This window comes from Ascaphus truei, chromosome 4 (genome assembly GCF_040206685.1).
Source record: "Ascaphus truei isolate aAscTru1 chromosome 4, aAscTru1.hap1, whole genome shotgun sequence".
In the NCBI taxonomy this organism is placed as follows: Eukaryota; Metazoa; Chordata; class Amphibia; order Anura; family Ascaphidae; genus Ascaphus; species Ascaphus truei.
This window is the reverse complement of record NC_134486.1, coordinates 142,690,361-142,834,539: the sequence shown is the minus strand read 5'-3', so window position 1 is coordinate 142,834,539 and position 144,179 is coordinate 142,690,361. Positions and strand designations below refer to the sequence as shown.

At 45.0% G+C, this 144,179-nt stretch overlaps 1 protein-coding gene across 1 annotated transcript; it reads right to left on the bottom strand.

Moving 5' to 3' along the window:
- Positions 1 to 33,884: 33,884 nt before the first annotated feature.
- On the bottom strand, positions 33,885 to 76,930 carry LOC142492329 (uncharacterized). Its single transcript, XM_075594982.1, has 4 exons — positions 76,815 to 76,930; positions 75,287 to 76,449; positions 58,372 to 58,947; positions 33,885 to 34,232 (listed from the first exon to the last, which is right to left on the bottom strand). Exons 1-4 carry the CDS (start codon positions 76,909 to 76,911, stop codon positions 33,885 to 33,887), a joined length of 2,184 nt encoding a protein of 727 aa, XP_075451097.1. The 5' UTR covers positions 76,912 to 76,930.
- Positions 76,931 to 144,179: the final 67,249 nt, after the last annotated feature.

The following is a 144,179-nucleotide window of genomic DNA, read 5'->3' as shown; positions in this document are numbered from 1 at the left end:
TATTGTGTTGAATAGATCAAAATCATCTTTTATTGTGAAATTCAACCCTTTATTAAGAATACCCATTTCTCCCTTTGTCAGTTCTATTCCCAAAATATTCAGTTCATTATTGTCACTAATTATTGATCTATCGTCCTTTTTGTTTGCCCTTCTTTTGGGTGAGCGCCTTGCCCTTTTGTGGAGTTTTTTGAACTCCTCAAATCATAAGATGTTGACGCTTCTTCTTGATGACGTGAAGGGAATCTGGTGTGTCGGATTTCATAGTCTGTATGATCACTGTATCTATCGGTATCTTCATCTGTTGTAAAGGAGACCACTTGTTGTCGACTATCAGTATCGGACACATCTGACATACTTTATGCTTCTTAAGACTTGTTTTTAAGTATTGATCTCTTTGGAGTCGATTTTCTAGGATATTCAATTTTTTGATGAATGTTTTTCTTCTGTGAATTGGTTTGCTGATTAGGAGCTCTCAGGTTAGGTGATTTTTGCCAAATATATATTTGGTTCCGCTCGTAGTCCACCCGGTCTCGATCGAACTTTTTCTGTTTCTTAGCCATAATGTCCTCTTCAATATCTCCTATACATTTAGATAGTTTCTTGTCCATAGTATCAAATTCATCCATATCTCTGAATGTTTTCCGATTTTGTTGGAGATCTTTAATTGTTTTCTTCACTACATTTCTCTCTTGTATCTTAGTCTTAATGATCAGGTCCATAAGTTTCTCTGAACATTCATCTAAGATTTTAATCCAATTTGATTCAAAGTCTTTTGATGGAAAGCCAAATGAGGGTGTCTTCTTAATGCGAAGCCCTCTAGGAATTCTTTTTGTGATCAAATAATTGTCTAGAGTTGTAATGTCCCACCAAAGTCTGACATTCAATGCGAGTGCTGTCCCCAAATTCAAGAAATACTGGGTGAGGTCAGTATTGTCTTCACAGGTGTCTAAGATAATATTCTCAAAAACATGAACTAACCTCCGTTTTTTGCCCTGTATTGTCTGCACAATTTTGCACATATGTTGTATTTGCAATGTCAACAATAGCAGAATCTTCTATATCCTCTTCCATTCTAAACACAACCACGTGTCAACCAATTGTAGAATAATAATTATAATGTCCAATATGGTGTATATTAGCCCCCAAGGTTAGTATAAATCAGTTGATATATAATAGGTCTCCAACAGCAAGCAACCGAGTGCTTATATCTTGGTAAACAGTGATAGGACAGGATCCAGAGATTCGGTGCTCAACTGTATTTGACCATAAATATTGTAATATCTTGAAAGGTACAGTTAACCAGCTTTAAGGAACAAATATAATCCAGCCTCGTGCGTATATAATGAACCAATATGCCTAGATTAATCTCCTTAGTGTGGGGACATAGGTGTGTAGTTTCCAACATTGGAGTAACATGTACTACTGCGGCGCCGGTTTTTCCCTGGCTTTTTCCTGGAATGCGACGCACTTCACCTGGAGCATGCCGCATTTATTTTGCGTTCTCAGCCACGAGTCATGCGCGGTTGATGCGCGGTTGATGCGTTTATTGAGAATGGTTCGGATTTAATAGGTTGCAATTCTTCGCGTGTCCGCCAGATGGCAGATATTCATGAATTGTAATGCGCATGCACTTCAGTAATGTGTCGACTTGTAGGTGTTTCGTTTAAAAAAAATACCACAGTGTGCTATTGTAACTTGGCCTTGAGACTGAAGGAAGAGGTTGCAAAAATGTATCAATTTAGGCTTTACATATTAAAGAAAGACAAAGACCAATTTCGGTTACAGTATTCTCCAGAAGCCCGCCACCCGCCATGAGTGTTCAAGTGCAGCCCGTTTTCCAAAAACCCGACAGAAGTTACGCGTATTTGATATGGGCCGCGATTAATGCAACAGATGATAAGATGGCAACAGTTGTTCAAATTTATCAGTATTTTATCGAAAACTATGACTTTTACAAATTTTCGCCAGCTCCTCATACGTGGAAGCATGCAATAAGGAAAAGGTTATGTAGCGAGCCCTGTTTATATCGTATTGAGCCACAATTTGTTGGAGGGTATTGGTGTGTATCACCGGCTTTTTCCTGTATTTATGATCATGCAGACGGCAAAAGGCGAAGGGTCGTGTTAAAACCAACTAAGAAATGACAGTCGCTGCCAAGCAATGCACCGGCACCGGCTTCCGATAACGGTCCCACCGTCAGTGACAACCCTGAGCCTGAGTCGGATTTCGCGTGCAGTTTCGATCAAGCTTGCATGTACCTAAGCAATTTCCAGCCTCATCAGCTGACTACAGGTGGACTAGTCCCGCTGCAAACTATCGACGTGGATGATCAAGAACACTGGACTGGCAGTTGACCGGCGTTGGCGCCAGCTGAATGTGAAATTCTATGGTGAGTATTGTTGCCGTATTATTTTCTGTGTTTTTTTTTATTTTGACAATATAATATCAATATCGGTGCGATTCAAAAGTCAAGCGATTCTCCTGTAAGCAATATCATTGGCTGAGCGGCTTCTACAGTACTGTACTGCAGATACTGAACAATTGGTGGAACGCTAGGCGCATGCGCATTGGAACCTTCTTGAAACGCATATGCGTGTCATTACATCCACGGTAGGTGCATGCACATGTGAACAGGAGACGCCCCCGAGAAAATTATTGGTGGGACTGGCTGGGAACTTATTTAGACCATTACAGTAAAACTTTTCTTTTTGTTTTTCCTCAGAAAAGAAAGCGGGTAATGGAGGGATTTCGATGGCTAATATCGCTTTGTGTAACAATGCCTGCACATTGCTGAATCGGATTTAAAAAGCCACGTACCGGAGTCTACAGTTTAGTGGCCGTTGTTATTGATTAGGATAGAATACTGTACCTGAAACAGTATGCTGATGTTTTCCGGCCGTACAGTATACAATACTTTTTTATAAACAGTATACTGTGTAATAAACCCCAAAAAATTAAAACTATGCATTTATTCTACATGTATTACAGTACTGTACATACTGTACCGTATGTCTTCTATACAGTGCCAGTACATACAGTACAGTACTGTATGTGTCTTCTATTTTTTTTAATACTCTTATACTGAGCATGCCTACAGTATACAGTACAGTGTGCCTGGACAGTAGTGTACATTCTAGAAACACTGTATTTTGTTACAGTAGCAAAGGAGCCAATGGAACAATGTAAAACACATCATCATGTTCTTTTATTGGTGGAGTAAGTACAAAAACATTTATTTACAAATACTGTACAATGTAGAAACATTTTAAGTGCACAGCAATTCAAAACATCAACAGGTGTATGGTTTACTGCTACAGTAGTGAAAACATTTATGTATGGAAAGTAAAAACATTTACAGTCAGTCAGTATGGTTTACATTCACATGTTTTAAAAACAAATTCTTTATTCATAAAATATACAAAACGCAACATCTCCTTTATTAAAGTCAAAACATATACAGTGGGATGGTGTGCAAAACAGTCTGCACCAGTACAGTCCTCGAGGGCAGCAGACAGGCCTGGTTTTCAGGACAACCTTGAAAACCGTGCCTGTTTGCGGCCCTCCGGGACTGGAATTGTGCAGGTCCTGTGTGTGTGTGTACAGCAAGTTAAAACATTTCTGTATAAATACAAGTTAAAAAACACACAACAACATCTCCTTTATTTAAGTACAGCAGGTCAAAACATGTACAATACTGTTCAGCACAACAGTATGGTCTTACCTGTGATTAAAAAAAATCTTAATTCATAAAATACAGTATACAAAATGCAACATCTCCTTTATTAAAGAAACATACAGTATAGAGTACAGTGTAATGGTGTGCAAAACAGTCAGTCAGGCCTGCACCAGTACAGTCCTCGAGGGCAGCAGACAGGCCCGGTTTTCAGGACAATCTTGAAAACCTTTGCCTGTTTGCGGCCCTCCGGGACTGGAATTGTGCAGGTCCTGTGTGTGTGTGTACAGCAAGTTAAAACATTTCTGTATAAATACAAGTTAAAAAACACACAACAACATCTCCTTTATTTAAGTACAGCAGGTCAAAACATGTACAATACTGTTCAGCACAACAGTATGGTCTTACCTGTGATTAAAAAAAATCTTAATTCATAAAATACAGTATACAAAATGCAACATCTCCTTTATTAAAGAAACATACAGTATAGAGTACAGTCAGTCAGGCCTGCACCAGTACAGTCCTCGAGGGCAGCAGACAGGCCCGGTTTTTAGGACAATCTTGAAAACCTTTGCCTGTTTGCGGCCCTCCGGGACTGGAATTGTGCAGGTCCTGTGTGTGTGTGTACAGCAAGTTAAAGCAGTAAGTTAAATAGAGTACAGCAGGTCAAAACATCTCCTTTATTTAAGTTCAGCAGGTCAAAACATGTACAGCACAGTTCAGCACAACAGTATGGTCTTACAGTTCCCATGATTACGCCATAAAGTCTACCACATTGTCCATCCATGGCCGATTCCTTGCATGGCGCAAAACGCCATTAATGCAGTCTCGAACGCCTTTCATTACAGGATCTGTAATTGGATAAAAGTGCAGCATTTCATCCCGAATGTTCTTTCTTAAATTGGCAGGAAGCGCCTTTTTTACACGATTTCCGTCGTAGTTCACTTTGAAGGCCCAGTCGCAGTACAATGAGTAGGGAACATGGTGCTTAAAAAGTAACAAAGCATACTTGTGGGGTGCACCTGCACTCATCACCCTATACTTCTCCCTGAGCGTCGGTGGCAGATCACACAGGGTGATGTTGGGCACCGTATCGATGCGAGCTAATGTAGGTCTTCTGCGAGCGGGTGTGCTTGAGGCGACGGGCGATGGTAGGTTGTTTGGGAGGAAGCTTTCCTCCGGTCTTGGTCGCCGTGTTGTCTCCTGGCGTGGTCTTGACGGGGTTGTCATGTCCTCCTCAACGGCATACATGTACACTACATCTTCTGGTGGAGGGGGTGCGCTTGGTGATGGAAGGGGGTCGATGCTCCCATTCATCATATCCATGTCATCCCCCTGCTCTGGCATCAGGGAAACAGGGGCATTAACACCGAGCAAATGATGTATACCTGCTATGTCAGCCTCTATCTTCTCCATCCGTCGATCCATCTGTTGATCCAACCGTTGATCCATATGTATCATCCGTTGATCCATATGTAGAATCCGTTGCTCCACATTTAACATGGTCTCCAGAAGCAGATCTATCTTTGCCAGCACAATAGAGTTGCCGGGGAGATCCACACTTATCACATTCAGCATCCGGTCTAACGAGCTGCTTCTTGTGCATGGCGTGTGGACATCTGGGTGGATGGGTGCAACGGAGGATGAGATGGGGTTCCATGGAGAGAAGCGGCAGCGACGTCGAAGAAGGGTGGAGGAGGTGACCTGTGGATATCCGGTAGAGGAGAAGCGGCAGCGTCATAGAAGAGGGATGGAGAAAGTGACCTTTGGATTTCCGGGCGAGAAGCAGAGTCATCTAAGAGCAAAGGAGAAAGTGACCCGTGGATTGCAGAGGCGGCAGCGTCGATGGATAGAACCGGAGAAGATGGCCTGTGGGTTTCCGGGAGGGCGGCGGCAGCGTCGAGGACGAAGGGTGGAGAAGACGGGCTGAAGATTTCTGGGACAGCGGCGGCAGAGTCGTCGAAGCGTATATGAGGAAGTGGTCTGCAGGTTCGATGGGTTGGCTGCCAATCGTTTTGCGTCGAGAGTACATCACCGTATATATCTTCTTGACATAATAAGGCTGACGTCTATGAAAACCCTTAGCCTTTGGGGTCAGCAGAAGGTTTTCTTTATTGGCCTTAGACTGTCGTTTTTGTCTTGGCGTGGAAACGGCAACCACCTTTCGCTTTTTCTGCATGACAGGCACGGCAGAGGCGAGTGGGTTCCTGCGTCCGTAGAATCGGGGTTGCTCCATGGAAGCAGGTGGCACAATGCAGTATCTGGACAAGGGCAAGTTCAGATAAAGATCATCTCTTGGCGGGCTATGCAAAGTGTGTAACCTTTTATGCATGGCAGCGAGGTACAGGTGTTGAAAGTGGGCATACTCTAATGTGAGTCATTACCGTATAAATACACCATCCATTTTGTGGATTCACTGCACATTGAATACACATCGACTAAACATCGAATATACATTCTTGTGTTTGTATTTCTTTCTACTCGCAGCAATGGTTGTTAAAAAGATTTCCAAGGATCTCAGCAAGCGAATTAAGGAGATGTACACGAGCGAACACCGAATTGCTGCTATCCAACGCTGGTTAGCTACTTCTGGCCTCGTTGTGCCAGCAATCACCGTGAGCTATCATGCACACGGAAAAAACAGAGAACACAAAAGGGCACCAAGGGTAACTAACGCGTAAGTATATTTATAAAACTTTAAAAAAAAAATTAGATCCAAAAATGTACTGTACACCTACAGTACTGTATCTAATATTTTTGTTATTTCTGTAGATTTATATTACAACAGTGTATATATTTTGTTTATTTATATTTTTATTACAACAGTATATATATTTTGTATATCTATATTACAACAGTATATATATTTTGAATATTTATATTACAACAGTATATATATTTTGTATATTTATATTTATGTTTCAACAGTTTCATATTGCTGCATATTAATAGAACAATATATTGTATCCTCTTGATCTACTGTCTCTAATATTTTTACTTACCGTAATGTTTCTCTTTACATTGTAGGGAGACAACTCTTCTGGTGGACAAAATAAGTGAGGAGAATGATGAGAGGAGTGCATTAAGGGTCAAATACCTGTACACTCTGCAGGAAAATCACAATCTCGCTGTATCCGAGACCAGCATAAAGAAGATGAGACGCAGCATTGGATGGAAATATGGACGTGTGAGGTTAGTACTGGACAGTACAGGAGGTAAAAGTGTTGTTTAGGAAACTGTACTGTACCGCTAAAATTATTTATTAGTTGTCATTACAGAGCAAACCCCATGATAAGGGACGCAAACAAAATCAAAAGAGTGGTCCAGGCCCAGGCATGGATCGACAGTGGGGAAACTTTCCAGGATTGCATCTTCACTGACGAGTCTACTGTGTCGCTGGAGAGATTTGCAAGCTTTGCATTCCACAAAAAAGGCCGCATATTTTTGAAGCCGCGGCCAAAACACCCCGTGAAGCTGCATATGTGGGGTGCCATTTCTAGGTGTGGACCAGGATGCATTGTCATCTTTGAAGGTAAATATATCAAATATAATGTAGCCTTATGCACTGTACTTTACTAGTGTAGCCTTGCTGTATGCACTGTACTGTACTATTGTGCAGTTTTTTGAGCACTTTTCTTTTCTTGCTATAGGAATCATGAATAAATCTTTCTTCCAAGACAACATTGTCCCTGAGATAGTGCAATACATCACACGCGAGTTCCCGAATGGTCACCGCTTCTACCAGGACAACGATCCGAAGCACACCGCGTCAACAGCGCATATCCTTGAGCGCGGTATCAACTGGGTGAAGACGCCAGCGGAGTAAGTGCGGTAACCGTGTCTCATTTTTTTCACACTGTTTTTACTGTGTACTGTACAGTATCTCTTAAACTAATTGTCCTTTTTTTCCAATGACAGATCGCCAGACTTCAATCCGATCGAAATGGTCTGGCATCAGCTGAAGGACCATATCCGGAAAGTGGTGAAACCCTCCAAAAAGGACGAGTTGTTGAAAGGCATAATGAGTTTTTGGAACGATGTACTCACCGTGGAACGCTGCAATAAATATATAGACCATATTGCCACTGTGTTGCCCATTGTGATCTTGCGTAATGGGCAAGCATCAGGAAAGTAGTACTGTGGTGTAGTATTGTAAGTACAGTATGATACAGGTAAGTATGGCACAGATTTTTTCTTTCCCAATAGTCAGAGTATACAGTAGTTACAGTTTTTTCTTTACAGAGAGAGCAGCACCAGCCATCAGGTTACAGTACATAGTATTTAACAGTAGTCAGAGTATACAGTAGTTCCAGTATAGACTAGTTTGACAGTACTACAGTAACTGCCTACTAACTGCTCAATTTTTTTCTTTCCAGAAAAAGCAGCACCAGCCATGTACAGTAGTACTACACAACACACAATGCCATAATACAGTACACACATAACTGCACTAATTTTTTGTTTTCTTGTCGTTTCAGGAAAAAGGGTGGCCTGGGGGGAGGTGGGGTGTTGTGTCCAGTCTAATCTGCTTGTACAGTCAAATGTACAGTATATAAACAGCAGTAATGATGTACACAAAACCTCTCCGCTCCCAATGAACTACTGTACTGTACACAGAATGAGGAACAAGATAAAGACAGAAAATATAATTTTACTATATATATATATATTATACATTACAGTATATATTATTAAATAATATTCTTATAAATGTGCATTATTCATGTTTCCCCATGTTTTACAAATGTTTTCTAAATGTTTATCCAATTTCAATCTGCCAGAAGAACTTAATAAAGACAGCCTTATGTATTATTCATGATTATTTTTATATTTGTATTTTTTGGTTCCTGATAAAATAAAATGAATATTTATTCACATTCCTGCTAATCATAATCATTGCTGACAGAGTAACCTCACCGTGGAGGAAAGACAGCGGGCATGGCCGCGCAGCAAGTAGAGAGAGGCTGGACTGTGCTATAGAAAAAACTTTATTGTAGCATGGATATTTAAAAAAGAGAGAGAGAGGAAGGCACCCCCCGCAACTCTAACGCGTTTCAGCCACGGCGGGCCCGTGACTTATGCGCAGTAAGCAGCAAGCTCCCATTTCTAAAAGGATTACAGTACATGCAGGCACAGTGAGGCGATTGATGCTCGGCTAGGGACGGATTAAAAACACAATGACTAACTAACTTTAGAAAATTAATGACTCTGTGGAGAGAGGGGGTTGGGTGACTCATGCGCAGTAAGCAGCAAGCTCCCATCTCTAAAAGGATTAGAGTACACGCAGGCGCAGTGAGGCGATTGACGCTCGGCTAGGGACGGATTAAAAATCACAATGACTAACTAACTTCAGAAAATTAATGACTCTGTGGAGATGTCTGTCGATAAGAGTTTGTGTGTGCGTGGGGGAGGGATGAAGGATTAGTCATGCAGCAGTTCAAAGAAATAACATACTGTACTGTAGAGTACAGTAATTTCAAAAGGCAGTTCATCATAATACTGTAATTTGATCCCTACACCCCCCAAATACAGTACATAAAAAGCACACAAATCAACCATGTGCAGGCAAACGCACAGATTTAATATCGTAATATCAAGATTGTTTTTGCAGGCTTGTGGATAAAATAACAGTTAAAAGTTACAGGCGCATGAGCAGGAATAAACTAGCTCCCATCTGAAAGAGGATTACACACAGGCGCATAGAGAGGTGATGCTCTGTGCAAATCAAATTCGAGAAGGGATTTTCCAAAGCGTTGCCATAAACAAAGCCTCAAAATTCCCATCTCAAAAAGGATTACACGCAGGCGCACTGAGGCTTTGTAGCTCGGCTATGGACGGATTCAGAACACAATGGCAAGATTCAGTAAATTAACGACTCTGTGGAGAGGGGGGGTTGGGTGACTCATGTGCAGTAAGCAGCTCCCATCTCAAAAAGGATTACACACAGGCGCACTGAGGCTTTGTAGCTCGGCTATGGACGGATTAAGAACACAATGGCAAGATTCAGAAAATTAACGACTCTGTGGAATTTCAAATCCTTGAGCTAGCGTTCGTGGGGGAGGGGGCTACAGGGTACATCTGCATGAAGTTCAAAGCTAAAGACATACTTTAATTTCAAAAGGCAGTTCATCATAATAATACACCCCCAAATACAGTACGTAAAAAGCACACAAATCAACCATGTGCAGTCAAACGCACAGGGTCGCAGTCAAAAGCTACAGCACAGATTGAATATCGTAATACAGTAAGATGGTTTTTGCAGGCTTGAGGAGAAAATAAAAATAAAAAATTACAATAAAAAAAAATTAAAAATTTTTTTTTGGTCACTCACTTAGGCAAGCAAGCAGTGGTGGGCGAAGTTACAGGCGCATGCGCAATAAATTCCTGCTGTCAAGCAGGAATGTGATTGAAACCAGACACACGTTCAAAGGAATGGTGTGAGAGAGATGTACTGCATTGCACAGAAGATAAGAAGTTGAAATACCCTGCAGTGCAGTTAATTATCCTGAGCGAGGGGAGAGCGCTGTATATGCAGAAATGTGACACTGTTACAGTACTGTACACGCCTATGCATTTCAACAATTTTCAAATGAGACATACTGTACAGCAGCACAGCACTGCAAATGCATGTATACTTTAAATATGCAAATTTACAATTACTGTGCGCGCACACACAGACTGTGTACTGACGTAGGTTGAACCGCGAAGGTATTAGACTTCAAAGACAACAGCTCACAAACGCCCCCCTGAGTTTTTACACGGCATTGCAGTATTGCAGACAGCGAGAATAAAATGCTAATATCACGAGCGCGAAAATAACGCAGTTCACTCCGGGCAAAAACGACAAAAAAACGCACCTAACCGGGATAATCTAAAAGCCGCGGATCTAGCCGACTTAGACTCAGATCGGCCGCCACTGTATATGTACACAAAGCTCTATGTGGACACCATTGATAACAGTCACCCTGGTGAATGGCACTTGAACAGGATAAACCTCCAATACTTTGCATGAAGGAGAGGAGTACTCACGATTTGGAGGCAGAGGTTCCGTTGGCGTGCATCACGCTTGTAGGTAAGTACAGCAGGAGAAATTTCATGAAGGAAAAAGCGGAGCACAGCAAAGAACTCGGGGGTTAAACACCAGCAGATAAGAGGTTAAAACATATTTATTCCATGGTAGACATCATGGTGTTATGGCAGGTAGGGTCTCTAACGCGTTTTGGGCGGTAGCCCTTTGTCAAAGAGTGTTTTACAGTCGTGTCTCTAACAGCTGAGGCATCTCCCAGCCCCCAGCTGATGTATGACGCATCACCACAGTGGCGTGAACTCGGCCAGATCAATCTCATTGGCTGATGTGAATAACCAATGAGAGATGGGCTCTGAGTCATACATTCTCTGATCGGGGGTGCATATAAACGAAGACATAACATAAAAATAACATCAGAAGTTGTATAACAAAGGAAAAGGTATATAAAATGAAAACAAAAAGCATATATTGTATAAATATGTTTATTCTTCTGCTTTTTCCTGTTCTCTAGTCTACTATCTTAGTTCATTTCTCCATTTCCTTAATTACATTTGCAATCTGCCTTTAATTGCAATTTATGGTTATTGCATTGTCACTAATATATAAATGTTTTAGCTAAATTTGACATGGATAAGACAAATTTCAGATAATGTACTTTAAAAGTTGTAAAAAATTAATCCATGTCATATTCCTCAATATTCCATTCTAGGTTTGCTTGTAGTTTTTAACTTTCTTTATCATTATACAGTTTATCCTTAATAACAAACGCTATATATGCTTTTTGTTTTCATTTGATGTACCTTTTCCTTTGTTATACAACTTCTGATGTTATTTTTATGTTATGTCTTCGGTTATATGCACCCCCGATCAGAGAATATATGACTCAGAGCCCATCTCTCATTGGTTATTCACATCAGCCAATGAGATTGATCTGGCCGAGTACGCGCCACTTTGGTGATGCGTCATACATCAGCTGGGGGCGGGGAGATGCCTATATCAGCTGTTTGAGACGCGACTGTAAAACACTCCTTGACAAAGGGCTACCGCCCGAAACGCGTTAGAGACCCTACCTGCCATAACACCATGATGTCTACCATGAATAAATATGTTTTAACCTCTTATCTGCTGGTGTTTAACCCCCAAGTTCTTTGCTGTGCTCCGCTTTTTCCTTCGTGAAATTTCTCCTGCTGTATTTACCTACAAGCGTGATGCACGCCAACGGAACCTCTGCCTCCAAATCGTGAGTACTCCTCTCCTTCATGCAAAGTATTGGAGGTTTATCCTGTTCAAGTGCCATTCTCCAGGGTGACTGTTATCAATGGTGTCCACATAGAGCTTTGTGTACATATACATGTTACTCCAATGTTGGAAACTACACACCTATGTCCCCACACTAAGGAGATTAATCTAGGCATATTGGTTCATTATATACTCACGAGGCTGGATTATATTTGTTCCTTAAAGCTGATTAACTGTACCTTTCAAGATAATACTATATTTATGGTCAAATACAGTTCAGCACCAAATCTCTGTATCCTGTCCTATCCCTGTTTACCAAGATAATCTCAAATATTGAAAAACAAACACCATTCAGGTTTTTAAAATCTTAAGCAACAAACCTGGTGTGACAGGCCTTCTTTTGTTCCCCACCGTTCTACCTTTTGCGTTATCTTTTAACAGCTGCTTTATTCAAATTACGTTGACCTTTCAATTGAAAGAAATGCAATATCCACCATTTTTTCACAAATAGCCTTAACCAACAGCCCTCTATGTACCTAGTTCAGTATGAAGCTTACAAGAATCCCTTGCAACATGTAATCATCCATTTCAAGAAATTGTCTCTTAAAGCTACACCAGCCGAGCCATGCATTTACATACGTATGCAACCAAGTTGCCTGTAATAAGTAAGACTAAGTTCTACACGTTAGGTTACTAACACATGGTATATGTGTATATGTGTAACCCTCCTTATCCGTCTCTGAAGGAGTTTACATCTCATATCTGTTCAGGGTGCTTGGTCGGTTCAGGCTGAGTGAGGATATGCAGATACAATAAGGATGGGTGCAGGAACGTTTATAGTACAAAAAGAGCTTTATTCACATCCGTTTATAAGGCTCGCCATACAAGGACATACTTTATTTTAGACACATTAAATGGTGGCAAATCATAAAGTTACGCTGTGCTTCTTCCCCTGGTAGCTCTCACTCCTACTTTGGGGAGGTACGTATGCTTGTTTGCCTTAGTATTGGTTAGAGTGACAATCTCCTGCATAGTGTCAATAGTGCCCCATCTCAAGTGGTCCGCTGTTGGGAATACACTCTGTTTCTGGAATAAGTATCCCCTTACAGTGTACTGCATACTTTGTTCATGCATATTGGATTGGGAGTTTACTATGGACCGATCACTGGGGCCGATCCGATTATGCTCCTGAGCTACTACTCTGAGAACTCCCGATAAGCACTTGCTCACTCCTCTTCCCGAATGAAAACAATCTTGGGCCATTACTATAGGCGCTAAATAATTAGAGCAAATTTCTTAACTGAAAACAATAAACAGGGACAGGACACTCTTAAAATATATATCTATACACAAACATATTTAAAGAATGCACGGTGAGGCCCTCTGCCAGATCTTTGAGGAAACTGCTTCTAGAACATTGGGTGAAGCTATTTACCATTCAATCTCCCCATGTTAACATCACTGGTCACAAGATATCCTACCTCACATGATGGTGAGGGGCAATACCAGAGAGATCACACCCGGTTAACCAATTAAGGCCAATAAGCTCAGAGTGGGGCTGTGCATGCTTATCTCTGCACCACATATCTAACTGAAGACCTCTGAGGACCATACAGTATGTATGCTCACAACTGGCGGCCAATTTGCAGTTACATTATTTATCGCTGTGTCACGACCAATACAATAAAAACAATACAATAAAAAGACATTTGATTATTCTGAACCCTAATATCTTATTGTATTATTTATTACCACTTTCACAGTAACATCACTGGTCACAAGATATCCTACCTCACATGATGGCGAGGGGCAATACCAGAGGGATCACACCCGGTTAACCATTAAGGCCGTTAAGCCTAGAGTGGGGCTACACATGCTTATCTCTGCAACACATATCTAACTGAAGACCTCTGAGGACCATACAGTATGTACAGTATGCTCACTACTGGGGGCCAATTTGCAGTTACATTATTTATCGCTGTGACATGGCCTTAACACCTTTCTAAAAAGGACTCCAAATAGAAAACTTTTTCTCTGGCTGATGAGTCAGCAGGGAGCTGGTTAATAGCAGCTAGAGACAATTAACTAGTCTGCACATTGGCTCAACAGTCAGGTAGAAAAGCTTCCTGCTTAAACTGCAGGGAATCTCTCTAAGTGTGTGCTGTCAAAGAGGGATCCCAGGGAAGCAGACCCTCTATTCCAGGACACTGCGGACCCTGGAACCAGCCAGAGGGTGCACCCCACGCCCTCATCCAATGATTTGATCATGCCCATTCCCCTAGAAAAACACATTCAGCCAATCCCTAAAAACCTTATGTAACTCTACCTATTAAATCCCTATACTTTTTTCCCAACAAAACTCCCTAGCTATACTATTACCAATCACCATAAACTCCAACCCACCAAGGTGAAAAAGGGGTCATCCCCAGTCCCATGTTGCCAATTGGCTAATTGCCTGTAAGGGTTCCGGTCCTGGGTTTGGCTGGAACTCACCCTTACATGGCTATAGAGGTTCCAGGCAAATCGCTCCCTGAACTGAGCAGATGGGATTAGCTGTTTCTGAACTCAGTTGCCTTGTTGCTGCCTTCTGTGCACCTCTGCCCCTATTCGCTTCTCATGCTATTTAGGGTCAGCCCTCTGTGCTTGGTCAGTCTCTGCCTTCCTGTGCTGAAGCGCCTGCACTGGATCCCCTGTGCTATAACTTAACTGTTCCAGTGGCTTGTTTGCAGTATACCCTGCTCCAGAGGCCTTCATTGCTTCCATAACTAAAATCCTTTAAGAGATTCTGTTCCTGTACTGAAGCTCTTTCCAGAGTTCTTGTATTGAAGCTCCTGTGCTGAAGCTTCCTGTTTCCTGAATCCTTCCAGAGGCCATTCCTGTGCTGGAGCCCCATGTGCTGAAGCTTCCTGTTTCCAGAAGCCATCTCCTTCCAGAGGCAGTTTCTTTGCTGAAGCCCCTGTGCTGAAGCTTCTAGTCGCTGAAGCCTTCCCTGGTTTCGTCCCCAGTCTGTGACCTCTGACATCGGCTCTGTGATGAAGTGCCTGCGCTGATCACCTGCACTACAGCTTCACTGTTCCTGTGGCCGTTCCTGATTTGGAGTCTCCTCCTTCCAAGGGCTTCATTGGGCTGTAGCCCCTACGCTAAAGCCTTCCCTGATGCCAACCGCAGCCTGTGACCCCAACCATCGCTCCTGTGCCGTCTGCTTTGACCCCAGCCTGGACTTCGTTTACTCTGATCTCTCCAACCCCGACTCGGTTACCCACGACGACGGGATTCGCAATCCGGACCCGGCATCGCGGCTTCAGATCAGTGTTTCTCTATCCCCACCTCTGCCCTGCGGTCCTGGTTTGTGGCGAGCAGGTCTGTTACATTGCCATTGGAGATTTCATTCTTATGAGTGCATCGGAAGTATCCCTTTGATACTGTGGCCCATATTTGCTAAGCAATGCTATTCATAAGACACCTTCAGGCCCAGGAAGACACCTCATGGGCCATACAAGTGAAAAGGCCATACAATATTTTCCAGCATTGTACGGTGTCTTATTGAATCTCATTACTTAGTAAATATGAGCCAGTATGCTCAGATGATAGTTTTAAGAAACCCTTCAATGTGGAATAATATATTGTTGATATTGGAAATGCTTACCAATAAAGAATTTATTAAGAGCAAGTTTTTATATTAAGTGTGAAAGAAACAAAACATCAATGAGTATAAATTCTAGAACCCTTCCATGTTGAATATTTGCATCCTTAGCATATACAGTAAGTAAGCACACACAGGTTGTGCAGCAATTCACAAAAGTACATTTTGCGACTTTAAGAATTGATGTTGTACGAAAGCTGTCAATTCCACCACATGAGCACATAGTATTGTGGGATCATACTCTTTGCATATTATAACCAACAGACAGAAGAAAAAAATCAGTTTGACAATCAATAACTTTCTGCAATTCCATTAAACATGTGATTTGCAGCAGTGCCAAATCAGTCAGTCATTTCCTAGAGAACCTTGCCTTGCCCCCCAAAAAAGAAAATATTTGTACGGTATATTGTTTTACAAATAGCTACAGAGAATGGTATTTCCTGCTCTACCCCAATTATGCTGGAGAAACCCACATTTAATATGATAATGTCCACAGCAACCAATTACAATACAGAACCATCATTCCAAGGGCCTGGACTCAAAGTGAAATATGTTCTTTGCTGTTATTATAAATATTTTTAAAAAGGAAATATCTTATTCGGTGCATTAAGTGTGGTGTACGTGATTTCTCTTGTATCTATACATGATAGAACTCCTTTCCAAGTCCAGCCATATTTCTGCCTGAGGTATTTCACACATAAGGTATACATTACACATACATTATTAGTAACAGATAAGAGCTTATGCACAACATCAATGTGCATAGCTTACAGCACACTTCCACATGTTGAGCATTTAAATCTTTTACATATATTTATACAATGCGCAGATAAATATGTAATGACTCTTATGGCACTGATTGTCATATTTTTGTTTACTCAGGTTCCTGTAAGGCTTATATTTTAATGTGTTTTTTTTTTGCATGACTAACAAATATACTTTTGTGCTGCTTACTCTTAAGATGTCAGGTCATATATTTTTAATAATATATATTTTTTTAACCAGGAGTGTGACAGGGTGAAATCAACCCCTATCAGTTATGCCTGGGAGACATATGTCTGAGTGCTTCATCCAGCACTCAGAAGGTTAACTCAGGAGGAAGCTAGGTAATCAGGGTGTAAGCTGATACCTGATAACCAGCAAGGTATAAAAGGATGTTGTTACTGGCAGTAGCTGCCTGCTTTAGACCAGAGAACTCTGCTATCCAGGCTGAGAGTGGTCACAAGTATGGAGGTGCAGTGAGAGGTGTGTGGGGGAGAAGGGGGTCTGAGACCCATCATGGAGGCAGACTCTGATGGAGTGAGAGCATTAAGGCAGCTGAGAAGTTATGCAAAAGCAAAGAAATGTTTGTCTGAAAAGGCAGAGATGAAAGTGAAAACAGAGTTAAGCAAAATTAAGAAACTAAGGAAAAAGAAAGCAGAAAGCAGAGCTGCAAATATAGAAGAGACTATGAGTAGTTTGTCCTCAGATGAGGCCCCTGAGAGTTCCAATTTCCAAACACAGGGGCGGAGTAGCAGTTTAGAGGGAAGACAAAAGCTATACCTGAGTGAGGGGAGGAAAGATGATGCAGCAGTTAACCCCTTTATTGTCCAGAAGATCCAATACTACTCCCCAGTGAGCACCTGGAGCAGTAAAGGTGGGTCTCGCAAACACAGCCCCCTGAGACCAGCAGTGCAGAGATGCAAGAAACAGCAGCTCACACCCCTGAGCATGGTGTCCCAGGCACAGACTATGTGATTAGTGAGACCTCACTGTCAGAAAGAAATCTGGGTGATACAAACAATGCAGAAGTGGTCATATCACAGAACAGCCAGAGTGCAGAAAACACTGCAGAACTGGCACTACCAGAGGGCAGCCAGAGTGTTGCAAACACTGCAGAAGTTGCATCATCAGAGGGGTGCCATGAAATCACTGAACCTGCACAAGGGCTACCAATTAGCCTCAAGAAAGCACAACCTGTGCACAGTGCTGGGGAGGGAGGAATGCAGAAAGGAGCTGCAGCTGTTACCTGTGCAGCCTCATGAAAAAACATTACAGAGGAACCACTAGCCACAGATCTGGCAGCACAGAGGCCACCAGCAGCCGGTGCAGCACAGAGGCCACCAGCAGCCACAGACAATGCAGCACAGAGGCCACCAGCAGCCACAGACAATGCAGCACAGAGGCCACCAGCAGCCACAGATGATGCAGCACAGAGGTCACCAGCAGACACAGACGGTACAGCACAGAGGCCACCAGCAGCCACAGACAGTGCAGCACAGAGGCCACCAGCAGCCACAGACGGTCAGCACAGAGGCCACCAGCAGCCACAGACAGTGCAGCAGAGAGGCCACCAGCAGCCATAGACGGTGCAGCACAGAGGCCACCAGCAGCCACGGATGGTGCAGCACAGCGGAGCATCCCTGTAGAAGCTGGAGAGAGACCAGAGAGAGCAGAAGGGTCCGCATGGAGAGGTGCCGGTCCAGAGTCCAGCAGTTAGCCCCAGTTTCCAAGGCCCACTGCCAAGCGGATAAATGTGGTGAGACTGCGATACAAAGGTATTGGGGATATTCCTGATAAATGCTTTATTGGTAAAGTTCTTTTGAAGGAATCTATGGGGTTTCAGGCCTCAGACATGTTTGCTTTCATACACACCCCAGGTAACAGGGAATGTGACATACGCTTCAAAAGGGGTGATTTTCTAGAAGCTTTCTGGCACAGGTTTGAGGACTTGAAATTCACACTTCTGTGGAAAGACTTTGTTGCCATCCCTGTAAGTCATCCTACAACCAAACTGGTGACTGTAATATTTCGCAAAGAGGGGTGTGTTGGCCATTTGGAGACCGTAGAGCATTTTATAAAGGATTGTAGCTTCTCACAGGCAGTTTGGGAAAAAGTCTCGCACAGACTAGGAATAAAACATTTGCATACACAGACATATGCTGAGATAGTGTTTGGGTTTGCTTCTACATATCTGGGTGTTAACACCAGCACCCTGAGAGTGATCAATGCCACCATTTTGTATCACCTTTGGATATCAAGAGTTCTTGTGATCGTAAATAATAAAGTACTTTCTGAGGAGGAAACATTGCAAGGGATGGTTGCTCAGATTAGAGGGCAGAAACAGAGGGAAGAAAGCAGAATAGAACAGAAACAGTGGGAAAAACTGGGGAGAAATGTAAATATTTTAAATAATTGCACTGAATTTGTGTTCTATTGTTTTATTTGTATTTTTTTCCCTCCTGATGTAAATATGTAATGTTTTGACAGTCTGTTTCTGTATTGTACTGCACCGACACACTTTATTCGAGCAAATACCCGGTATGTACCTGGCAGATACCTGGAATGCGCCACTCCTCACCTCTAACAAGCCCCGTTGCATTTGCCTTCCCAGCCTGGGTTCATGCCTCGCTGATGGGCGGCTGATCTGTTAAATGATAATGATTAGGATTTAATAGGCTGCAATGCTTCGCGTGTCTACCAGATGGCATAAATTCATGAATTGTAATGCAGTATATATATATATACTGTGCAGTATTGCAGCCAGCGGGAATAAAATGCTTCAATCCCTGCTTGGAAAATAACTCAATGCACTCGGGCAGAAAACAGTCACAAACCTCAATACACCCGGGTATACCCGAATTGGTGGGACTAGCCAAGCTCGAATAAAGTGTGTCGCCAGTGTATATGTTGTATGTTTTTCAACAAATAAAATCAGAGAACTCTGCTATGTGAGCTGCTAGCCAGACAGTTTCACCAACGAACTCTTTCAACCAAAGTAAGCATTGTTAATTTGTTTTCCTGACTGCTTAAAATACACTTACGGTTTGGTAAATGGTTAAGCCATCCAGCCTGCTAGATAGGCCTGGAGTGTTAGTCAGTTCTCCCAATATGGAACAGGTTTTGTTTTTGGTGTTTAAAGGGACAGTGTACCCACATGTTATGTTATGCTGTGGAGAAATAAAGCCACTGAACGTTTTCATTATCCTGAAACTACACGTGTGGACTGTTCCCTGACCTCGTCTACAGGCCGTCCTGCCACAGGTGGTGTCAGAAGTGGGATATGGACGGCCCCTGTATCTGAAGGGCCATACAAAAAAAAAATGGAGACATTTTTTTCTCAGTTCCTTGAGCAACAGCTCCAGCTAGCAGAGAAGCAAGCAGAACATCACACTCAGCAAGCTGAGCGACAAGCCCAGCAAGATGAGCAACAGGCCCGGCGAGAGGAAAAGCTACTCCAACTGCTGGCCAAAGGCTCAGCCACAGTCAGACCAGAGATTCCAAATAAACCTCCGGTGATGCTGCCTAAAATGAAGCCAACCAAAGACCCAGAGGCATTTCTCCTCACTTTTGAAAGGGTAGCCACGGCCCACGGCTGGACAGTTGATCGCTGGGTAATGACTCTGGCTCCACTCCTCATAGGAGAAGCTCAAGCAGCCTACCAGGCTCTTCCAGCAGACGAGGCCATGGACTATCAGCAACTAAACGCTGCTATTCTGGATCGCCTAGGCTCACTCCAGAGACCTACCGACAGCGGTTCCGGACAGTCAAATATACAAACAGAGACAGACCCCGGGTCATAGCCCACCGCTTAGTAGACTTATGTACCAGGTAGATACAACCGGAGAAGCATACCAAGGCAGAGATCCTTGAACAGTTTGTGCTCGAGCAGTTCATACAGATACTGCCCCCCTCCTCCCGCTCCTGGGTAAAAAGACACGCTGCATTTTCCCTGGATTCAGCGGTCTGCTTGATGGAAAACTTCCTTGGCGACGACACCCAACAGGATAGCTGGGAATGGTCTGTACAAACACCAGTTGCGTCTGGTGATGCTAGAGGCAGGAGAGCAGACAATCGAGGGGCCTACAACCCGCCAGCTCAGGAGATCCAGTCAACCCGATCGGAAGACCCTTTCCCAGCTCGGAGAGTTCCTGGTACTAACTCCCGCAGAGACGCCCGTCCCGGGTCCAAGGCCATTGGATCACTCAAGGGAGGCTGCCACCCACAGTATTCCCCGAGAACCTGGACTACCGTCACCCATCCGGTGGAGAGGATACCACCACCAACCAGAAGGGAGGATCCCAACCAACAGCAGAGAGGTCCAAACACCGAACCCCGTCGAGAGCTTCCGCTGACGACCAAATTTGCAGACTCAGGAGATGATGAGATGGACTGTTCGTATGGCAGAACCACTGCCACAGCTTCTCTCCGAGGGGACCACAATCCGTGGTTAGTCCCAGCATCTCTGGAGGGGAAAATAGTAAAAGCCATGCTGGACTCAGGATCTGGAAAAACCCTCATCCTAGAGGGCCTAATTCCAAGCAACAGACTATCCTATGACTCTCCTTGGAATATCGAATGTATCCATGGGGATACAAAGAGATACCCGACGGCGAATATTCTACTGCGTATCAACGATCAAGAGGCTAGCCTCATAGTGGGAGTTGCTCCCTGGCTACCTGCTCCTGTTCTACTTGGCCGAGAGTGGCCCTACTTCGAAACATTGTTGGCCCCTACTCCTATGGAGCCTACTTCTCTGGTACCGGAGAAGCCCAGAAACTTGTTTCCTTTTTCCCCAGAGATTTTTCCCCGTAGACACCACGTCCGAAAGACACGTAAACAGAGACGTGCAGAAAAAGAGGACTGGTTAAGAAAGGCTGGGACTCTTGGTAACATTAGTCAGCCCAAAGGACTGCAGGTCATGGCCGGAGATGACCAGGGTGGGTTAACAGATAGATACGAGAATTTTGCTAGACCTGGATCTTCCTGACTTCCGTCAGAGGCAGAGGTAAGACCCAGCTCTGGCTAGACAATATGAGAAGGTGGTACGGGCCAACAACAAGATAATGGATGAACAAGGTGTAAGAGTTTTTCCACATTTTGAACTATTGAATGACATCCTATATCGTGTGAATAAGGTTACACAAACAGGGGAGGTCATTCGACAGATGCTAGTCCCTAAAGGGTTGATTAAAACAGTGTTCACCCTAGCCCATACTCTCCCATGGGGTGGTCATTTGGGCAGAGATAAGACCACGGACCGCATGTCGTCCCGGTTTACTGGCCAGGCATACATGGTGACATCATGAAACTATGTGAGACATGTCCTGAATGCCAGTTAACTAGCCAAAAAGGACAGAAGCCAGCTCCCTTGGTCCCTCTGCCCTTGGTAGCCGTCCCATTCGAGAGAATTGGGGTAGATCTGGTGAGACCTTTAGAACCCTCTGCGAAGGGAAATAAATTTATACTCTTTGTTGTAGATTATGCCACCAGATATCCTGAGGCCTTCCCTCTGAGATCAGCCACTGCTAAACAGGTTGCTCACAGGCTGTTAGAACTGTTCTCTAGGGCAGGACTTGCCCAAGTAATGTTAACTGACCAAGGAACAAATTTCATGGCAAAGTTAATGCAGGATGTCCTGAAGTTATTGGAGGTAAAATCCGTCCGGACCTCAGTCTACCATCCTCAGACTGATGGATTGGTAGAGAGGTTTAACCGTACTTTAAAAACCATGCTTAGGAAGTTTGTGGACACTGAAAAGCGAGCTTGGGATGAACTTCTCCCTTTCCTGTTGTTTGCAGTGCGGGAAGTTCCCCAATCATTCACAGGCTTCTCCCCATTTAAGCTCCTATATGGACGCCAACCTCGGGGTATTCTCGACCTACTGAAGGAATCCTGGGAGGATGAGTCCTCCCCCTCCAAGAATACCCTTCAGTATGTCATAGACCTTAGAAACCGCCTAGACATGATAGGTCGGTTTGCTAAGGAAGTCCCACAGCGAATGGTGTAGCCCTATAGTGTTGGTCCCTAAACCAGATGGGAAGGTGAGGTTTTGTGTGGATCTGCGAAAGGTAAATGCTGTATCCAGATTCGATGCATACCCAATGCCTAGGGTGGATGAATTGCTGGTAAAGCAGAGTATATCTCTTGGTAAAGCAGAGTATATCTCCCCCCTAAATCTCACGAAAGGATATTGGCAGATACCTCTAGCGGAAGAATCCAAATGCAAAACTGCCTTCGCCACCCCTCTCGGTTTATACCAATTCGTCACTATGCCATTTGGGTTACATGGGGCTCCAGCCACGTTCCAAAGGTTAATGGACAAGGTACTACGACCCCATAGGTCATATGCCGCGGCCTACTTGGATGACATTGTCATCTATAGCAGACACTGGCAGTCTCATATAAAAAGGTTAAGGGCAGTCCTAACGTCCTTAAGAGAAGCAGGGCTCACTGCAAATCCAAAAAAATGTGCCCTGGGAAAATCCACTACAAAATACTTGGGCTATGCCATTGGGGGAGGGATAGTAAGGCCACTAGCTAGCAAGGTGGCTGCCATAAAGGAAGTCCCCACCCCACAGACAAAGATACAGGTCCGCTCCCTTTTGGGGTTGGCAGGGTATTACAGGCGGTTTATCCCCAATTTTTCAAAAATTTCTGCACCCCTAACAGATCTGACAAAAAAGAGTGCTCCGACCCAAGTTAAATGGTCTTGGGAGTGCCAAGACGCCTTTGACATGCTAAAAAAGTGCCTGTCAGAGGGCCCCGCTCTTCGGAGCCCAGATTTTAAAGAGCCCTTCAACATCCAGACGGATGCCTCAGAGGTAGGACTGGGAGCAGTGCTGTCCCAGCAATTTGATGGTGTTGAACACCCCATACTCTTCATTAGCCGGAAGCTGTTCCCAAGGGAAGTGAGGTATTCCGTCATTGATAAGGAGTGCCTCGCTGTAAAATGGGCAATTGAGGCCTTGAGACATTGTCGCCGGAGTACACTTCACCCTGGTCACTGACCATGCGCCCTTGAAATGGTTAAACACCATGAAGGACACAAACTCAAGGTTGACAAGATGGTATATTGCCCTCCAACCCTTCTCTTTTGATATACAGCATAGACCTGGAAAGGACCATGGAAATGCTAATTTTTTGTCAAGAGAAGGCGTGGAGGGTCGGGCTTCAGCCGTGTGGGACCCTAGCCACACACAAACAGGGGAGGTATGTGACAGGGTGAAGTCAACCCCTATCAGTTATGCCTGGGAGACATATGTCTGAGTGCTTCATCCAGCACTCAGAAGGTTAACTCAGGAGGAAGCTAGATAATCAGGGTGTAAGCTGACACCTGATAACCAGCAAGGTTTAAAAGGATGTTGTTACTGGCAGTAGCTGCCTGCTTTAGACCAGAGAACTCTGCTATGTGAGCTGCTAGCCAGACGGTTTCACCAACTAACTCTTTCAACCAAAGTAAGCATTGTTACTTTGTTTTCCTGACTGCTTAAAATATACTTACGGTTTGGTAAATGGTTTAGCCAGCCAGCCTGCTAGATAGGCCTGGAGTGTTAGTCAGTTCTCCCAATGTGGAACAGGTTTTGTTTTTGGTGTTTAAAGGGACAATGTATTCACATGTTATGTTATGCTGTGGAGAAATAAAGCCACTGAACGTTTTCATTATCCTGAAACTACACGTGTGGACTGTTCCCTGACCTCGGCTACAGGCCGTCCTGCCACAAGGAGAAATACAACATTGATATTTACTGTACAACTTACATCTTGGAAAAGCACAAAATGTAAATAGTACACAGAAACCAAAGCCACAATTGTGTACATTGAAGACCAACACTCTAAGAATACAGAACATGTAGAAATTCCTTTTTATTTCAAGTTCAATTTGCCCTTAATTTCCTATGATGACCATGTTTATTTTGGTTTATTTTAAAATGATGCAGGGATAATGCCTTCATATCTTTATCTTGTTTTCAAGTACTGTATATTTTGGACATTGGGCTAAAACATTTTTTTACAGTTAAATGGAAACAGAGAGTACTGTAAAACTTGTAATATTCTGAGGTTGATGGAGACATTCAGAATTCAATATGGAAAGGAAGAGGGAACAGCCCCTTTGAGAAACAAGGGGATACGCTTGTATACAGTGATCATAATTGGTAGGTGAGGGACTGTTTGGATATGTAAATGTTAACTGTTTGGATAGGTATTTGTAAGGAATCCGTTCCTGGGTTTGGCTGGAGCTCCATCCTGCAGAGTTGGTGAGCTCTCAGACAGACCTCCCCTTGGATCTGCAAGCACTATCACCTGTGCGTGCAATCACTGAAGCTCTGTCTCTCTGCTCTGACATTGGAGGAATTCCCACACACCCCGGTTTTTGGATTGGCTATCTGCCCTTCTTATACTGGCCTCTACCTTTCCCTCATTGCTGAGCATAAACCAAGATTCACTTGGATGTAACTGTGTTTGCCACAAACACTCCTGTCTTAGCCTTGCCTTGTTCCTGAGATCTGGTGCATTCCCTCCCGGCAGAGGTCTGCTTCCTGGTTCCTGTGCGGAAGCGCTGGATCCCCAGTGCTAGCCTTGCCTTGTTCCTGAGACCTGCTGCATTCCCTCCTGAGAGAGGTGTGATTCCTGGATCCTATGCTAAAGCGCTGGTCTCCGAGTTCTACCCTGCTGTGTTCCTAGTCCAGTCTGCATTCTCCCCTTGCAGAGACCTTTATCATGGGCCGCTCCCGCTCCTCGCACAGAGGCCATTCCCGAGCTTCAGCTGCTACGCTATAACGCTTCGCACCAGCTTACCTGTTGCCGAACCCCAGCCTGGATATCGATTACTCTGACGTCTCCAACTCTGACTCTGGCTTGTCCATGGATTACCATGCCATCTCCAACCCCGAACCGGCTACGATTGATTACGGACTGCGCAACCCAGAACCGGCTTCGTGGTCTAAGGTCGGTGTATTCACATCCCACCCCTGCCCGAGGTCCGGTCCCGGTTTGTGACGATCACGTCCGTTACAGTATTACATTTTTTCAGGATTTTTTTGAAGATTAAGAAATTCACCATCTCTGCCTCACACCTCTGGAATGCCCTTCCCCCTCATAATCCTCCTAGCATCCTGTCTATCCACATTTAAGAACCATTTTAAAACCCACCTCCATAATGAAGCATATGACTAGCTCTGTGGCTGATACTATACACCACATACATCGACCTTGGCCCCTTGCAGATGCAGTTATCAGAACACCTTCCTACTGTCTCCGTAAATTCTTTCTACTTAACACATAGATTGTAAGCTCTTCGGGGGAAGGGAATCCTTTTCGTAAGTGTAATTTTTATGTCTGAAGCACTTCTTCCCATTATGTGTTATTTTACTACATGTTATTTATATGATTAGTCAATTTTATTACTGCTGTGAAGCGCTATATACATTAATGGCGCTGTAAGAGATGTGTGTAGAGGTATGCTAATGGAGACCGTTTAGGGTGAAATTAACATATGGCATTTTTGAGCCTGTCCCTTTAAACAGCACATCAAACAAAAATATACAAAAACAACAAACACCTATCCCTTTGTAAAGGATAAGTTACTTCCCCCAGTCCCTCTCTTACAATACTGGAAGGGTAAGCCCCTTTCAAGCTAACCACCCCAGAGTCTCAGCAGTACCTTAAAGCAGGTGGCCCTTCAGGTCAGTGGTATCCAGGTGTCTTAGTGTGCTTGAGGGACAAGCCTTTGGAAAGTTCCTGGGTTCTCTGCATCTAGGAAAAGAGGTCTGGTCCCCTTGTGTCTTGCTGTCTACACACAGTCCTCCTGTGTATTCAAGACCCCTCTCCTCATGTCAGCACCCTCGTGTGCTGGGGAAAATATCTTTCCTGTGTCTCACATGAGGCTTTTTTACAGAGTTCTCATTAGTCCAGGTGAAGACTGGCTAATTGAGTGTCTGCAATTAACCAGTTCCATGCTGGATTTAGAGCTCTGAGTCAGGGATAAGTCCCTGTTACAGGCGCTTTATAAATAAAGATATACATACATTCAGTACATAGTTCACAATGTGGATATCAGAGGAGTGTTGCTTAAGAGCATATTTTGTATGGAGTGTTTAGTTTTCTAACATGACACCAACACACAGTGCAATGTGTCCTATCAGCATAGTTTAGCATCTGTTGAATAATGAGTCACATGTCAAGTTACGGAGGCAACTTTGGAGTTTTTAAAAGCATATTTATCAATATGTATTCTAAATGTCAAGTGCGGATTGAACCACGCTCATACTATACGTATTTGAAGCAGTCAACTATCCTTGTAAATGTTAACATTGTGGTGCTAGCTCCAAATAACATAATGGTGGTTGTAAATAGTTTTTTTAGGTTATAACCGGCTTTGTATCTTAGAAATATTTTCAAGGTTAGTGAAGTTAGCTGTGGCTGTATATTTTAGCATGATAAGTGTGCATTTGCATGGATACAGTGTTACAGATATATGCTATCTCTGGAAAAAATAGATGCTGTAGAACTGAACCCTTTGAAACTCCACAGTTTATATCGAGATAATTGGAATCATAGCCAGGCAATGATATAAACTAAGAACTCCCATTTTCTGAAGGTTCAGTCCTAGAGCACAAGTAATAGAATTCAGCATGTAGGGTCCACAGTGTAACATCAAATAACTTGTGCCAATTCAATTGCCTTGCTTTTCTCCACATTATCGCTCAAACTTATTAAACAGCACCAAACTTATTCTGCAGGATTCATCAAGCACTTATGCGGGGTATCACACCTGACTCTGCGTTAATTGCCATTCAAGTTAATGACAGTTGGATGCAATACCCTGCATTGGCACTGTCCCATTGAATCTTATGGACCACTTACCTTAAAAGTATGAAATATATGCTACAGCTTAGTTACATTTAGTACAGATGTAACACATCTTGCGAGCCCAGAATTGCAGTTACATGCAGCTGTGGTCTCGCAAAAGGCGTATCTGCTCTAACTTTGAGAAAGGAAAAGCAAATGTTATAGCATGACATTGGGGAATCACTTTTAGTCCCTTTGAAAAAAAAATATAAAATGAAGGTCGCTCTTTCATGTTTGTCTCTTTTATTATTCAAGATATACAACTCATTTTAGGAATAAAAGATTTAAAGAAATATTGTAACATTTTATGGAATGATCCAATTTTTGGACATAGGCTAAAATAATCCTGTCACTATTTCTCAAAGCTAAAAGTCTCAACATACTTTTAGCTCCCACAGCCCTTAAACAAACTTTTGTTATGTAAGTTGTCTGGTTAAGTAATAAAGCTATTGGATTATTAAATGTTGTAAATGCAAGGCATACTATTAAAGTGCAGATGATAAATGTTTGTTTAAATCTAATTTGATTAACACAGCGGGGTCCCTGCATTTGAATGGGACTCACACTGTGTGAATCCTACCGTGCTGAGAGGCCCATTCAAATGCAGAGACCCCTGCTATATTAATCTGATGGACCATTACAGCCTGCTGTGGACCATGTCACGAGTTACTGTGAGATGGTCACAGATTTTCCTTGGCATGCAGTCTTAAACCGGCAGTTGCATCTGTATATTGGATGAACATAAAGAAGAATATTGGAATATATATTAAATATCCGTATAGGTTTACATTTACATAGCATGTTGAATCAATCAAAACCCTACAGGATTAACATATAGAAAATAAAATGTGTCCCTAAATGTGTACCTAAGTCTAAGGGATAGATCCACAAAGCTCTGTTAAATCAGTGGTCATGATGTGACATTACCTAGAACAGGAATATTATTTTTAGTTGAGGTTATACATATCCACAAAGCTAATTATATGCAAAAACAAGGGTCTTTGTAAATACTATTAGCATAGACTTAATGTCACGTTATTGTAGCGTATCGATGCGTTAGCTTCCAATAACATGACATCAAATATGACTTAGCGTTATTCCAATCCAGACCCTGAATTGAGAGTCTAACTAAAGTTAAAGAAAGAGAGGAAAGGAGAGGGGAATAACACTTGAAATAACACTATGCTAGTTAACTCATTCTTGACTGTAACATAACACTTCCACACCCTTTAAAAGCCATATTTCAGTGTCTGATTGTGAGTAACGCCCAGTTTAAGTATTCCCTAACTAACGTAACATTAGCTTCTTGCATCAACCATAACGCACTCTTACGGCCATGCGCTTTTATGCTAATGCCTCATATAATGTCATTTGCATGTAATTATTTCTAGCAGCCATTACAAATAATGCAATGCTTTTTATGAGAGAAAGCATAACTTTACATTATAGTATTGGCTTTTGAAGATATTCAGTAAGGCTTAACGTGACATCATGTCACAGTAAGTCACTTAATGGAACTTTGTGAATCTGGGCCTAAGAGAGAAACCTTCAGAACTGATATGATCAGGACTCTGTTGCCTTATAACCTTAATATTTATTTTACTTAATGACCTTGAGGTTGGGATCGAGAGCAAAGTCTCTATATTTGCTGATGATACTAAATTGTGTAAGGTAATAGAATCAGAGCAGGATGTAATTTCTCTTCAGAAGGACTTGGAGAGAATGGAAACGTGGGCAAGTAAATGGCAGATGAGGTTTAATACAGATACATGTAAGATTATGCATTTGGGATGCAAGAATAAAAAGGCGACTTACTAATTAAATGGAAATATATTGGGGGAATCCTTGATGGAGAAGGATTTAGGAGTGCTTGTAGACAGCAGGCTTAGCAATAGTGCCCAAAGTCATGCAGTAGCTGCAAAGGCAAACACGATCTTATCTTGCATTAAACGGGCAATGGATGGAAGGGAAGTAAACATAATTATGCCCCTTTACACACCTTGAATATGGAGTACAATTTTGGGCACCAATCCTAAGAAAAGACATTATGGAACTAGAGAGAGTGCAAAGAGTCACCAAATCAATAAAGGGGATGGACAATCTAACTTATGAGGAGAGGCTAGCTAAATTAGATTTATTTACATTAGAAAAGAGGCGTCTAAGAGGGGATATGATAACTATATACAAATATATTTGGGGACAATACAAGGAGCTTTCAAAAGAACTATTCATCCCACGGGCAGTACAAAGTACTCTGGGGCCATCCCTTAAGGTTGGAGGAAAGGAGATTTCACCAGCAACAAAGGAAAGGGTTCTTTACAGTAAGGGCAGTTAAAATGTGGAATTCATTACCCATGGAGACTGTGATGGCAGATACAATAGATTTGTTCAAAAAAAGGTTGGACATCTTTTTAGATGGGAAAGGTATACAGGGATATACCAAATAAGTATACATGGGAAGGATGTTGATCCAGGGATTAATCCGATTGCCAATTCTTGGAGTCAGGAAGGAATTTATTTTTCCCCTTATGTGATATCATTGGATGATATGACACTGGGTTTTTTTGTTTGCCTTCCTCTGGATCAATAAGTAAGTATAGATATAGGATAAAGTATCTGCTGTCTAAATTTAGCATAGGTTGAACTTGATGGACCTATTTCTTTTTTCAACCTCATCTACTATGTAACTATGTAATATTCTATATTTTCAATTGCAATCAGCTCATGTTTTGGACTCCAGCTTAAGATGCATACGTGTGTGTGTGTGCTTCACAGATACTGTTTTTTTTCCCATAACTGTGTTTTATGTATGTGTATGTATGCACGTATGTACAGTATGTACCTTTTGAATTAAATCAATAGGAGAATGAAGATAGGATGGAGGGCATTTGGAAAAAACAAGACAGTATTTCCTCTGTGCCTCAAGAAGAATGTTTTCTACCAGTGTACTCTGCCCATACTGACATATGGAGATGAAACATGGACCCTAAATGCAAAGATCATTCAGAAGCTTCAGACTCAAAGAAGTATGGAATATTGGATATTAACCGAAGAGTCAGGAAAAAGAATGAATGGGTTTGACACCAAACAAAAGTCTATGGCATCATCACAGGGGTGAATAAATTAAAAAAGCAGTGTGCTAGCCATATTGAAAGAAGAAATTACCATCGTTGGACAAAGATTGTACTCATCTGGGTTCCAAGAGACATTAAAAGATCAAGACGACCATAAATAATATGGGAAGATGAAATCTGAAAATGTATTGGAGCAACGTGGAGAAGAGAAGCTTGCAACTGGAGTTCCTGGAAGATCATGGGGAAGTCCTTCATCCAGCAGTGATCGACAACGGTTGAAGATGGTGGTAATGATGACGATGATGATATATACGGTACATATACATATACACAGTGGAGAGTTTGTATCATTCAGCTTTATATATTTTTAGTAGTTTATCTTTGGATATTTTTTGATGAACTGTTGTCAGTACGGCAAATGGCTCAATTTCTTGCAATTTTTCACCGTAATCATATTTAATTTATATTTTAATTTACACATGTAACACATATTGCCCCCCCCCCAGCCAATCCGCACTTCTGTGTGAGAACCTGTCTCTCTCAAAGGTAGCGACAACTGCTCAAATTTAGTAGTGCAGCCCCTTAATTACAGGAAAAGCAGGAAGCAGGTCTGAGTACCTGATTGGACACACGGCCTAGTTGCACTGCCTCCCCTGTGACTCACTGAAGCTGCTAGTGGTGGGGAATACCCAGGATTAGTCCTGGCAGCCCTGCGTTTACCAGGGCTTACTGCCAGGAGAAGGGCAGACTGGTAGCCAGAAACCAGCCCTGGCTACACACATTTTAAATTTTTATTATAATTAATAAACATGATATAGATACACATTTTATTTTTGTGTGTGGTATTGTGTCTTTTTAAATTCATATTACCATTATTTTACAGTTGCTTTATTGTATTATTTTATTCCTGTTTGTGAAGCATAATTAATATACAGGAATCTCTATTTTTGTATCAATATACAGCACTATATATTTCTTCTCTTGTCATTCTTTCACATTTTTTGTAGTGTTGCTTGTGGGGACACTGAAATCTGCTACATCTGTAAATCTGGGTTTTTATGTCACTTCATGTTTAAGATCCTGGTCATAGTGGAACGCTTTGGTAAAAGCCAGATGGGAAATAGAAAAGAAAATTGTTTAAATGCTTACCCAATCTGGAGGAAACACATTTTTCGGTGATATTAAGAAGTACTGGGATAATGAAAATTGATCTATAGACACAATTTCATTTGTCATCAGTTTTAAAAATATAAGTGCTTCTGGCAGTTTTTCAGGTTTTTACGTCATTTCCATTAGACCAAATCCTAGTAGTCAAGGAGATGATAGCTTTAGTGGTAAAGGATAAGTCTGATAATTGAGTTTGTTATATACATGTGTTTTGCATCAATTTATAATGTGCCCTGAACAAGTTTAATATGGTCCACCAAATTACTAAAATGCATTTTTACTGATCTAAAGAAATAATCTATGTAAAACTTGACACAGCAAAGCTGTAATATATTGCCACTTCACTAAAAGTAGCCTCAGAGAAGCAGTATAACTAGAGAAAACAATCCCTGCATTTCCTTGCTAATTTTTTTTAAAATAAAGTACATAATGGCCATTGAAGACAACAGAACCCCACCTGATTAGATATGAGGCTATTGGGTATTGATCCCTCTCATTCTGATCCTAAATTATAACAACTCATCCAAATTAAGCAGTGTTCTCTAATGGCTATAGAGATGCAGAGCTATGGTCGGTCACGCAGCTGCGAGAATGTGCTGGTCAACTATGTGCAGTGCCTTGACAGTCCACGGCATACTGCATAGCAGTCGGTAGTGGCCCATCGGGATTAACAAAGCGGGGATCCTGCATCTGAATGGCACTCATGCTGTGTGAATCCACCGGGCTTCACCTGTACTACCTAGCTTTAGTACCCGAAAGGGTTAACCCCCCACTACCCACCCGAGAGGCCTAAGCACTCACCCCAGGGCAACTACCCCCTTCACCCACCCCATTCTACCCCAATAAACCAGGTATGTGGGCTTGACCCCTTCATTGCAATAGCAACTAGTCACAAAGGTAATGAAGCGGCTTTTATTTTATTTTGAAAACACAGTATTGAAACACAGGGTCTCCGGAACTGAACCACATTCATTTAAGTCTCGGGGATCCCCTGCTTCCCAAGTTACGGGCCCCGGTATGGGGTCCCGGTATCTCCCTGCATTGTTTAAATGTCCCGGTAATGTGGACCGTGACGCGGGAGAATTTAAACATGGCGGGATACCGGCACCCCATAACGGGGCCTGTAACTCAGGAAGTAACAGGGGCTCCCCAAAGCTGAAATTAATGTGGTTCAGCTCAAGAGACCGCTTGATTCATGACATGCAAATAAGCACACAGTCTCACCTTTTGTTTCAAATCCATTTTTACATGGACACCTATAATATTGTGCCGGCCGTATTACACAGCTTTTCAGCACAGCCTGAGTTAAAGAAGTACTTAGCCAATAAACCTTCTCACAGACAGCTGTTTCGATCTTTTGGGTCTCATGAGTGTGGGGCTGGTTATACTGGTTTTGCAATTTGAAGCTGCAATAGGTTTCAATCACACATTAATCACACATTAAATCAGTTATGATGGGTAAAAAGTGATTAAAGAGAAGAGAGGGTGCGGTGACCAGCTCTTTGCTTGCTTTTTTTTTTTATATGACTCATTCGTTGTACTTATTGTACTTAAACAAAATTACAAGTAAAATGTAGAAGAGTTGCCAGTTTTTTTTTAACCCGAAGGTATACGCTATTATTATTCATACAGCAGAGGATATACGCTTGTCACGGGAGACCAGTTTCTACAACACCTTTTTATAACCGGGATCATTTGATTGAGCAAAACAAGATGGTAAAATAAATGGTAATTTATTTCTCGTAAAAGACAGACACAAAAAGTTACACTATTCAAGATTAACACACTTACTGGGAATGGGGTTAACGAATAAATCTGTTTCTGGAACGAAATTCCTTAAGATTACCTTTTTAGAGCACTTTCTAATGACCGGCAGTTACTCACAAAAGTCCTGGAACTGTTTTGGGCATGCAATGCCTGCTGCGACCGCTGCTCAGGCTCCAAAGGTTTTGGCAAATGGTCGTCGGATAGCCTTTGTGCTAGCCCTGGACTTCGGTACTCAAGTTTAACTGCAGTGCCCCTTCTGTTCTAACACCTTGGCATCCCTGAGTCTTTCAAGTATGGACTCGGGACAGATACAGAGGCACCACCTGTTAGCCATCTGGGTTTTCCGGAATCCAGGACTTAGAAAGCCCTCAGTTCATATACAGGTTATCAATATATATATTTACATATTAAACTATACCCATTTAATAAAAAATATTGTGTCCCATTTTCTATGTGCTAAAAGTTACGGCTTAATATTCTGGTGTCAGGAATGGAGTGAGTGTATATTCCCTACAATCACTAGCCTCATTCTTGGCACACACTAGAAAATACTTTTATAACTTTTAAAACACTGCAAACATGCTCAGCTTTACAACCTTAGCTGGAGCATCCCCTGAACCCCTACTCTAGGTTCAGTGTACCTGGGTATGTATTATGTACCTCTGCTATACTGGGGAACCCCTGCTATACTAGGGACTCCATGCAGATATAGTTTAACCCCTTCACCGCCACACCTACCCTACTCAAATGGCAAGCAGTGTTATGACCACCTCGTTCGGCCGGTTTAACTGGCCAGTCACATCTTGTGGATATTGGTTCACTGGGACTGTCCTGGCGTGAAAGTCCATCTGCATTTCCAAGCTCACTGCCTTTTTTGTGCTGGATGGTAAAGTCAAATTCTTGCAGGGCAAGACTCCAACGAAGGAGCTTGCCATTTTCCCTAGACACCTTTTGCAACCAACTTAAGGGATTGTGATCAGTGATCACAGTGAATGTCCAGCCATACAAATAGGGCTGCAGCTTCCTCTGAGCCTACGCGATGGCCAAACATTATTTTTCAATTGTGGCATAAGCCACCTCCTTGGGCAGTAGCTTTATGCTCAGGTACCCCACCGGATGCTCTCCCCCCTCCTGAGTACAGCGCCGATACCGTAATCAGAGGCATGGTCTGCACCAAAAATCTTTTTGAATAGTCAGGGGTGCGCTGGCTAGCGCTGTCTTGAGTGCCTGAAATGCTGTTTCACAGGCAGGAGACCAGGCTAACAGAACTGAGAGTCGCTTCTGTGTCAGATCTGTCAAGGGTTTGGCCATGGCGCTGTACTGTGGGACAAACTTCCTATAATAGCCAGCGGTGCCTAAAAAAGCCATAACCTGCTTCTTAGTCTTGGGGACGGGCCACTGCACTATAGCCTCAACCTTAGCAGGTTCAGGCTTGAGATGCCCTCCGCCCACCCTTATCCCTAGGTACAGAACCTTTGCCATACCCACTAAACACTGGTGGGTTTCAATGTGAGCTCTGCCTCCCTAATCATTTTCAGCATCGCTGCTACATGAACTAAGTGACTGTCCCACGTCCCGCTAAAACACCGCTAGATCGTCCAGGTATGCCCTTGCGAAACCCTGCATCCCTTCCAGTGACCTATTGACTAGGCGTTGAAAGGTAGCCTGAGCAATCTTCATCTCAAATGGCATCACTAAAAATTCATAGAGGCCACTTGCAGTAATGAATGCTGACTTCTCCCTAGCCTCCTGGATCAGCGGGATCTGCCAATACCCTTTGCTCAGATCCATCGGGTGTCAGCTACTTTGCCCCTGCGAGCGCATTTAACAGCTCATCCATGCGGGGCATGGGATAAGCATCTGACACCATCCCTGCATTAAGCTGCCAGTAGTCCACACAGAAGCAGTGGTCCCGTCCTTCTTAGGTACTAGCATACTGGACAAGCCCATGGGCTCTGGGATGGTACAATTACCCCTAGGGCCAGCATCTCCTCTACCTCCCTCTCTATATTGCCCTTCACCTCTGCTGATACACGATAGGCATGCTTATGCAGAGGTCTCAGCTCACCGATGAGCACTGGGTGATCTATGATATGTGTTCTGTCCGGCTTGTCCGTGAACAGAACCCTATACTGATCTAGCATAGCTCTCACCTGTACCCTCTGCCGCTCACTGAGCTCGGACCCTATCTCAACCTGCTCTACTGTGCTCCCCTTCCTAGTCGCCCCAAGGAGGTCAGGCAGAGCATTGCTCACCGGGCCCTCCATCGGTGGGCTACAGATAGCCAGCACTGATACCTCACTCAGTGCAAAATACTTTTAAAGCATATTTATGTGATAAGTCCTAGTTCTTCCTTTCGCACCATCTAACTGCACAACATAGTTGTACTCATTCATCTTCTGAGAACTGTGTACGGTCCAAACCAGGCAGCCATTAATTTGTTCTGCCAAGTGGGCTTTAGAACAAGCACATGCTGTCCTGGAATGAATGATCTGCTACAGGCATTTTGGTCATACCAAGCTTTCTGCTTGGTCTGAGCCTCCTTGAGATTAGCCTGTGCCAACCCCATAAGCATTTCTAGCTGGTCTCTGATATATACTACATACTGAAGCACAGAAGCATCAGTATTAGTTGTCTCCCCTTCCCATTCCTCATGGAATAGGTCCAGAGGTCCCCGTACCCTGCGACCATATAGCAACTGAAAGGGATAGAACCCGATAGATTCTTGCGGCACCTCTTTGTATGCAAACAGCAAGTTCTGTAGGTGAATCTCTCAGTCATTCCCTTCTGCTTCTGTAAAAGCTTGAAGCATCTGCTTCAGGGTACTGTTGAACCTCTCACATATTCAGTTTGTCTGGGGTGATAAGGGGTTGTGCGCTGGTGCTTCACCCCGCACGTGTCCCAGAGACACTAACAATTCACTCATGAATTGTGACCCTAGATCGGTTAGAATTTCACTAGGGAAACCTACTCTAGTAAAAATCACTAACAATGCTTTTGCTACTGCCCTAGCATCGATGGTGGCAAGTGCTACAGCCTCAGTGTACCAGGTAACTTCTGGAAGGTTATCAACAATATATTCCAGCCTCCTAACCATCAACAACCAAGTAACATCACTAAGGGTGATATTACTCTGACAAACCCCACTGACATTGCAAATGCATTCAATGATTACTTTGTGGGGTGTGCCACTAACTTATTAGCGAAACGCAGCCCAAACCACAAATCTGAATCTCACCCTGTGAGTACACACACAGCCCCACCCCATCCCAACACTGCCCACAATTTTCAATTTGGCCCAGTATCTGAAGAGGAGATTACACAAGCGCTCCTCAAACTAAAACTAAGCAGCCAATGCGGACCTGACTTACTACAATCTAGGTTCCTACGACTTGGTGCCCCAGCCATTGCCAAACCAATTGCTTCCATAGTCAACTCTATCCTGTCTGCAGGCCATATCCCTAAGACCTGGAAAACTGCCAGAGTTGTCCCAATCTTCAAAAGTGGGGACAAAAACACTGTCTCAAACTACAGGCCAATCTCACTCCTCCCAATTCTATCCAAAGTAATGGAAAAATGTGTCCACTCCCAATTAAGCGATTTCTACACCAAGACAAATTTCCCTAGCCAATTCCAATCTGGCTTTTGTCCCAAACACTCCACCGTAACTACCCTGCTAAAAGTTTGCAATGAAATCCAGTGTGGAATGGAACGGGGACAACTCACTGGTGCAGTATTCCTAGATTTTGCAAAGGCTTTTGACACAGTTGATCATGCTATCCTGCTTAACAAACTCCAGAGCTCTGGAATAGGGAAGCATGCTTTAAACTGGTTTCAGTCCTACCTATCAGATAGATCCCAACATGTGTCCATCTCAGGCTCTAATTCGAACCCCCTGGATATCAATTGTGGTGTCCAGCAAGGCTCTGTTCTGGGGCCCCTACTCTTCTCAGTGTTCATTAATGATCTTCCCACAGCTTGTATGGAAGCCTCAATACACATGTATGCAGACGACACAATCCTATATGCACACAGCCATAGCCTCTCTGACCTTCAATACATACTTCAGTCTGACTTTTTGAGACTCGAAAACTGGATTTCCCAAAACAAACTGTTTTTAAACACTGACAAGACTGTAACAATGGTATTTGGGACCAAGACTAAATTTTTAAAGCTTCCAGCGACTGAGCTCCAGATTAGAACCAACGCCAACACCACCCTAACTCCTGTCACTAGTTTTAAATACCTGGGCTTATGGTTTGACTCCCACTTAACATTCGGGATGCACATTGATACCCTGACAACCAAGACCTATGCCAAACTAGGGGTACTTTACAGGAACAAATCCTCCCTAAGTCTCCTGGTCAGAAAGCGTATCGCACAGCAGATGCTAATGCCAATTATTGACTATGGAGACGTAGTATATGGCTCGACACCTCAAACCCACCTTAGCAAACTTGACACCCTCTACAATTCAATTTGTCATTTTGTTTTCCAATGCAACTACAACACACATCACTGCGAAATGCTCAAAGAACTAGATTGGTCATCACTAGAGTCTAGGCGCAAAGTTCACCTTTCCTGTCTTGCCTTTAAATTCTTCATGGGCAAGCTACCCAGCTACCTGAACAAGCTCCTCACCCCTACCACTTGCAGCACTCATTACCTGAAATCAGACTCCAAAAGACTGTTCATGGTCCCAAGGCTCAACAAAGTATCCGGCCGTTCCTCCTTCTCCTACCGAGCACCCCATAACTGGAACAACCTACCAGAGACTCTCATATCCACCACCAGTTTAAGTTCTTTCAAATCTAAGGCTGTCTCACACTTTAATCTTGTCTGTAACTGTTTCATGCGCCCATAATATATAGTTCTTTAACTGTGCATGCAATGTCTTGTACACTGGCGACAGACTTTGAGCTCGGCTAGTCCCGCGAATTCGGGTATACTCGGGTGTATTGAGGTTTGTGACTGTTTCTGCCCGAGTGCATTGCGTTATTTTCCCGGCAGGGATTGAAGCATTTTATTCCGGCTAGCTACAATACTGCAATGCCGTGTAAAAACACATGAGGGCGCTTGCGAGCTGTTCTCTTGAAGCCGTCCCCTATAGTGAATTGTAATGCAGTATATATACTGTATATATATATATATATATACTGTATAACAACAGCTCCTATAACCCCTAACATACAGTACTGTACACATACAGTACTGTATATGCACATACTGGGGGCGAGATGTGTTTGCAGCAGAGAGAGATCCGCTGCTCTCTCTGCGCAAACAGCGACACATTAAAAATGATTTTAAATACATTTTTATTTATAGTGTAGATGTGCAGGGGGTCTCCGGAGCTGAACCGCATTGGTTTCAGGTCGGGGGACACCCTGCCTCCCGAGATACAGACCCCTTTATGAGGTGCCGGTATCCCTCTGCGTTTAAAGGTCCCGATCACGTGATCGCGGTCTGTTAAACCAAGTAGAGGGATACCGGCACCCCCAAAAGGGGCCTGTATCTCGGGGGCAGGGGGTCCCCAGACTTGAAACCAGTGCGGTTCTGCTCTGTAGACCCTCTGCACATCTACACTATCAATAAAAATGTATTTTAAATGTATTTATTTTTATTCATTTATTTATTTATTTATTTAGATTTATTTATTAATTGTGCTGCTGCTGCAAGTCCTAAACTCACACCAAGGGCCAAACACCCCCCTCACCCCCAATAAAAAAAATTCACGCACAGCAGCCCCACAATTAATAAATAAATCTAAATAAATAAATAAATACATGAAGAGAAATAAATATATACTGTATATATATACTGGATATATATACAGTATATATATAATAACAATCCCTATACTGTACATATACAGTATATACTGTGTATATATATACTGTATACTGTATATATATAGATACTGTATATAGATATATATATACTGCACCGACACACTTTATTCGAGCGAATTCGTGGGACTAGCCGAGCTCGAATAAAGTGTGTCGCCAGTGTAGATATATACAGTATACCGTATATATACACACAGATGATGAACCAATATACAAATACATGTAGAATGGTTATCAAAATCATACTGTCCTACAAATAACGCTTCTCTATACACTGGCGACACACTTTATTCGAGCTCGGCTAGTCCCACGAATTCGGGTATACCCGGGTGTATTGAGGTTTGTGACTGTTTTCTGCCCGAGTGCATTGAGTTATTTTCCGGCAGGGATTGAAGCATTTTATTCCCGCTGGCTGCAATACTGCACAGTATATATATATATACTGCATTACAATTCATGAATTTATGCCATCTGGTAGACACGCGAAGCATTGCAGCCTATTAAATCCTAATCATTATCATTTAACAGATCAGCCGCCCATCAGCCAGGCATGAACCCAGGCTGGGAAGGCAAACGCAACGGGGCTTGTCAGAGGTGAGGAGCGGCGCATTCCAGGTATCTGCCAGGTACATACCGGGTATTTGCTCGAATAAAGTGTGTCGGTGCAGTACAGACAATAATAATAATCCATTTAATAATCCTATAATATACAGTATATATATAATAACAATCCCTATACATATACAGTATATACTGTGTATATATATACTGTATACACATATATATATATACAGTATACAATATATATACACACAGATGATGAACCAATATACAAATACATGTAGAATGGTTATCAAAATCATACAGTCCTACAAATAACGTTTCTCTATACAGACAATAGTAATAATCCATTTAACAATCCTAACTGATTTTACAATATAAAACATAACATTCCAATCCACACAGTACATTGCATTTACATTGTATAAATGATGCATAAAATCTATGCACCATATACATTCTGCAAATGAATGTTAACAATATAATTGCAAGCTACTCTACCAGTAAATACAAACACTTCCAAACAAGTAAACTATTTTAACCAATCAAGTAAACAAAAATCAATATATACTGTAAGTACCAACCAGAAAACACAATTTAAAACCAAAGCTAACCCTTACAATACCAAGGATTACATCTATCTAATTGTAAAATACCTTATACTTTATACACAGCATTGCAATAAACAAAATACATGATGAACAATACAGTACATTCCCTGTATCTCCCTGCCTTCAGTGTAATCTGTTTAAAGCCCCCTCCCCCTAATGTTTCTGTTAAACAGATTACACTGAATGGAGAGAGATGTAAAGGCCTAAAGCCCCCTCCCCCCTAATGTTTCTGTTAAACAGATTACACTGAAGGGAGAGAGATGTAAAGGCCTAAAGCCCCCTCCCCCCTAATGTTTCTGTTAAACAGATTACACTGAAGGGAGAGAGATTTTACAGAAACACACATTAGGGGGGAGGGGGCTTTAAACAGATTACACTGAAGGCAGAGAGATGTTTCTGTTACCAGTAAATCTCCCTCCCTGCTGTCAGTGCAGTGTATGTAAATGTGGGGAGGGCGGGGGGACCCAATGTGCATACTGTGAGGTCTAACCACACTCACCCCTACCCACATACAGTTACCCCCCCCCATCCTGGCCATGGCCCCTCCGCTTCTGCAAAACAGACACAAAAATTAAAACATACAGTACAAAGTAATGTCCCCTAACCCCTTAATCACCATAGCGGTTATTAACCGCTACAGTCATGAAGGGGTTAACCCACCCTCACCCACCCACCACTCGGGATGCCTACATACCCTCCCACACTAACCCCCCCCCGTGAGGCCTAACCACCCAGTCAGTACCCACAAGGGAGGCCTACCCACATACCGTTGGGGAAACACCCCACCCCCAGTACCCACACTAAAAACAGTACAATGACCCACAATAAACAGCATTCTATTTATTAAATACATTACCCACCCCCTGTGCCCCCCCCTCATAAATACAAGATTTATCCTTTTACATACAGGGTTCATAACGCAGCCCCACGCTAGTCCCCGGTGGGCTGGCAGGGCACCTGGACAGACCTACAGTTTACCAGCAGCATTCCACAGGTTCTGGAGGCCTGCTGGTGGATCCTGCCAGCACCATGGCCCTCAGGTGGTCTCCTTGGTCACCGTGGGCCACAATTGGGTCCCCACGGTAGGCCCAAGGATGTCTGGGAGCCCCAGGTCAAACCCACAGGTGTCTGCGGGGCCTCGGGTGGTTCCCATGGGGATCTGGGGAACTCACGGGTGCTCACTACGGGTCCGCGGTGCCCCCACAGAAGTGGGACAACACATCGTCATCCCCGCAGACTACGGGTCCGTGGTGCCCCCACAGAAGTGGGACCACACATCATCATCCCCACATGTGTCACCCGTGGAACAACCAGCCTGATACCCTTGGGATACCCGAGGATACCCACAGGTGGTCTCCATAGGCCTCACTCAAAACCACGGAATCAAACCCTGAATGTAAAAAAAATAAACCTGGCCTATACATTCAATACATAGATCCTCCCCCCCAACACCTACAGTACAATAATGTGCAAAATAACTATTATCCAGATATGGATAATAGATTAATTGCCCATTATTAAAAACATTAACTAGCATATACAAATAAATAAAGTACTACTGACCTCATCAATACGAAGTGTCCGTTGCCAGCAAAATCCTTGTCTTGTCCACAACATACATAGCAAATACAAAGCCAATACATTGCAATTACATTCAGATATCAATTAACCCCTTAAACACCTTATCAGATAATAACCGCAAAGGTGATTAAGGGGTTAAGCCACACAGGCCCGATACCCACCCTCACCCATGAATTTGTACTGTGGCTTCATCATGCAATTATATATATATATACTGTATATATATACAGAGAGACAGAGAGAAAGAGAGAGAGAGATATACAGTATATATATATATATATATATATATATATATATATATATATATATATATATATATATATATATATACATACACACGTTATATACACACCCATGATAAACCAACAATATACAGTACAAATAAATGTAGAAGGGTTATCAAAAGCACTGTCCTACAACCAAACACTTCTCCATACATACACACTAAATTAAAATCAATTTCCTTTAATATTCATAACTGATCTCTCAATCTAAATCATCACTAAACCTCTGAAAAGCCATTAAACAACTTACATTCCAATATAAATGATGCCTAAATATCTATGCACCATATACATTCTGCAAGTAAACAAAACTCAATTAGCAATCATTATTTACATCCCTAAACAATTCACACTAGATCCCGAACAATAAAACCATTAACAAATTCACGCCTAGAGCAGAACAATTAAGCCTTTGAAAAAATATAAGTACCGACAAAAATACAACCTTTACAAACCAAGCCTATCCCTGACCTTCCTCAAACACACAATACAATACCAAGGAATACATCTATCTAATTTTAAAATACTTTAAACTCACAATAAAGCATACTGTAGCAGCATACACAAAATAATTTAAAACACATCTAATCCAGCTTTTAAAACAACATCATTTCTTACCCTGTACTGTACTGTATGTATATATCTCTCTAGACATATATACATACATATATACAGTGGCAAGAAATGATATACCACAACAACAAAAAAAATACACATGTTTGTTAAAAAACCTTTTGAAAAAATTAACAAGTTAAATAAAATACATTTCTTTACTGTAGTTCACTTACCCTTACTTGCCCCCACCGACTCCCGTTGCGCAGCTTACTCACGAACCAATCCACGATCAGGAACCCATAAAATAATAAACCAGAAAATAATAAACATTAAACTAAAAATCCAAACCAATCCACGGGTCTTCTATCTGTAATCCATCTTCATCTGTGTTCTTCTTTCTTCTATCTCCTTCCAGCGGGGCGGGGCGGGGGTCTTCTTTCCATCTTCGGTCACGCCCTTGTCTTTTTTCTTCTCCGGAGGTCCTTCCTCCGCGGCGTCTGGCTTCAAAATGAGACGACGTAGGCTTTTAAAGGCCTATGACGTCACATTTTGCGTCATGGTTCCCACGGTCCTGATTGGGCCGTGAAAACCATGTGTTTTGGCCGACAAAAATTAAAATGATGACGTCATCTTAAAGGCAATGAAAGCACAGCCAATCAGAATGGCTTTGCTTCAAATGCCTTTAAGGTGACGTCAGATTGCCGTGCACACATGGTACTAGAGCCAATCAGAGCGTGGGAACTTTATCCCTACTCAGATTGGTTCTGGTATACCATGTGCCAGGGGCTTGGGGGAGAAAGGATGTGACATCAATGAAAACCTGACACATGGTACGGGAGCCAATCAGAGTAGGGATGGAGTTCCCACTCTCTGATTGGCTCCTGTACCATGTGTCAGGTTTTCATTGACGTCACATCCTTTCTCCCCCAAGCCCCTGACACATGGTATACCAGAGCCAATCAGAGTAGGGATAAAGTTCCCACGCTCTGATTGGCTCTAGTACCATGTGTGCACGGCAATCTGACGTCACCTTAAAGGCATTTGAAGCAAAGCCATTCTGATTGGCTGTGCTTTCATTGCCTTTAAGATGACGTCATCATTTTAATTTTTGTTGGCCAAAACACATGGTTTTCACGGCACAATCAGGACCGTAGGAACCATGATGCAAAATGTGACGTCATAGGCCTTTAAAAGCCTATGTCATCTCATTTTGAAGCCAGACGCCGCGGAGGAAGGACCTCCGGAGAAGAAAAAAGACAAGGGCGTGGCCGATGATGGAAAGAAGACCACGCCCTGCCCCGCCCGGAAGGAGATAGAAGAAAGAAGAATACAGATGAAGATGGATTACAAGTAGAAGACCCGTGGATTGATTTGGATTTTTAGTTTAAAGTTTATTATTTTCTGGTTTATTATTTTATGGGTTCCTGATCGTAGATTGGTTCGTGAGTAAGCTGCGCAACGGGAATCGGTGGGGGCAAGTAATGGTAAGTGAACTACAGTAAAGAAATGTATTTTATTTAACTTGTTAATTTTTTCAAAAGGTTTTTTAACATGTGTAGTTTTTTTTTTGTGGTATATCATTTCTTGCCACTTTATGTATGTATGTACAGTATATATGTCTAGAGAGATATACTGTACAGTATACATTCAGGGTAAGAAATGATGATGTTTTAAAAGCTGGATTAATTGTTCTGCTCTAGGCGTGAATCTGTTAATGGTTTCATTGTTCGTGATTGAGTGAATTGTTTAGGGATGTAAATAATGATTGCTAATTGATTTTTATTTACTTGGTTGATTAATTTGCAGAATGTATATGGTGCATAGATATTTAGGCATCATTTACAGTGTATTGGAATGTAAGTTGTTTACAGTAGTTAGTGGGTAAGGGTTGAGGGTGGTTAGGCCTCACGGGGTGGGGGGTTAGAGTGGGAGGGTATGTACAGTAGGTGTCCCGAGTGGTGGGTGAGGGTGGGTTAACCCCTTCATGACTGTAGCGGTTAATAACCGCTATGGTGATTAAGGGGTTAGGGGACATTACTTTGAAAGTGTTAATTTTTTTCTCTGTTTTACAGCAGTAGCAGCAGAGGTTGCCATGGGTAGTGGGTAGTGTATTGAATGTATTTATTGGTTATTATGCCTTAACCCCTTCATTACCTTAGCGGCTATACGCTATGGTAATGAAGCAGCATTTCTGAACTTTTAATAATATTGTGCAGGAGCAGGGGGCCCCCTGAGTTTAGATTTCTGTCTCAGGGAACCCCCTGCTCACTGTACAATATTATTAAAAATACAGAAATGCTGCTTCTTTACCATAGCGCATAGCCGCTAAGGTAAAGAATGATTCTTTAATGATGTGTGTGTTTTATTCACAGTGTAGATGTGCAGAGGGTCTCCGGAGCAGAAACGTTTTGGTTTCAGGTCCGGGGACCCCCTTCCCCCCGAGATACAGACCCCTTTTGGGGGTGCCGGTATCCCTCTGCTTGGTTTAACAGGCCGCGGTCAAGTGATCAGGGCCTTAACGCAGAGGGATACCGGCACCTCATAAAGGGGGCTGTATCTCGGGGGGCAGGGGGTCCCCGACCTGAAACCAATGCGGTTCAGCTCCCGAGACCCCCTGCACATCTACATTATAAATAAAAATGTATTTCAAATGTATTTATTTGTATTTATTTATTTATTTATTGCGGGGATGCTGTGTGTGATTATTTTTTATTGTGTGTAGCGGGGGTGGGTGACAGGGTTTATAAATGTGAGTTTATAAATAAAATAAAGAATATTATTTCTAGGGGCCTTAGAACAGAAGTTCCCACGCCAATTTCGCGCTCAATGCTCTTTTGTTACAATGTTGCTGGTCTTGCGGCTTTGCAGTCTGGCAGCAAAAAGCAGTTTGTAGTACTGAGTGTGAGATAAATTAACCAGTTCTTTTATTGCTGAAGTCGCCACCAAAAACTTTTATTTACAAATACAGTACAAAAACCGTGCAACACACAACAACATACAGTATCCTTTGTTTAAGTACAGCAGGTACTGTAGGGCAAAACATGTACTGTACAGTACAGCACAATATTACAGTATGGTCTCACTGAACGTCCTCCCCATTTTCCATCCATGGCCGATGCCTTGCATGGCACAAAACGCCATTAATGCAGTCTCTAACGGTTCTCATTACAGGATCTGTAACAGGATAATAGCGCCGCATTTCTTCCACAATGTTTTTCCTTAAATTAGCAGGAAGGGCCTTTTTATGGTGATTCCCATCGTAATTTACTTTGAACACCCACTCGCAGTACAATGTGTAGGGAACATGGTGTTTAAATATGATCAAGGCATACTTGTGTGGTATACCAGCACTCCTCACCCTATACTTCTCCCTCAGCGCCGATGTCAGATCGCACAGGGAGATGTTGGGCACTGTTTCTATGCGAGCGGGTGTAGGAGGTCTTTTGGGAGCGGGTGTACTTGAGGCGACGGGCGATGGTAGGGTGTCTGGGAAGAAGCTTTCCTCCGGTAGTGGTCGCCGGGTTGTCTCCTGGTGTGGTCTTGACGGGGTTGTCATGTCCTCCTCAATAGCATAGTACAGTGCATCTTCTGGTGGAGGGGGTGTGCTTGGTGATGGACGGGGGCCGAAGGTACCATGCATCACATCCATGTCACCCCCCTGCTCCAGCGTCGGGGAAACAGGGGCATTAACACCGAGCAAACAATGTATGCCCGCTATGTCAGCCTCTATCTTGTCCATCCGTTGCCCCACATGTAGCACAGACTCCAGAAGCAGATCTAGCTTTGCCAGCACAATAGAGTTCCCGGGGAGATCCACAGTTAGCCCATTCAGGATCTGGTCTAACGAGCTGCTTGTGCATGGCATCTGGAGATCTGGGGGGATGTGTGCAACGGAGGATGAGATGGGGGTTCCCTGGAGAGAAGCGGCATCGATGGAGAGTTGAGGAGGTGACCTGGGGATGCCCGGTACAGGAGAAGCTGCAGCGTCGTCGAAGAGGGATGGAGAAGGTGACCGCTGGATTTCCGGGCGAGAAGCAGAGTCATCCAAGAGCAAAGGAGACAGTGACCCGTGGATTTCAGAGGCAGCAGCATCTTCAGATGGAACCGGAGAAGATGGGGGTGGAGAAGCCGGGCTGAAGATTTCCGGGACAGCTACAGCAGAGTCGTCGAAGCTTATGGGAGCAAGTGGTCTGCGGATTCGGTGAGTTGGCTGCCATTCGTCTTGCGTACCGAGCACAGTACCGTATTTCTTCTTCACATAATAAGACTGACGTGTTTTAAAACCCTTAGCCTTTGGGGTCAGCAGAAGGTTTTCTTTATTGGCCTTAGCCTGTCGCTTTGCCTTTGGCTTGGAAACGGTAACTGCCTTTCTCTTTTTCAGTGTGGCAGGCACAGCAGAGGTGAGATGGTTCTTGCGTCCATAGAACCGGGGATGCTCCATGTAAGCGGGAGGCACAATGCAGTATCTGGACAATGGCTCAGATAAAGATCAGCAAGTGGTGGGCTATGCAACGTGTACAACCTTTTATGCATGGCGGCCAGGTACAGGTGTTGAAAGTGGGTGGTCTGTAATGTGAGTCATTAACATATAAATACACCATCCATTTTGTGGATTCACTGCACATTGAATACACATCGACTAAACATCGAATACACATTCTTGTGTTTGTATTTCTTTCTACTCGCAGCAATGCCTGTTAAGAAGATTTCAAAGGATCTCAGCATGAGAATGAAGGAGATGTACACGAGCGGAAAACGAATTGCAGATATCCAGCGCTGGTTAACTGCTTCTGGCCTCGTTGTGCCATCAAACACCGTGTGCTATCATGCACACGGAAAAAACAGAGACCGCAAAAAGGCACCAAGGGTAACAAATGCGTAAGTATATTTATAAAACTTAACCAAAAAAAATATAGAAAACTGTAGTGTACATCTACAGTATACCGTATTTATATAGTATATTTATATTACAACAGTATATAGTGTATGTGTGGTCAATTTATATTTTTTGTGCAGCAGTATACACTTTTGTTATATTGCAATTCATCTTACAACGGAATATACAGTATATGATGTGTATTTATTATGATATAACAACAGTATACCGTATTTATATAGTATATTTATTATATTACAACAGTATATAGTGTATGTGTGGTCAATTTATATTTTTTGTGCAGCAGTATACTTTTGGTATATTGCAATTCATCTTACAACGGAATATACAGTATATGAGGTGTATTTATTATGATATGTATAACAACAGTATATTTATATAGTATATTTATATTACAACAGTACTGTATACTGTATATTTTGTCTATTTATATTTATAGTACAGCAGTATACATTTTTTGTATATTTATATTTACTGTATATTACAACATTACATGTACAGTATACAGTATACATTTTATATTGCTGCATATTAATAAAAGAATATAATTTCTTTGCATTGTAGGGAGACTACTCTTCTGGTGGACAGAATAAGTGAGGAGAATGATGAGAGGAGCGCATTAAGGGTTAAAAACACTCTTCAGGAAAAGCACAATCTGACTGTATCCGAGAGCAGCATAAAGAAGATGAGACGCAGAATTGGATGGAAATATGGACGTGTGAGGTTAGTACTGGACAGTACAGGAGGTACTGTAAAGTAAAAGTGTTGTTTTGCAAACTGTACTGCGCTGTGACGCTAATTTTTTTTATTCATTGTCATTACAGAGCGTACCCCATGATACGGGACGCAAACAAAATCAAAAGAGTGCTACAGGCCCAAGCATGGATCGACAGCGGTGAGACTTTCCAGGATTGCATCTTCACTGATGAGTCTACTGTGTCGCTGGAGAGATTTGCAAGATTTGCGTTCCACAAAAAAGGCCGCATAACTTTGAAGCCGCGGCCAAAACACCCTGTGAAGCTGCATGTGTGGGGTGCCATCTCTAGGCGTGGACCGGGATGCATTGTCGTCTTTGAAGGTACAATTTCTCAAATATAATGCCGCCTAATGCACTGTACTTGACTAGTGTTGCCTTACCGTATGCACTGTACTGTACTATTGAGCACTTTTCTTTTCTTGCTATAGGAATCATGAATAAAGATTTCTTCCAAGACAACATTGTGCCCGTGATAGTGCAATACATCAGACGTGACTTTCCCAATGGGCATCGCTTCTACCAGGACAACGATCCCAAGCACACCGCGTCGACGGTGCATATCCTTGAGCGCGGCATCAACTGGGTGAAGACGCCAGCGGAGTAAGTGCAGTAGACCGTGTCCCATTTTTGTTCCCCACTGTTTTTACTGTGTACTGTATCTCTTAAACTAATTGTCCTTTCTTTCCAATCACAGATCGCCAGACTTCAATCCGATCGAAATGGTCTGGCATCAGCTGAAGGACCACATCCGTAAAGTGGCGAAACCCTCCAAGAAGGACGAGTTGTATAAAGCCATAATGAGTTTTTGGAACAATGAACTCACCGTGGAACGCTGCAATAAATATATAGACCATATTGCCACTGTGTTGCCCATTGTCATCGCGCGCAATGGGCAAGCATCAGGAAAGTAGTACAGTGCTGTAGTATTGTACAGTAAGTACAGTATGATACAGGTAAGTATGGCACAGATTTTTTCTTTCCCAATAGTCAGAGTATACAGTAGTTCCAGTATACATTACAGTAGACTAGTTTGACAGTACTACAGTAACTGCCTACTAACTGCTCCATTTTTTTCTTTCCAGAGAAAGCTGCACCAGCCACCTACTGTACAGTAGTTCTACCATAATACAGTACGCACATACAGTACAGTACAGTAACTGAACAAAGTTTTTGTTTTCTTGTCGTTCCAGGAAAAAGGGTGCCCAAGGGGGAGGGGGGGCGTTGTGTCCCGTCAAATCTGCTTGTGCAGTCAAATGTACAGTATATAAACAGCAGTAATGATGTACACAAAACCTCTCCTCTCTCAATGAACTACTGTACCGCAGACACAATGAGGATACTGTTATGAAGGGAAAAAGAACAGGATGGGTTATTTAACATTATACTGTGCAATATTTATACTGTATATTTATATATACTGTATTTTTATTCTAAAGGTATTCGAGAATGTACTGTACTGTATGAGGACCTGGTGACTTTCAACCCTCTCAGACCCACAGAACGGATTATTTCACATTACTGTATATTTATCCTGTATATTTTCAGTAATTTAGAAGCAGTGGCTGTTCTGAACAGAACAGTTACTGTAAGCAAACGGATGCACATCAGATTTACATTTCCAATTCGAGAGGGGATTTTTCCAAAGCAGGCAGGCCTCCCTCTAAGGGAGGGGGATGGTGGGATCAGACGCTGGCTGGCCTCCTGCTGAATCTTGTTACCGTAGCCAGCCCAGGGGCAGATTAACAAGACAATGGCTTGGGTTGGATTAGCCAGACGATTGACGCTTGGCCAGGGAGGGATTAAAAACTCTAAGGGAGGGGGTGGGGTGGCTGAAATAGCTGGGACTGTACTGTCCCAGTATTTCCAAAGGCAGGTCACCCTAATAATTGCATGAATAAACCTCCAAAGACAAGGCCCAAATACAGTACAGTATACTGAATACTGCATATACAGTACAGAGCTGTATACTGTATTATAAATAAATAATCATACAATACTGTACAGTATGTATTATTGTGTGTTGATGTTTTGAATTGCTGTTAACTTGAAATGTTTCACCATTTTATTGTACTGTATTTGTAAATAAAAGTTTTTTGTGGCGACTTCAGCAATAAAAGAACTGGTTAATTTATCTCACATAAAGTACGTGAATACGACCGCAATCACCATTGTAAATGGGTGCATAGGATGGAACGACAGGTGCTAAAGGGATATAAATATGATATTTATCAGTGTTGATCAAAGAGAGTTGATCAGAAGGATTCCCCTTATAAAGTATACAGCACTCTATTGTCATTCATACAGTATAGTAAAGGGTAGACAACAAATGGTCTTGCAGTATATTACTACAAATCTGTCAGGTTGACCAGAATCACTGCGGATATCGGAAAATAATACAATTTTATTAATTCTACAGTACATACAGTAGATACTTAAAAACACATATACTGTACATTGTTACAAATCCCTTTTGTGGCTGTGTTTTTAAGTATCTATGTAGAATTAATAACATTTTATTATTTTCCGATATCCGCAGTGATTCTTGTCAACCTGACAGATTTGTAGTAATATACTGCAAGACCATTTGTTGTCTACCCTTTACTATACTGTACTGTATGAATGACAATAGAGTGCTGTATATAAGGGGAATCCTTCTGATCAACTCTCTTTGATCAACACTGATAAATAATTTATCTCACACTCAGTACTACAAACTGCTTTTTGCTTGCAGACTGCAAAGCCGCAAGACCAGCAACATTGTAAAAAAAGAGCAATGAGCACGAAATTGGCGTGGGAACTTCTGTTCTAGGGCCCCTAGAAATAATATTCTTTATTTTATTTATAAACTCACATTTATAAACCCCGTCACCCACCCCCGCTACACACAATAAAGCGGGCACTCAGAAACACAGGCCAGGGAGATTTAACACACAACAGGGGAAAGTTTTTTTTTACATAGATTGCAGTGAAGGTAGGGAGGTTTCAAAGAGAATAGGGGAGGGGGTTTTACATAGATTACAGTGAAGGTAGGGAGGTTTCAAAGAGAATAGGGGAGGGGGTTTTACATAGATTACAGTGAAGGTAGGGAGGTTTCAAAGAGAATAGGGGAGGGGTTTTTACATAGATTACAGTGAAGGTAGGGAGGTTTCAAAGAGAATAGGGGAGGGGGTTTTACATAGATTACAGTGAAGGTAGGGAGGTTTCAAAGAGAATAGGGGAGGGGGTTTTACATAGATTACAGTGAAGGTAGGGAGGTTTCAAAGAGAATAGGGGAGGGGGTTTTACATAGATTACAGTGAAGGTAGGGAGGTTTCAAAGAGAATAGGGGAGGGGGCTTGTTTGTTGTTTATTGCAATGCTTCAATGTGTGTATAATGTATAATGTTTTTTACAATTAGATACACTGTAGATGTAATCCTTGGTATTGTAAGGGTTAGCTTTGGTTTTAAATTGTGTTTTCTGGTTGGTACTTACAGTACAGTATATATTTATTTCTCTTCATGTATTTATTTATTTATTTACATTTATTTATTAATTGTGGGGCTGCTGTGCGTGAATTTTTTTTATTGGGGGTGAGGGGGATGTTTGGCCCTTGGTGTGAGTTTAGGACTTGCAGCAGCAGCACAATTAATAAATAAATTTAAATAAATAAATGAATATAAATAAATACATTTAAAATACATTTTTATTGATAGTGTAGATGTGCAGAGGGTCTCCAGAGCAGAACCGCACTGGTTTCAGGTCTGGGGACCCCCTGCCCCCCGAGATACAGGCCCCTTTTGGGGGTGCCGGTATCCCTCTACTTGGTTTAACAGGCCGCGATCACGTGATCAGGACCTTTAAATGCAGAGGGATACCAGCACCTCATAAAGGGGTCTGTATCTCGGGGGCAGGGGGTCCCCCGACCTGAAACCAGTGCGGTTCAGCTCCCGAGACCCCCTGCACATGTACACTATCAATAAAAATGTATTTCAAATGTATTTATTGTCATTTATTTATTTATTTATTTAGATTTATTTTTTATTTTTTTGGTGGCTACTGTGTGTGAGTTTTTTTTTATTGTGGGTAGTGGGAGGGGGTGAATGGGGTATTAGCCCCAATGGTGCTTGTTTAGGGCTTGCGGGGGGGTAGCGGGAGGGCTTAACCCCTTTATGACCGTAGCGGTATTAACTGCTACGGTCGTGAAGGGGTTAAGTGCACCCGCAACCCCCCCCGCAAGTCCTAAACTCACACCAAGGGCCAAATACCCCCCTCACCCATCCCCGCCACCCACAATAAAGCGGGCACGGTGGGTTAACCCCTTCATTGCCTTAGCGGCTATCCGCTATGGTAATGAAGCAGCATTTCTGTATTTTTAATAATATTGAGCAGGAGCAGGGGGTCCCCTGAGTTTAGATTTCTGGCTCAGGGAACCCCCTGCTCACTGTACAATATTATTAAAAATACAGAAATGCTGCTTCTTTACCATAGCGCATAGCCGTTAAGGTAAAGAACGAGTGTTTATTTACTGTATATACTGTATGTGTTTTATTTATAGTGTAGATGTGCAGAGGGTCTCCTTAGCTGAACCGCACTGGTTTTAGGTCTGGGGACCCCCTGCTCCCCGAGATACAGGCCCCTTTAGGGGGTGCCGGTATCCCTCTGCTCTGCTTGGTTTAACAGGCCGCGGTCACGTGATCGGGCCCTTTAAACGCAGAGGGATACCGGCACCTCATAAAGGGGCCTGTATCTCGGGGGGCAGGGGGTCCCCCGACCTGAAACCAGTGCGGTTCAGCTCCCGAGACCCCCTGCACATCTACACTATCAATAAAAATGTATTTCAAATGTATTTATTGTCATTTATTTATTTAGATTTATTTATTTATTTTTTGGCGGCTGCTGTGTGTGAGTTTTTTTTTATTGTGGGTAGCGGGGGTGGGTGAAGGGGGTATTAGCCCCAACGGGGCTTGTTTAGGGCTTGCGGGGGGTAGCGGGAGGGCTTAACCCCTTCATGACCGTAGCGGTATTAACTGCTACGGTCGTGAAGGGGTTAAGTGCACCCGCAACCCCCCCCGCAAGTCCTAAACTCACACCAAGGGCCAAATACCCCCCTCACCCATCCCCGCCACCCACAATAAAGCGGGCACGGTGGGTTAACCCCTTCATTGCCTTAGCGGCTATCCGCTATGGTAATGAAGCAGCATTTCTGTATTTTTATTAATATTGAGCAGGAGCAGGGGGTCCCCTGAGTTTAGATTTCTGGCTCAGGGAACCCCCTGCTCACTGTACAATATTATTAAAAATACAGAAATGCTGCTTCTTTACCATAGCGCATAGCCGTTACGGTAAAGAACGAGTGTTTATTTACTGTATATACTGTATGTGTTTTATTTATAGTGTAGATGTGCAGAGGGTCTCCGGAGCTGAACCGCACTGGTTTTAGGTCTGGGGACCCCCTGCTCCCCGAGATACAGGCCCCTTTAGGGGGTGCCGGTATCCCTCTGCTCTGCTTGGTTTAACAGGCCGCGGTCACGTGATCGGGCCCTTTAAACGCAGAGGGATACCGGCACCTCATAAAGGGGCCTGTATCTCGGGGGGCAGGGGGTCCCCCGACCTGAAACCAGTGCGGTTCAGCTCCCGAGACCCCCTGCACATCTACACTATCAATAAAAATGTATTTCAAATGTATTTATTGTCATTTATTTATTTAGATTTATTTATTTATTTTTTGGCGGCTGCTGTGTGTGAGTTTTTTTTTATTGTGGGTAGCGGGGGTGGGTGAAGGGGGTATTAGCCCCAACGGGGCTTGTTTAGGGCTTGCGGGGGGTAGCGGGAGGGCTTAACCCCTTCATGACCGTAGCGGTATTAACTGCTACGGTCGTGAAGGGGTTAAGTGCACCCGCAACCCCCCCCGCAAGTCCTAAACTCACACCAAGGGCCAAATACCCCCCTCACCCATCCCCGCCACCCACAATAAAGCGGGCACGGTGGGTTAACCCCTTCATTGCCTTAGCGGCTATCCGCTATGGTAATGAAGCAGCATTTCTGTATTTTTAATAATATTGAGCAGGAGCAGGGGGTCCCCTGAGTTTAGATTTCTGGCTCAGGGAACCCCCTGCTCACTGTACAATATTATTAAAAATACAGAAATGCTGCTTCTTTACCATAGCGCATAGCCGTTACGGTAAAGAACGAGTGTTTATTTACTGTATATACTGTATGTGTTTTATTTATAGTGTAGATGTGCAGAGGGTCTCCGGAGCTGAACCGCACTGGTTTTAGGTCTGGGGACCCCCTGCTCCCCGAGATACAGGCCCCTTTAGGGGGTGCCGGTATCCCTCTGCTCTGCTTGGTTTAACAGGCCGCGGTCACGTGATCGGGCCCTTTAAACGCAGAGGGATACCGGCACCTCATAAAGGGGCCTGTATCTCGGGGGGTAGGGGGTCCCCCGACCTGAAACCAGTGCGGTTCAGCTCCCGAGACCCCCTGCACATCTACACTATCAATAAAAATGTATTTCAAATGTACTTATTGTCATTTATTTATTTAGATTTATTTATTTATTTTTTGGCGGCTGCTGTGTGTGAGTTTTTTTTTATTGTGGGTAGCGGGGGTGGGTGAAGGGGGTATTAGCCCCAACGGGGCTTGTTTAGGGCTTGCGGGGGGTAGCGGGAGGGCTTAACCCCTTCATGACCGTAGCGGTATTAACTGCTACGGTCGTGAAGGGGTTAAGTGCACCCGCAACCCCCCCCGCAAGTCCTAAACTCACACCAAGGGCCAAATACCCCCCTCACCCATCCCCGCCACCCACAATAAAGCGGGCACGGTGGGTTAACCCCTTCATTGCCTTAGCGGCTATCCGCTATGGTAATGAAGCAGCATTTCTGTATTTTTAATAATATTGAGCAGGAGCAGGGGGTCCCCTGAGTTTAGATTTCTGGCTCAGGGAACCCCCTGCTCACTGTACAATATTATTAAAAATACAGAAATGCTGCTTCTTTACCATAGCGCATAGCCGTTACGGTAAAGAACGAGTGTTTATTTACTGTATATACTGTATGTGTTTTATTTATAGTGTAGATGTGCAGAGGGTCTCCGGAGCTGAACCGCACTGGTTTTAGGTCTGGGGACCCCCTGCTCCCCGAGATACAGGCCCCTTTAGGGGGTGCCGGTATCCCTCTGCTCTGCTTGGTTTACAGGTCGCGGTCACGTGATCGGGCCCTTTAAACGCAGAGAGATACCGGCACCCCCTAAAGGGGCCTGTATCTCGGGGAGCAGGGGGTCCCCCGACCTGAAACCAGTGCGGTTCAGCTCCCGAGACCCCCTGCACATCTACAATATAAATAAAAATGTGTTTAAAATATTTTTTAATGTGCCGATGTTTGCGCTGAGAGAGCAGCGGATCTCTCTCTGCTGCAAACACATCTCGCCCCCAGTATGTGCATATACAGTACTGTATACTGAACATGTAGAATAAATGCATAGTTTTATTTATTCGTGTTTATTACACAGTATACTGTTCGGCCGGAAAAGCATACAGCACAATATTATCCATCGAAATCCCCCCATTAGCCGTTTTCTTTTCTGAGGAAAAACAAAATGAAAAGTTTTAATGTACAGTAATGGTCAGCCCCCTAAAGAAGTACCCAGCCAGCCCCACCAAAATAATACGGCAACAATACAGTACTCACCATACTATTTTCCACTGCCAGTACAGCTTTCTTCATCACCCACGTCGATAGTTTGCAGCGGGACTAGCCCACCTGTAGTCAGCAGGTGAGGCGGGAAATCGCTTAGGTACATGCAAGCTTCATCAAAACTGGCCGCGGAATCCGACTCTGTCTCAGGATCAGGCTCGGGCTCAGGGTTGTCACTGACGGTGGGTCCGTTATCGGAAGCCGGTGCTGGTGCTGGTGCATTGCTTGGCAGGGACTGTCGCTTCTTAGTTGGTTTTAACACGACCCTTCGCCTTTTGCCGCCTCCATGATCATAGATACGGGAAAAACCCTGTGACACACACCAATACCCTCCAACAAATTGGGGCTCAATACGGTGAAAACAGGGGTCACTACATAACCTTTTCCTTATTGCACGCTTCCACAAATGAGGAGTTGGCGAAAATTTGTAAAAGTCATAGTTTTCTATAAAATACTGATAAATTTGAACAACTGTTGCCATCTTATCCTCTGTTGCATTAATAGCGGCCCATATCAAATAAGCATAACTTCTGTCAGGTTTTTGGAACACGGGCTGCACTTGAACACTCATGGTGGGTCTCTGGAGAATAGTGTAACTGAAACTGGTTTTTGTCTTTATTTAATATGTAAAGCCTAAATTGATACATTTTTGCAACTCTTCCTTCAGTCTCAAGGCCAAGGCCAAGTTACTGTACAATGGCACACTGTGGTACAGTATCTTTTTTAAACGAAACACCTGCAAGCCCACACATTACTGATTCGGCGCTTTACAAGTCAGGAGTTTATGCCATCTGGTGGACACGCGAAGCATTGCAGCCTAGTAAATCCTGATCATTATCATTTAACACATCAGCCAGGCATGAACCGTGGCTGGGAAGGCAAACGCAACGCAGCATGCAAGAGGTGAGCAGCGGCGGATTCCAGGTATCTGCCAGGTACAAACTGGGCATTTGCTCGAATAAAGTGTGTCGCAGCAGTATATAATGTATACCCTGTTCATTTATGGAACTGTATTTGTAACCATGTACTGCTGCGGCCGAGTTTATTCGAGCATTTGCCCGTTCTCGGCCGCAGCAGTAACCTGGCGCGCGCCGGAGGGTGCCGGGCGCGCGCCGAAGCCTCGGAGGAGAGGCCCGCCGATCGGGGCTTCCCCCTCTCCTTACCGGGTCCGCCGGGTTCCCCGGAACGTCCCGCCACCGTCGTGACATCCACGCGACACCAGGGCTCCCTCGGGGGGCCCTGGGCACGCGTACAGGCGGCACAGGCACCCGATGATGCGTGACCGCGCATCGGTGATGCGCGGCACGCTGAGGGAGTGCGGCTCGCAAGCCGGGACATTTCCCGGCTTGCGGAATGAGCCGCACTCGGATAAAGTGTGCCGCCTGTGTATTATTTGTCTTACTCTGTGCCCAGGACATACTTGAAAACGAGAGGTAACTCTCAATGTATTACTTCCTGGTAAAATATTTTTATAAATAAAAATAAATAAAAATAAAAGGTGGCAAAATCCACCACTGTGAAAATGTAGCGCTTGCCTGACCAACTGGGGATCATGAGAGGACCCATTATATCCATAGATACCCTCTGGAATGGTTCTCCAATTACTGGTAACGGGTTCAGGGGTGCCCTCACCCAATCATCCGCCTTACCTACTCTCTGGCAGGCATCACAGGAGCGGCAGATATCTGCCACTGCCCCTGATGCCCCCGGCCAGTAGTAATGCTGCATCAGCTGGGCACTCGTCCGAGTGACCCCTGATGCCCAGCTAGTGGAATTGAGTGGGCTACCTGTAACAACTGGTGCCTATACTCCCTGGGTACCACTAACTGTCTCCTACCGGTTCAGACCCTATCTAGACCCATAGCCACCTGCTCTCTATATAAGAGCCCGTGGTGCCATGAGAACCATTCTGACCCACATGCGCTCCAAGCTGGGATCAGACTTCACCGCATCCCTAAACTGTGTCCCTAATTCTGGCCACCCCTCCTTAGTCTCTAAGTCAGGGAAACAGGGAACAGGTAAAGGTGAAGGTAAGTCAGTGCACTGTCATGACCCAGTCTGGCTTACCTTCCTGGTCTCCTCAGAGACCCCTGAACTGTTGGTCCCAATTGCAGGGGGATGGTAGAGCCTTCAGGTGCAACTCCTGATGACTGACTCCTGGTAATTGCTGCAACAGGAGCCAGCTCAGTCATAAAAACGCATGTTACAAGTCATTGCCAAGGAGGACCTCAGCATCTAACCCCGACAATACCCCCACCTCCCTCATGCCACATTCGACACTCCAATCAAGAAAGACCCAAGCAACCTGGAGGGACTTCGGTCCTCCATCTGGCATGATCACTTGCATCCCTGTGCCCGGGAGCAAATCCTCTGGCCGGACCATATCCGGTTGGACCAGGGTAACAGTGGCACCGGAGTCCAGTAAGCCGGCTTCTTGGCGAGCACTGGTCACAGATGCCTCTGATGGACATCGTTGGACTGCATCCCGACTGGTGCAATCTGATGTCCATCTGTCTCCGCTGCTGGTTCCTGGGTGACAAGTGCAGATCTCTCCATGGAGGTTCCCCGCAGGGCTGGTCCGAGGGCTGTACTTGGCTCCTCTGTGTGTGTGCCTGTCACACACAGGCGACCAGCCTCGCATCTGGAGAGCGTTGCCCCTTATGGAGTCTATGGAGTCTATGGAGTCTGCCGGACCTCGAATGGTCCGGACAGTCTGGCTTGATGTGCCCAGTCTTGTTGCACTGATAGCACCTCTTTTCATGTTGGAACTCTGTAGCTTTGGGTGCGCTGTCTGCTGCTGCAGGTTTACTCTTACACAAAGGAGTACTTTTGGCTCCCTTTTCTGAGTGGCTGTGTCCTGGGTAGCCCCTTTCTTTAGCAACACCACCTGACTGGTGACAAACTCATCAGCCAGCTTTGCAGCGTCTGTGTAAGTCTTTGGCTTGCGATCAAATATCCACTCCCGCACATCCGCAGGACACTGTTGCAAAAACTGTTATTTATATATCAAGTCCAGAAGCCAGTGGTACTTAGTGGCACCATACCCCGCCACCCACTGTCCTCCATGCAGAGCAATGCGGGAGCCAAACAGCGTGTAGGACTCATCAACCCGTTTCTCCTCGGACCAAAACATGCCACGATACGCTTCTGGGGTGAGGTCATACTGGGTTAACAGTAGGGCTTTAACATGCCTGTTGTCATTGCCATCCTCGTGTGCGATTGCCTGCAAAGTCTCTTAGGCCGCACCGGACAATTATGGGTCTTGACGCAAAACCCAGTCCCGTTATGGTACCTTGTATCTGTGACACTGGGCTTCAAATTTCCTGATAAAAACAAAAATATTGTCTTTGCCATCCACGAACTTCCTGGGAGGATTTGCCATTCTGGTGCTTCTGTCCCCTTAACCCTTACTCGCTCTTCTGACTCCTGTGACACTCAAGAGAGACAACCTAATGGTGGCACTTACACGCGGCGCGCGGGTTCCGTCGGCTTCTCTGATTTTGGGCACAGGGCACACTCCCGTTCCTCTGGCGTTGACGCGCAGCATGTGTGCAGTGCGCGGTCTCCCCATCGTTCTGCGGTCTCTGCCCCACGTTCCTGCCCCTGCCCTGACGTCAGGACTACACGGCGCGGCTGTACTCCATGCTCCTCCTTCTTTTCCTGCGGGTCCCGCTTCTGGTCTCTGCCCCCGTACTGGCGTGCGTGTCGTGGCGTGCGATGACAGCGCGTGACCGGGTCGCCAGCATGATGCGTGGGTTGCGTGCGCCGCGCATGCACCCTCTGATGCGGTCTCAATTGTCTATGCAATAGGACGCACCTGCACGATACAGCAGCCTATCAGGAACTGCAGCCCCACTTCCTGGATGCCTCCCATTGGTGGGAAGTCCTTTAAATATGCTCTCTGCACTCCCATACCTTGCCGAGCATAACTCCTGTGTCTGATGCTGAACCTCACTACTCTGTGCCTGTCTGCCTTTACCTTGCTGCCTGACCCTGCCTGGAACTTGTACCTTGTGATATTCTCCTGCGCTGACCTTTAGCTTTGGATACGACGACTCTACTCTCTCCTGCACTGACCCTGGCATTGGAATACGAGGACACTGCTCTCTCCTGCACTGACCCTGGCTTTGGCTCTACGACTACTATACTCTCTCCAATCCTGACTCCGGCTACGTACCCCAACGATCTGCTACTCTACACTCCTAGACTCGGCAAGTACCTCGTTTATGCTGTTCTGTATTACCCTTATCCGGCCTGCAAGACTATCCTACACTCTAGAAACGTCCTCGCGGTTGTGGTCGGCGTTCTATACCAATCCCTACCTCAGCCCCGCAGTCGCGTCTCATTTGTGGTGAGCTACGCATTACACTTCCCGAAGCTTTGATGGTCCACTTGGGTGGTTGCTTGCTCTCCGTTAACAAGATGGGAGCATTGGACTGATGTTCCTTGTGCTTCTGCAAGCAGCCGGACACTCTCGTCCAGGGTAGCCCCCTCTGCTCATGAGGCAAGGAGTGCGGCGATTCCGGGTGTGGCAAGTCCATTAGCCACTGGGGCTACCACGGCCGCACTCCCCCGAACTGATGCCCCAATAACATCCATGTGGGCACCTGCTCCCTGCCCATGTCCATCCTGTGCCCCTTGCTGAAATGTTACCACTGCAACTGCAGTTAAAAACAAGTCCTCCTCGTGTAAAGCCATCCGAGCTTCGTGAGCTTCCAAATCCTCCTCCAGTAAAGTCTTTGACCGACTGTCTGTCAGTAGCCCATAGCTTTCAAACCGGGGCAACAATCTTTGTTCGGTTCCATGACCGGTACCTTCCTGATCATTTGTCCATGTTCACCCGCAGGCACTAAATTAAGGGGAAAGAGAACCTGTGCTTTTCTTGCTTTGTGTAACGTGTGTAGGTTACCGCTTGTTTTCGGAGCTCGCAATCTTCAAGTTTCTCGCTATGTTATAAGCCCCGCAGAGTTTATAACATAGGCTCAACCTGTCCCGCCGCTGCCACCAGTTTTATAAGCTTATCACAGGAGACTAGGTTCTACAACACCTTTTTATAACCGGGATCATTTGATTGAGCAAAACAAGATGGTAAAATAAATGGTAATTTATTTATCGTAAAAGGCAGACACACAAAGTTACACAATTCAAGATTAACACACTTACTGTGAAGGGGTTAACGAATAAATCCATTTCCAGACCAAAATTCCTTAAGATCACCTTTTTAGAGCACTTTCCAATGACCGGTAGTTACTCACAAAAGTCCTGGAACTGTTTTGGGCATCCAATGCCTGCTGCGACCGCTACGTTCTAAAAAGCTGGACTTAGAAACTTTTCTGCCTTCAAAATCTTTGAAGCCGGCTCATGTCTATTCAGTTCTGTGCATCTTTGAATTTGCCGCTGTTGGTTTGGCGCTTGGAATCTGCGCTCCTCATTGGCTGCAAGCTCCCTTAAGCTTTCATGCTTTCATTCACTAACCTGAAGAGCCTATCAGAGAGTGGGAATTCTCCTGCCAGCCAATCACCGATTTGCCGGTATTGTAAAACCGGGAGGGCACCTTTTCTCAGGTAGCATGGGCTAACCTGGCCCCTCTGCCTCTTTGCATACTGAGCCCCACCCCGCTGCCCAGGCCCCACAGTGTCTGGATTTTGGCAAATTATCGTCGGATAGCCTTTGTGCTAGCTCAGGACGTGGGTACTCAAGTTTAACTGCAGTGCCCCTCCTGTTCTAACACCTTGGCATCCCTGGGTCTTTCAAGTATGGACTCCGGACAGACACAGGCACCACCTGTTAGCTATCTGTTTTTTCCGGAATCCAGGACTTAGAAAGCCCTCAGTTCATATACAGGTTATCAATATATATATTCAGTATACATATTAAACTATACCCATTTAATAAAATATATTGTGTCCTGTTTTCTGTGTGCTAAAAGTTATGGGTTCCTATTCTGGCATCAGGAATGGAGTGAGTGTATATTCCCTACAATCACTAGCCTCATTCTTGGCATACATTAGAAAATACTTTTAAAACACTGCAAAGATACTCCGCTTTATAACCTTAGCTGGAGTATCCGCTGAACCCCTACTCTAGGCTCATTGTACCTGGGTATGTATGTGGGTTCCTCGGCTATACTGGGGAACCCCTGCTACACTAGGGACTCCGTGCAGATATAGTTTAACCCCTTCATACCCATTTACCTTTTCTGGATGATGCTGCAGCAGGGATCCTGGCGGTGAATTGTAAGAATATTTTCAGAGTCCGTTTTTGGCGGAGTAATGTGCTTAGCTGTATCCGAGAATATCACTCAATCTCCGGATACAACTGTTGGGGTATCCCATAACTCCGGAACCCCGATACATAGACACATTCTGCAAAGACTTTCTCCAACAAACCCACCATGAAACTTACAGCCTAGAAATCTCCCGATCCCCAGCACCCCAGTAAAGGCAAAAACCACATAATTTTTTATTGTTGAAAAATCAGTATACAGTTGCATTAATACATTTTCGATACCTGGGTCGCAGAGCTGACACTCTAAGCCCCTAACACATGGGTCAGGGTTAACCAAGTGGGCTTGACCTTTATTGATGAGCCTTGTTAACCCCTTCACTGTCACAACGCTATTTATTCGATAATAACACGGGGTGTATACAGCAATATACTGTACCGTCCACTACAGCACTGCTTCACTGAAATTACTCACAGCAAGCACAATTATAAGGTGGTGGTAAGGCCGCAGCACACTATTAAACTATCATAAAAACATAAATTAACCATTACGTAATGAATTAACCTCTCTCCTCCCAGCCAGAGAAAACATCTGTAAAAATAACAATGGCTCTGCCCCCCAGACAGGCAACCTAAACTACCGTAACAACCAACCAAATTATTTAATCATTTCTGAACTGACATAATGAAAATTAAAAGTTTGGATACCAAATCTGTGAGATCAGGAGATTTTAAATATTAGATGGCTAATTATCATATATCCGGCACTTACTCATTTTAACTAAATACTTTAACCATTCCATTTAGAATGGAGGGTATATATAATTATGGTATGACAGCAATCAAGCACCGCCTGACGAAGCACTGTAAAGTGCGAAACACGTTGTGGTAGCAGCTCTCGTGGTCTGTGTCCTGTGTGTTTGCATCGATCCAGGAGCTCTCAATGCGCAATCAGGGAGCGGGTGAGACGTGCACAGCTGTAGTGCATGAGGGACCTTTGAACCCGGAAGCATCTACGAGTAGAAGCCGATCCCAGCGCGCTGGTTCTCGGGCTCTATACAGAACATCCATCTGTGGCGAAATTGTGGGTAATCAGCGCATTAATAAAGGCAGTATGCTCGGCTGGTTACCCCTATTTCGTATTGGGGATGAAGGGGTTAATTTTATGTGCACTGTACATGTGTGCTTTTTCCCTCTGCCCTTATTGTCCCCATTTTGCAGGAGTGTATGTGCCTGCAATAGTGTATAACCTAGTACACTGAAGTTACTGGCTTTGGACACAAGATGCCGCTGCGAACGCTAAACCGCAAGTTAAGTGGATAAGCTTGGGGCGGTCAATTTGTTCCATTGCCAAGTATACTGCACCGACACACTTTATTCGAGCAAATACCCAGTATGTACCTGGCAGATACCTGGAATGCGCCGCTCCTCACCTCTGACAAGCCCCGTTGCGTTTGCCTTCCCAGCCTGGGTTCATGCCTGGCTGACGGGCGGCTGATCTGTTAAATGATAATGATTAGGATTTAATAGGCTGCAATGCTTCGCGTGTCTACCAGATGGCATAAATTCATGAATTGTAATGCAGTATATATATATATACTGTGCAGTATTGCAGCCAGCGGGAATAAAATGCTTCAATCCCTGCTTGGAAAATACCTCAATGCACCCGGGCAGAAAACAGTCACAAACCTCAATACACCCGGGTATACCCGAATTCGTGGGACTAGCCGAGCTCGAATAAAGTGTGTCGCCAGTGTAGGTATCCATTACTGAGATTGGAAGCCGTAACCGCAGAGTCAATTTAATCAAAGGCTTGTAGGTTTCCCGTCTCAAGTGGTACTCAGATACAATGTATCTCTGTCCCAGTTAATGGCGCGTCTTGAAAGGCAATTCGCAATTGGCGTGGGAACTTGGTCAATTGACGTGAGAGCCTGGAACCGCAAGTCAATTGACGTGAAAATCCCATAGCCCAGCATTGCCAGTTCAAGAAGAAGCCAAAATTCGGGAAGGAAAAGGGCTAGCAACCTGAAATGTGGTGTGCAGCCCCAGTGTAACACCCCAAGCACGCACATATGAAAATTATAACTGTGGGATAAGGGAAACACATATTTTTAATAAAGTGAATTTTTGGTTGCAGGTTTAAAAGGGCAGGCAGGATGCATTTTTTCTATTCGTCTTTGAAATGCAGCTAGTGACCAAATGTTTTTACATACATGAGCTGGGGGCTCTTCCTACTCAAACTTCACAGACCCCTCATTGAGGCGACGCCTCTGGGTCTGGGGAAGATTTGCAGTTGAAAAACCCCAGAGCCGCAAGTGTGAAATAGCCAGGATGGTTTCTCAATGAGAGATCCTGGGCTAATTCACACCTTGGGGGGAAAACCCTAGCCTGGAAGAAGCCAGGTAAACAGGGGAGGGCACCTATGCTAAGTAGCCCAGGTGGCAATGTCACACGGGCGCTGTAGTAACAGGAAATCCAAGATTGCCCACTTTGCAAACTGTGAGCAAGTTGAGGATTGGGGAATGAGAAAATTCCCACGAGGGGGATTGGGTGGGCATGTTGGAGATAGGCTCTCAAACCCTATATACATGCTGCCCAAGCTATCCCCGTTGTCTTTCGTTTTCCATTCTACAATGTGAGCGGACTTCCATCACGCTTCTAACAGCGGATAAGAGCAGCAACAACCCTGGGACTCAAAGAGTCTTATCACATCGGAACCAAGGACATAACTCTGCGCCAGGACTCCGTTATTGCTGGGGGTATCTACCAGACCCCAACGAACCAGAAAGGACTTGGCAACGTTCACAGAAGGATTGGGCTGGCAATTTGCGCCTTTGCAAAAAGACTGCAATTTAACGGACAATATTCTGGTGCTTTGCACTTTTCTGGACATTCTATCCCGTTTCTACTTTCAGTAAGTATTTTGTTAAGTATATTCTGAGGTTGTCGTGTGTCTGTCTAGTAAGGAAATAAATGACAATTTATTTTGCTCAACTTGTGTGCTCAATCTACAGTAGTCCTCACAAATATAAAATTGTATTACAGGTCTATCCCCATGACACCATCCTGCTCCTGACTCCACCCGGACTCAATATTTGCCACAAGGACACAGTCTAATTTTATCTGCTGAACTGAAGCTACACTATATGTAAGTTTCTACTTATTCTTACTTGTACGGCACATTATATTTTACTTACCTTTGGTGCGCTCTGTGTTTTTTTCGTATATGGTAACGAAAATTAACCCTATTTTATAGACATCAATTAACCATTACGTAATGAATTAACCTCTCGTCTCCATGACAGAGAAAATAACTGTAAAAATAACAATGGCTACGCCCCCCAGAAAGGCAACCTAAATTACTGTAACAACCAAGCAAACTATTTAAACATTCCTGAACTGACGTAATGAAAATGTACCCTATTTTAGCCACCGTTGAGCTATTTACCACATTAAATTGGGCTCAGTTCTTCCAAACAAAATAAAGCTTATATCTTTTGTCAAACCAATATCCGATAAGTATATAAAATTATGCCAGTACAAGCCTATACCACCACCTTTTAAAACAACATGCCTTACAACCATACTCCAAATAGATTTTACAAACCCCAGAACCAACCATTTTAAACATGGCACGATTGCGTACCAAACTAAAATTACCTTAGGGAATGCAACAGAAACTTGGTCAAATCCCTTTTAATTGTATGAGTTAAATCCAAAGTCTAAAAATTGCCAATATCATATTAAAAATAACATTTGGCAACCTTATTGTTCAACAATAACTGTGGTAAAATTTGTTTCCATTTAAGCCCCTTATGCCCCAACTAATGCATTGAAAATTGTTTGGCTGTCAAATCCAAATTAACATCGTTTGATCACTGTCTCAATCTCATAGCTTCCCAGTGGATAAAATAATGTCTTAGTATCTAAATCACCTTCCTTCCAACACCTGAAAAAAATAGAAAATATATGTTATTCCCTCATTAAGTTAGGCCTTACATACAACCTGAAGTGCTATGACTCCCAAAGAGCAATTATTTTAATGAATGAATAATTTAAACCAACACGTGCGGCTCTGTTGCTGCATCTATACAAATAAAAGCAAACAAAGTTCATTATTAGCAATTCCCAACATCCATAACAAGGCCATAGCACATAAATTGAAAACTTAGTCAACCATGCTCCATTTTCCTGTACAAAATGGACCCTGAACCTTAGGCCTCATCTTTAAATAATCTTGCATGTTTATTTAGTACTGAACATATAAGACTACCTGGCAATATACTAGCATACATAGTTGCAAACCCACCTCTCTCCCTGACTGATCTGCTTTTGAGTACCTAATAAAAATGCAATGCATCATCTGTGACGTCTACATCCGAAATGAACCGACTGCCCGTGCGATTTTTTTACTCACTGAGACTAGCTCAGAGCAAAAAACACCATTGCAAAAACTGCTTTAAACAATTTATTCTCAATAATTGAAAAACAAACACTATTCAGGTTTCAAAATCTTAAGCAACAAACCTGGTGTGACAGGCCTTCTTTTGTGTCCCACCGTTCTACCTTTTGCATTATCTTTTAACAGCTGCTTAATTGAAATTAATTAGTCCAATAATTTTGACCTGCCAATTGAAAGAAATGCAATATCCGCCATTTTTTCACAAATATCATCAACTAACAGCCCTCTTTGTACCCAGTTCAGTATGAAGCTTACAAGAATCCCTTGCAACATGTCATCATCCATTTCTAGAAATTGTCTCTTAAAGCTACACCAGCTGAGCCATGCATTTACATACGTTTGCAACACAAGTTGCCTGTAATAAGTAAGACTTAGGGCCTCATGCAGTAAGCGTTGATAAGGGAATTATCGCCATTTTATAGCCAAAATTGGGTTTGAGATTCAGTAAGCGCCGATAAGTGCTTGATATCGCCATGTTTCGGAGCCGATTATTTTGTTATGGCCAGTCGGCTGCCGATAAGCCTGTTTTCGCCACTGATCGCCACTTTTTTAAATCGGCTGGATTCAACAAAAAAAACCAGCTTATCGGGCCTGATCGGCACTACGAAATTGAGATGTTATGGCCAATTTCTCCCGCCAACTAAAGTTGGCAGTTTGGAGGGGAGAACGATCGCTAAGGCTGCCGCAACGGCACTTAGAAAAAAAAAACTTCTGTACATCAATGGAGTCAATGGAGCGGGGACGTATAACAGTATAGTACTGTTTACGTTTCATTGCTCACAATACAAACGTCATTTGCATTACAGTGTGGGGGCATTCCCTGCATTGTGTCACAGCTGACGTGTATTATTTGCATAACATTATACTTTTACATGTTTGCAGCATTTGCGGGTCACATTACTCATCATGTGATGATGTGCCAAGGGAAAATACTATACTCAACTCTTAAAGGAGAACCTCACATCATATCACACATTTTACTGAACTGAGCAACAATTATTTACATGATGTTACACATGACACACATACACCGTATATTCATGTTCCTTTACATTACACAATGCTTGTAATGTGACACGCATCTTTAAACGTTCATGTACATCTGTCTTCTCATGTTTACATATAGTTTTGGGTCCTCCCTATTTTCATGACGTCACTTATTGGACGCTCAATCACATTGCATGTTTACATTGTAACCGTAGCATTACAAGCACTTCAACCTAACTTATACACACATGTACAGTAATTCAGCATTGGGACACCTTGTTAACTCATTCTATACCAACTATCCTCCTTACAGAAATGCATGCATATGCACACGACTATTCATTGTTGTCAACATGTCACAATAACATGCCTAATTACACATGTTACACAAAACTTTTCCCACGTCAATCTCAGCCTTTTTGCCTAATTACATGACTGACTGTTGCGTTCACAAGTGTTACATGCATTGCACATGCAACTATTTATTTGCAAGCAATGTTTCTACAAAGGTTCACGTCACATCATTGCCAAATATCATCATTCCCTGCAGAATACACACAACAAATACTTATAACATGAACTGCACACAGCTTGCCACAGAAGTACTTTATTATGTTAATGTAACACCTTGCATTTTACTATGTCACCTGACATCATCACATACCTATTTAAAGGACGCCCATTACCTGATCATTCACAGCTACTCATTTCAAAATGTTGAGATTGTTTAGGAGACGGAGGAACATTCTTTTCTATGACATGCTTGATGATGAAGACAATCATATAGGGCAAGGGAGGGACACACCGAGTGACAGTGACAGGGACAGTCACGCGGATACGACAGGGACAGGGAGAGGGACAGGCCGAGGGACAGGTAGAGGGACAGGAGATCAGAGGAGAAGACAGAGGAGACAAGTTGTGCCTCGTCCGCGTGTGTACAGGGAGAGAACCCTGTTAGATGGGATGAGTGAGGAGGAGATTGTAAGTCGCTATCGTTTGAGTTCAGCAGCAATCTTAGCTCTTTATCAGGAGATAAGGGGAGATTTAGATTTTTTCACAGCCAGAGGTCGTGCAGTCCCTGGGCTTGTTAAAATGCTGTGCTCATTACATTATCTTGCTTCCGCGTCATACCAGACAACTGTGGGCATAGTGGGCGGGGTCTCGCAATGTACATTCTCGCGGGCCTTGACCCAGTTTCTCTATGCACTCAATAGACGCGCTAGGAATTATATTCATTTTCCTACAGAGGCGACAGAGTGGCTGGAAGTCAGGACTGGCTTTTATAATATAGCAGGGATACCATGTGTGCTGGGTGCAATCGATTGCACACATGTTGCTTTGATTGCACCTAGTCAGAGTGAGCATGTGTACCGCAATCGTAAGCACTACCATTCACTCAATGTACTGCTGCGGCTGAGTTTATTCGAGCATTTGCCCGTTCTCGGCCGCAGCAGTTACCTGGCTCGCGCTGGAGGGTGCCGGGCGCGCGCCGAAGCAGCGGAGGAGAGGCCCGCCGATCGTGGCTTCTCCCTCTCCTCTCCGGGTCCGCCGGGTCCCCCGGAACCCCCTGCCGCCGTCCCCCACATCGCGGGACACCAGGGCTCCCTCGGGGAGCCCTGGACGCGCGTGCAGGGGGCGCAGGCACCCGATGACGCGTGACCGCGCATCGGTGACGCGCGGCACGCCGAGGGGATGCCACTTGCAAGCCGGGAAATCTCCCGGCTTGCGGAACTGGCCACACTTCAATAAAGTGTGTCGCCAGTGTACAGGTGGTATGTGATGCGACGATGAGGATAATGCATGTGGTACCCAAATTCCCTGGTTCCAGTCACGATTCCTCTATCCTGAGGAACTCTTCAGTCTTCCATGCGTTCGAAGAGGGACATTTTGAACATGGTTGGCTGCTGGGTGAGTACACATTTACATGTTCTAACACAAAACACATTTTTATTTAGTAATGTTGGCATTGTACAATTTGATCACTAATGTCAGCTTATGTGTGCTCCATTCATTATAGGTGACTCAGGATACGGAATTAGGCCGTGGCTCTTGACTCCGGTGCTAAACCCTCAAACTGAAGCAGAGGAGAGGTACAATGCAGCCCATATATCTACAAGATCTGTTATAGAGAGGACATTTGGCCTACTCAAGACCAGATTTAGGTGTCTGGACAGAACTGGTGGGGCTCTTCTATACAAGCCTCAAAAAGTGTCTGATATTATCCTTGCCTGTTGCATTTTGCACAATGTTGCACTCAGGCACAATGTACAATCAGACCTAGCTGAGCCTTTGGTAGACGAGCATCCCACCCATGTAGCTGCTGAAAATGAACAAACAGCCAGTGGTGGCCAGACACGCCAGAATCTCATCAATTCATTTTTTTCTTGTAAGTAAAAACATATATGTTCCAAGTTCTACTTTTATAGTTACATTATGTTATCTTAACAATAATGTTTTTTTATATACCCTTCTGGTAGGACACAGATGAATATGGGTTGCACACCTTTCTTTTCTCTGCTGTGTGCACAAAGGGATGTGGCACCGGTATGTTATTGTTGCACAGGTTATATAATCCCTCTTCAATTGTACTTTAGTTGTGTGTATGTGAATACAACTGGGGTAGCAAAGCACTAATATTTTAGCATTGTGTTGTTCCTTATGCTAACACAATACACATATTATGCCCATACTCATTCATGCTTCTAGTATGCTTACATACAATGTTATTGGTGCAGTGTAACATGTACATCCATATGATGTGTACACCAGCCTGATTTACATTTTGAATGTCATGAAATATACATGGTGTTGCACATTTAACACCAAATACACACTTTGCTGTGTTGTTTACGGTACTGAAGATGGCATGTCAATGTTTGCAATTTATATATTGTTCCTTTGCATTATAGGTATATCTCCAGTATGACTGATCATGGTATGTATATTTGCTGACATCTGTCATAAGATGTGCCTACATCAATCTTCCTATAATTATTTGAAGTCAAAACCCAACATATTGGTTTAAACACAAATGTTACATATATGTACTTTCTGTATCATGTATATGCATTTAGCTACTCTTGAGCTTTCATGTGCATTGTATTAGAAAATGATTACTCACATTTCATCACATTTTATGTATGTTTCCTTATAAATTCCATTAATGTAATATAGAGGTGTTTGGAGACAAGGGGATAACTGTAGTTATTTCTTTACTTACGGGAGATCATTCATCACGGATGAAATTGACTGATCATAAAACTCCATGCATGAATGTCTGCAATCACAACAATGCGTACTACATCTTATATTTAGCAATGTTGGTGTTTTGTAATGCTAGGAATTAATAGTCAACATTAATTTACATTTGTGACATGTGTATGTATAAGTCACACGTGTGTGGATGTGTCCTACATGTACCAAGTGTTAAACTGTTAACAGAGAAGACAAATTTGTCACTAATGTTACTGTCATTTAGCATTTATAATTTACCAATATGACAATGTTGGTAATATTTTTGCAATATAAATCACGTCACTTCATCATTATCATGATGATAATTATCAAGTATTGTCACAATTGTAACGTTAATCACGTGCACATTAGCATAGACACACTTTGTAAGACAACTGTTTGTGTCTGTATCAATTTGTGTAGGATCCATGTATAACACCGACAAATGATAACACCAGCTTTATTATGGTAGCTTATATCATCATATTGACTATACTATGTATTTTTAGAACGTTTAATAAACACAGTAAACTATAGTTAGTTAGGTTAATGAAATATACACAGAAACGTACTTCATTACATGATGTTGATGTCATAATCAGAACATCATGCATTGTAGGGGACCACAACATCTGGCCAATAACATTATTTGCTACAGTCCCAAACCATTTTATCAACATACCCATGTAACAAGAGATTTTTAACAAGAAATGGCTAGTTGGTTGTAAGTGTCCTTTACCTTGGGAGAAGGAGTGGCTCAGTGAGTAAAGACACACACTGGCACTGAGATTTTGAAGCAGGGGAGTCTGGTTCAATTCCCGGTGTCGGCTCCTTGTGACCTTGGGCAAGTCACTTTATCTCCCTGTGCCTCAGGCGGCAAAAAATAAATTGTAAGTTCCACGGGCCAGGGACCTCAGCCTGAAAAATGTGTCTGTAAAGCGCTGTGTACAACTAGCAGCGCTATACATGAACATGCTCATATTATAATTATTATTATTATTATTATTATTGTTACATAGTTTCGACAGTCATACGTTCCATTACACAATAGAATTCACAAATGTGTTAGCAGAGTGGGAATGGTTGTTATATATAAAACACACCATGCCATAAAATGATAGTAGTCATTAAAGAACACTCAATAAAAATTCATGAGGCACTATTTTGCAACATCATTATGTTAATTAAGTGCTTATGCAATATAGGCATAAGGGTATCACATTTTTAATTGTTTGTTAATAAGCGCTGCAAGCAATATAAAATTAGTTCCATATGTAGTATAGTAGTCGGTGGCTCTTCCTCACAACCATCTCATATAAAGGTAGACTCTTCTGAAATCATACATTGATCCGATTGTATCTTCCCCGACATCTCTGAAATACAGCAAACACATGATGGTCAAATATGGCACCTTACTATATATGTATCCGTGACAACGCATTACACAGCTCTATATGATTGTGTACATACACACGTCACTCACTTATATGTTAGAAGTACAAGTGTACATCAGTATGTAATGTTTCTTTAAATTTGTAGCAGGCATAACTATGTATATGATGTGAACGTTGCCTGTATACTGAAAAATGTGCGCGCACATCTTAGTGTGCGCACGCACTTCACGCTTGGCTGCACTAACTGTTAGCGCATGCGCAAAACAAAGCGTACGTTGTGCGTTCAATACATCTTGAAAATACCATTCAACATAAAATCTTTATTTCAAATACAATGAATACGAAACTACATTCGTTCTAAACGAGTACATCTGTATTCTTTTTAAACAGACGTGTTTGGACAGAAAGGACGGCCGATAACACAATGCGCAAATGCAATACGTGTGACGTCATGTTAAACCAGCGTGAAACGCACGCTAACACTCCTCCCACTCAATTAACATTCGGCTAACGCCCAGTGAACGGCCCCAGTGTATGACACAGTGCAGTTACCGTAACTATAACAAAACAACACAGCCAATAGGCTTTGAGGCGCGCACGTCGCTTGGGGGCGGGACTTACATCCGTAATCCTTTTTAAGGACGCCTTGGGCCATGACAAGGGTCCCACGTCATACGTGGTGGACCCGCTTTTAAATGTTGCATGATAACAAAACAGGTATGTGTTACAGTTATGTTAAAATGTTGCTAATATGGTTAAAGGGATAGGAAAGTACGTATATTTATTCCGTCAGCAATGTGTACTACTCTTTCAGGTTATACTATATTGTATTCGGCAACAATTTCTTTGTGATCGCTACATGTTATGCAGTCTGCAATGTTACGCTGTATCCACGCATTGAAAGGGAAAATGGTGGTTAAAAAAAAACAAAAAAAAAAAAACATTTAAACGCACAGTCAACGCATAACGGTTGTTATATTTACCATTCTTCTAGAATTAACTCTTCGTCTGGCTGCAACTGGTCGCTCCAGAAATGCAAGGCATTTTCATCCACGCTTGACCCACCCGCTGAATCCAGTATGACACACATCTCCTCCATGAAGCGCTCATAGGAATCGCCACTGCTTTCTTCAAACAATTGGTCGGGAGGTAGGTTCATTTCTTCTGGTTCCCATTCCAATGCATTTTCAGCTGAAAGGCTTGGTACATAATCATAGTACTTTTGTTGTTGTACAATGTGGGTTTCAGGAATGGAGGGTGCAGATATTGCAGCAGGTATCGATTCACACGGAACAGTAGTAGCGGATCCATTGCTATTGGCATTAGGAATAAATATGCCTTTCACAACAATATATGTGCCCTCTTTCAGGGTAAAATGCTTTTCCTTTGCAATCTTCCAGAAACCATAGGTGTGTTCTAGCTTATCCTGCACACGTTCAAAAAAGTCATTAGTTGATAAAGTGAATCTTATTGAGGAATTAAAATTCCGCGCATGCCTACGGTCTTGGTAATAAGGATATTTAGCTCGAATCAAATCATAGATTTGGCGTGTGCTTGCTTTGTGTCCGCGACTGTTTAAAATTGCTTCTGAAACCATGTACTTATACCCTAAAAGGGGATTCATATTGTTAACGAATTCATCAGCCATGTCAGAGTAGCACAAAAGATGTGTGCAGTTCTGTCTTCTTTGCTCATCAAAATGATTCTGCTCAATGGCTAACAAATTCCTGTGTTTCGTTTTCAAGGTCAACAAAAGTAACTACTTTTACTCCTTATTTCAAACGCCAATTGGATGTGTCCTTTTAATTGGTTTAAGTTTTGTGGTTAGTGATAGGCGAATGTGGGAAAAACATGTATCATTTTTTTATCTCGTTTGTGAAAACATTCCTACACTTATTTCAGTAACATTGAGTTTTCTAGAAAAATAACAAAGAGCACTGTGTGAAAATAGTGCTTAGACAGCCAAATCAGTAAATACACACACCTGCAAAATGAAATGTTTTTTCCCCACATACTTTTCTGTGTGTATTTGAAAGTCTGGTTAACTACCTGTCTGCATGAGTTTAAAGACGTGTGTATCTATATATATATAAATCTCTCTCATAAAAAAATATATATATATATATATATATAAAGTGTATATTGTACTATATGTATAGTGTGTGTGTGTGTGTGTGTGTGTATATATGTATATGTATATATATATATATATATATAATGTATCTTTTTTTTTTTTTTTTTATATTGCAGGAGTACACACAACATATTGATGGCAGTAAGTAGGCCTTGTATGAAACCTATTTAAATGGTGATAAACATGAGTGAATTAAGTCATAAACATTTGTTTGCACCCAATAATGTTAGAGGCTCACACTTAGTATAGTTGTCAAACATTAGGCCTGTATTATTAAAATAGTGTGTTTTCACAAGGAAGCATGAAGTGTATGTTTTTTGTAAATACATCTATACCAGTTTAGATAGTACTATATATATACACACACACACACACACACACAGTGTGTGTCTGTGTGTGTGTGTGCATATATCAATACATACTACATATATTTTAGTATAAATTCAGAGATGTTCTTGAAACAAGAACACATAAATGATTAAAGGACAACATTACAATGGCCACCAAAGGTAAGTAATATTTAACACAAAATCCTGCTGTACACGTACAAGAAAGATGTTTGCAGTTAAATAGGTGCTTTTATAATTGCATGAAAATAATATGCACATGCAATGATTACATCAATTAACACACCCAAATGCAATGTTTTGCTGCAAAGTCAATGGCAGCTTCTCTAAACTTAGCAACTGGCTCCTGGTGGACCATTACTGAACAGACGATTAATACATCAATATTTATAACACTATTCATTAATTAGGAGTGTTAACATTTCCAAAAATTCACGTGTACAAGAACATACTTGAAAGTTTGGAAACAACACAGTCTTCAGCATACATACAATAGTAATTAGATAATCTGAAGTCAACAAAACAAGGCCAAAGACATATTTTGTGAATTTAAAAAAAAAATTTTTTTGTTCTTTTTGCGAGCGAGTAACAGGCCTGCTTGTTGTCTCTTGAATTTTCCTTTTTCTTTTGCCACCAACTTTAGGTACAACAGAGCCACTTTGAGTGGCCTCTGGCACTTCACGGGCAGGGCTTGTGGCCAGTGACTCACCTACAGGGCTTTTGGGCAGTGACTCACCTACAGGGCTTTTGGGCAGTGACTCACCTACAGGGCTTTTGGGTAGTGACTGTTCACCTACAGGGCTTGTGGCCAGTGACTCACCTACAGGGCTTGTGGCCAGTGACTCACCTACAGGGCTTTTGGGCAGTGATTCACCTACAGGGCTTTTGGGCAGCGATTCACCTACAGGGCTTTTGGGCAGCGATTCACCTACAGGGCTTTTGGGCAGTGACTCACCTACAGGGCTTTTGGGTAGTGACTGTTCACGGACAGGGCTTGTGCCCACTGACACATGTGAGCAAGTTGGTAGACACTGCACAAGTGATGGTTGGTCTGTTTCATGTGTGTCTTTTGTTGTTTTTGACCAAAAACTGGTCAGTAGTAACTGCTTGTGTTTTCTTTTTGTGGCCTCCTTTGTAGGTGTCAGCTGCTGAATTTGTACAGATGGCAGCGGTAGGATGTCGTCAGGAACCTGCACAGCAATGTCTGCTACTTGACTGGTAACATTTGGGCCTGGTGAATGAATATCAGAAGCATGTGGTGAAAACTGACCTGCATGAACAGATCCTGCCTGTGAGCTGTTGAATTGTGGTACATTAGTCATTCTCCAGTAATTAGCTTGTGTTTGCTGAATAACTAATGCTTCGAATGAGGTGTTGATTTTTTGCAACTGTTTAGGCACTTCAATGAAGACTCTGTGGAGATGTGCCAATTGTGAAACTGTTTCTTCCTGCAGTGCAATCATCCTTTCCAGCACTGTCATCAGGTCAGAATGGCGACGATTTTCTGCTTCCACAATTTTTCCCTCAGAAGCTACAATTGCATCATATGTGGTATTTGCTGGACGTTTTGGCGGTAAAACAGTTTCAATTGGAACCTCTTCATGGTCACTTGCTTGTATTTGTGTGTCTATGGCGGTGGCGGCGGCATCATCATCATCATCATCATCATCATCATCATCAAAATCCTCTTCATCATGTTCTACAAATAAATGTACACATTATTAAATGGCATGTTAATCTCTGCTGTGTTACTATGTAATTGTACTGTGTCATAAATAACAACTAACATGTTTCCATACGTTTTATAACCTCACATTAAAAACTACCTTGACTTAAGAATAATGTTTGGACTCAGTATGAAATATGAGTGACTGAAAACTTGCTGTAAACTCACAACTCCTACATGATAGTTAACATCACTAACACAATACAAGTTGCCTTACACTTCATTTTCACTGACACTAAGTAATCCTATTTAAAGAAGATGTGCAAAACAAATAATGAACATGACAACATAACATATAGAAGAGCACATATTATATGGCCACCAACTGATACACTCACCTTCTAGGTGTGTTGAGCTGGCTGACCCAGGTGAAGACACTTGTTCAGTCTCAGGTGACACATGTCCTTCAGGGGCAACTATATATAACAATAACATAAGTTTTACATTTACATGTGTAAATATTGAACAAACAGTTATTGTATGTTCTGTATTTATGAGTACCTAACAGCATCATTTCCTTAACCCAAAATGTGTGTGTGAAAGTGAACATAAATAGTTGTAATAACAATGTACATGCCTGTGTACTTAGAACTTTTGAGTTCCCTAACATAAAACATACTATGTTCCTGCAGTAATGCGTGAGGATAAATAGATAAAATTTGTACATAAAAATCATATGTTGTGTAGTGATATCAGTATCATAATGTACATAACTATCATGAGATGACCATTCACAATGGTTATCATGAAGGTGGTCATATTGCAAAAAGTGTTGTTTTTGATAGAGGATATGTGTGGTACATTAATATAAGATGTGGCACACATGAATGTGGCTGTGACTAAACAAGACAACACATGCAGTGTGTGATAATGTGTCGTTGATAGTAGTAGTTCAACTATAGATATGAGTGAACTAATGTGTGACGTACGCTTTGATAAGTAATGAGTTGTTGGGGCATTTAGTAGCTAAAGTTAAGCTTTCAAATGAGTGTGATTAACTTCAGTTGTGCTAGTCAGGTTGTAAGAACGGTATTCCCTTCCCCAAAAAGCCTAATCAGCCACACCTTTCAATTACTTGAAACAGGTGAAAATGGTGTGAACTAAGTTGACCCTAAAATGAGGCTGCAATTAGTGTGTGTGCTGAACCCCACCCCCTCTGTTGAAGTGTATGCTGTGATGAGATATTAATTGCAGCTGCTTTAACACAATGGTAGATGAGCTAAATAGTCGTGTGCAGTTTTTAAGTTATGAAAACAATGACATAAAATATGATACGTGTGCCTCATTATGCTGTCTGTATATGACTTAAAGCAAAAATGGACCTTTTCATAAACAACTATAGATGTGTTAGTGCAAGTGATGTTTGTAGGCCGTTGCATGCAATATATTTGATGCATGCTTAAAATAGGCAGTAATGTCATGTTTGTCGGAGTAAAATAAATAAAATACACAATAATATTATACATATTTCTGTTCTGTACCTGTAGCTAGTAATAATTTCTCATTAACATGTGTTACACATGTGTACTACCCTGTTGTTCCCCATCTTCGCCCACCATCAATTGCTTCCACTGCAGCAATGCATTTTGGGAATTCACATGTAAATGAGCACGCAATGGCACGTGCTATATTAGTTACTGCTTTTAGTAGGACTACAACATATATGTCTATTTTGAGATATATATATATACAGAATCAGACATATACATATATAGATGCAGGTATGCTTATATTGTGAAGACAGTATAAAAAGCAGTGTAACTAAGCAAAATAACTGTAAGCAACGACACGCCTAGTACAGTAATATTTCTCACCTGGTGGAAATTGTGAGGGGTAAATTCCTATATCACGGTCACCAGGTAAGCCTTCCACGACGACGGGAAGTAATTTTGCCCGAAGCAGCTCCTCCAATGGACTTAATATGAGACGTTGTGGTGTGGGCCCACCTCCAGTGCCAGTAGCATGCACGCGTTGGTGTTGTATTTTCTTTTTCAATTTGGACCTAATATCATCAAATCTCTTGTGACAATTCCGCTTGTCCCTCACATGATTCCCACACGCATTGACACCAATGACTATTGTGTCCCACATTTCTTTTCTGCTTGCTGAACTTGTCCGCCCTTGAAAAACATATAAAATATATGAGGTAAATGATTAATAATAGAAGCACCAGATTCCTACACTGCTAGCTGTTCCAAGAGATAGCAAACATGCTGTTTTATGTGTAATATGTGAAGCACATGAGCATTCACTACTAAACCTATACATGTAAGCAAGGTTGCATTCATATTGTATGCAGTTATGGCAAATTGACCGCCTGTGTTTAGTTGTCCTTGTAAGGCATGATAAAAAGCTGTGTTTCCAGACTAATTAACATAGAAAGATATTCTGAACCCATATTTGCATATGAACAAAACTCTGATGACCTAGGATCACATGTATTTGAATAATAAATGTAAAGGTACACTTACCTAGTAAATGTCCATATATACTGTCATAGTGCTCCAGAATGCCAGTGACAAGAGCTGTATTTTCCTGGTCATTGAAGCGAGGATTACGTGGCTTCTCCACACGTTTCTTCCGAGCAGGTTTAGGGTCAGAGCTTGGCTGGTGCTGACTGGACTCTCCTTCTTCCAATAGAAGAGCCTCCAAAAGCTGCCCACCAGCAAGCACGCCACCACCAGACACCCCATCAGCAACTGCGCCACCAGCAGCACTCACAGCACCAGCACTCCCACTCCTAGCACCAGCACTCCCACTCCTAGCACCAGCACTCCCACTCCTAGCACCAGCACTCCCACTCCCAGCAACAGCACTCCCACTCCCAGCAACAACACTCCCACTCCCAGCAACAGCACTCCCACTCCCAGCAACAGCACTCCCACTCCCAGCAACAACACTCCCACTCCCAGCAACAGCACTCCCACTCACAGCAACAGCACTCCCACTCACAGCAACAGCACTCCCAGCAACAGCACTCCCACTCCCAGCAACAGCACTCCCACTCCCAGCACCAGCACTCCCACTCCCAGCAACACCACTCGGTGCACCAGCAACATCACTCCCCTGAACAGTACGTTCACTCCGACGCGTACTCGCACGAGTAGCACTCCCACTCCCACCAGCATCACTCTTCCCACGCTTTGCGGGCATACTTCCAGCACTCACAAAAAACAGACAACTAATGTACAGCCAATCACACGAAACACTTCCACATATAAAACAAGACAAAGATGTAAACAAAACAACAATGGACAAAGCTCACCCAATACACAACAAGTCTCTCCGTCAATATGCAAATGTTCAATCAGCCAGCTCTGTGCGTCTCTCTCTCTCTCTCACTCCCAACAACACAGAGAATGATTAGCAGTACACGTTGCCTTTAAATATGGCGCGCAATCCAATACATGCTTGTTTCGCCTGATTCAGCAAGATTTGTGATTGGGCAACCTATCAGCACCCCGCCACGCACGCCGATACACCTGTGTGTGATCGGCTAATCATCGTGAGAGTGGGCGGATTTGTTTTCGGGTTGATTTTGAATGTATTCGGCACTTACTGCATACGGAGAGGAAAAATCGCCATTAACATGACTAATCGGTAAGCTTGCCGATTTCACTTAATCGACGCTTACTGCATGAGGCCCTTAGTTCTACACGTTAGGTTACTAACACATGGTATATGTGTATATGTGTAACCCTCCTTATCCGGCTCTGAAGGAGTTTACATCGAGTTGAACTATATACATGGCAATGCTCAATCGCTCATATCTGTTCAGGGTGCCTGGTCGGTTCAGGCTGAGTGAGGATATGCAGATACAATAAGGATGGTTGCAGGAACGTTTATAGTACAAAAAGAGCTTTATTCACATCCGTTTATAAGGCTCTCCATACAAGGACATACTTTATATTAGACACTTTAACTGGTGGCAAATCATAAAGTTATGCTGTGCTTCTTCCCCTGGTAGCTCTCACTCCTACTCTGGGGAGGTACTTATGCTTGTTTGTCTAAGTATTGGTTAGAGTGGAAATCTCCTTCGTAGTGTCAATAGTGCCCCATCTCAAGTGGTCCGCTGTTGGGAATACACTCTGTTTCTGGGATAAGTATCCCTTACAGTGTACTGCATGCTTTGTCCATGCATATTGGATTGGAAGTTTACTAAGGACTGATCATTTGGGCCGATCCGATTATGCTCCCGAGCTACTACTCTGAGAACTCCCGAGAAGCACTTGCTCAGTCCTCTTCCCGAATGAAAACAATCTTGGGCCATTACTGTACTATAGACGCTAAATAATTAGGCACGTTCCTTAACTGAAAACAATAAATAGGGACAGGACACTCTTAAAATACATATCTATACACTTAAACATATTTACAAAATGCACGGTGAAGCCCTCTGCCAGAACTTTGAGTAACCTGCTTCTAGAACATTGGTGTAGCCAGGTCCTCCGTTTCCCCCCCTTTACCCCCACTGAGCAAGGAGAGACCCCTGCTGCGTGTCGGGGAGCTGTGGGGGTGGGCACGTCGCTGGGGGCTCCCAGCGGCATCTGACACAGGGTGCCGCCATATTGGACAAGGTTCGTGCATGCGCAGTAGTGCTGGAGTGGCGGCGGCCCTTAGACAGTTGCGCATGCGCAGTGTACTATGCGCACACGGTGGCCAATAGAGATAAGTTCCGCGAGGACTACAAGCCCCATAGTGCTCAGGGGTAGGAATACCAGGTGACGCCAGGTGGCCAGATCTCCTGCAGTATGAGATACATGTTGTGCGCTGACAGAGGAAGTAGGGAGTCAGTGCCAGGAGAGGATAGGGGAAGGAGGTTTATGTACAGGGAGGCAAGTATCCCCTGCACTAGGCCAGAGATTCCCCACTAGGCCCCAGCTAGGCCCTATTTATTTCTATAGTTTGTGGCTGATTTAGGGACAGGCCCTTAGATAGGGACCCTGCCCCTTTAGGATTGATTAGGTTGAGGGACACAGCTGCTACACTGAGCAGCCTGACAAGAGAGGTCTGGGACCAGACCTTTTCGGAGGTACATAGACACTGTCTTCAAGGTGGGATCACCCCATAGAGGACAGCAACCCACGCGGAGACCAAGACGTCGCGGAGAATATTGCTGGATCCGCGGATCCCTGGCTGGTTCATCTGCACACCAGGGAGCTGGGGCACCCGGCAGGTACCTTTATTAAAGTGCACCTACCAAAGTACACACACTTAGTGGCAGCGCTGACCACAGGACAAGGGTGGGGTTGTATTGTGGACACTACAAGGGTAAAGTGCCCGAGGGCCTCACACAGACTGTGGACACAGTGTAGGGTACACGGTGGAGGGTCACGCCTTGCATGGTGCGTGGGTAGTTGTATCTATAGTACGTATCAGTATAGAGTGTTAAGAGTGTTTAGTTGGCCGTAAAGGTTACTGTTATATCATACGTTGTGTGGTTGTGTATTGAATTGTGTCCTGTGAGGGGCTCCTTCCACTCCATTAGGATCCCTCTCAGGTGGAGGCACTGCACCAGTATTTGGAAGTATATCACCCCAGGCTCCCAGAGGCGGAGACTTAGGCTCCTGCGAGTCAACAGGTATATAACAGCATCAGTGGCTTCTGTGTTCAGGGGGTTAAGCTATTTATCATTCAATCTCCCCATGGTAATGTGAAGATTGGATGTGTGGATGTGAGGATGTGAGGAAGGTGGGGGGTCACCCAGGGGTGTGTCAAGTCACAAGTTTAGCCCTTGTACCCCCACCCTAAGTGATATTGGGGGTCTGCTTCTTATCTGGCTACTTTCTAGGTGTTGGGCTGTACCTGCTAGGTCCGCCATTGGATATAAATGACGCAATCCAAGGATGCAAAACACACACAGACCTTATTGAAGGAATTAACCCCTCCACTGCCTGCACCTAACAGGACTTACACTGGAAAGGTCCAGGCAGAGAAGTAGTGGCTAGGAGGCTATGCTATACAAGGATCATGAGTCAGACACAGTAACCTTAGCAGCCATTTTATCTGTTCTAACATTATGAGTGATTGGAGTACAGTATGTGAGATGTATGCAAGATTGGTGTTTGTGCAGTTGATCCCAGCAGAAATCAGCCCCCACTAATTCTCAGGAATAGATGTTCTGACTCTCAGAATATGTGACCGTTGAGATAAGAAAGCACTCACTTCTTGGTTTTTTTTGTCTCCTTACAGCAACACAGGCTCCAGGGAAAGAGTAAAAACACATGCGGTGTAAAGGTCAATTTGTATAAACTATAGAATTTAGCTTGTACAGTATAAGTCTTTTTTTTTGCATTATTTTGTATAATTTCTGTATTTTTCCATTTTCTAAGCCAGCCCCTTCTGAAGGGGCATATTACTCATTGGCAATGTATAAAATGTATTGTCAGTCATTTTTCTGGCAGATAGCTTTTTTCAAAGCTGTCTCCCTGCGTACGCTTGTATACAATAAAAAGTCATTTGATTATTCTGAACCCTAATATTTTATTGTATTATTTATTACCACTTTCACAGTAACATCACTGGTCACAAGATATCCTACCTCACATGATGGCGAGGGGCAATACCAGAGGGATCACACCCGGTTAACCATTAAGGCCGTTAAGCCTAGAGTGGGGCTACACATGCTTATCTCTGCAACACATATTTAACTGAAGACCTCTGAGGACCATACAGTATGTACAGTATGCTCACTACTGGGGGCCAATTTGCAGTTACATTATTTATCGCTGTGACATGGCCTTAACACCTTTCTAAAAAGGACTCCAAATAGAAAACTTTTTCTCTGGCTGATGAGTCAGCAGGGAGCTGGTTAATAGCAGCTACAGACAATTAACTAGTCTGAACCTTGGCTCATCAGTCAGGTAGAAAAGCTTCCTGCTTAAACTGCAGGGGATCTCTCTAAATATGTGCGGTCAAAGAGGGAACCAGACCCTCTTTTCCAGGACACAGCAGACCCTGGAACCAGCCAGAAGGTGCACACCACTCTCTCATCCAATGATTTGATCCTGCCCTTTCCCCTAAAAAAACACTTTCAGCCAATCCCTAAAAACCTTATGTAACCCTACCTATTAAATCCCTATACTTTTTTCCCAACAAAACTCTCTAGCTATACTATTACCAATCACCATAAATTCCAACCCACCAATGTGAAAAATGGGTCATCCCCAGTCCCATGATGCCAATTGGCTAATTGCCTGTAAGGGTACCAGTCCTGGGTTTGGCTGGAACTCACCCTTACTTGGCTATAGAGGTTCCAGGCAAATCTCTCCCTGAACTGAGCAATTGGGATTAGCTGTTTCTGAACTCACACTCAAGTTACCTTGTTGCTGCCTTCTGTGCACCTCTGCCCCTATTGGCTCCCCGTGATATTTAGGGTCAGCCCTTTCACCAGGAAGGGGCTGAGCATAATTCTTGAATCCCTTGAAGACTTTCTTAGCCAGGGACTAAGAGGGATCTCCAACAGCGAGCTGACCCACACGACCCTGTGCCCCTGCTACCAGAGGAAAGATCTTCAAGTCCTGCATCGCGACTGTGATCTGCTGTCTACAGATGGGTAACATGTCCCAAACATGTCATGCTGTGTGATTATCTAATTGATGTACGTGCAATACTCACCCTTTCATTATAAATTGCTTTTATAAATATACTACACTATGAGGTTTTTGTTTTTGCGCTGTTCTTTTTCTTTTTTTCTTGTCTGCAGTATACCCTGCTCCAGAGGCCTTCATTGCTTCCAGTATATACCATCCTTCCAGAGGTCGTTCCTGTGCTGAAGCCCCTGTGCTGAAGCTTTCTGTTTCCAGAAGCCTCCACCTTCCAGAGGCCATTCCTGTGCTGAAGCCCCTGTGCTGAAGCTTCCTGTTTCCTGAAGCCTTCTGTTTCCAGAGGCAGTTCCTGTGCTGAAGCTTCTAGTCGCTGAAGCCTTCCCTGGTATCGTCTCCAGTCTGTGACTTCGACCATCGGTTCTGTGATGAAGCGCCTGCGCTGGATCTCCAGTGCTACAGCTTCACTGTTCCTGTGGCCGTTCCTGCTTTGCAGTCTCCTCCTTCTAGGGACTTTATTGGACTGTAGCCCCTACGCTAAAGCCTTCCCTAATGCCAATCCCAGCCTGTGACCCTGACCATCGCTCCTGTGCTGCCTGCCTTGACCCCAGTCTGGACTTTGTTTACTCTGATCTCTCCAACCCTGGCCCGGCTACCCACGATTGCGGAATCTGCAATCCGGACCCGGCTTAGCGGCTTCCGGTCGGTATTTCTCTTTCCCCACCTCAGCCCTGCGGTCCGGTCCTAGTTTGTGGCGACCCCATCCGTTACATTGCCAGTGTGGATTTCATTCTTATGAATGCATCAGAAGTATCCCTTTGATACAGTGGCCCATATTTGCTAAGCAATGCTATTCCATAAGACACCTTCAGGCCCAGGAAGACACCTTTATGGCCCATACAAGTGAAAGGTCCATAAGATATTTTCCAGCATTGGAATGTGTCTTATGGAATCTCATTGCTTAGTAAATATGACCCAGTATGCTCAGATGATAGTTTTAAGAAACCCTTGAATGTGGAATAGTATATTGTTGATATTGAGGATACAGTTTGGAACTGCTTACTAATAAAGTATTTATTAAATGCAAGCTTTTATATTAATTGTGAAAGACACAAAACATCAATGAGTATACATTCTTGAACACTTCCATGTTCAATATTTACAACCTTAGCATATAAGTAAGCACACACAGGTTGTGCAAGCAATGCACAAAAGTACATTTTGAGATTTTATTTTGAGAATTGATTTTGAACAAAAACTGTCAATTCCACCACATGAGCACATAGTATTGTGGGATCATACTCTTTGCATATGACAACCAACAGACAGATGAAAAAAAATCAGTTTGACAATCAATAACTTTGTGCAATTTCCATTAAACGTAATTTGCAGCAGTGCCAAATCAGTCAGTCATTTCCTAGAGAACCTTGCCCCCCAAAAAAGAAAATGTTTGTACGTTATTTGGTTTTACAAATAGCTACAGAGAATGGTATTTCCTGCTCTACCCCAATTATGCTGGAGAAACCTACATTTAATATGATAATGTCCACAGCAACCAATTACAATACAGAACCATCATTCCAAGGGCCTGGACTGAAAGTGAAATATGTTCTTTGCTGTTGTTATAAATATTTTGAAAACAGAAATATCTTATTTGGTGCATTAAGTGTGGTGTACGTGATTTCTCTTGTATCTATACATGATAGAACTCCTTCCCAATTCCAGCCATATTTCTGCCTGAGGTATTTCACACATAAGGTATACATTACACATACATTATCAGTAACAGATAAGATCTTATGCACAACATTAATGTGCATAGCTTATAGCACACTTCCACATGTTGAGCATTTAAATACTTTACATATATTTATACAATGCGCAGATAAATATGAAATGACTCTTATGGCAATGTGTGATGGTGGAGGGTAACCAGGCTCTCAAATAAAGGTTAAGCCCATTTTTGGTAACCCCTGATCTGTGTATAAGGGTTCAAGAGCGTTAGCTCTTGAGCCCAGTAACATTGTATGCTTCAACTGTACTTTGCGTAAATAAAGTATTTGATGTGTTTTTGCCTTTCAGGGTATGTCAGCGAGCAGGGATTGCTAGGGGATGAGTTTCAAGGGGGATTTTGTGGAGGAATTTTTGTCAGAATGTGTCTAGGTAGTTGGGGTCCGGAGTTGTTGGTTCCCCTAAAAATGTACCCAGGAATCATGCCTGATTCCCGTATACATGTAGGCACATTTTCCCGGCAATATCTCCCCTTGAAAACGCAAGCGTGACTCATCACTAGGGTACCCTGCTTCAGCATAGCCCAGAAAGGTGAATGGGGCACAGGGATGAACAAGTGTCACTGTAGCTGAGGGGATCCCTAGGTTAAGGGGGGTACTGTAGCTTGTGCCCAGGTGACCCAGAACCTGTATTGGGTTTGTGGGTGCCCCAATCGTAGATAAGGTTGTGGGGGGACTCTCAGAGTCCAAACTAAGTCCCAAAAATAGTGTAAGGGGAATAAGGCTGATAGGAATAAAGTACATCTTTCCTAATCTATTCCCCATACCAAGAGACTTAGAAATGTATTAACCACGCTCTAGTAATACACTGTAATGTACTGCAATGCACTGTAATGTGCTTGGGACTTTCGGAACCAATGCCCAAACAGACTGCTAAGGCTAACCCATAGGCGCCAGCCTCTAAAAAAATCTCTTGGAAACCCAATTTTGTGTGGTTCTCAATGGACGTCACATCGCTTTATACGGTAATTGAGCATCCTCTGGGGATGGCAGCTGCACAACACTTTTTGGAACTTTCTGACTTATCACCTTCACAAACCACTTTCATTTTAGACTCTATTCACTTTTTGTTAACACTCAATTATTTTTTGTTTGATGGTGTTCACTATCTCCAAACACGTGGAACGGCTATGGGTACCAGCTTTGCCCCATCCTATGCAAATCTTTACATGGAATGGTTGAAATCGTTCCACGTGTTTGGAGATAGGAACTCAAATAGGGATCACATTATCTTTTATCGTCAATGTCATTGATGATCTTATGTTCATTTGGGAGGGTGATGTAACTACACTTTTATTGTTTAAAGATTCACTTAACATAAATGATTACAATTTTAAATTCACTTACACTTATGATTATCAGAATTTACAATACTTAGATCTTTTATTTTATATGGATTTTCCCTTAATATACACACAGATATTTTCCGAAAGGAAAATTCATGGAATACATATCTGAGAGCGGACAACTGCCACACTAAGAACCTTATTAAATGTATACCAAAGGGCCAATTTATGAGGGTGAAATGAAATTGTTCCCAGGAGGAGAACATCCAAAGATAATCAAATGACTTCTATAATAGATTTCTTGCCAGGGGATATAGGCCACATGATCTATTACAAGCATGGGGAGAAGTGAAGGAAATTGACAGAGATCAATTATTAAAACGGAAATCTAAGAAGGTCTCAAATTTTGAGAGCCAACTTTTTAACACACAATTTTGTCAGCAGGCCAAAGATATCAGGTTAATCCTGGAAAAACACTGGGATATCCTGTGCCTGGATCCTGTCTTGGGGCAGGGTTTACCACCCAGCCCCAATATTGTGTTTAGAAAGGCTAAAACCATCTCAAATTCTCTTTCATCCAGTTTATTTTCATCACACATCGATGGATCTAAACAATTGACTAATGGGTCGTACATGTGGATTTCTGCAAAATTTGTAATTTGATGATACCGTCCAAGACTTTAAAAACTATGTTACTAAGGAAGTGTTTCATATACAGAGTTTTATTAACTGTAAAATTACATATGTTATCTACCTCCTCACTTGCGGTTGTGGGAAACAATATGTAGGACGGACTACAAGGTGTTTGAAAGTATGTGTCATGGAACATGTTAGACTTATTAAACATAAATATATCCTTCACCCGGTCCCAAAACATTGTCAAAAGTGTTGACCAGAGGGAGGCCTATTGGATCTTTTATTTGAAGACCCAGGTCTCTCTCGGTCTCAATACAGTGAATGGCAGTAGTCTTGGGTGCCATTTGCTCTGCCAGACCTAGGGGAGCCTGACCCAATGGGTGGCATTGAGATAGCTATGGACAGAGATGGCAAAATTGTGCATGTCCCTTGGCAATTTCATATTTCCCGCTGACCCGGCTTTTTTCATATTGGCTTGACTCTGATTGGCCGCTGAGAAAGTTCCCACGCAATGATTGGCTGCTGAGTTTCATGAATGAAACTCAGAATACTATAAAGAATGTCTGAGCCAATGAGATTTGAGATTCCCAGTTGAAAGAGTGCGAGCAGGCTTTTCAAAGTTGCTCAAGCGCGAATAGCAGAGGAACTGGCTTTGATTTCAAGCCAGAAAAGCATGCCTGCCAGATTCTAAGTCACGACTTTTGCGACCAAGTTCTCAAAATCGACCGTAGCGGACACGGCTGGGATTTGATGCCGATTTCGGTTCCAGAGGATCGGTGGTAGCTCGTGGACATGAAAGTCCAAGTTCTCAGAAGAGAAGGGATCGGTGGCGTGTGGAACTTGCCGATTTGGGAACCAGGAGATTCCGGGCTAAGTCCCGGTCAGGGTAAAACTCTTATTTAGAGTTCCCTGCACCTAGTAAAGTCTAGTTTTAACCCCTGACCCCCAGTAAGTGTGTCTTTTCGTCTGTATTTTGTGTTCTATTGTGTGTAAGCAATATTGTGCGAATAAACTTCAATTTATTTCATTACCTTATTTTGCTCAGTGAATGATCCCGGTTAAAAAGGTATAAATTGCCTGGTCTCCCGTGACACAATGATTGTCAGCATTCTGCATTTTTTTTACTCATGTTCCTGTAAGGCTTATATTTTAATATTTTTTTTTTGTATGATTATTAAATATACTTTTGTGCTGCTTACTCTTAAGATGTCAGGTCATATTTTTTTTAATAATATATATATTTTTAACCAGGAAAAATACAACATTGATATTTACTGTACAACTTACGTACATCTTGGAAAAGCACAACAATTTAAATAGTACACAGAAACCATAGCCACAAATGTGTACATTGACGACCAACACTCTAAGCATGCAGAATATGTAGAAATTCCTTTTTTATTATAGCAAGTTCAGTTTGCCCTTCATTTCCTATGATGAAAATGTTTATTTTGATGTATTCTAAAATGATGCAAGGATGATTTATTCATATCTTTATCTTGTTTTCAAGTACGGTATATCTTGGACATTTGGGCTAAAACATTTTTTTGAGCTAAAACATTTTTTAAATAGAAACAGAAAGTACTGTAAAACTTGTAATATTCTGAGGTTGATGGAGACATTGAGGGAGTCCAGTAATGTTCAGAGTTCAATATGAAAGGAAGAGGGACCAGCCCATTTCAGAAACAAGGGAATACACGTGTACTGCTGCGGCCAAGTTTATTCGAGCATTTGCCCGTTCTTGGCCTCAGCAGTAGCCTGGCGCGCGCCCGAGAGTGACGGGCGCGCGCCGAAGCAGCGGAAGAGCGCCCTCCGATCGGGGCGCTCTCCCTACCGCTGCCGGGTCCGCCGGGTCCCCCGGAACCCCCTGCCGCCGTCCCGCGATCGCGGGACACCAGGGCTCCCTCGGGGAGCCCTGGACGCGCGTGCAGGGGGCGCACGCTCCCGAAGAAGCGTGACCGCGCATCTATGACGCGCGGCACGCCGAGGGGCGGCCACTAGCAAGCCGGGAAATCTCCCGGCTTGCGGATCTGGCCGCAGTGCGATAAACTGTGTCGCCACTGTATATGGTGATCTTAATTGGTAGGTGATCGGCTGTTTGGATACGTAAAGGATAGTTATTACATTTATTCAGGATTTTTTTGAAGATTAAGAAGTTCATCATTTCTGCCTCACACTTCTGGAATGCCCTTCCCCTCATTATCCTCCTAGCACCCTGCCTATCCACATTTAAGACCCATCTTAAAACCCACCTTCTTAACAAAGCATATAACTAGTTCCGTGGCTTATACTATACATCTCATACATCGACCTTGGCCCCTTGCAGACGCACTTATCAGAACACCTTCCTACTGTCTCTGTACGTTCTTCCAAAATACCACTTAGATTGTAAGCTCTTTGGGGGAAGAGAATCATTTTCCTAATTATCACTTTTATGTCTGAAGCACTTCTTGCCATTATGTGTTATTTGTATTGCTTATTATTTATATGATTGCTTACTTTTATTACTGCCGTGAAGCGCTATGTACATTAATGGCGCTGTAAGAGATGTGTGCAGAGGTGTGCTAATGGAGACCATTTAGGGTGAAATTAACATAAGACATTATTGAGCCTGTCCCTTTAAACAGCACAGCAAACAAAAATATACAAAAACAACAAACACCTATCCCTTTTGTAAGGGCTAACTTTCTTCCCCCAGTCCCTCCCTTACAATACTGGAAGGGTATGCCCCTTTCAAGCCTACCACCCCTAAGTCTCAGTGGTACCTTAAATCAGGTGCTCTCAAGTCAGTGGTGTCCAGGTGTCATAGTGTGCTTGAGAGTTCAGCCTGTAGCAGTTTCCTGGGTCCTCTGCATCCAGGAAAAGAGGTCTGGTCCCCTTGTGTCTTTCTGTCACCACACAATCCTCCTGTGTATTCAAGACTCCTCGTGTGCTGATGAAAATCTCTTTCCTGTGTCTCACATGAGGCTTTTATTTACAGAGCTCTCACTAGTTCAGGTGGAGACTGGCTAATTGAGTGTCTGCAATTAACCAGCTCCATGCTGAATTCAGAGTTCTGAGGCTGTTTTATTCAAAGAGGGATAAGTTCCTGTTACATAACTTACGTGTTTGTGGGAAGATCAGGTTTACCACGGCTAAAGCCCATCCTTCCACTCTCACTCGAGATATCTCTGCAGCTCGAATGAAAGTGGATGGAGTATGAGAACCTTCTGTCCTGCTTGGATTGGAGCCCTTTCTCCAGGTCAGTAATGTCTCCTCAAGAAGGTGCTTGAGCTCAGCACTCTTCAGTCGCTCGAGGAGAACTTTTTCCCAAGCATAGTCTTTCTTCGGACCACTTGGTCACGTTTTTTCCCCTGCATCGGGCAATCCTTTGTTTCCTGAGTTTAGAGTGACCACCTGCATCAGGTTCTGTAGCCATGTTCACGAGTGGTTTAAGTTGGGAAGAGTTTTTATTGAAACCGAATGACTTCCGTGGCATCTCCATTTTTAGTTACCAAGTGTTGTACCTGTAGAGGTGTGAACACTGAAACAGTTCTACCTCAATCTAGCCAAAGACTGAATTTTCCTAGCGGCTATTTCCATTGTGAGGATTCTGGCTTGGGCCATGGGGCCACAGTAGCATGACTGAATTAGTATTGTGCGTCTCAGCCGTAATTCGGTTCGTCTTTCTTGAATTATGTGGAAAGCTGATCATAGTACGGGGATGTCATTGCGGGCGCGCTAATAGCAACGCACAGCTTGCTTGGTTGTGATGTAGGGACTATGGGCTCTATGCACAAAGAGCCGAAAAGTTTTTTATCACCACAAAATGCCTTTGGTATTCAGTAAGCGCCGATAATTTGCCCAAATCGGCATTTTTTCTTCCAGATAAAAAATAATCGGCAGGCGGCTGCCGATAAGCCACTTTTCGGCACCTTTCGCCACTTTTTTAAATCGGCTGTATTCTAGTAGCCCCGATCATGTTTTCGGTGCTTATCGGTGCTGATCGAAAAGCCATTTTTTCAGCAAATCGTCCCGCCAACTCAAAGTTGGCGGGTCAGTGGGGAGAAGCATCGGCAAGGGCGACACTTAGAAAAAATCAGGCCTTTTTCCTATCTGTGATTGATGCCGGGGGTCTCCGGAGCTGATACCAGCACCGGAGCCCCCCGGCATGCATCCAAGGCAGGAAAAATGCATGTAAAGCCCACTTCATTACCTTAGCAGCTAACCGCTAAAGCAATGAAGGGGTTAACCCGACGTGACAGGTTTATTGTGGGTAGCGGGGGTGGGTGAAGTGGGTATTTGGCCCTTGGTGGTTGTTTAGGGCTTGCGGGGGGGTTGTGGGTGCACTTAACCCCTTCACAACCCGTAGCAGTTAATACCGCTACGGTCATGAAGGGGTTAAGCCCTCCCGCTACCCACCCGCAAGCCCTAAACAACCACAATTGGGGCTAATACCCCCTTCATCGACCCCCGCTACCCACTATAAAAAAAATTCACAGACAACAGCCACACACTAAACAAATAAATAAATCTAAATAAATAAATAAAAAAAAAAAAAAAAATGAATATATATATATTACCCCAACAACCCCTATACACCCCTAACATACATATATATGCACATCAATGATACTATAGGCCGGCGGGAGCCCTCGAGTGTTACCCGCAGGCCTGCAGTACCAATTATGTGCCCCCCCCCCAATTAATGTCAAAACACATACATACTTATAAATAAACCCCCCCCCCCCACCCTAACACATACATTATAGTAATGGGCACAATTACTATTATCCACAAATGGATAATAGTGAATGTGCCCATTTTAAATACATAAAGAACAATAAATACATTAAATACATATAGCACTCACCCATGTCCGGCTGCCACAATGAAGGCCATCCTCATCTTCATCCTGTTCATGCCCCTTCCGATGCTGCAATACAGACACAAGAATAAAAACGTCCAATGTAATGTCCCCTAACCCCTTAATCACCATAGCGGTTATTAACCGCTACTGTCATTACGGGGTTAACCCACCCTCACCCACCACTCGGGAGGCCTACATACCCTCCCACACTAACCCCCCACCCCGGGGAGGCCTAACCACCCTCACCCACTACCCACAAGGGAGGCCTACCCACATAACCTTGGGGCCAATACCCCCTCCCCCACCCCCAGTACCCACAATAAAAACAATACACAGCCCCATATTAAACATCATTCTATTTATTAAATACATTACCCACCCCCTGTGCCCCCCCATAAATACATGATATATATTTTTACATACAGGGTTCATACCCCAGCCCCACGTGAGTCCCCGGCGGGCTGGCGGGTCACCGGACAGACCTACAGGGTACCAGCAACATGTTTCAAACAGGTTCTGGAGGCCTGTTGGTGGGTCCCGCCAAGCGCCATGGCCCCCAGGTGGTCTCCTTGGGGTACCGTGGGCCACAATTGGGTCCCCACGGTAGGCCTGCGGATGTCTGGGAGCCCCGGGTCAGTCCCACAGGTGTCTGCGGGGCCTCGAGTGGTTCTCACGGGAGTCTGGGGAACTCACGAGTGCTCACTACGGGTCCGCGGTGCTCCCACAGATGTGGGGCCACCGGTTCATCCCAGCAGGTGTCACCCGTGGAACCACCAGCCTGATACCCGTGAGATACCCGATTATACCGCTGGTGGTCTCCAGAGGTCTCACGCAGAACCAAGGAACAAACCCTGAATGTAAAATAAATAAACCTGGCCTATACATTCAATACATACATCCCCCCCTCCAACACCTACAGTACAATAATGTGCAAAATAACTATTATCCAGATAGGGATAATAGATTATTTGCCCATTATTAAACACATTAACTAGCATATTAAAATAAATAAAGTACTACTGGCCTCATCAATCATAAGCCCCCGTCACCAGCAACATCCTTGTCTTTCGTTGCCCACAAAATACATAGGAAATACATAGCCAATACAGTGCAATTACATGCAGATATCAATTAACCCCTTAAACACCTTATTGGATAATAACCGCAAAGGTAATTAAGGGGTTAAGCCACACTGGCCTGATACCCACCCTTCACCCCTTCATTTGTACAGTGGCTTCATCATGCAACTATATATATATATATATACATATATATATATATATATATATATATATATATATATATATATATATATATATATATATATATATATATACATATATATATATATATATATATATATATATATTGCCTTTAAGATGACGTCACGAAAAGAAACATGGCCGTCCTCACATGGTACGGTAGCCAATCAGAGCGTGGGAACTCCATCCCAACTCTGATTGGCTCTAGTATACCATGTGACAGAGGCTTGGGGGAGAACGGATGTGACGTCATTGAAAGCCTGTCACATGGTACTAGAGCCAATCAGAGTAGGGATAGACTTCCCACGCTCTGATTGACTACCGTACCATGTGAGGCCAGCCATGTTTCTTTTAATGACGTCATCTTAAAAGCAATTGCAGCAAAGCCATTCTGATTGGCTGTGCTTTCATTGCCTTTAAGTGACGTCATCATTTTTTTTTTGCTCGGCCAAAACACATGGTTTTCACGGCCCAATCAGGGCCGTGGGAACCATGACGAAAATGTGATGTCATATGCCTTTAAAAGCCTATGTCGTCTCATTTTGAAGGCAGATGCCGAGGAGGAAGAACCTCCTGCAGAAGAAGAAGGCCTGGGCGTGGCCAAAGAAGACAAGAAGACCCCGGAAGAGAGCCGCAGATAGAAGAAAGAAGAATACAGATGAAGATGGATTACAAATAGAAGACCCGTGGATTGGTTTGGATTTTTATTTTAGTGTTTATTATTTTATGGTTTTTAATTTTATGGGATCCTGTGCGTGGTGGATTGGTTCGAGAGTAAGCTGTTCAACGGGAGTCGGTGAGTGGGTCAAGTAATGGTAAGTGAACTAAAGAAATTTATTTTATATAACTAGTTCTTTTTTTTAAAGCTTTTTTACATGTGTATTTATTTATTTTTGGTATATCATTTCTTGCCATTGTATGTATGTATGTATGTATGTATGTATGTCTAGATCGATATATACATGCAGGGTAAGAAATGATGTTGTTTTTAAAAGCTTGATTTGCTGTGTTTTAAATTATTTTGGCTATGCTGCTATGCATAAATGTGTGTGTCATGTATTTTAAAATTAGATAGATGTAATTTTTTCTATTGTATGGTGTACTTTAGGTCAGGGTGAGGCTTGCTTTTGTATATTGTATTCTTTTTGGTACTTATATTTTGTCAGAGGATAACTTGTTCTGTTCAACGATTGAATTAGTTAATTGTTTAATTGTTAGGGATGGAATGTAAATTGTTTAGGGATTTAATTAATGAATGCTAATTGATTTATGGTTACTGGATTGGTTTAAACAGTATACTTGTTTGGATGTGTTGGTATTTTGTTTGGAATATGTTATTGTTAACATTCATTTGCAGAATGAACATGGTGCATAGATTGTAAGCATGATGTATAGAATATAAATGCAATGTTTTGAGTGGCATTTGAGGCTTTTAATTGGCATTTGAGGTTTTTGATTGGAAGATCAGATTGGATTATTAAAGGAAATTGATTTTATTGTAGTGTGTCTGTATGGAGAAGTGGTATTTGTAGTAGAGCATGTTTTTGATAACCCTTCTACATTTATTTGTATATTGGTTCATCATGTGTGTATATATATATGTAAATACAACTGTATGCTCATCTGCATGTCATAGGCAGGTCTGCAACCCCGCCTTTCCCCATTATCACCCAGCACCCAGCACTTCCACTGGAGCAAGGGATTCTGGGAAATGACATGCAAATGAGCACACAGAGCCACTTTTTGCTTCAAAAACCATTTTTAATATGTTTCCCTATATATATATATATATATATATATATATATATATATATATATTTATATATATATATATATATATATAGTTGCATGATGAAGCCACTGTACAAATGAAGGGGTGAAGGGTGGGTATCGAGCCAGTGTGGCTTAACCCCTTAATTATCTTTGCGGTTATTATCCAATAAGGTGTTTAAGGGGTTAATTGATATCTGCATGTAATTGCAATGTATTGGCTAAGTATTGGCTATGTATTTTGTGGGCAACGAAAGACAAGGATGTTGCTGGCGACGGGGGCTTCTTATTGATGAGGTCAGTAGTACTTTATTTATTTTAATATGCTAGTTAATGTGTTTAATAATGGGCAAATAATCTATTATCCCTATCTGGATAATAGTTATTTTGCACATTATTGTACTGTAGGTGTTGGAGGGGGGAGGGGGGGATGTATGTATTGAATGTATAGGCCAGGTTTATTTATTTTACATTCAGGGTTTGTTCCTTGGTTCTGCGTGAGACCTCTGGAGACCACCAGCGGTATAATCGGGTATCTCACGGGTATCAGGCTGGTGGTTCCACGGGTGACACCTGCTGGGATGAACCGGTGGCCCCACATCTGTGGGAGCACCGCGGACCCGTAGTGAGCACTCGTGAGTTCCCCAGACTCCCGTGAGAACCACTCGAGGCCCCGCAGACACCTGTGGGACTGACCCGGGGCTCCCAGACATCCGCAGGCCTACCGTGGGGACCCAATTGTGGCCCACGGTGCCCCAAGGAGACCACCTGGGGGCCATGGCGCTTGGCGGGACCCACCAACAGGCCTCCAGAACCTGTGTGAAACATGTTGCTGGTACCCTGTAGGTCTGTCAGGTGACCCGCCAGCCCGCCGGAGACTTGCGTGGGGCTGGGGTATGTACCCTGTATGTAAAAGAATAAATTATGTATTTATGGGGGGGCACAGGGGGTGGGTAATGTATTTAATAAATAGAATGAGCTTATTGTGGGGCAGTGTATTGTTTTTATTGTGGGTACTGGGAGTGGGGGGAGGGTGTATTGGCCCCAAGGTATGTGGGTAGGCCTCCCTTGTGGGTAGTGGGTGAGGGTGGTTAGGCCTCACGGGGTGGGGGGTTAATGGTGGGTGAGGGTGTGTTAACCCTTTAATGACTGTAGCAGTTATTAACCGCTATGGGGATTAAGGGGTTAGGGGACATTACATTGGATATTTTTATTCTTGTGTATGTTTTGCAGCATCTGAGAGGACATGGCCAGGATGAAGATGAGGATGGCCTTCATCGTGGCAGCCGGACATGGGTGAGTGCTATATGTATTTAATGTATTGATTGGTGTTTATGTACTTTAAATACACAGGGGGTGAGTGCTATATGTATTTAATGTATTGATTGGTGTTTATGTATTTTAAATACACAGGGGGTGTATGTTGTTTACTGCAATGTGTATTGGGGGCAAATGTCCCCAATAAACATACTATTCTGCCTTAACCCCTTCATTGCCTTAGCGGCTATCCGCTATGGTAATGAAGCAGCATTTATGTATTTTAATAATATTGTGCGGAAGCAGGGGGGCTCCTGAGCTGAACCGCATTGATTTGTGGCTCAGAGACCCCCTGCTTCCCGAGTTACAGGCCCCGGTTTGGGGCATCGGTTACAGTGTCACCACCATATTTATAGCAGGCACGGCGCGAATGGGATGCTATAAATATGGCGGCGACACTGTCACCCGATGACACATACCGGGGCCATGCTGCTTCGTTACCATAGCACATAGCCGCAAAGGTAAGGAATGATTGTTTATTGATATGGGTGTTTTATTCATAGTGTAGATGTGCAGAGTGTCTCCGGAGCTGAACCGTTTTGGTTTTAGGTCCGGGGACCCCCTGCTTCCTGAGATACAGGCCCTTTAGGGGGTGCCGGTATCCCTCTTCTTTGTTTACATTCCGCGGTCACGTGATCGGGACATTAAATGCAGAGGGATACCGGCACCTCATAAAGGGGCCTGTATCTCGGGAAGCAGGGGCTTCCCGGACCTGAAACCAATGCGGTTCAGCCCCGGAGACCACCTGCACTTGTACACTATCAGTAAAAGTTGTTTTGATATGTTTTTATTTTGCGGATGTTTGCGCAGAGAGACCGGCGGGTCTCTCTCTGCTGCAAACACATATCGGCAGAAACGGCCTATCGCCAGGCTATCGGGAGCCAGGATTTTTTATCACCGGCTCATCGGCGTTTTGCTTTCGCAGAGATTCGGCAGGGATCGGCATGGATTCTGCCCTTACTGAATACTGCGAGGGCAAATCGCCAAAATCATGCCTATTGGCAACACTTGCCGAAAACATTTTTTCGGCGCTTAGTGCATGAGGCCCTATATCTGGATTGAATCACACCAGCAGCTTCCTTCATTTTTTTGTAGCATCTTGGCTGCAGACACTTCCTAACATTTGACTGGAGCAAAATTACACACTGCTTCAAATGTTCATAATTCTTTCTTTGACGTTGCATTCTCCATATTGACTGGAGAAGGCAGGCTGCTTTATTCTGGCGTTTTAACTGATGAGCTTTCATTCCTCTGTAGGCAGCCTGTATGGTGGTTGCTGCAGAGCATTTGCACAGATACCTTTTTCTCTCCAACCTTGCTTGGACAAGAGCTTTGTAGTATTTCTGAATTACTCTGCTGCTTTTCTCCCTTTTCAACAAGTTTAGCTCTTGCTTCAGTTTCTGGACCTTCTCGTGCTTGGCCTCCAGCAATGCTTTGGTGATGCTCAGGGTAGCCTTCAGTTTCTCATGCTGCTCTGCAAGGACATACTTGGTTCTCAAATGTTCCTGCAGCAATTGTATTTCTTTAGGAGCCTGCAGATTTTCTTCCTGCAGAGTTCACTACTTCTCTTTGGCATTCTGTCAGTGCGTACGCAAACCGTGCAGTTGGTTCTGCAGTATGTGCTCTGCTTGTGTGCGTTGCTTCAATGCTTCTAACTTTTCATATTCAAATAGTTTCAACATTTTTTCTAGCTCGTGCAGCTTTTCATTCCTATCACTGACATGGTCAGTCAAATCAGACTTTTCTTCTTTCAGATTTGTATTTTCTCTTCTTATAGTCCCTATAACATTGAGGGCCTCTTGGTCTCCTGGCGTGAGATTTCTTTCTCTAGGTTGAGGGTGTGAAGCTCCTTCTTAGAGACTTTGAGATCCACACTAAGAGACAGCTTGGCAAGACTGTGATATTCCTTTTTGGAACTTCCAGTTCTGTGTGGCAACTGCTGATCTCTTGGTGTGAGGCATCCAGGGCTATGTGGAGAGTATGAAACTTATTCTGCAATATGTTCAACCACTGTCCGGACACAGTTGACCTGCTGGTGTGTGGCATTCTGTTCAATGTTGAGAGTGTGAACAGCTTTCTGAGAGACTTTTCAATCTTTATGGCAATTTTGAACCTCTTGCTGAGAGAGACTAATCTCTTTCAGTGCATCCTCATACTTCTGTTTCTGTATCTTAGAAATCATTCTGTCAGAATTGCTCTGCTTTTCCACCATGTTGGCATTAGTAGCGTTAAAAGTATCTAGATCAGCCTTTAGATCCTCCAATTCGGTCCTGACCAAAGAGTAAATTGTGAGCACAGTCTTCTGTAGATCAGCATTATTTTCTCTCTCCAGTTTCAATTGTTCACAGAGGAGATCAGTTATGTCTGGCAGCTTGCAGTGCATCTTCAGGGCTGGTCAAGAGATCGTCACTCACTGGTTCCTGCTCCGCTTCCCTGATATGGTTGGTTGAGGGTTTCTCACTGTCAGCAATAGACAGACACTTCTTTTTGCAGTCTGCAGTTGCTTGGCTTGTTTAAAAAAACCTCTGGCTGCTGCCCTTTTTCTGCCTCTGGCCACATAGGCATCCTCCTCATCATCAGAATAGGGCCTGAAGGGACACTGCTCCATGTGTCTTGGCTCTTTACATCAGGAACATATTTTCTTCTCCATTTTTGCAGAGTCTGTATTTAACTTCAGCTGGGCAGCCATTTTAAAATCCCAGTTTTTTCTTCTTCACACAAGTGGTGGGGTAGACTCTGGTCACGGCATCAGTACCTTGTTTGGGTCCCTGCCTGTAACAGTCTTCTGCCCAGTCTTCTGCCCAGTCAAACTGTGGCATTGTGGCTTTCTCCAGTGCAATGTAGTTTTCCTGCCTGGATGTGTAGCCCTTTAATTCTGCTCACTTCTGCACATGATTTTTTGTTTTGTTGCTAAGGCTGTAGTAGGAACTGTATGCAGGCAAAAACACAAACAATTGACATGCAGTCTCCGGGGGTGTCAAGGGCCACCTCTCATCCCAACTTCTGACATCATATGTAAGTGATGTGTGCAGAGGTATGCTAATGGAGACCGTTTTGGGTGAAATTAACATATGGCATTATTGAAAACAACAAACACCTATCCCTTTGTAAGGACTGACTTACTTCCCCCTGTCCCTCTCTTACAAGACTAAAAGGATAAGCCCCTGTCCAGCCAACCACCCCAAAGTCTTAGTGGTACCTTAAAGCAGGTGGCCCTTAAGGTCTGTGTGTCCAGGTGTCTTAATGTGCTTGAGGGTCCAGCCTGTGGCAGGCTCCTGGGTCCTCTATGTCCAGGAAAAGAGGTCTGGTCCCCTTGTGTCTTGCTGTCAACACAGTCGGAGGACTGTGTGTTGACAGCAAGACACAAGGGGACCAGACCTCTTTTATTCAAGACTACTCTCCTCATGTCAGCACCCTCTTGTGCCGAGGAAAATCTCTTTCCTGTGTAGCCAGGTCCTCTCTGGCTCCCCGGTTCCTTGTCTCCCTTACCTCCGCCAGGGTGGGGGCTTCTGCGGGGGCGAGTCTGTCGCCGGGGGCTCCTGGTGACGTTTGCTTTGTCCGCGCATGCGCGGAGGCTCGCGCAGACACGATGCGGCGGCCATTACAGTGAGGGACCAGTGGCAGCAGAGGTGCTCCGTAGCACAGGGCCAGCCCCAGTTCAGGTATCGGGAGACTCGCGCATGCGCAGTACAGATCGCGCACGCGACCCCAATGAAAAAGAGGGCTGCAAGGGACTACAAGTCCCAAGATGCTTAGGGACATAGAGGTCACCTGACGCCAGGGAGCCAGTAGGGCTACAGGATTCCCTGAGAGGGAAGGATATGTTTGAAATGCTCAGACAGGAAGAGGCAGTTGGAGCTGGGACACAGATAGGGAAGGGTGGGTATGTGCAGGGAGCAAGTGGCTCCTGCACTAGGCCAGACATCCCCCTTAGGCCCCATATAGGCCCCAACTCACCTCAGCTTGTGGTTGCTGCAGGGACTCCCCTTAGGGTAGGGACTGGGTCCTGTAGAACCTAGACAAGTGAGGGTCTAGCCAGGAAGCGTGGATATCCTGGCCTGTTGTTGAAGGTGAATTATCCTCTGCCGTAGCAGAGGCAGAGACTGTCCAAAGGTGGATCACTCCATGCGGGAGACACCCACCATTGAGAAAGAGGCGGTGGCGTCTTGGATCATCTCCTGGAGCAAGGGATTCCAAGAAAGCATCTGCGCATCCGGGTGTGGACATACCCGGCAGGTACCACCATCTCTACACGTGCACCAACCAGTATACCTTATCTAGTACGGCGCTGATCACGCCAAAGGGTGGGGTTGTGGGTCTCTTATGTGACTCTTGGGACTCGGGGTACACAGTGTGGGGTACAAAGCCCTGCGAGGTGACCGGGTAGTTGTACTATTAGTGTTACAGTGTGACACCATTGCTGATGTAAGTGCTCTTTTGTTATGCATATACAGTAAACTGTTTTATATATACTCCGGTGTAATGGTTACTGCAGGGGTGAGCAAACTTTTTATGCCGAGCCCCCCTTTTCATCCATAAAATTTCTCGGGCCCACCCTGCCTGATGTAATCAAAATCACATGAAAAAAAAAAACCTTTATTAAACAGTATACAATGTAAATCCTAAATACTTATATATTTCAACAGCTCGCGCTTGCAAAATTAGACTGCGTCCACGCTGCCGCTGAGAGCGGTGACATCACTAACTCTCCAAGCATATGGCACAGGGTGTCCTGCATAATTTTGCAAGCGTGGATCGGGGCTATTTGTGTGTGTGTTTGTGTGTGGCTGTGTGTGTGTGTATTGACTGCTGCTGAGCGTGCTTCAAAGTCAATTTTGTTTGTCTCCCTAAGCGCCAAGCTTGGGAGAGCGTACGTGCACAAAGGCAATACGTTTGGGGGGCATTCATCCACCTCTTTGCTACCTCCCTTCCCTCTCCCCACGACCTTTTTTTTGTCTTCCTTCCCCTACCTGCTCTTTGGCTTGCTATCCCCATTGTCATCCAAACTCCTACCTACAGTATTATTTTTTTTTTTCCGTTTTCTATGTTGTGTTTTCACAGTTTTTTTACATTATTTCTGTACATTCATAGTATGATTGATATAGTGGCAGCCTATCCTTTCACTTGCAGAGGATCGCAGCGAAGCAGGTTGCCAGCGGAGGAGAGAAGGAACATAGCGCTATTGCAGAGCAGACACCGGAAGGAGGGGCGTTTGACTTAATCGCGCACGGGCGTGCTCCTCCCCGTACCTCCGAAACCCCCGTGCGTGTGCACACACACCATCACGTGGCCGCCAGCTGCACTATCCTGTTCAGCCACCCGCACACATCTTCGGCTGCCCGCCTGCGCACATCTTCTTGGCCGCCCGCGCACGTCTTCTTGGCCACCCGCGCACGTCTTCATGGCCGCCCGCGCACAGCTTTTTCGCCCTCCCGCGCACAGCATCTGCCGGCCCACGCACCCAGTTTTCACCACACGCCGCCTGCGCCCAACTAAATAATCTTGCGCCCCCTTGCCCCACCCCCCAGTTTGCGCACCACTGCATTCAATCACAACACACATACTCAATCACCACACACACACACACACACACACACACACACACACACACACACACACACACACACACACACACACACACACACACACACACACACACACACACACACACACACACAATCACCACACACACACACACATTCAATCACCACACCCAGAGACAACACACACACACTCAATCACAGACAACACACACTCAATTACAACCAACACAGACACAACACACAGACACAACACACAGACACAACACACACACATAATCATGTCACACAATTTCACCTGAGGGGGGGTGGGGCGACATGCTTCGATCCCCTAATCCCCCATGTTGCTGAAACTGGTGCGGGGAAAAGAGAGGAAGAGAAGGAGGGCTTGTCTGTGTGCAGAGAGAAGCCCCACCCCCTCTGCAAGACACAGAGCAGAGGAGCAGCCTCAGCACGGAGCTTCTGGCCACCCGTGCACAGCTCTGCCCACCCTCAGATTTCCCCGCACGCAGCCCGCGCCCCCCCACCTAAATAATCTTGCAGAGATGATAAAGTCAAACCGCGCTCTTGCTTCCTAACAGGATCTTGTAGTGGATCAACTCTTCCCTCTTGCAGCTGATGCGATGTGATGGCACCCCTCCTCCACATGTCCCGTCGCAGGATGGCTCCAAACGCCGGGCAACAGCAAGGAATGAAACACAAAAGTGCACCAAGGTCAAGATTTAATTAAGACAAGTCAATACTGTAGTAACAATAAAAACTTACATGTAGGGTAAGTACATCCAGTAGAATAGTGCAGAGGAAACATTCCTGGTGGTGTCCTGGGCATAGAGAGATGGTGCAGAGGCTTACAAGGTAGACCCGTGCGCTGGGGCTGCCTGGCTCGGCACCACGTTGTTTTTCCTTTCCGGGTTGCGGCTTCTCGCAAGACCCGTGGGTAGTAGCCCGCCTCAAACGCCGGTTCCCCGGAGAAACTTACTCCGGCGTGCCGGAGTGTCTCTAGTTGTTGATGGGATAGCTGGGGCTTGGTACACCAGTGGGCTGACTTCTAATTGCACCGTAGGGCTTTCGCAACGCGTTTCACACAGTGTTGTGCTTCATCAGGCTGTATTTTAGACACCTACGTGGGGGCCTTTTAAACAGTGTATGGAGTTTTGGAGCAAGGAATTTTTTTTAAAATTGGATCCATGAGTAGAATGTGCCAATGTTTGGTCAAAATGTTTTTTATAGAATTATGGGAAGAATTAAATTGTGTTACAAAGTATGGTGTTTCTTGTTTGTCTTTTTTATGGTTTGCAGAAAGGGAATCGATTGTATGTATATTATCGACTTGTAAGTCACTATTTTTACATCCTTTGTTTTTGGCATATGTTTGTTTACTATTTTTCTTTTTCAGTAATGAATCCCTATTTTTGTTCAGTGCTTTAAGGTAGGATTCAGATATCAATTCCTCCTGATAGCCCTTTTGTCTAAAGCATTTAATTAGTATTGTATTGATGCCAATGTGAGAGGCTGTCCCTGGATAGATCCCACCAAGATAAGAAATCTACCTTCTCTATCTGCTACCTTCTTCTCTACCGTGAAAGATATCCTGTTATGGATTGCTATGGCTATTTCCCTTTTTTTAACCTGAGCGGTTGCTAAGTGTAGGGTTTTAAAGTCCTTATCTATAAATTTTGGGAAGCAATCTCTAGAGAAGTGGGTCTCTTGAAGAAAGAGAATGTCAACCTTATGTCTTTTGTAGTCCTTGAGGGCCAATTTACGCTTCGCCGGACTATTGAAGCCCTTGACATTATGAGAAATACACCGGACCTCGTTACTCATTTTGCTTTAATCGTGACCTGATTCCGTCGATGTACTCCTGGGCCTGTCTGTCTCCGTCGGACGGCGTGGAGATCCCACCTTCATCTTCTCCTGCTTTTTTTCTGTCCTCCACTCTTGCACCGAAGGGGGGGAAGGGTGTGGGGTGGGGGTGAGTGACACATAAGGGGCAGACACGAGGGGAGACACAAAAGAAAACACAACATGAATACATGTATACATATAACAGTTTGTCATCGGCTCCAGGACTGCCCTGTCCCGTAGCCAAGTCCAGCGCCTTTGGGGTGATGGTTGTCGCAGAACCCCGTCCAAGACCCCTATATATCCCCCAAAGGACTTCATCAGGTTCTGGGGGGACCCTCCCCTCCCAGGACCAACTGAGACTCATGCCGACCCCGGGGTAATCCGCTCTACTCCCCTCCAACCCCGTGTCCGTGCTCTCTAAACACCCTACTATTTTAACGATTCCAACTTCACAACTTGAACTTGAGACCAACCGTGACCCAACATGCCCACTGGTCCGTCGTTGTCTTTTGCTGCCTACTTGACCTTATATATTGGCCCGCTTGGTTTTCTGTCTTTCCCCCTATGGTATCACCGTGGCGGCTGTTCACCCCCTCTCTCTCCTCCTCCCTCTCCTCTCCCATCATCCGCCTCCCTCTATCCGATCCCTGTCCCCTCCTCTTTCTAAGCCTTCTGACCTTCCTCCAACTTACCTCCCCCTTCTACTTAACCTTCCTGTCCTCCTCCGCATACCCCCCCAAACTGCCTCTCCTTCCCCTCGTCCTCATCCCCCTCTCTCATCTACATCCCCCTTCCCTCAACTACATCCCCTCCCCCTCGCCCACATCCGTCCTCCCTCATCATCAATCTTCCTTCCTGATCCACATCACCCCTCCTCCTCATCCCCCCCCACCCCTCCTCCTCATCCCACCACTCTCATCCCCGTCCTCCCTCCTTTTCTCCTCCTCAACCCTCCCCCTCCCCCCTCCTCTTCTCACCACTTCTCTCCCTCCCCCTTCCCTTCTCCCCCCCCTCTTCCGCGTCTCCCCTCCTTTAATCACCTCCCCCCACCTTTCCTGTCCCTGCTAAGACCCATCGCTTCCTTTTCCCCATCCCCCCTTTATACCGCTCTCCCTTATTACTGCCCGCGGCATGTGCCCGTCGGTTTCGGCACTGTCCTCCTGGGGCCTTCCGGCGCGTTGTGGCGCAACCTTATGAGAATGCCACTCCAGACTGTCCCGTCTGTCCCCTCCAAGATGGCGTCTCTATCAGCGGCTCTTCATGATGACGACATCCAGTTTCCGGCGGCCGCCATTTTGGATTCGTCTCTGCCTCGAGGAGGATGGAGTGCGCGCCCCCTTCCCGCCTTCGCGACTCTTCCGGGTTCTGCGCCTCAAGCTGGATCCCGCAGAGCTCCCTCTCAACCGCCATCTTCTTCAAATGTCCTGACTGCTGAGGCCTTCCTCCTCTCCTTCTAACTCCATGTCCGTATCAGGATTTGAAGTCAAAGCCATTTCCTCTGTGCCCCCACTCGCGCCAGCTCCTCCAAAGTAAGCCCTGACATCTGCCGATTTCTGTTTCTTTTGGATGCCAGGTTTCTTCGGGGCCATCCTGAGGTATTTATGCAGGTTATCTTAACTTTGTGTTGTGGATCTTGTACTTTTCGGGTGGTTTTATTATAATTTACTGTAAGTGCGGCACGGAGCTAGACACTTAAGCTACCATTCCCGTGTCCTTCGCGCATGCGCCCCCGTTCAAGATCATTTTTAATATATAATCACCAAAATATTCCCTGCATAATTCCTTTAGGAGACTATGGTATATCTGTATGTTTGTTATGTTTTTACATTTATGTTGCCCATTAACACGAGTAGAATTAATGATCTTAGGTTATGTTTATGCTTAAAACAAAGCGGCAATGCCTTTTCTACTTCTTTGTTATCATCTAGCAACAGGTGACGATTTGTGGGCGTACCCATCCCTGGGGACATGCACCCATTGGCTCCTGGATCTCAGGGGGCGTATTTCCCATTCTTTGTGCTTGGGCCTGAGAGTATGGTGGGGGTGGAGCTGGGGATCCGGTGCTGGTCATGGGGAGCCGCCCCCGGTGATGACGCAGCAAACAGGGTAGTGAACCATGTCTCCGTGCTCGCCGGTGTAGCGTTTCTACAATGGTGAGTACCGGGTAGGTGGGGGTCACCTCCATAGCGCTCTCATGCCCTTATTGGTACAGGAATGGGGTTTAGTGCTCCTGTTTGTTCTGGAGCAAATGTATGATGGGCGCATGATGTCGGGCCTATGTCGGCATCTTTGGCGCGAAAACAGGGCATTTGAGTGTGTATTTAAGGAAGCATTTCTAACACAGTGTATACTCCTTGATAAAGTGTTTTTGTAACACGAAAAGCGTAGGAGGGTGTGTGCCTCCGCTTTTTTAGATGGATTAATAAAGCATCATTTTTTAATAAAACTTGTTTGGGACCCACTCTTGGCTGTGCGCCAGTATCTCCTTTTTACTTTATAAATAAAGATATACATACATATATACATAGTGAAAAAGGGGAATAGAAAGTGATTGTATCCCAAAGAAATTCACTTAAATGCACACCACTAATTAAGATATAACGTTTATTTAATTTTATTACTTAAAACATACAGTATATTACCAGATGTGTGTATAACTGTATTAAAAAGAAATTAAATCAAATAACAAATGCACCAAAAATCACCTCACATGCATAAATACTCCTACTCAATAATAATGGTAGGTTAATGGGGACTGAATAGTGCAAACAGCCAGGGCGGAGTGACCCACCAAAACCGTGAATAGCCCTAATAGTATATTAATAGTGCAAACAGTGGTAATGGGATAGCTGATGAATATATAAGTATCCCATAGAAATTAAATCATTGCTTCCCGCATTCCACTATCATAAATAGTGGATATATATGAATATGCACGTGCAGCAGCAGGCAGCACTAAAGTCCACAAAGAACAGGAAATCTATATATCCCCTTGCACAGTATAAATGTACTTATAAAGCGCCAGCAGTCCCAATACATCAAGGACTGTTAGCACCATCAGTGCATCAGGGGGGCCATGTGGACATACAGTGTTACTAGTTGGAAAGAAAATCCACTTTCCTCACTGTTGCAACACATATGAATAATCCTCTGATAGTGTATAAAGGCTATAACACTATAATACTGGCTGTAGAACACTGTGTTAAAACAGCTCCATAACGGAGACTGCTGACCGTATTACGTGCATTCAATCACAACACACATACTCAATCACAACACACCCACACCCAATCACAACACTCTCTCTCTTTCTCTCTCTCTCAATCAATCAATCCCCCGCCCCACACACACACACACACACACACAATCACCACACACACACACACTCAATCACCACACACACACACTCAATCCCCACACACACACACTCAATCCCCACACACACACTCAATCACCACACACACACACTCAATCACCACACACACACTCAATCACCACACACACTCAATCATCACGCACAGTCACCACACACACACACACACACACACACACACACACCACACACACACACACACACACACACACACACACACACACACACACACACACACACACACACACACACACACACACACACACACACACACACACACACACACACACACACACAATCACCACACACACAATCACCACACACACTCAATCACCACACACACTCAATCACTACACACACACACACACACAATCACCACACACACACATACTATCAATCACCACGCACACGCACACGCACACGCACACGCACACGCACACGCACACACAATCACCACACACCCACCCACTCAATCAACACACACACTCAATCACCACAAACACAATCACCACACATATACACACACACTCAATCACCACACATATACACACACACACTCAATCACCACACATATACGCACACACTCAATCACCACACACACACACACTCAATCACCACACACACACACACACACTCAATCACCACACACACACACACACACACACACACACACACACACACACACACACACACACACACACACACACACACACACACACACACACACACACACACACACACACACACACACACACACACTCAATCACAACAAACACAGACACAACACACACACATAATCATAAGTCACACAATTTCACCTGGGGGGAAGGGGGGCCACATGCTCCGATCCCCCAATCCCCCAATCCCTCATGCTGCTCAAAACTGGTGCGGGAAACAGACAGGAAGAGAAGGAGGGCTCGTCTGTGTGCAGAGAGAAGCCCCGCCCCCTCTGCAAGTCACAGAGCAGAGGAGCAGCCTCAGCATGGAGCTTCTGGCCACCCGTGCACAGCTCTGCCTGCCCCAGGTTTCCCCGCACGCAGCCTGCACCCCCCCTAAATAATCTGCCCCCCAGTTTCCGCACCACTGCTCTAAAAGAACTGTGCGCGCACACGCTGGTGCCAAAGTAGAGGACTGTTTGATAACAGGTGTAACCTGGTCCCTTGCGGTAATGGGCCCCCCCTCGTGACACTCACCGAGCTAAGGCCGCTGGTGGGGAAATGCGGGGGCTGAGGAGGGAGCAGCGCTCTTTATCCGCGAGCGGGCCGGTTGCCGGGGACGCGATCGGGCCATCGCTAAGGCCGCGATCGCGTCTCTAAGGTCCCAGCGGCCGGCGAACAGGGCGCCGCCATTACATAGACAGCTCGCGCATGCGCAGTTAGAACAGATGCAGGAGGACGCCAGTCAGCTCGCGCATGCGCAGGATGAAGCCCTACCCTACCAGGGAATGTATGAGAGAGGGACTACAGCTCCCAAGAGCATTAGGGAACCCATGTGACGCCAGGGAGCCAATAAGGCTGCAGGAGCTCCCTGCTTGCAGGGATGGATACAATTCGCGGGGTTTTTGGACACGTTAGTTGGTGACTGGAGCAGCTAGGGGAAGGAGGTAGGGTGCAGGGGTCAGTGACTCTCTGCACTAGGCCAGCAATCCCCTAGGCCCCAGATAGTCCTGAGTCATCCTAGCGGAGTATTGTAGGGACAGGCCCCCCATTATATATATATTTGCTAGGAGTGTATCACGGTCATTGCTCGGATTGCTAAGAGGGAGCTGGACTATCTCCCCGGAGGCCAAGTTAGCGTGACTGCGGCCTGCTGGCAGCAGACAGACCCTAACTAAGGTAGAGACGGTGTGGAGCTGTACGGTGATATTATCCGTGCTGGAATTCACCCCACGCGTAGGAGGATATCCCGGCGGATCCAACCCCAGTGATATAGCTTCACCCATGGCTGGAGCCCGGGGCAGGTAACCCACAACTCACGTGCACCAACAAGGCCTATCACCAGACATAGTGGCTGCGCAGTCACACACACACAAGTTGGTAATTGACTTGGGGGTGCGAGACATTGGGTTTGGGGTTACTGGACACAGGGTGGGATTACTCTTTGGAAGGTTAGCGTCCGCCGTGACGCGTAAGGTTAGCGTCCGCCGTGACGCCAAAGGTTAGCGTCCGCCGTGACGCGTAAGGTTAGCGTCCGCCGTGACGCCTATGTGATAGCGTCCGCCGCGACGCATAGAGTGTGGGTTATTGCGGTAGTTCAAGTTAGCGTCCGCCCAGACGCACTGGTCAGGTTGCCCCTAGCTGGGGAGACCTGTTATTATGTGTTGATGTGTTCATGCTGTGTATAGTAGTAAAGATATTAGTCATTATCAATTCCGTTGTATGTGGTTATTGAAGGTCCTGCGAGGAACCAGTCCCCCTCTGGTGGGAGCCATCGCAGGTGGAGGTGCTGCACCTATTGTAAGTGGTTATTCATAGTATCGTATTGCCCCAGGTTCCCCGTGGCGGAAGCTCAGCTCTCCTGGTTACACAACAGGTACAGCACCACACTGATTAGTAGTCAGATACACCTACCTCCCCTGATCTCACTTAGGGTGGGGGTAAGAGGGCTACATTTGGAGGCGCTGCTTAGATGTCAGACCTGGGGTGCCCTCTTCAAAACATTATCACCAAAGATCAGCATCATGGTAATTCCCTCACGTCAAGAGGTCCACGCGTGGGCCACCTCCATCCGTGAATCACCTAGACACGTTGTTGCCATAGGGAACGTCCCGGCGTTAGTGCCGGAAACTGACATCCGGAACTCACTGAGCGAGCTCTTGGGGCCAGCTAGGATATGGTAACGTGGTAGGGTGTTCGACTCTACTTATCAATTGAGTGCACTACTTTTCACCGTGGGGCGGGACCTATGTCCTCAAGCGGCCCCGAACATTCTAGTAGCCCCCGAGTGCCCGCCAGAAGGATACCCCCTTATATACTCGGACTCAGCAGTAATAAGGGAAATGTTCTCACTAAGAGCCCCTCCTCAAGATCCAGACGAACCGTCCACCAGTACTTGGACACCCCGTACACCCGTGTCAAGTACCCCAAACCGGGTTGACCGCCCCCAACCCAAAGTCTCCTTCACCCCAAGCGCCCTCCCAGAAGCCAGTAGTTGGGAGGACCGCCTTTCTTCTCCACCCGACACCGTACCCCGCGAGGTAAACTCCCGGCCTATCGGAGAGAGAGCAATGAACGAAGGTTCCATAATGGGTGTGACGCTACCCTAATTCGTAGAAGCCCTCACTGTGGGATCACAGTCTCAAAACTACCGGAAGCTTAAGGCCTTCTCTGGAATACTTCCAATACCCCAGGGGGAGGAAGGAATAGACATTTGGAGGGAGAATTCGGTAAAAGTAGTAGAGGAGTGGTCGTGCACTGACACTGTAAAGCGGCAGCGTATTATGGAATGCCTTAGACCCCCTGCGTCTACTATGTTGACCATCCACAGGGACCAACACCCAGAGTTGACAGTGTTGGAAATGGTGGCGTTCCTGTTGGAAGCGTACGGGCTAGCAGAAGACGAAGGAGCTCTCTGGACGAAGTACTTCAATCTTTATCAGAAAGAGGGGGAAGACTTGTCGGCTTTTATCCACCGTCTACAGCTCGTCTTGGGGATCCTACTCAATCGTAGGCTGGTCCTCGCCTCTGGGATGGATGAAGCGCTCCATAAGCAGTATCTGCGGGGATCAAGCCCCACTCACCCCATAGCCAACATGCTCTGCAGCAAGATAATGGATGGAGGCCCCTATAAGTTCACCGAGTTGCTGCGGCAAGTGAAAACACAGGAGGCCCATGTTATGCTACACACTACCGCTAAACCTAAGAGTCCCTCTGCATCCAAGGGAAAGGGTCCTACGGAGAAGAAGGAAGAGCCAGCCGCCTCGTCCTAGGGGTACAAACCAAGACCCCCCGACCGACCACCTTCCCCGTCCACGAGTCGGCCGGAAAGTCACCCGGTTGTATGCTATAACTGCGGTAAGAAGGGTCACGTCCTCCGTAACTGTCCAGAAAGGGAAGGTCATCCAGAGGAACCCCGTCCGATAAAGGGAAATCAGCTCGATCAATGGTCTGCAGTGTACCTATGGCAGAAGCTGAACCAGAGCTCCCTCCTTCTGGAACCCCGAATGTCCCTTCTGACGCCGGCCCCAGTGATGACGCCTCACCCTGTGACGCCTCACCCTGTGAAGCTTACAGTCCAGTGGGCCCTGCGGCCATCATGCCCGTGGTGCTAGAAGGGATATACGCATCAGCCCTATTGGACACAGGGTCTCAAGTAACTATAATATATCGCAAGTTCTATGACCAGCACCTTCGACACTGCCCCCTGAGGCCGGCCGAACATATGAAGGTTAGGGGGTTAAGTAATGAAGACTACCCCATCGATGGGATTGTAAGGGTCCAGCTGGAAATACTCCAACTGAACACCGGCAAGAAGCACCCCATGCAAGTAGCGGCCATGGTATGCCCGGGGCCCCAAGACCATTGCAAATACCCCATCATCTTGGGAACCAATGCGGACATAGTGCAAGCTATAATCCGAGCCTACTTGAAAGAGACCAATGAATTGCCGCTGGCCGATTCGCTCCTAGACCCCATCTTACGAGAAGAGTGCCACCGGGTATATGCCTTGGAGCGTCATGGGGACCTCTACAATCGTCAACGCGGACTGACGACCATATTATCAGGGGGAGTGCAAAAGATGGCCGTCTGGTGTTGTTATCCCGACCGAGACCAGAACGACCAACTGTTCTCACTGGAGAGTGCGCTTGAAGAAGAGGAGGTTCAGAGAGGGTATAGAGTACTACCCGAAGTGAGGGACTGGACAGATAAGATCCCTATTCGAACCCACGTGTATGTGCAGAATCTCTCCCCCTTTCCGATGGAGTTTGATGTCGATCAGAAGTTGGGATGTATATATCCAGTCAGCCCGGTGGGAGACATGCCTCAGGTGAAGGCGGCGGCAGCGCATGAGCGGGTAGTCGAGCTGGACTTCAACTTCGGCGAGTCGACGCTGTCCACCGAGTGGAAAGAACGGTTGACCACCCAGCTGCTTCAACGACGACATGTGTTCTCCACGAGCGAGATGGATGTGGGGTGCAGCCGCAGTGCCCAACATACCATTCGAATGAATGATGCCACTCCGTTCCGGGAACGTTCTCGTCGCCTCGCCCCTCGGGATGTGGACGATGTGAGGAACGCCCTACAAGACATGGAAACCGCTGGGATTGTGACGGAATCTCCAGGACCTTACGCGTCGCCCATAGTGGTGGTGCGGAAAAAGAACGGGTCCGTACGACTGTGTGTTGACTACCGAACTCTGAACAATCGCACGATCCCGGATCAGTACAATCTTCCGCGCATTGAAGAGATCCTGAATGTGCTGAATGGAAGTCACTGGTTTAGCGTGCTCGACCTCCGATCAGGGTACTATCAGGTGCCTATGAATGCGGAAGACCAGGAGAAAACAGCTTTCGTCTGCTCCCTGGGATTCTACCAATTTACCCGTATGCCCCAAGGTATATGTGGGGCGCCTGCTACGTTCCAAAGGTTGATGGAAAAGACTATCGGGGACATGATCCCTCGGGAGTGTCTGGTATACCTGGATGATATCATCGTCTTCGGAAGGACTCTGGAAGAGCACGAAGAGCGATTGTTTAAGGTGATCGACCGTCTGGGGAAAGAAGGTTTGAAATTATCCCTAGATAAGTGCCAATTTTGCCATACCTCGGTGACCTACGTGGGGCACATAGTGTCCGCCAAAGGGATCGCCACCGACCCTGCCAAGGTAGAGGCCGTAGTGAACTGGCCTCGCCCTGAGAACGTCACAGAGTTGCGATCATTTCTGGGGTTCTGTGGGTATTACCGCCGCTTCGTGGAAGGGTACTCGAGCAAGGCTAAACCCCTGAACAATCTGTTGAAAATATACCCTTCAGAGACCGGGAAGAAGGCTGTATCGGCCCGCCAACCGTTTGGTGACAAATGGACCTCTGAGTGTGAACAGGCCTTCCTGAAACTGAAGAAGTGTCTGACCGAAGCGCCCGTGCTTGCTTATGCGGATCCCGAACAGCCCTACGTCCTGCATGTGGATGCCAGTCTAAATGGACTAGGTGCCGTCCTGCACCAGAAGCACCCGGAGGGTCTGCGGCCTGTAGCTTACATCAGCCGCAGCTTGACATCCAGTGAGCATAGATACCCAGTCCACAAGTTGGAGTTTCTGGCTCTCAAGTGGGCAATCACCGAGAAGCTCCACGATTACCTGTACGGTGTCGCCTTCGAGGTAAGGACGGATAACAATCCCCTCACGTACATCAATACGTCGGCCAAATTAGATGCAGCAGGCCACCGATGGCAGGCCTCCCTAAGCAACTACCGCTTCTCCTTGAAGTATAAGCTGGGACCCTTGAATATCGGGGCAGACGCCCTCTCCCGAAGGCCAGGACTACTTGCTACCCCAGATGATGAGGAATGGGAAGAACTTCCAGGACCCGGAGTGCGGGCTATGTGTAAAACTGCCGCCATAGTTAATGACCAAGTGGCCTTCTCCGAATTACGAGTGGCCGATTCCTTGGGATGCCAGTCACAGGCTGTCCCCGCAGCCTACTGCGACCCAAAAGGGATGCACCTCACGCACGACAAGGTGTTCCGGTGGAAAGATCTGGTAGACTACCAAATACGAGATCCGGTCATTAGTATCATCCGGCACGCCGTGGAAAAGAAGAACCCAGCCCTTCTGAAATGCGCGCCCAATGACTTGGTGGCTGTGCTCATGCGAGAATGGGACGAATTTGAAATAGACAATTGCTTGCTCTATAGGGTGGTACAATACCACAACCACCCGGATAGGAGACAGCTAGTCCTCCCTAAGAACTTACAATATCTGGTGTTGAAGTCCCTACATGATGATCATGGACATCTTGGTATAGACAAGACTTTTGGGTTAGTCAGAGATCGCTTTTTCTGGCCCAAGATGCGAGAAGCCGTTGAACATCACTGTTGCCGCTGTACTAGGTGTATTCAGCACAAGACCCTACATACCCGAGCCGCCCCCATGGGCCATCTAATAAGTTCTGGTCCTATGGACCTCGTGTGTATGGACTTTCTGTGTATTGAGCCTGATAGCCGGGGAATATGCAATGTGCTGGTCATCACAGACCATTACATTCGGTATGCTCAAGCCTTCCCTACTAAAGACCAGAAAGCCATCACCGTGGCGAAGATATTATGGGAAAAGTACTTTGTACATTACGGCCTTCCTAACCGCCTTCACTCTGATCAAGGAAGGTATTTCGAGAGTACCTTGATCAGGGAACTGCTCAAAATGCTGAACATTGCCAAATCCCGAACGACCCCGTATCACCCCGAGGGGGATGCGCTACCCGAACGTTTTAATCGGACCTTACTAGACATGCTCGGAACACTACAGATTGCTCTGAATTCGGAGTGGAGTCGACACGTGGAAGCTTTGGTGCATGCGTACAATTGCACCAGACACGAGTCAACTGGATTCTCCCCATACTTCCTCATGTTTCGGCGAGAGGCGAGGTTGCCAGTGGATGTGCGTCTTAGAGTCTCAACGGATGGGATACACAATGCTACCCACTTCAAATATGTGCAACGACTCAAAGACAGTTTGCAGCAGGCGTACCAGCAGGCAGAGAAATCCACCACTAAGCTAAATGCTGACAATAAGAGGCGATACGACTATAAGGTCAGATATCTGGAACTTCGGCCAGGAGATGCTGTGTTGCTTCGGAACTTGGGCGTACCAGGCAAACACAAATTGGCCGATCGTTGGAGAGACGGAGTGTATGAAATAGAATCCCAGATGCCTGGCCTCCCGGTCTATCGTATCAAAGACACTGACAGCCGGGTAAAGGTATGGCACCGCAACCATCTTCTCCCCATTCCACAAGTGGAAGATGAAGAGACAGAGATACTGGCTACACCGCTCAACGGTGAGCCCGACTTATCAGAGCTGGGTCAAGAAACTGTCAATAACGAGAACCACTCTGAAACTCCTGAAGATCCTATGGAAGGACCCTCTCAAAGGGACTGCTCCACAGAAGGGGCATCTCCTGGAGGAGCTACGGGTAAAGGGCCCTGTAGGCCAACGCCTACTAAGGTGGCACCAACAGGCCAGCCTTTGGATTCACATAGCCCGAGCTTTGTGCCTAACAGAGACTGTGCAGAGACATTTCTCCCCTCAAGGGAAGAGGCTGAGCCTCAGGACTGTACTTATTACTCCCCCGAGGGAGTTGCAGAAGATCAACTCCGACGGAGCCAACGAATCAGGTACCCGCCAACTCGAGTCACCTATGATCAAATGGGGGCACCCCATTATGAGGCTCAGCAGTGTTCTCGGAGTAAGATCCAATCTGTGATTGTGATGCTCACAGAATTGTACAATATTGTTTAAAGTTGTGCATGTGCTAAGTTATATATACTGTATTTTTATTATATAATTTCTGTACGGGTTGAGTTATGTGTCCCAAGTGAGGACGTTGGGGCTCGTCTGTGTGCAGAGAGAAGCCCCGCCCCCTCTGCAAGTCACAGAGCAGAGGAGCAGCCTCAGCATGGAGCTTCTGGCCACCCGTGCACAGCTCTGCCTGCCCCAGGTTTCCCCGCACGCAGCCTGCACCCCCCCTAAATAATCTGCCCCCCAGTTTCCGCACCACTGCTCTAAAAGAACTGTGCGCGCACACGCTGGTGCCAAAGTAGAGGACTGTTTGATAACAGGTGTAACCTGGTCCCTTGCGGTAATGGGCCCCCCCTCGCGACACTCACCGAGCTAAGGCCGCTGGTGGGGAAATGCGGGGGCTGAGGAGGGAGCAACGCTCTTTATCCGCGAGCGGGCCGGTTGCCGGGGACGCGATCGGGCCGTCGCTAAGGCCGCGATCGCGTCTCTAAGGTCCAGGCGGCCGGCGAACAGGGCGCCGCCATTACATAGACAGCTTGCGCATGCGCAGTTAGAACAGATGCAGGAGGAAGCCAGTCAGCTCGCGCATGCGCAGGATGAAGCCCACGAAGCCCTAGCCTACCAGGGAAGGTATGAGAGAGGGACTACAGCTCCCAAGAGCATTAGGGAACCCACGTGACGCCAGGGAGCCAATAAGGCTGCAGGAGCTCCCTGCTTGCAGGGATGGATACAATTCGCGGGGTTTTTGGACACGTTAGTTGGTGACTGGAGCAGCTAGGGGAAGGAGGTAGGGTGCAGGGGTCAGTGACTTTCTGCACTAGGCCAGCAATCCCCTATGCCCCAGATAGTCCTGAGTCATCCTAGTGGAGTATTGTAGGGACAGGCCCTAGGTTAGGGAACCTGCCCCATTATATATATATTTGCTAGGAGTGTATCACGGACATTGCTCGGATTGCTAAGAGGGAGCTGGACTATCTCCCCGGAGGCCAAGCTAGCGTGACTGCGGCCTGCTGGCAGCAGACAGACCCTAACTAAGGTAGAGACGGTGCGGAGCTGTACGGTGATATTATCCGCGCTGGAATTCACCCCACGCGTAGGAGGATATCCCGGCGGAATCAACCCCAGTGATATAGCGGCACCTGTGGCTGGAGCCCGGGCAGGTAACCCACAACTCACGTGCACCAACAAGGCCTATCACCAGACATAGTGGCTGTGCAGTCACACACACACACGTTGGTAATTGACTTGGGGGTGCGAGACATTGGGTTTGGGGTTACTGGACACAGGGTGGGATCACTCATTGGAAGGTTAGCGTCCGCCGTGACGCGTAAGGTTAGCGTCCGCCGTGACAGCGTGATAGCGTCCGCCGCAACGCATAGAGTGTGGGTTATTGCGGTAGTTCAAGTTAGCGTCCGCCCAGACGCACTGGTCAGGTTGCCCCTAGCTGGGGAGACCTGTTATTATGTGTTGATGTGTTCATGCTGTGTATAGTAGTAAAGGTATTAGTCATTATCAATTCCGTTGTATGTGGTTATTGAAGGTCCTGCGAGGAACCACTCCCCCTCTGGTGGGAGCCATCGCAGGTGGAGGCGCTGCACCTATTGTAAGTGGTTATTCATAGTATCGTATTGCCCCAGGTTCCCCGTGGCGGAAGCTCAGCTCTCCTGGTTACACAACAGGTACAGCACCACACTGATTAGTAGTCAGATACACCTACCTACCTGATCCAATGCTAGGTAAAATCCATATTTGAATGCTGTTTTCTGTCTACCCCTAATCAAATTAAGTGTTGCCACCTAGGCAGGGAACACCCTGTGTAGAAAACCATTTGTTTGAATGTGCCTCAGATGTGCTAATTAAGCAGACAGAACAACATTGTCAGGTGACTTTTTAGGCCTATATAAACCCAGTCAGAACTGCTAGTCTGCTTGCAGCCCATATCCAAGTAGCCCATTATAAGTGGCATGACTATTGAACAACTGAAGTTTAAAAGGAAGTTCAAAAGAAGTGAGGAAGAAGTGGACACCCCATCTGGCCCTGATTCCTGCATTTGAACTACGCTGGAAAGGAGGATATCATCAATACCAGACTGCATCATTACTGCTGTGATACTGCCTTTACCATTTATATTTGCTGTGACTTCACTTCTTCTCAAATTATGCACTTCTTTTTACCAGCCTCAGTATGTCTCAAACTCTATTCATATATCTCCATCTCTCCTTTCTTCACCACTTCTCAGTTCACATGAACTCCTTTCTTACCTGCGTCCTCTGACACCACACAGCTATATCCCCTGCACTAAAAAACACCCCTACAAATCCTCCTCACACATCCTCTTTCTATCCATGCTTCTCCTCCTTGCTTCTGGGGATATCTCTCCCAATCCTGGTCCCTGTCTTATTTCAACTTGCTCTCGTCCTCGCCTCCCACATGCAACTTCTACTCCTTCTGGTGTCAACCCCTCCAACCTCATACCCATCCCCTGCCACCCTCCCTCCTCTCTCCCTTTCTCCTGTGCCCTTTGGAATGCTCGCTCCATCTCTAACAAGTTCCTCTCTGTGCATGACTTCTTTCTCTCTCACTCCCTGCTTCTCTTTGCTATAACTGAGACCTGGCTCACTCAGTCTGACTCTGCTCTGGAAGCTGCCCTCTCCTATGGTGGCCTTTCCTTCTCCCACACTCCGCGCCCTGATGGCAGGGGTGGAGGCATGGGGCTCCTGCTCTCCTCTGTCTGTCGTTACCGAACCCTTCCTATTCCCCCCTCTCTTGCTTTTCCCTCCTTTGAGGCTCACACTGTCCAGATCTTCTCTCCTCTCCCTGTTCATGTGGCGGTCATCTATCGCCCACCTACCTCTACTCATCCCCCTTCTGCCTTTCTCTCTCACTTTGAATCCTGGCTCTCTTTCTTTCTCTCCTCAGACTCCCCTGTTCTTCTCCTTGGGGACTTCAATTGCCACATTGATGACCTCTCTCTCTCTTGGGCTTCCCGCTTTCTTTCTCTAACCTCTTCTTTTGGCCTTCAACAGTGGACTGCAGCCAGCACCCACAAGGATGGCCACTACTTAGACCTGGTTTTCACTAAAAACTTCTCTCTCTCTGATTTCTCCATTTCCCCTTTTCCTCTCTCTGACCATCATCTCATCTCATTCTCTTTATCTCACTTCTCCCCTTCTCCACCTCCATCTACACCCCGGTTCTGCAGAAACCTGCGCTCTATTCACTTACCTGACTTTGAGTCCACTTTACACTCCTCCCTCTCCTCTCTCAGCTCTGCTACAGACCCTGACAACCTGGTCAGAAAGTACAACTCTGTCTTGTCCTCGTCTCTTGATCTACATGCCCCGCTTTCTCTCTGCCGCCCTCGCCCTTCTAACCCTAGACCCTGGCTAAATTCCCACACGCGCATGCTGCGTTCCTCCACTCGTTCCTCTGAACGCCTCTGGAGGAAGTCTCACACTCTCGCAGACTTCCTTCACTACAAATTTATGCTATCCTGTTTCAACTCTGCCCTCTCGCAAGCTAAACAAGCCTACTTTTCTGCACTAATCAACATGCACAAGTCTAACCCCCGCCGACTGTTCTCTGTCTTTGATACTCTACTCAAACCACCCTCAGCTGCCTCTCCTTCCTCCATCTCCGCTCAGGACTTTGCTGACTATTTTAAGGAAAAGGTGGAATCCATACGGCAGAACATCCCCTCTGTTTCTTCCCCCCATCCTACACCTCTTCCTAACTCTCCTCCTGCCTTCCTTGAGTCTTTTTCCACTGTCTCAGAGGAGGATGTGTCGCTGTTGATCTCCTCTTCTCCCTCTACCACTTGCCCTCTTGACCCCATTCCCTCCCATCTCCTAAAACCTCTTGCTCCTACTATAATCCCTACGCTCACACACATTTTTAACTCCTCCCTCTGCTCTGGAACCTTTCCATCCTCCTTCAAACATGCAACAGTCATACCATTACTCAAAAAACAGCAAGCTTGACCCTACCTGTCTTTCTAACTATCGACCTGTCTCCCTCCTGCCTTTTGCCTCTAAACTACTTGAACGTCTTGTATTCTCTCGCTTGCTCCATTTTCTCAACACCTATTCTCTCCTAGACCCTCTACAATCTGGCTTCCGCACTGCTCACTCCACCGAAACAGCCCTCACCAAAATAACTGACGACCTCCATGCTGCCAAAGACAGAGGTCATTACACTCTGCTCATATTACTCGACCTCTCTGCAGCATTTGACACCGTGGACCACCCTCTTCTCCTCCACATTCTCCATACTCTAGGTATTCGGAACAAAGCTCTATCCTGGATCTCATCCTACCTCTCCCATCGTACTTTTAGTGTCTCTTCTGCTAACACCTCCTCCTCCTCTATTGATCTCTCTGTGGGGGTACCCCAGGGCTCTGTCCTGGGACCTCTTCTCTTTTCTCTGTACACACTCTCTCTATGTGACCTAATAACATCTTTTGGGTTTAATTATCACCTCTATGCCGACGACACACAAATATACTTTTCAACACCTGACCTTACACCTGCTGTACAAACCAAAGTTTCTGAATGTCTCTCTGCTATATCATCCTGGATGGCCCTCCGACGCCTTAAACTCAACATGGCTAAAACAGAGCTCCTCATACTTTCTCCCAAACCTGGCCCTACTACCTCCTTCCACATTACTGTTGGAACTACAATCATTCACCCAGTAGCCCAAGCACGCTGCCTAGGGGTCATGTTCGACTCCTCTCTCACATTCGCCCCTCACATTCAAAACATTTCTAAAACTTGTCGCTTTTTCCTCCGCAATATAACTAAGATACGCCCTTTCCTCTGTTGTTCGACTGCTAAAACTCTGACTCAGGCCCTCATTCTCTCCCGTCTTGATTACTGTAACCTCCTGCTGTCCGGCCTTCCTGCCTCTCACCTGTCTCCCCTACAATCTATCCTAAATGCTGCTGCCAGAATCACTCTACTCTTTCCTAGATCTGTCTCAGCATCTCCCCTCATGAAATCCCTCTCCTGGCTTCCGATCAAATCCCGCATCTCACACTCCATTCTTCTCCTCACTTTTAAAGCTTTACATTCTTCTGCCCCTCCTTACATCTCATCCCTAATTTCTCGGTATGCACCATCCAGACTCTTGCGTTCTTCTCAAGGATGTCTTCTTTCTACCCCCTTTGTATCTAAAGCCCTCTCCCGCCTTAAACCTTTTTCACTGACTGCCCCACACCTCTGGAATGCCCTTCCCCTCAGTACCCGACTAGCACCCTCTCTATCCACCTTTAAGACCCACCTTAAGACACACTTGCTTAAAGAAGCATATGAATAGCACTGTGGATATTCTAAACACGATACATAATGCTTGGCCCCCTGCAGACGCACTTACCAGAACTCCCTCCTACTGTCTCTGTACGTTCTCCCTACCTACCAATTAGACTGTAAGCTCCTCGGGGCAGGGAATCCTCTTCCTTAATGTTACTTTTATGTCTAAAGCACTTATTCCCATGATCTGTTATTTATATTATCTGTTATTTATTTGATTACCACATGTATTACTACTGTGAAGCGCTATGTACACTAATGGCGCTATATAAATAAAGACATACAATACAATACAATACCTCCCCTGATCTCACTTAGGGTGGGGGTAAGAGGGCTACACAGGTAAGGAGGGAACACGTCGCAAAGTACGTGTTCCCCGATTCGTTACATCCAGACCCTGAAATGGGAGTTTAACTAGAGTTAAAGAAAGCAAGGAAAGGAGAGGGGAATAACACTCAAAATAACACTATGCTAGTTAACTCATTTTTGACTGTAACATAACACTCTTCCACACCCTGTAAAAGCCGTATTTCAGTGTCTGATTGTGAGTAACGCCCAGTTTAAGTATGACCTAACTAATGAAACATTAGCTTCTTGCATCAACCTTAACGCACTCTTACGGCTATGCACTTTTATTCTAATGCCTCATATAATGTCATTTGCATGTAATTATTTCTAGCAGCCATTACAATTAATGCAATGCTTTTAATGGGAGAAAGCATAACTTCAGTAAGGCTTAACGTGACATCAAGTTACTGTAGGTTAATGTCACTGTCACAGTAAGTCACTTAATGTAACTTTGTGAATCTGGCCTAAGAGAGAAACCTTCAGAATTGATATGATCAGGTCTCTGTTGCCTAATAACCTTAATATTTATTTACTTAATATTCTATATTTTCAATTGCAATATATATATAATGAAAAAAGAACTTTAAGCGCTACAGTGAAAATTACCTATTGTGCGTATAACCACAGTGTATAATTGTCAATTGCATACAACATCAACCAATATTACATAAATAAAGGGGAGGTGCACCCAAAAATACCTGTCCCTAAAACAAATGCAGCCAACAAGGTCCACAACCCGACAAAGTGCCGAGTAGAAAACTATATGGAAGAATGACCTAGGCACAAATGAAAGGACAAGGGAGAGGGAGGAAAGACAACATAGGGTAGTATATCTAATCAAACGTCACAAGCAAATGGTGAGAGATACACTCACCCTTAGGTGGTTAATATAAGCCTTTATCCACACAATTGGGATCTGGAACGGTGGAGTTAACTCTATTAGAGATGTCAGTTGCTTTCTTTCTTGATTGAATTTGGATCTCAGATGAATACCATATCATGAGGATAGAGAGGGAACATATATAGTGCAACACAGTTTTATGAAAAAACCTAAAAAAACACACATGAATAAAATACTCACACTCTGTAAGTGTAAAAACGGGCAATTGGAGAGATTTTAACCAAACTGAGTCTCTCACATTCATTTTGTGCCCCAACCCGCTTATGTCCAATAGTATAGACCTGATTTGGAGTTCTTTCTACACCGTTTTGCTCCATGTACCGGCGTCTGACCACCGCACACTTCCACGTCAAATGCGCTGTTCCAAGTCTCGCGAGATTTCGCAAACTCTGCTCACTCGCTCTGGAGCTGATCTGATCCAAGGGAACGCCTCAGCTGGGTCTCTCTCCACGTCTCGCTTCTCACTGTGTCGCCGCCAACAGTAATCACCCAACGTTTCACCAGATACGGCTTCTTCAGCCATAGCTGTCTGTGGATGGGTTTACTGGCTATGCATCTTAACCCTGGCTGTGCACAAAGCTATGACCATGCAGCAAGCTTAAGCCTATAGGAACCATGTTAAAAATGGTTTTGAAGTAAAAGGTGGCACTGTGTGCTCATTTGCATGTCATTTCCCAGAATCCCTTGCTGCAGTAGAAGTGTTGTGTGTTGGGTGATAATGGTGAAAGGCGGGGTTCCAGACCTGTCTAAGACATGCAAATGAGCATGCAGTAATATTTCCATTTGATATATATATATATATGTGTGTGTGTAACCCATGTTCCCCCCCCCCCCAGACACAGATGCTATATCTAGGGTGTATGAGGGCTGGCTATACACGTTTGAGTGGTGCATACCTGCCGGTAACAGGAGGGCCTGAGCTTCCGCGATGTTGTTTGGGACACAGGACCAGGCTTCTGGGGTAGTTGCCTCATTCTTTTAGTGGTGGTGCAGCGCCTCCATCCTCTATACCTTCCCAGGGTATGGGGTAGGACCCGTATAGAAGAATTGCCCCCGGTCCCAGGGTGGATGCTCCAGAATCACACAACAGTCTTTAGTAAGATCAGCAATGTCTCTCTTTATTGTCTCTCGATTGCACACAGCAGCCTTGCAGCATACAGTCGCCCAACAACAACAGCAATAGCAGCAGCACACACAGAAATCCCAAGGTGTACAGCCTTTCTCCTCTCCTCTCCTTTCCTCCAAGAGGTACCCCAACAGGATGGTCTGTGAGGGGCCTCAATACCCCAGTGCCCACCTCAGAGGGTCCCCTCTGGGCAGGGGTAGATCCTCCCCATCACCCCCTCATCATGGGGAGGGGCATTTGTCCCACCGGAGCTCTGCTCACTCGCCAACTATCATAGGCCAGAGTTCTCTTTGTAGCTCTCCTGCTCCCAGGAGAGAGCTCAACCTACTTCTCTTCTTCAACTCCCAGGACAGACTTCCTAGATTAGACTCGGATGAGAACTAACTGTCACTCACAGGAGCTGGCTGCTAAATAGTCAGCCCCACCCCTCATGATGTCAGCAGGACCTCCACTCTGTCTCATGCCTGCAGCAGAGTCAGGGGCCTGCATCTATCACTCAGGGCAGTGCATGAAGGGAAAAAACACATGATTACTACTGGCGCCTGCCCTTAACAGGACTTACCACAGTAGGAGAAAGATATGTATAGCCTGTGCTGTTTACAGGGGGTTACACTCTCCCTCTGGTGGAATCCAATGGTGCCCACTTGGACCTAACTCTAGCAGTACCATCCTGCGATGAACAACCTGGGAATTAAACACACATATCATGCAGTTGGATAGACATAACATATGCTCACATGAGGTAGAAATATAACACACGGTTACTCCCAACGTGGAGAACCCTAGTAATAATGGTTCGGATACGGTTTCCGAATTTTCCTGCCATTGTGATCCATAACGGTCACAAAGAAGGACTGGAGCGACCCATGCTCCGGTCGATATATTACACTGTGCATGTATATACAACTTCCTATACTCCATATCCTGACCAACTCACTTATACGGTCCTCGTTATGATAACTGGCTTTACCAAACTTGGTCCGAAGGTATTCTTGTATGGCTTCTCGGAGCCAACTGTCTCTGCTCTCCTCTATTTCCCTCATGATGGGCTCAGCCACATAAGGGTATTCATATCCATGTGACTGCCTATACCTAGCCACTATGGCTCTGCTCAACTTAGTAAGCTTACGGTGACCCGCCCTGCTTGGCAGTACCCAAAACTCTGGTTCTACAAGAGCAATCTCGTCGTACAATATACTGGGGCCTTTGGGCTGAATGAGTTTCTGTTCTATCTCCCGGTACCTGTGATCTATCTCATCCTCTACTTCCTGGGGAGTAAAGGCACCTGCCGCCCACCAATGATCAACTATGTTGTTCTTAATGAGCAAGAACCGCGTACGGTCCATACCTTCGTGGTACCCAGTGAACAGGGGTGCCCACCACTTATCACGGTGCTCGTACTCTGTGGAATGCCTAGTGTGCTCTACCTCTGACTCTGCTTGTGACGAGACACCGGACGTCCCCGCCTCTGTAGAGCGCAAGCAATCTCTCCTCCCTTTGGCATTTATGTACCTGGTAGGGTTCATCTTGTGAAGCACCTTACTGACCGACCCAGCCTCTGCTGGAGTGTGGGACCCTCGGGCTCTCCCTCTAGCTGTAGGAGAAAACGGCACAGGGTTAGGCACAGGTATCACACTGTCATATGGTATTTCCCCATCCGACCCCTCATCGCTCAATTCCCAGTCCCGCAAATCTCTGGAGTATTTGGGATACTTGCTCAATTTATCCCCGCTAGGTCCCGGTGGCAACACTCATGACGGGGCAGGGGCAGTGGCCGGGGCGATGGAGCTAGGGTTTGGGGCAGGGGCAATGTTCAAGTCAGTGTCCAGCAAGCGGGTAATACCGCGACCAAGGGACGCTTTCTTGGGTGCTTTCTCCGCATACCTCGCGCTTCTCTCGATGGGCCTTTGCTCTTCAGGGTGGCCATTGCACTGGCCATGGCAACTATCCGTGAGGAGAAAAGCGCTCCCGGGCCTCTCTTCCCGCTGGGCCCAGAAGTGACGTCATCGACGGTGCCCGCGGAATCTCCATCCGCTCTATTGTCACGCACAGGTAGTGCGTCGAGGACCAGAAGGGGCGGTGGTGGAGCATCCGGTTTGCAAACAGACAAGTAGGCCTCAAGCCTCTCCTTCTCATCCTCCACGGTTGCTGTCTTCGCTTGGCGGGAGTAAGGGGGAGGTGGAGTCTCCTTACCGCTCCGCTGCTGTTTGGGGTCCTCCGGAATCGTCTCGGACGCCATCTCCGCCGCACTGGGAGTCACCACGGCCGTGGGACTTCTAAGGGCCTCAGGCCGCACCAGCGCTCGCAGTCGGAAGGTGTCCGGACTAGTCTGCTTCTCTTTGTTACTGCTGGGGTGGTTCGCCGGTAGGCGCATCGCCACCGATGGTACGCCAACCTCTTCCTCCGAGGATATCACGATCGGATCCTCCGCAAGGGAGTCACCGGGTTCTTCTGCGATACAACCAGTGGGTATGGGTACGAAACGGTCTCGCTCCGGTACCTCCACTGCGGTCGCGCTCTTCTCCGCCGACAGTTCGCTCGGCTCTGTAGTGGGCTGGGCCTTGGTTCTACCCGCTTGGTTGCAACGGGGAACTAGGGCAGCCTTGTCTTTCATTTCCGCCACCTCCGTTAGAGTTCCCGGAGAGGCACCCCGCGGGGTCTCGATCAGAGGCCATGGCTCATTAGGCCACAGGTAAAACGTGCCGCATTGAGGGCATCGTGCCTTGGTGCTTGGGACCGCTCTGGGTATCCCGCAGTGTACGCACAAACACCGGAGGTATTTGTGCTCCGCCACCTCCACTACCAGTAAGCCTCCTGGTAGCTGATAGATCGTGGTGCTCATCTCGGACATTGTTAGCTCAGGGGTGGAACAGTTCAGTGCTTCAGCTCCTTGCTCCTCGAATGCCAGACAGAAGTGAAGCTCTTCGCTCTCGCTTCCTGTCCCTCCCTTTGCTGGGGAGGATGCTCCTGATTGCCTCTCCTTGTGCCCCCTCCCTCTGGTGGAATCCAGAGGCGGGGCCCTCCTTCTTTCAGTGTGATGCGACCTGGTTTATTGACCAGTCACAGCACAGGTGGGTGGGCTTTCGGCTTTCGCGCTGCTCCTCTTGCAGGGGATCTGGGTTTGGCGCCAAACCCCTGCACATTTCCCGCCACATTTCTCGTACAGTCTTTTTGCACGATGCATGTGCTCGCTCCAGGATTGCGGGAAATGCCATTTTACGTCGGCTGCTATCTGCTGGGCCGTGGATGGCGCATTTGTCGCCATTTTGAGCTCTTCTTTGCTCCGCGGAGCACATGTAGTGACGGCCGCCATCTTCGATGCGCCCACCACATGTAATTGTACACTACTCTCAGTGTCTAGGGTGTAACTTGCTCCTAGACGCTGACTGTACTTGCTGACACTTTCTGCTTCTCTCTGCATGCTCAATCTGGTACCCACTAATATGAGGTGGCATACCCCAGGTTAGGCAGAACTCCATCTTGTGCACTGAACTCGGTGACTGTTCCGGAAAGTGCTCTGTGGGGCGTTTTACGTGGGTGCTAGCTAGTGTACTGGGTATCTCCCCAGGTACGGGCATCCCTACTTTTGGCCACTCATAGTGCGGGCCCTAGGCCATGGTCCCTGGACACGTTAGCAGGCTGACCCCCCCAGTTACCTCACACTATCTGCCTCAAGGGACTAGGGCAGCTATAGCTATGCACCCATTGTCACGGTAGCTTATAACAGGCTGTAATTTACACCAAAACTATATATAAATATAAAATACCTGGGTTTGAACTGGGACGAGACTTAGATATAACAAATTGTATTTATTCCGTAGGATAGGTGAACACAACAGATATGTACAAATAACAGGCAAAATATAGACACTTACTTAAAGATTAGGACAGAAGGCCATCAGGATACAGACTGGGCCACTTCTCCCATATATTTCAGTTGACATCACAGCAAGACAGGCAAAGTTATACAGCAATACCTGCATCATCCCAAGACCTTGCATAAAGACACAGGCCTGATGACATGCAGACATGAAGATATGAAGAACATTTGCGTGAAGAACACAAAGAACAATGGGTAAATGGGTGGCTTTGACTTATATACTATGTTAAACTCATCTCATTAACCCTAGGTGCCGCGACGGCTAGCAAAAGTCCCTTTGAAGCTTTGGAAGCTCAGTTTGGACTTCCAGTGTCCAGTGTGAAAGGTCACACTTTTCTGATTAGTTCCTTTTGTCCGTTGGGCCAAGCATAAGCAATTAGCAACTTAGCCTTTGATGACCAGGTGATGTCAATTCTAGCCTTTCCTGCTCATCACAACAGGGGTTCCTCAGAACTCAACCAAAATTTCATATTTACTGCAAATCACCTCATAACTTGAGTTCAGTAATAAATACAGGCAGGTGAGTTTTATTAATACATTCCGTCGCACCTGACGCTCGCAGAGAGACCAAACATTACAGTGTAATATGAAAATTAATAGATATATTAATATCTGGCATTTCGTAGCGGGTACATATACAGTGTTTACACTCCAAAAGATATGCTACACCCCACGAATACAAATCTGTAACTCTTAGCAGGTTCAGACAAGGACATCTCATAATATTCTTATATTTAATAATGTCACCCCTTCAGATATCCTGCTTGGGGTAGCCCCACCCTGGCCCCATCAATAAAACCTTTTGAAGCAGGCTTTTGGCTTCCATTGTAAGTGTGAAGAACAAACACTTAACCATTCCTTGTGCCAATTAGGGCAGTTACCATTTGCTGCTTCCTGGGTCTCGCATAATAATACCCCTTTGAAGCAGGGCTAATGTAAATTCCAGCAAGATGTCCTATCTAGCATACAGAGGTAACCCAGCTTTAAGGTGTCAAGACCATTTGGTTCCTCATGCATTACAAAAGGGCAGGCATTCTGCCTGTACATTAGCATTAGCACACCATTAGCATTCTGCCTGTACATTTCAAAAACTGCCCCAGAAAGGCACAAATATCAAAAATATATGTTCCTCTTATGACAACGTTATATTTTTAATAGGGGTGTCCTTGGGGTTTTACGCTGAGGCGGCACCCCAAACATCAGGGTGCTGGCGCCCTCCGTTCCCAAATTACCAGTTTTCAGGTAACTGTTTATTCAGCACTGCATATAAGATTAACCCCTTAAGTCCCAGTGGGTGGGTTATGCAGACACTGTTCCAGCAACAATACATTTACACAGGAGAATAAGCATTTTCATGTTATAACAAGGGTTAAATCACATTTCTGGGCCTCAGCCCAGTTAACCCCTTGTCTCCCTGGCGAGGTTAGAGGGGGCCAATTGGGGGGGTAACCCCATTAATCCCGGGCCAAACCCTCACGATCGTCACACCTCCCCCGCTCCAGGGGCCCTGTTACCCCAGCGGCCTCCCCCTGGCCCTGGGATACCACTGGCGCTCTTGGAGCACTCAATACGTCCTGAGGGATTGGCCTGGCAAAATAGTCCTCCGGCAATGACCAGTACATTGTCCTGCAAAGCCGGGCATTCTCCTTTGCCTCCCTCTGCCCCCCACCCAGTGCCTTGTGAACCAAGTTCATGGTGAAAGGGGCCCCTGTGCAGACTATGCTGCACATTGCCCAGAGACTGGCATGTCTCTGCACCAGCAGGAGACAAGCTATCCAGCACAGACCGTCGCTTTCCTGTCAACCAAGTCTGGGACGGGGTTATGTCACTATTCTGTAGGGACCCTACCTGCCCTGGCTCTGTGCCACCCTGTAGCTGCTCCGCTATACTCCTGACTCTCCTCCCTGGCTGCCTATCTACCCACAGCCCTTCCTTTGGGAACCCTGGGGAATCTGTCAGGGGGGTCACTCCTGGCCCGTCAGAGCAAGGGACTTTCTGCCTACCTAGCCCATCCCTCACTTCTGCCAGCTGCCTGACTCCCCACTGACTTCCTATCTTCCCCTGCTTCCCAGGGTCTCCCTGCCTAGCCTCCCCTAGGCCAAGCACCTCAGACCCTGCTGATGACTCCTGCTGCTTACCTCCCTGCAGCCCACCTGCACTCCTCTCCTCCCTGGGCAATCCTAACCCAGACCCTGGAACTACCTGAGTGCACCTATCTCCCTGACCTTGTCTCCCCCTTACCAGGGATGAGCTCAGGGGCACCTCTGCAACCACCTTAGCTCTTGGCTGGCAGGTATCTCTGGGGTGGCACAAACCGGCCACTACCCCGGATACCCCCAGCCCATAGCTAGGCTGCAACAGGGTGTTGCTGATCTGAGAAACCCCCTGAGGCTCTGCCAGGGTAATGGGGGACTCTAGCTGCAATACCTGCTGCTGTATCTCCCCGGCTACCACTAGCCCTTCTTCTCCCACAGAGATCTGCTGCTGGCTACCTACCTGCAGCCTCCCCTCACTCCGCTTCTCCCTAGCTAACCCTAACCTGGGTCCTAGGGACACCTGAGTGAGGCCATCTCCCTGACACTGTCTCCCCCTTACCAGGGATGAGCTCAGGGGCACCTCTGCAGATGCAACTGCCTCCGCGCTTGGCTGGCAGGTATCCCTGGGGTGGCACAAGCCTGCCACTGCCCCGGATACCCCCAGCCCATCGCCAGGCTGCAACAGGGGGCTGCTGATCTGAGACACCCCCTGAGGCTCTGCCAGGGTAACGGGAAACTCTAGCTGCAATACCTGCTGCTTTCCCTCCCTGGCTACCACTAGCCCTCCTTCTCTCACTGAGATCTGAGGCTGGCTACCTACCTGCAGCCTCCCCTCACTCCGCTTCTCCCTAGCTAACCCTAACCTGGGTCCTAGGGACACCTGAGTGAGGCCATCTCCCTGACACTGTCTCCCCCTTACCAGGGATGAGCTCAGGGTTGCTGGTGCAGATGCACCCACCTTAGCTCCTGGCTGGCAGGTAAGCTGGGGGTGGTCTAACTTTGCCACAACCCCGGATACCTCCAGCCCATAGCAAGGCTGCAACAGTGGGGCTCTTAACTGAGAGTCCCCTTGCTGCTCCGCCAGGGTAATGGGGAAGTCTAGCTGCCCTACAAGCTGCCCTTCCTTCCCCTCCCCTGGTACCCCTATCTCCTGCCACCCCCCGGTCACCCCTATAGTGAAACAACAGGGTACAGTCATAGGGGAACATAAGTCAGAGTCAGTCTGCGACTTGGTCTGGCTTACCTTGCTGGTCCCCGCAGAGACCGCCGCCTTCGTTGGTCCCAATTGCAGGGGGACTGTAGCGGCCGCCGCCGGCCCCATCTGGGCTGGGCAGCACCGGGCCGCTGCCGCAACAGCACCCGGGTTGGGTACAGGTAAAACGGTGCAGGACAAGGGTCCCAGGTCTTTGTGGAGGAACACAGCTCCATGCAAACTTGGTAAAATAACCCCCTCCCGCAAACCCTGCCCCTCCCCCCAAATTAAACTGCCGCCGGCAGGAGGCCGGAATGGCGGTTTCTTCTCTGCCGCCGCCGCTGGTTCTCCGCCGGGATCAGGTGGATGGCCGCTTCTCTCCGCCGCTGTTGCTGATGCAGCCCGTCCAGGTTCTCCAGGAGACGTCCCGAGGAGGGTTGTCGCCCCGGCTGGGCGGGAGCCATCAGAGGATGCCGCTAACTGGGTCATCTTTTCCGCAGCTCGTGAGCGTTGGCCCTGAGGGGCTTCTTCGCCTGACCATGCACGGTCAGGGCACTGGGCATTATTGTGGCCCATTTGTTGGCAGTGCCGCAGCAACTGCCGGTGCTTCTCCGCCACCGGTGGACTAACCCCAGCAAGGGGCAACGGAGTCCAGAGCGGAGTTGCTGGAGCGCCGGGCTCATTCCAAAGCTTCTCCACCGCCGGTGGACTAACCCCAGCAAGGGGCAATGGAGTCCAGAGCGGAGATGCTTGAGCGCCGGGCTTTGGGAGGGGATAAGCGGGTCGGATCATTGCCAGCTTCAGCTGCTCGAGCCGCTCTGCCGGGGACATCTCTCCCTGCCCAAACATCAGGGCCAGCAATTCTGGGTAAAATGGACTGGCCGCCGCAACGGCCAATACTGCACCGACTCACTTTATTCGAGCAAATACCCAGTATGTACCTGGCAGATACCTGGAATGCGCCGCTCCTCACCTCTGACAAGCCCCGTTGCGTTTGCCTTCCCAGCCTGGGTTCATGCCTGGCTGACGGGCGGCTGATCTGTTAAATAATAATGATTAGGATTTAATAGGCTGCAATGCTTCGCGTGTCTACCAGATGGCATAAATTCATGAATTGTAATGCAGTATATATATATATACTGTGCAGTATTGCAGCCAGCGGGAATAAAATGCTTCAATCCCTGCTTGGAAAATACCTCAATGCACTCGGGCAGAAAACAGTCACAAACCTCAATACACCCGGGTATACCCGAATTCGTGGGACTAGCCGAGCTCGAATAAAGTGTGTCGCCAGTGTACCTCTCCTGGTGCAAGACTGCCGTGGTTTCCAAGACCACCCGCTCCCTCCACAAGTCTCTGCCGTCCCGGAGCTGGGTCCCTTCCCTGCTCTCCGGGCGGTGTGATGGTTACAGCAGCTGCAGCTGTGGATCTTTGCTCAGCCTGCCGGGTTTCATGCTCACCGATTGCTGTCTCTCTCTCAGCCTTGCTGGCTGCTGGTCCCCGCGCCGACTTGATGCACTCCTCTGGTCTCAGTGCCCGGCTCCAGTCAGACGGATGGCCGGCACTTTGGTTGTGGAGGCAATGCTTCTCACAAGTAGGGGAACAGTGAGGAGGTGCCATATCTTGTGTTATATGTTGTACACTGTGTGTTCAATATCTTTAGTCCCAGGAACTTGCTACACCAAAACTATATATAAATATATATATACCTGGGTTTGAACTGGGACGAGACTTAGATATAACAAATTGTATTTATTCCGTAGGATAGGTGAACACAACAGATATATACAAATAACAGGCAAAATATAGACACTTACTTAAAGATTAGGACAGAAGGCCATCAGGATACAGACTGGGCCACTTCTCCCATATATTTCAGTTGACATCACAGCAAGACAGGCAAAGTTATACAGCAATACCTGCATCATCCCAAGACCTTGCATAAAGACACAGGCCTGATGACATGCAGACATGAAGATATGAAGAACATTTGCGTGAAGAACACAAAGAACAATGGGTAAATGGGTGGCTTTGACTTATATACTATGTTAAACTCATCTCATTAACCCTAGGTGCCGCGACGGCTAGCAAAAGTCCCTTTGAAGCTTTGGAAGCTCAGTTTGGACTTCCAGTGTCCAGTGTGAAAGGTCACACTTTTCTGATTAGTTCCTTTTGTCCGTTGGGCCAAGCATAAGCAATTAGCAACTTAGCCTTTGATGACCAGGTGATGTCAATTCTAGCCTTTCCTGCTCATCACTACAGGGGTTCCTCAGAACTCAACCAAAATTTCATATTTACTGCAAATCACCTCATAACTTGAGTTCAGTAATAAATACAGGCAGGTGAGTTTTATTAATACATTCCGTCGCACCTGACGCTCGCAGAGAGACCAAACATTACAGTGTAATATGAAAATTAATAGATATATTAATATCTGGCATTTCGTAGCGGGTACATATACAGTGTTTACACTCCAAAAGATATGCTACACCCCACGAATACAAATCTGTAACTCTTAGCAGGTTCAGACAAGGACATCTCATAATATTCTTATATTTAATAATGTCACCCCTTCAGATATCCTGCTTGGGGTAGCCCCACCCTGGCCCCATCAATAAAACCTTTTGAAGCAGGCTTTTGGCTTCCATTGTAAGTGTGAAGAACAAACACTTAACCATTCCTTGTGCCAATTAGGGCAGTTACCATTTGCTGCTTCCTGGGTCTCGCATAATAATACCCCTTTGAAGCAGGGCTAATGTAAATTCCAGCAAGATGTCCTATCTAGCATACAGAGGTAACCCAGCTTTAAGGTGTCAAGACCATTTGGTTCCTCATGCATTACAAAAGGGCAGGCATTCTGCCTGTACATTAGCATTAGCACACCATTAGCATTCTGCCTGTACATTTCAAAAACTGCCCCAGAAAGGCACAAATATCAAAAATATATGTTCCTCTTATGACAACGTTATATTTTTAATAGGGGTGTCCTTGGGGTTTTACGCTGAGGCGGCACCCCAAACATCAGGGTGCTGGCGCCCTCCGTTCCCAAATTACCAGTTTTCAGGTAACTGTTTATTCAGCACTGCATATAAGATTAACCCCTTAAGTCCCAGTGGGTGGGTTATGCAGACACTGATCCAGCAACAATACATTTACACAGGAGAATAAGCATTTTCATGTTATAACAAGGGTTAAATCACATTTCTGGGCCTCAGCCCAGTTAACCCCTTGTCTCCCTGGCGAGGTTAGAGGGGGCCAATTGGGGGGGTAACCCCATTAATCCCGGGCCAAAGCCTCACGATCATCACACCCATCTAACGCCACCCGCTTAGGGCGCCCAGGGCATACTGTACGGGAGCGGAGGTCCACGATCCCCTGACTACCCCCGGTATGCAATTGCGCCCTACTTTCCTCAGCACTTGACCGGAGAGTGCACATCACTCTTCCTCCTCTGCCTTGCTGTAAGCCTGTCCTGTTCTTGATCTCAGCAGCTCGCCTCCAAATGTAACCCATGTCCCCCCCCCCTCCAGACACAGATGCTATATCTAGGTTGTATGAGGGCTGGCTACACGTGTTTGAGTAGTGCATACCTGCCGGTAACAGGAGGGCCTGAGCTTCCCACGATGTTGTTGGGGACACAGGACCAGGCTTCTGGGGTAGTTGCCTCATTCTTTTAGTGGTGGTGCAACGCCTCCATCCTCTATACCTTCCCAGGGTATGGGGTAGGACCCGTATAGAAGAATTGCCCCCGGTCCCAGGGTGGATGCTCCAGAATCACACAACAGTCTTTAGTAAGACTAAATGAGAACCAAAGAAAAATATATATAATGCTCACTAAATCAAATAATGTGATGATAATATGATGGTGCCTGAGCCGTCAAGATTGGCGGTGGGTGCAACTAATGAGCTGCACTAGACAGAATTTGGTTTCAGCTGAGAAGTGAAGGCATATTTATTGCTACCACTTAACAACTAGAAGCTCATTTCGTAGTGCACTCCTAGGCTTTTAAAACTTAACATTTAATTGATAATGGGGATAAAATAAGTTCTTAACACAAAGTGATAATATTAAATACATATAATGTACAGTGGCGGGAGGGAATGAGGAGACGATAGATGGCCAAGGTATATAGTCTGATATGCTGATGCCTAATAAAACAGATCAAAAGCAGTGATACCTAATAGGCCTTGATGGGAGAGTGGGTTACTCAGCTGGGAAAGCTCAAAAGTGCTTGCCCTGTGTATGTGTATTGTGTGTCATGTGGCATAGCGTACCGAGCACCCAACCTGTATTGATAAATAGCCCAAATCAGTGTGCTAGTCCTAAGTTTAATAAATAAAATGTTATGGCTAATAGATATAATCTACCATATTAAAACTAGTAGATATAATCACTGTATGTGCAACTCAATAACAGGTTGGTGGTACGTGGATTGATTCTGCGCCCAATGACATTTAACAATCACTCTACTATGATGGCAACCCATGACGCTATATAAACACGCTTCTGAGATCAGCTGGTTATCACTCGCCCCTGAAGAATCTCCGTCAAGGAGGGAAACGCGTAGGGCGTTTCGGCGTGGTGACGTCAGCGCGAGGGAACTGAGAGAGACGGGTAGTATCAACATTTTGTGTCTGTGTTCTCTGCTGGTGCTCCTTTTAAATGCGATCGCGTCCAGGCCTCAACTGGCTCTACTCGCTCAGTGGTTTTTTGCTATAGCCTGTCTCTGTACTGTGATACATTGTGTTACTCTGTCCTGTAGCTAGCAGGGATTCAATTGTAATTAGTTGCGACTCAATGTATGTTCAATCTCACCACTGCTAGTCTGCCAGCATCTGCTACACACTGACACCTATTCATGTATCAATGGCTCTATGAAATGGTAAAAGTTTATGTGTGCAGGGATTTTTGCTAAGGACAATTATTCACAGTATTGATTATTTGTTGACGGCTTATTCAACAACCACAGTAATAATTTGTTTACTGCTTCAATACCTAGCAGAGTGTTTAGCATCAGCTTATTCTGGTCTTTTATTATTAATAGCTTGCCGTATATACTATCTGTGTAGAGTGATTGTTAAATGTCATTGGGCGCAGAATCAATCCACGTACCACCAACCTGTTATTGAGTTGCACATACAGTGATTATATCTACTAGTTTTAATATGGTAGATTATATCTATTAGCCATAACATTTTATTTATTAAACTTAGGACTAGCACACTGATTTGGGCTATTTATCAATACAGGTTGGGTGCTCGGTACGCTATGCCACATGACACACAATACACATACACAGGGCAAGCACTTTTGAGCTTTCCCAGCTGAGTAACCCACTCTCCCATCAAGGCCTATTAGGTATCACTGCTTTTGATCTGTTTTATTAGGCATCAGCATATCAGACTATATACCTTGGCCATCTATCGTCTCCTCATTCCCTCCCGCCACTGTACATTATATGTATTTAATATTATCACTTTGTGTTAAGAACTTATTTTATCCCCATTATCAATTAAATGTTAAGTTTTAAAAGCCTAGGAGTGCACTACGAAATGAGCTTCTAGTTGTTAAGTGGTAGCAATAAATATGCCTTTACTTCTCAGCTGAAACCAAATTCAGTCTTTAGTAAGATCAGCAAATGTCTCTCTTTATTGTCTCTCGATTGCACACAGCAGCCTTGCAGCATACAGCCACCCAACAACAACAGCAATAGCAGCAGCACACACAGAAATCCCAAGGTGTACAGCCTTTCTCCTCTCCCCTCCTTTCCTCCAAGAGGTACCCCGACAGGATGGTCTGTGAGGGGCCTCAATACCCCAGTGCCCACCTCAGAGGGTCCCCTCTGGGCAGGGGTAGATCCTCCCCATCACCCCCTCATCAGGGTGAGGGGCATTGGTCCCACCAGAGCTCTGCTCACTCGCCAACTATGATATGCCAGAGTTCTCTTTGTAGCTCTCCTGCTCCCAGGAGAGAGTTCGACCTACTTCACTCCTTCAACTCCCAGGACAGACTTCCTAGATTAGACTCGGATGAGAACTAACTGTCACTCAGAGGAGCTGGCTGCTAAATAGAGTCAGCCCCACCCCTCATGATGTCAGCAGGACCTCCCCTCTGTCTCATGCCTGCAGCAGAGTCAGGGGCCTGCATCTATCACTCAGGGCAGGGCGTGAAGGGGGAAAACCCATGATTACTACTGGCGCCTGCCCTTAACAGGACTTACCACAGTAGGAGAAAGATATGTATAGCCTGTGCTGTTTACAGGGGGCTACATATGTGTTTTAAAATTAGGTAAATACAACCTCAGATGAACAACAACACATTACATATTACACCGTGTCATGATTTATTTAATAAAAATAAAGTCAAAATGGAGAAGCCATATGTGAAAAACTAAGTATACCTTATGACTCAATAGCTTGTAGAACCACCTTTAACAGCAATAACTTGAAGTTATCATTTTCTGTATGACTTTATTAGTCTATCACATCGTTGTGGAGGAATTTTGGCTCACTCTTCATTACAAAATTGCTTCAGATCATTGAAGTTTGTGGGCATTTGTTTATGCACAGCTCACTTAAGCAGCATTTCAATCGGGTTGGTCTGGACTTTGACTGGGCCATTGCAACACCTTGATTCTTTTCTTTTTCAGTCATTCTGTTGTAGATTTGCTGGTGTGCTTGGGATCATTGTCCTGTTGCATTACCCAATTTCGGCCAAGCTTTAGCTGCCAGACAGATGGTCTCACATTTGACTCTAGAATACTTTGGTATACAGAGGAGTTCATGGTCGACTCAATGACTGCAAGGTTTCTCAGGTCCTGTGGCTGCAAAAACAAGCCCAAATCATCACCCCTCCACCACCGTGCTTGACAGTTGGTATGAGGAGTTTGTGCTGATATGCTGTGTTTGGTTTTCGCCAAACGTGGCGCTATGCATTATGGCCAAACATCTCCACTTTGGTCTCGTCTGTCCAAAGGACATTGGGCCTCATGCAGTAAGTGATGAATATGTGAAATCGGCAAGCTTACCGATTAGCCATGTTATTGGCGATTTTCCCTCTCCGTATGCAGTAAGTCCCGAATCCCTTCAAAATCAAGGCGAAAACCATTCCGCCCACTCTCACGATGATTTGCCGATCACACACAGGTGTATCGGCGTGCGTGGCGGGGTGCTGTTAGGTTCGCCAATCAAAAATCATGCTGAATCAGGCGAAGCAAGCATGTATTGGATAGCGCGCCATATTTAAAGGCAACGTGTACTGTTAATCATTCTCTGTGTTGTTGGGAGTGAGAGAGAGAGAGACGCACAGAGCTGGGCGATTTAATATTTGCATATTGACTGAGAGACTTGTTGTGTATTGTGAGAGCTTTGTCCTTTGTTGTTTTGTTTACATCTTTGTCTTGTTTTGTATGTGGAAGTGTTTCGTGTGATTGGCTGTACATTTCTTTTCTGTTTTTTGTGAGTGCTGTAAGTATGCCCGCAAAGCGTGGGAAGAGTGATGCTGGTGTGAGTGGTAGTGCTACTCGTGCGAGTACGCGTCGGAGTGAACGTACTGTTCAGGGGAGTGATGTTGCTAGGAGTGCGAGTGCTGTTGCTGGGAGTGGGAGTGCTGTTGGTGGGAGTGGGAGTGCTGGTGCTGGGAGTGGGAGTGCTGTTGGTGGGAGTGGGAGTGCTGTTGCTAGGAGTGGGAGTGCTGTTGGTGGGAGTGGGAGTGCTGTTGCTAAGAGTGTGAGTGCTGTTGGTGGGAGTGGGAGTGCTGTTGCTAAGAGTGCGAGTGCTGTTGGTGGGAGTGGGAGTGCTGTTGGTGGGAGTGGGAGTGCTGGTGCTGGGAGTGGGAGTGCTGTTGGTGGGAGTGGGAGTGCTGTTTCTGGGAGTGGGAGTGCTGCTGGTGGCTCAGTTGCAGATGGGGTGTCTGGTGGTGGCGTGCTTGCTGGTGGCCAGCTTTTGGAGTCTCTTCCATTGGAACAAGGAGAGTCCAGTCAGCAGCAGGCAAGCTCTGAGCCTAAACGTGCTCGGAAGAAACGTGTGGAGCATCCACGTAATCCTCGCTTCAATGACCAGGAAAATACAGCTCTTGTCACTGGGATTCTGGAGCACTATGACAGTCTGTATGGACATTTAGTAGGTAAGTGTACCTTTTCATTTATTCTTCAAATACATGTGATCCTAGGTCATGTGAGTTTTGTTAATATGCAAATATGGGTCCATAATATCTTTTAATGTTAATTATTGTGGAAACACATTTTTTTATCATGCGTTACAAGGACAAGAAAACTCAGGCGTTCAATTTGCGATAACTGCATACAATATTAATGCAAGCTTCCTTACATGTCTAGGTTTAGTAGTGAATGCTCATGTGCTTCACATATTACACCTAAAACAGCATGTTTGCTATCTCTTGGAACAGCTAGCAGTGTAGGAAACTGGTGGTTCTATTATTATGAATTAACGTCATATATTTTGTATGGTTTTCAAGCGCGGACAAGTTCATCAAGCAAAAAAGAAATGTGGGATACAATAATAATTGGTGTCAATGCATGTGGGAATCGTGTCAGGGACAAGATTAATTGTCGCAAGAGATTTGACGATATTAGGGCTAAATTAAAAAAGAAAATACAAGACCAACGCGTGCATGCTTCTGGCACTGGAGGTGGCCCGCCACCACAACGTCTGATCTTAACTCCATTGGAGGAGCTGCTTCGGGGAAAATTACTTCCCGTCGTCGTGGAGGGTTTGGCCGGTGACAGGGACATCGGAATTTATCCCTCACAATTTCCACCAGGTGAGAAATCTTAATGTACTAGGCGTGTCGTTGCTTACAGTTATTTTACACATTTCCGCTGCTTTTTATACTATCTTCCCAATATAAGCATACCTACATCTATATATGTGTATGTCTGTTTCTCTCTCTCTCTCTCTCTCTCTCTCTCTCTCTCTCTCTCTATATATATATATATATATATATATATATATATATATATATCATAATAGACATATATGTTGTAGTACTACTAAAAGCAGTAACTAATATACCACGTGGCATTGCGTGGTCATTTGCATGTGAATTCCCACAATGCTTTGCTGCAGTGGGGAACAACAGGGTAGCACACATGTGTAAGACATGCTAATGAGAAATTATTACTAGGTACTGGTGCAGAACATAAATATATATAATATTAATGTGTATATTATTTATTTAATTCCTACAAACACGACATTACTGGCTATTCAAATCATGCATCGAATATATTGCATGCAACGGCCAACAAACATCACTTGCACTAACAAATGTCTTGTTGTTTATTAAAAGGTCCTTTTTTGCTTTATGTCATATACAGACAGCATAATGAGGCACACGTAGCATATGTTATGCCATTGTGTTCATAACTTTCACACTTCAGACGACTATTTTGCTCCTCTACCATTGTGTTAAAGCAGCTGCAATGAATATTTCATCACAGCATACACGTCAACAGAGGGGGTGGGGCTCAGCACACAGCCAAATTACAGGGTCATCTTACGGTCAACTTTGTTGACACCATTTTCACCTGCTTGAAGTAATTGAAAGGTCTGGCTGATTACTGTTTTTGGGGGAGGGAATACCGTTCTTACAACCTTACTAGCAAAACAGAAGGTAATCACAGTCATTTGAAAGGTTAACTCTAGGTACTAATTCTCCCAACAAGTCATTAGTTATGAAACCGTACGTCACACATTCGTTCACTCATATCTATAGTTGAACTGATATCAACACCACATTATCACACACTGCATGTGTTGTGTTGTTGAGTGGCAGCCACATTCAGGCGTGCCACAGCTTCTATTAATGTACCACACATATCCTCTACCAAAACCGATTCTTTTTCCAATAGGACCACCTTCATGATAACCATTGTGAATGTTCATCTCATGATAGTTATGTACATTATTATAGTGATATGACTACACAACATATGCATTGTATGTACAAAATTAATAATTTTATCCTAAAGCATTACTGCAGAAACATAGTATGTTGTATGCTACGGAACTCTAAAGTCCTAAGTACACAGGCATGTACATTGTTATTACAACTATTTATGTTCACTTTCACACACAGATTTTCGGTTAAGGAACTGATGGTGTTAGTTAGTCATAAATACTGAACATACAGTAACTCTATGTTCAATATTTACACATGTAAATTAACAACTGATGTTATTGTTATATATAGTTGCCCCTGGAGGACATGTGTCACCTGAGACGGAACAAGTGTCTTCACCTGGGTCATGCAGCTCATCACAGCTTGAAGGTGAGTGTATGAGGTGGTAGACATATAATATGTTCACTTCTATATGTTATGTTGTCATGTTCATTATTTGTTTTGCACATGTTCTTTAAATAGGATTACTTAGTGTCAGTGAAAAGGAAGTTTTTTAAGACAACATGTATTGTGTTTGTGATGTTAAGTATCATGTAGGAGTTGTGAGTTTTGAGCAACTTTTCATTCATTCTTATTTCATACTGAGTCCAAACATAATTCGTAAGTCAAGGTAGTTTTTAATGTCACGTTATAAAACGTATGGAAACATGTTAGGTGTTAGTTATCACAGAGTATAATTACATAGTAAAACAGCAGAGATTAACATGCCATTTCATAATGTGTACATTTATTTATAGCACATGATGATGATGATGCCGCCATAGACACAGAAATGCAATCAAGTACCATGAAGAGGTTCCCATTGAAAGAGTTACACAGGCAAATCGTCCATCAAGTAACACATACGATGCAATAGTAGCTTCTGAGGAAAAAATTGTTGAAGCTGAAAATCGTCACCATTCAGATCTGATGTCAGTGCACGAAAGGATGATATCACTGCAGGAAGAAACGATATCACAATTGTCACATCTCCACAGAGTCTTCATTGAAGTTCCTAAACAGATACAAAAATTAAACATGATATTAGAAGCAGTAGCTGTTCAGCTAACCCAAGCTAATTACTTGAGAATGACTACAGTACCAAATTTCAACTTTAACCCATCAGAGGAAGGATCTTTACATGGTGCTAATTTTTCACCACATGCATCTGATGTTCATTCCCCAGGTCGGGATGTTACCGGTAAAGTAGCTGAAAGTTCTGTGCATGTTCCTGACAACATCCTACCGCTGCCATCTGTAGAAATTCTGGAGCTGACACCTACAAAGGAGGCGCCAAAAACAAAAATGCACAAGCAGTTACTACTGACCAGTTTTTGGACACAAACCAAAAAACCCAAACATGAAACGGACCCACCATCAGTTGTGCACTGTGTACCAACTTGGTCACATGTGTCAGTGGGCACAAGCCCTGTCCGTGATCAGTCACTGCCCACAAGCCTTGCCCGTGAATAGTTACTGCCCACAAGCCCTGTCCGTGAACAGTCACTGCCCACAAGCCCTGCCCGTGAACAGTCACTGCCCACAAGCCCTGTCCGTGAACAGTCACTGGCCACAAGCCCTGCCCGTGAACAGTCACTGCCCACAAGCCCTGTCCATGAACAGTCACTGGCCACAAGCCCTGCCCGTGAACAGTCACTGGCCACAATCCCTGCCCGTGAACAGTCACTGCCCACAAGCCCTGTCCGCGAACAGTCACTGGCCACAAGCCCTGCCCGTGAAGTCACTGCCCACAAGCCCTGTCCGTGAACAGTCACTGCCCACAAGCCCTGCCCGTGAAGTGCCACAGGCCACTCAAACTGGCTCTGTTGTGCCTAAAGTTGTAGGTAAACGAAAAAGGAAAATCCAAGAGACAACAAGCAGGCCTGTTACTCGCTCTCAAAAGGAAAAAAAATAATAAATGTTATAATTCAGTAAATATGTCTTTGGCCTTGTTTTGTTGACTTCAGATTATCTAATGAATATTGTATGTATGCTGAAGACCTGTTATTTCCAAACATTCAAGTATGTTCTTGTACACGTGAAGTTTTGGAAATGTTAACAGTCCTAATGAATGAATAGTGTTATTAATATTTATGTATTAATCATCTGTTCAGTAATGGTCCACCAGGACCTAGTTGCTATGTTTAGAGAAGCTGCCATTGATTTACCTGCAAAACATTGTATTTGGGTGTGTTACTTGATGTAATCATTGCATGTTAATATTATTCACATGCAATTAAAAACACACATCTATTTAACTGCTAACATCTTTCTTGTCCGTGTACAGCAGGATTAAGTGTAAAATATTACTTACCTTCCCCTTGCTTGAACATTGTAATGTTGTCCTTTAATCATTTATGAGTTCTGGTTTCAAGAACATATCTGTGAATGTTTAGTAATATATATGTAGTATGTATGGATATATGTACACACACACAGTGTGTATATATATATATATATATATATATATATATATATATATATATATATATATTATTTGTACTATCTAAACTGGTATACATGTATTTTCACAAAACATACACTTCATGCTTCCTTGTGAAAACACAGTATTGTAATAATACAGGCCTAATGTTTGTGAAATATACTTACTGTGAGCCTATAACAGTATGGGCCTAAAAAATTTATTAATCACTTAATTCACTCATGTTTATCACCATTTAAATAGGTTTCATACAAGGCCTACTTACTGCCATCAATATGTTCTGTGTAGAACTGGATTACATATATATATTATTGGTTGTAACACTACAGGCCTTCTAAATTAAAAAAAGCCTTTGTTTGATGGTAAATCACAATTGCACACAAGTCAATGCAATAGGCCATAAAACATTGTAACCCTCTATTATTTTAACCCTTAAATAAATCAGACCAATAAAAAAATCCCTCTTTACATATAAGGCCTTAAATATTGTAATATACACACACATTTAAAGGTTGGTTTTACAGACATATACATATGTATATTGTACTATATTTATATGTATGTGTTTATGAGATATATATATATATATATATATATATATATATATATATATATATATATATATATATATATATCTACATATACACACGTAGTTAAACTCTGATGCAGACAGGGAGTTAACCAGACTGAAAAATAGACAGTGAAATGTAGGGAAAAAAAAGAGAAAAACATTTGCAGGTGTGTGTGTGTATCTCATTATATGTCTGTGTAAGCACTATTTTCATAAAGCCGACAATGTTTCTTTCCTCACCCACAATGTGTTTTAATTAAAATTGTACACTTGTTTTGAGAAAGTAGATAAAAGTAGCTTAATGTGGCTTTCACAGTGAAATGGCTATCA

Coding starts and splice junctions, on each gene's coding strand:
- LOC142492329 (XM_075594982.1), bottom strand. CDS start 76,911: ATGTTATTGTTATATATAGTTGCCCCTGAAGGACATGTGTCACCTGAG. Junction 76,450..76,814: donor CAGCTCAACACACCTAGAAG/GTGAGTGTATCA, acceptor ATTTATTTGTAG/AACATGATGAAGAGGATTTT. Junction 58,948..75,286: donor TTTTTAAATTCACAAAATAT/GTCTTTGGCCTT, acceptor TTTTTGCAACAG/TGTCCTGCGGATGTGCGGGA.